Below are 144,179 nucleotides of genomic sequence, written 5' to 3'. Positions count from 1 at the left end.
GGCTTCTCTGGTAGCTTCATGCCCTGGGCCTGAAATCTGGCTCCTGCTGTTAGGGAGGTGGACTGAGATCAAGAACTGGACACTAGGTAGGGTCGAGGGTTGGCACTGCTCCCCGCTGCTCAGCACGCACACACGCGCGCATACACACACACACACACACACACAGGTCAAGCCCCTGCCCCCCTACCTGCCGCACTATGAACCCCGGACCACTTGCTGGGCCTCCTCCGTCTTCCACGTTGGTGATTATGGACCAGGTGGCCGACGCACAGGTGTTTTCATACACCGGAAACATCCCCAGGGTGGATTCTTAGACCACTCTGGCTGAGTCCAAGCTCAGTGAACACAAGAACACGATGCCTGGATCCGTCACTAAACACTGACTCTCCAGATTCATTTTCAAATAACATTTAAAACGAATGCCCCAAATGACCCTAAGTGTGTAATCGAAACCTCCCTTCACCCCATTTTTTTGCATGCTCTTCATTCAAGAAGGAAACTCTGGCAAGACTCCCCACCTCAGTGGTCCCGAGAGTTACCAAGAGCCTCAGTTCTCGCCTGGAGGTGAGGAGAGGACCTGTAGTAGGTCCCCAGCCACCCACGTGGGACACCCCTGGGAGCCGGGCAGCGGGAGGGCCTCCGGGGTCTGCCAGTGCACCCTGAAGTTCCCGCCACGCTCAGGAGGGGGCGGTACTGCAAGGCTGCTCCTGTTTGTGAGTCTCCAGTCGTGAGTCTGAATATCTCCTGCGTAAGGCCCATTTTTACGTAATCTTTGTAAATTGTTCATGCCATTTTCTCATTTTCTGTTGGGTTTTGGTTTTTGTCCTCAATTTCTAAGAGCTTTATTTTTAAGAATGTTAGATCTTGTTGCATATATTTGTTCAAATTTTTTAGTTGACTTTTGACCACATTCCCTTTTTTTCATGTAAGAATTTTCAAATTTCTACAAAGTTATGCGCCTTTTACTGCCATGAACATCTGAGCCACAGCTAGGAAATCTCTCTTTGCACTGAGGCTAAAGAGAAATTGCTGTTTTCTCTGCTGTGTAAGTGACTTCTCTGGCCCACTGGGGTCGATCTGCTGGGAACACTTGATCTCCTTTCTACAACTGGCCAGCCAGGTGTTCGGGTACCATCTATCAACAAGTCCAGCCTGTCCCCACGACGTAAAAGGCCACTGTTAGTCTCCATCACTCATTAAATACCCAAGAAAAGCAGCCTAGAGGAAGAAGGACTGATTCGGGCTCATGGTTTTCAGTTGGCCCCAATCTCTGGGCTTAGGTGAACCCGAATCTCAAGGCAGGAGCAGGTGGTAGAGAGAAATGGCTCATCTGGGGGCAGAGACAGAGACGCCAAGGCTGGAGACCAGACCTGTGGTCCCAGGGCACGCCCTTGGGGCCGAGCCTCCTCCCCAGATCCACCTCCTAAGTTCACCATCCCTCAATAGTGCCACCAGCTGGGGACCAAGCCTCAACATGGAGCCTTCAGGGACATCCTGATCCAAACTGTATCAGCCACACTCATCATGACACAGCTCTATGTGCGAACGTCCTTCCTGTTTCTGTGCCACGGCCACTGCTCCGCGGGTCTGCTGACGCGCCAGGCCCATGCGGCTCGGCTGGTGTGCTCGGCCTCCAACGCGCTCCTCCCTGCTGGTCCCCCTTAGGATTCCGTCCTCTGTGATTTCCTAATTATTCTTGCATGTGTGCACTGAGGGCATTATTGCAAGTGCATGCGTGTGTGCATGTGAGAGAGATTTTGGGGTGTGCTGTCCAAGAGCAGGTGGCATCTTGTGGGGCTCAAGCCTGTCTCGTGCTGTCAGAGGCAAGGCGACAGGTGCTGCGGCCTCACAGGAGGCTTGTTCCTGAGCACCCTGGTCAGCGAGGCTTCTCCGACCACTGCTCACTCTGACTGGTCTTTGTCTGGGTGTGATCGGCTACTGATTTCTGCTGCCACACAGGATCCTTGTAGCTGTTGGAGTTAGATTCGCCACTCGCCAGCGGTTCTGGTCTCTCCCAGAGCCTGTGCCCCAGCTGCTCTGGCTGGCACATGCAGCAGCAGAGCACCTGGCAATTCTGCCCTGCCACCTCCTCAGCGCCCACGCCCCGAGTCTGTCAGTAAGGAAGATTCCGGCTTGTGGACAGAGACACCCACACTTACCTGTAAGGAAAACATCCTTCATCTCTTTCACTCTTTGTCAGCCTTTTCCATCGTCTTTGGAAATGATCTTATTTCTTCTTTCGACCTCCACGAAGAGGCGGATGGTGTTAATGCATTTCCTACCCAGGAGCCACCCAGCATTCCAGGAGAAAGTCCCGCTTGGTCAGTGCATGCGTCAGCTTCTCATGGCTGTGATCAGAACACCCGACAAGGACAACGTAGAGGAGGAAAGGTCTATTTGGGCTTTGTGTCAGAGGTCCATCCATGCTGGCTCCAAGGCAGAAACATCATGGTGGAAGGAACGGCAGAAGAGAGCGGCTCAGCTAACGCGACGGGCGTGGGGGCAGGAGAGAGGGGACAGCGACACGATGAACCCTCCAGGGCCTGCCCCACCAGGTCCCACCTCCCAGCCCATCAGCGCCCTCCTGAGCCGACCTCTGACCACAAGCCCCACCTCTGAACCGTGTGCCGTTGGGGACAGGCTCTCCACACACAGCCTTGGGAGACGATCCATCCAAACCGTAAGTCTTTCTGGACTTTTCTTAAGATGGTTTCCGATCCTGCTTGCCCATATTTTATTTAGTATTTTTGCATCCAGATATCCATGTGACATCGATCTGTAGTTCGTATTTTTAAAGTTCTCTTCGTCAGGTTGAAAGGTCAATGCTATACTTGCTCTACAATAAAGAATGAGATTTTCCTTTTTTGACTCTGGAAAAACTCATGGAGCATTGGGAACATCTGGTCTAGTAAGGTGTATAGAGATTGCCGTCGACACCCTCGGCCCGTGCCTTTTTCTGGATGTAGTTCCTTAACAAATTTCTCTACTTCTTTTAGGGAAATTGATTCATGTCGGTTTTCTTAATCAAATGGGGTCAATTTTGGCCATCTATGTTTCCTTGGAAAATTATGCATTTCTTCTCAGTTGCCAGATGTGTTTGCTAAGGGTCTTCAGGTCACCTCAAGATGTCCAGGACGCCATGATTCCATTGCTGCTCACCCTCTGTCATTTCTTAAATTGTAAATTTATGCCTTTTTTCCTTCTTAATTAAGTAAGCCCATGGTTCAATTATCTGGTAATCCCCCCCCCCCAAAAAAAAAAAAAAACTCCAGGGTTTGGATACATTAACTAACTCCATTCTCTACCTCTTTCATTTCTGTTACTAAATGGTAATAGGAATCATAAGTTTCTACTACTAATTTCTATTCTAAATACCATTTTCCATTCTCTCCCTCTTTAATTTCTGCCTTTGTCTTTAGCATTTTCTTATTATGCTCCTCCATTGTTTAGTTTGTTGCTCCTTTTCTCATTTTTAGACCTGCTAAAGCTTTTATTTCATTTTACAAATAAGTGCTTAATGCTATCCTTTTTTTTTCAAACTATTAATGGTTTTATTGTTCGATGATGAGCATACCAGTGATTTCTATTTCTTTTTATATTTTTTCTTGTAATTTGAGAATTTTATAAACTAAAATATTACTTTTTAAGCAGAAATATCCCTAATAAACAGTACTTTATAAACAGTGGTAAATATTATAGAAGTCATGAAGATGAAAGTGGGAAAGAACACTGGATTTTGACAGCACAGAGTAAGACGGACCGTGTCAGAGGGAGGGGAGAGTAGGTGGGAGAGGCGAGCTGAAGGCTTCGGTGCCGGCCCCTCTGCAGGGAAGACTCTGGGGGAAAGAGGGTGGGCCACCTGTCTCCTACTGACAGCTCATTAAGCATCGCAATGCCCACAGTAATGAGAAAACTGGGACTTGGAGAAACAGTGATTTGTCCCACACAAGCAAAGCCCCTGGCACTGAGACCTGGTGACATTCCGTCACACTCCACCGTCTCCTGCGGGGAGTGAGGTCGAAGGTTGGGGTCTTCCCTCTCCTTCCCTCTGGTGAGTGAAGACTCACCCAAACAAGGAGGGGGGCCTTCAGCTCTGGGGGCGCCTCCATGTTTCGTCTCCTGTCGGCAGAGCACAGCGGCTGGTGCAGCTCCCGCGTGAGCCTGGACTCGGCCAGGTGCTCCTGACCCCACCCCGCGTCGTGGCCTGGCTGGGCCACAGCTCAGCTCCTCCAGCCGCGGTTTCCTCACTGTTCCTCTCCCAACACCGTCCACAGCTCTCACTTACAGCACTATCGCTGTTTTCCAGAAATTCTGCCATCTTAGTTTGGTTCCCAACAGGATCGTCTCCCAGCTCCAGGGTGCAGGCTTCCTAACTTCCAGTTGTGCTGTGCTGTTATCAGAAAGGGCTTTTAATGGCGATTCTACTTGATGAAACTCACGCAGGCTGTCAAACATACAACCAGTGTCCGTGACTGTCACGATGGTGTGTCCCCTGGTGTCCAGGCACTGGGGTGCGTGTTTGGGAGGGATGTCCTACTGAGTGCGCTCTCTCCGCCTTGTATCCATCTTTTATTGAGAACGCTGTACAAAACTCTCCTTTAGGGGTATTACAATCGCTCTTTCCGTATGTGTCACGGTGCGTTTCCTGAGATTCTGTTTCATACCTGGGACTTCTGTGTTATTGGTACATAGATTTTCATGAGTGTCACATCTTGACTGTGAACTCAGCTCTCAGGGTTAGACAGTGCTCCTCTGGTCCTGCTCTGGGGTTTAGGGTCGGGTCCTACTTCATCTGGTACAAGGACCCTGCCTCTGTCCTTCTGTTCCCATTTACCTGACACGATTCTGTCCATGTCTTAAGCTTGACATCTAAAATTTTGTTTTAATTCACTTGCTTTTTCTTTGGGTTTTACTGCAATAAAACGTGCATCACAGCCATCTCATCATCCAGGTCGTGGTATTCAGGACACTCCTGGTGCCACGTGCCATCACACCATTCCCATCATTCTCTTCCTTCTCCTGCAGGGACTCCACGCCCGCCGCAGTTCCACGTTCCCTCCCCACTCACCGTCACCCTAGGTCCCTTGTGCAGGTGAAATTACACCATCTTTGGTCTCTGGACTGGCTCTCACTTGCCCAGTGTCCTCAGGGTCCATCTGCTGAGCTTTACTGCAGAAGTCACCCCTCTTTAGGCCTGAGTGGCCCAGCAGTCACACCCAATGGAGGAGTACAGTCATGAAACTCCACAAGCTCCCGCGCAGAGCGCCCCAAGGACTTCAGTCGACATTCCTCCAAAGAAAATCTAAAAACAGCCCCTGACCAACCACAGGAAAGGGTACTACTCACCACCGCCAGCCACGAGAGACACAGACCAGAACTCTACTGAGATTCCGTCTGGCGCTCCACGACGGCGGCTATGAGAAAGGAAAACGCAGGCGTCGGCTGGGGTGGGGAACTAGACCCAGTGTGTCGTCCGGGGTGCGAGGGGGTGTACCCCTGTGGACAAGTGTGGCAGCTCCTCCTTGTCAGTGGGCTCCGCCGCGTGCGGCAGTCCCACTCTGGGGAAGGCAGGGGACACGTGCACTTCCCAATCACACAGCCTTCTTCACCATCAAGACGGGACGCGGCTCGGGTATGGCTGACTATGAATGGCCGGAGAACCCGAGCGCCACGGTGGCTCCACACCCCTGCTCTTGTTCTAGTGACCCCTCACCCTCCTGGGTGGCCCATGTCCAACGGCTCTTCCTCATGCTGTGCAGTCGGGCCAGCAGTCCTCGGCGGTGCGCGGTGACTCAGCCACTGCCTGCAGCAGCCATTTTCCTTGCTACCATCCCATCTCTTCTGATGTGGTTTTATCAGGTCTACTTTGGCAAGGCCAAAAAGTCCACCTGTGTCCTGTTCACCAGCATATCTGCCCACCATGTGCGTGGAGTACCTAACCTCAGTCGCTCTGTTGGTGGACATCTCCCCATCATCATCTTCAGTTTGGGTGGAGCTCACCCTGAAGCAGATTTCTCAACAGTGGGTGACGGGCACACTCTGCTTACTTCTCAACAGTGGGTGACAGGTACACACTGCTTACTTCTCAACAGTGGGTGACAGGTACACACTGCTTACTTCTCAACAGTGGGTGACGGGCACACAGTGCTTACTTCTCAACCCCATCCCCAGCCCTATTTTGTATTTTATTTAGAGACAGGGTCTCACTGAGCTGCTTAGCACCTCGCTTTTGCTGAGGCTAGTTTTGAACTTGCATCCTCCTGCCTCAGCCTCCTGAGTTGCTGGGGTGACAGGTGTGGGCCACCGTGTCTGGCTTAGCTCTCCTTTGACTTCTTCCATTAATCTCTTGCAGTTTCTGTATAAAAACCTTGCAGAGGTGCTGGGGTTGTGGCTCAGTGGTAGAGAGCTTGCCTCGAATGTGTGAAGCACTGGGTTCAATTCTCAGCACCGCATATAAATACATGAATAAAATAAAGGTCCGTCAACACTAAAAAATATTTTTTAAAAACCTTGCAGATATTTTCATATAATTACAAAGACGTATTTTACAGCTATTGGTACTATGATGTTTTTAAATTCCAACATTCCACTGTATACAGCAGTATCCCGGATGTGGTAGGTTGGCATTGTATCCTACGAGCTGGCTGAACTCACTTCTAGCTACAGCAACTTTTCTGCATGTCCTGGGGTCCTCTGCACTGAGAACCATCATCCGTGAACACTGCTGCTCTCCGTTCCAACCTACACGGCTCTGACTGTGCTCGCTCTTGCCCTGACGAGACCCAGCACGTGGGCGTGCCCAGCAGGAAGGCAGGGCATCACTCACAGCTGGGTGAAGGTGTCCCGTGTGTCCTTGGGCCGGGGCTGGCTGGGGCTTTGTGTGGCCCCCCTCATCGGGTGGGAGAAGTTACCTCTCTGTTCCTGCCTTGTGGAGTTTGCCCACAAGTGCTCAGTGTTGGCGAGCAGGGCTTTTAGTAAATGGGAGTAGGGAACTCTTTGCCTCTGAGGGCCAGAGGCCCCTGCTGCCCGCTCTGTGGTAGCTGCACAGCGTCACAGGACAGAGGTGGGGGTGGCCGGGTGCCCACAGCCTTCATCTGCCCAAACGGGCCAGATCTGCCTGCGACCCACGGCGGCACTCCTCAAACCCCAGCAGAACTGGCAGAAGTCAGTTTCCGAATCTGTACATAAAGACAGACGCACCAGAAAGGCCAGATCACCCCCAGCTGTAGCTGGCCAAAGCCCCGCCCACTGGGGCGGTCAGCCCGGTCCCTGTTGTGTTGCCGGAGGTGACCTCGTTACCTGGGTGTAGGACCCACCGACCTGCCGTCCTGTTCTTTCATGTGCTGTAGGACCCACTTTGCTAGGTTTAGTAAGCGCTTTTGCATCTGAGTCCCGAGGGACCTGGGTCTGTTCTTTTGTCTGGTTTTGGCTTCAAGCAGGTGATGCCCTCAGAGAATGTCCTCAGAAGCACTTTCTCCTTCCATTTTCTGAATGCTTGTGTGAGTTGGATGTTTTTTCTACCTAAGATATCTGGTAGAATTTGCCAGTGAAAACATCTGGGCCTACATTTTCTATTTGGAAAGGTTTTACCTTAAAAGTAGCGTCATTTCTTTAGTAGCTACAGTTATTCAGTGTGTTCACTTTGTGTTTAGGAAGTTTGTGTCTGTCGTGGTGTGGATGTGAAGTGTCCCCCTAAAGCTCACCTGAGAGACAATGTTCAGAGGTGAAATGATTCGGTTACGAGAGCTGTAGCCTATTCAGTGGATTAATCCACTAATGGGGATTACCTGGGTGGTGCCTACAGTAGGCAGGCCAGGTGTGGATGGAGGAAGTAGGTCACTGAGGGCATGTTTGGGGTTTATATTTTGTCCCCGGTGAGGGGAGCTGTCTCTCTGGTGCCAGGTCCTGAGCAGCTGTCCCCACCACCCCTTCCTCCATGATGCCCTCCTCGCCGCAGGCCCAGAGCCAGGGGGTGGTTGACTGCAGACTGAAATTCTGAAACCCGGGAGCCAGATCAGCTTCCTCCTGTGCTGTTCTGTCGGGTGTTTTGGTCACAGTGACACAAAGACTGACTAAAACAGTGTCTTTAGAAGAACTTCTTCATCTAAGCTGGCAAAATTATTTTTAAAAATGTTCATTAACAGTCTCTTATTACCCATTTCAACTCTGCAGAAACTGTAATTATTATGTCAATTTCTCATTTTTAAAAAAATTTGGTAATCTGTGTCTTTTTTAAAAAAAAAATCCATATCATCTGATTAGAAATCTTTCAGTGTTATTGATCTCAGAGAACCAGGTTTGGGTTTTGGTTTTTCTGTTGCTTTTCTGGGTTTTTTGTTTTGTTTTTTTACGCATGCCTGTAGTCCCAGCTTTCTTGGTTTTTATCACAGTGATTTCTGCTCTTTACTTGGTTACTTTCTTTCCCAAGCTACCCCCTTTTGTGAACGCTGAGGTCATGGGCCTGGGATTTCATCTTTTCTAACATAAATGCTCAGTGCTAAAGGTTTCCTTAAGTACCCCTTTAATCACATGCCACGAATCTCAGCATGCTGTACTTTTATTCAAGATATATTGAAATTCACCTTTAAATTTTCCCTTGACCTAAGTGTTGTTCAGAAGTGTGCCATTTAATTTTCAAATATTTGGAGATTTTCCAGATGCCATTATTTCATTGATTTATAATTTAGTTCCACTTTAGTCAGAAAATGTTATATGACTTGAATCTTTTTAAATGCATTTTCTAACTTTAAATATGGCCCAGAACATAGTCCACTTCAGCAGCATTCCACATGCATTTGAACAGCCATCACATCACGGTGGGGAGAATGCTCTCTGAGTGTCCTCTGGGTCCAGTGGCCGTCTGCCCTGCTCAGGTCTCCCATGTACCTCAGGGCACCACTGTCTGCTTGCGCGGCTGGTTCCTGGGGCAGCAATGCCGCCGTCTCAAGCCGTGGCACTGGACCAGCCCCCTGGTAGTTCTGGCAGTGCTCGCTGCAGGAGCCTTGAAGCTCTTGGACAGGTGCCTGAACACGTAGGGTTGCTGTGCCACTGTGGTGAATGGCCAGTTTAACGTGAAGAGATGGCTTTTGGTGCCCATGCCATGCTGTTTCGTTACTGTTGCTCTGTAGTATAGTTGAAGGTCTGGAATTGTGGGGCCTCCTGCTTCACTCTTCTTGCTAAGGATGGCTTTGGCTATTCTGGGTCTCTTATTTTTCCAAATGAATTTCATGAGTGCGTTCTCTAGTTCTTTGAAGGTCGTCACTAGATTTTAATAGGAAGTGCATTGAATCTGTGTAATGCTTTGGGTAGTGTGGCCATTTTGGCAATATTGATTCTGCCTATCCAGGAGCATGGGAGATCTTTCCATCTTCTGAGGTCTTCTTTAGTTTCATTCTTTAGTGTCCTGTAGTTTTCATTGTAGAGGTCTTTCACCTCTTTGGTTAGGTTGATTCCCAAGGGTTTGTTGTTGTTGTTTGTCTGTTTGTGGCTATCATGAATGGGGTGGCATTTGCCAGCAAATGGATGGAGCTGGAGAATATCGTGCTAGTGAAATAAGCCAATCCCCCAAACCAAATGCCAAATGTTTTCTCTGATAAGCACATTCAGGTAGGGAAGAGCGAAGGAAATCTGGATTGTGCAGAGGGGAATGAAGGGAGGGATGGGGCGGTGGGGATGGGAAGGACAGATGCCTGAACACATAGGGCTGCTGTGCACCGTGACGAGGTACCAGTTTAACATGAAGAATGAGACGGACATTATTACCCCCTATACACACTTAGACTTACACTGCTGGTGTGACTCAGAATCGGCAGCCAGAGGAATGAGAAGGTGTGCTCCATCTGTGTGCACTGTGTCAAAATGCATTCCGCTGCCATGTATAATGAATTAGAATTTAAGAAGAAATGGCTTTTTATCCTTACTGATATTCTTTGCTCCCAACATGTTTTGTTTGGAGTTTAAATTGCCACTTCATTTCCTCTTGATCCGCACGGCATATCTTTCTCCGTCATTTCACTTTCTATTTCCGTCTTCACACTTAAAGTGGGTTTCTTGCAGGCAGCATATAGTAGAGTCTTGCTTTTTTTTAAACCTAATTTGACAACCTATGCCTTTGAACATAGGGGCTATGGTTCTAAAAAAAATTCTAATATGATGATTCTACCATCTGTCCATTTCTTGGTCAATTTCAGTGGGTTTTTTTTCTTCTCATTATAGGTACTGTCTTATTGATCATTCATAGGTTGCTAATGTTTGTTTAGATGCCAGACATTGTGAACTTTATTTCATTGTGTGTTGAATATTATATATTTTAAAATACTGAACTCTGGTTTCTGTTTTATCCATTTTAGTTACTTTGCATCACTTTGATCCTGTGAGGCTCACTTTTAAGCTTTGTCTTATGGGCCCAAACAGCACTTACCCTACTGAACCCCACTACCAAAGCACAGGGTCCTCAGCATCCTGTGTGCCAGGGTTTCCTCGTGTTTCCTGGAGGGAACACAACTTACTTCTGGCCTGTGTGAGCTCGGGCTCATCTGCTGTCTTTGAGCTGGTCCTTCTTATCGCTGGGGGTTTCCTCAGAGCCACATACTGACAGGTACGCAGCTGCAGCCCTCGGTCTCTCCTCCCCCTGATGGGAGCAGGGCTCCGAGCTGGTTCCCCGTCTCCGGCTGGCCTGCAGGCTCCCAGGCAGTCGCTGGAGCGATGCGGGGCTCCACTCAGCTCTTGTCTCTCTCAGGGGCCACCAGCAGGTACTGCCTGAGTCCAGCGTGTGGGAGGCACTGTTACATGTGGGTCTTCTTGTGCTTCAGTTAAACTGGAATGGTGAGTCTGACCCCATTACTCCACCTTGCATGGACATTAAAGTTCAAATGCTAAATTTTTTTATCGTGATATGGTTCCTTTGAGAATCCCTCATCATGGAAAGCCCTGAATCTCAACTGGGAGAAACTTCAGGGTGGTCTCCGAGGAGCAAGAGCCAGAGACAGTGGACCTATAGGTTCTTCCCAGCTCGGACATGGTGCCTCGGTGGCCTGGGCAGTCACTTTGGCTCTGAGGCCTCATCTATAATGGAGACCCAGAACACCCACAGGCCTCCTCATTGACAGTGGCATGAAGGTGCACACGGGCATGTAACGCCATCATGCTGTGCACTTTGTTCGTACTCCTGAAGTCTACAGGTTGTACTCTTTAAACAAGCAAACTTAGGGCAGAACTCGGTATGGCAACTGATGAATTCCACACATGACCACATGACCACGCATGCCTGAATTATCTACCCAAATTTTCGAAGCAACTTCCTCTAAAAACTATGGAGCATGATTAAATACTCAGAGTATGACTCTTGCAAAAATCTGTGTGTTGTGGATTTTACCTGGGGAGACCCACAGAAACGTCTGGCAACTGTGGGCTCCAGGAGGAACCAGCAGTGAGGGCCAACCATTGGAAGATTTTCAATCTAAAATTTGAAAACTGTGCCCTGGGTCTTCAATGCTTATTCCAAATAGAAACTGAGCACCCAGAAGTCGTTTAGATTAATATTTGCAAAACCAGAAGCAGCTTGAAAGATGGGGGTCTGCAGACATCTGCCCTTCCTGTGGCCACACAGCCAGGTCCTCTGTGTGATGAGACTTCTGGTGTTTGCTAAGTCCCACGGCCCATAATGTGGTTCCTGAGGCAGCAACTGCACCTAAGTTTAAGACTCTGGCTCTGTTAATAAAGTCAAAGTGCCTCAAAGGACAGTTGTAGGTTTATGCCATAGTCATTAACTTCCTGTTGACATTAATGTGGTCAAGATTCACTCACTCAATAACATTGGCCAGGTGCTGGATAGGTGAATGAGAAGCCTGTTCCCAAGACACTGGAGACGGGGGAGTCAGACTAGTCAACAGACATCCTCATTCCTGTGCCCAAGGAACATGTCCTTAACCTGAGCACTTAGGTGTTCCAAGTTGTCCTCTAAAGACTTGTGGGTCCTCCTTGCTTGCTTGGACAGTAGGAAGGACAGGGACGGCATCCTGCAGGTGCAGTGAGGACCCACCCTCGAGGGAAGCAGGTCCCTCCCCGGGAAGCCTGTGGACAGTGCTGCTGCTGCATACAGGGACTAACAGTCCTCGGCCGGCAGTCCCCGAGAGGGGAAAGCACAAAGCCACTGGACTCCTGGGGACCCTGAGCATAGGGCTCCATGGCGACCTCCCTGAGGGACGCTGGGGGATGTGGGGCTGGGCCCACCTCTCATCTTCAGCCAGCGGCGTCTTCCCTCGATTGATGGTTTCCTGAGTTAGAGGAATTGGAGTCACGCCTCGTGATTTATCCAAGCTTGATGGCAGCTCTGATTTCCCCCACAGAAAAGAAGCACTCAGCCAGGGACCAAAACGACAAGCTGTCGGTTCTGGACAGAATCTTTCAGGATATCGGAGAATCTTCAGGTAACTGGGAGGGTGGACGAGAGGCTCTGGGCCCACAGAGGGGAAGGCGCCCTGCGTCCTGTGCCCTGCGTCTCTCTGAGGTTAGCCGCTCTTTTCCTGGGGGTTGGGTCTGCATCTGCAGGTGTGTAGCGAACGCTGGGCCATGAGGGGCTCAGACCTTCGGGGTGACCTGGGAGTGGCTTCAGTGAGGCTTCCCCACCAGGCCTGCCCCACAGCCCCTTCCCCAGCTCTGCGAGGTCAGAGCACAAAGAGGGTGCCGAGTGCCCTGAGTCCAGGCCAGGGCCTTCTTCCACTGCAGGGGCCAACAGCTCCGCGAGACTGCCCAGGCACCCATGGTGACCCTGTGAGAGGGGAAAGCAGGCTCAGCTCTCAGTGGAGATGCTGCCTGCCTACGTCGCCTCTGGCCAGGAGTGCCGCGGCTGGTCTCAGGCTTCTCTGCGAGTAGAGGGACCGGACTGCAAGCTGGTGGGAAGGACCAGCAGGACACCTGGCGCTGATGGGGAAAATCTTCTTTCTCCAAACAGAAATCAACTTTCTGTAGCGAGAAGAGGATGGACCCTGAGGCTGTGTGCAGCGCAGGCGCCCTGAGCCGGCCCCGCGGGCCAAGGACCCGCTCCGTCCAGGGGGCCGACGCGCGTCTGTCCCCTTAACCACTCCATAAAGCAAGCTGTTCTGTCATGAGCCCCACATCTGTTGGCTGGTTTGTCGAGGCGGAGGCATGCGGGCTTCATGGGGTTTTCTCATTTTGTTTATAAAAACCTCACTGATTGGGGCTACCTGTCCCTCACCCCCAAGGCACAGGAGACCTGATTACAGCCATTCAGAAGCTGAAAGCTCCAGGATTTTCTATCAGACCACATCGCATGTCTTCTTGGAGATGGCACCAAAGCCAGGGAAGGCCAGGGGGACCGCGTGTCCCCGAGCACCGGCTGTGTGCAGGCACTCTGGGTACTGCAGGGGACAGGCGGCTCTGCTCCCGGGGGTTAGCCATAGGAGAGGAGGAGCCCCCGAGGCGAGAGGCAGCGGTGGTCCCTAGGCAGGCTGCGTCTGTCACACCTCTTGGGTGAGAAACACTGATCTGCTCTGCACGACTGCAGCGTTCTCGAATTCTCGGAGACTCGCTGTATGGCCTGACACATGGCAGGTGTGGCAAAGGATCCAGGGGGGCCTTGGGAGGAAGGTGACTCCGCAGTGTCCTGCAGACCAGATCAGGTGAAGCGCGCTGACCCAGGGTCAGTCAGCTCCTTACGGTCACCCCTCCGGCTCTCAAGAAGGTGCGCTCACGCCCCACACTGACATCCCAGGGGACCCACTCCTGAGCCCACAGTTCTGCTCTGCATTTCTCGGGCACTGTTACAGGTTCATGAAGACCACTGTTCCACCTCCCTGTGGATTTGAGCTTTTATTGATGCAGAACGTTCCTCTTTATCCACAGCTGGTCTTCTTCCCCTAAATCAGCCACCTTAACTCCTTTGGTTGACATTCGCATACCACTTCCGCCCTGACCCTTTACTGTAACACTGTACTTAATGTGTACCTGTTTAGGCAATCACTTTCTGAATCCTGCACAGACAGAAAAACACTTAGATCCATTTAAAAATCATCTCCTGCATTATTTTGACACAGGTTCTAATTCTACATACATTTTAAGGGCCGCACCATATTGAAACCAGCTGTGTGGTTAGGTTCCTTTAGACTCCTTCCCGCCCGCACTCTCCCTTCTTGTTCACTGACGGGTGCGTTTCAGTGCTTCTGTCTGCACACTCTGGCCACCCAAGCCTCCTTCAGTGCTTTGTGTGGTCTTTTTTTCCTAGAATATTTATTTTAGGTGTAGATGGACACAACACAATGCCTTTATTTTTATGTGGTGCTGAGGATCGAACCCGGGTCCTGCCTGTGCTAGGTGAGCGCAAACCCAGCCCCCAACTTGGTGTGGTCTTCCTGGAGGATCCTCAGGTTTCCATTTGTACATGCCATCCTCTCCTCACTGTTTTGAGGCAGGCTTTCACAGCAGTGTTTCCTGTCCTGTTTAACAGACGGTCTCCACGGTCTCTGAGTTCCATGCTCTTTCTGAAGAAGTCTGCTGTCACTGCAGACTCCCAGGTGGCCACCCCTTGAATGTGTGTGGCATTTCTCATCTCTTTGTTGCCTCTGGCAATGGAAGGGATTTCCCTTGCTTTTTAATTTCAGCCATGACATGCCTGGGTGTTTCCACTGTCCCCATCCTGCCTGGGGCACATGGTGACACTTGAACCACGGCTTGATTTCTCCTGCAAGCCTGCAAGACTTCTAGGCTGCGGGTTCAAATGCTGAGTCTGTACCTCCTTCCTTCTCTCTTCTGCAGTTACACACATTTGGTGTTTCTACTGTGTCCCAGATTTTTCTTCTCTTTGTTTTCCATTCTCTGTTCTCTGTGGCTTTAGCTTGGATATTTCTTACTGGTCTACACCCAGGTCACCGATTCTCTCTTCGGCAGTTGCCAATCATCACTTTAGTACTAGATTTCGATACTGTTTTTAATCACAGAACTTCCATTTGATTGCTTTATCAATTCCATTTTTCTGTGAGCCGGCATCTGTTTTATGAGATACAGTGATCCATTATTTTCAATCTGCATTCCATAACTCCAGCATATGTGGACCATGAGAAACCTGCTGCTGTCACCTGGAGCCTGGTGTCGTTTTTGCTTTTGCTGGATGCTGATCCTGGAAGACCTTCAGTCCAACCATCAGTGAAAATATGGACTGAGTTGTTTTGACACTGAGTTTCAATCTTTGCAACACCTCACCTGTCTCTAGTTTCCCTTATTCCTAATGGAGTTCCAATTTAAAGTTCAGGGAACTGACTGGGCACTTGAAATTTGATTTTGAAGCTTTACACCCTGAGTCTGCTGGTAAGCTCTCCAGTTCCTCAGTCTCTGGGCTGCGTCCTCTGCTCACCTTCTCTCAGCCTGACAATGAAGCACTAAGACCAGACTTCTGAAGGACAAGCAGGTCATGGCTCGAGTCCCCCCTCTGCACATGACTTCTTTCTAGGATCTTGGCACCTTGAGCCCAGGCTTTTAAAATCCCTTAACTCCCATTGCCCCTTCCACCCGGGCAATTGCTGAAAGCCTGTTTCGCTCTGCTTTCTGCTGTGCTTCCTTGTAAACCTCTGTAACCGTGATGTGTAAGAACTAGCACGAGCCTCAGGGGGTGGAGGGCTCAGAGGGTAAAGTCCCTCCAATTTCTTCTGAGTCTTGAACCCTTGAATTCTTCTGTCTTCGTAGCTTCCCAATACACATACCAGTTTATGCAGGGTTTCTGCGTATCTTCAGTGGGAGAATTGGCTGCTACAAACTAGTTCACCATTTTCAGAAATGGAATTTTGAGAATTTTGAGAAACAGTGATCTACCCCAGGCAGTAAAAATAGATAATGAAAGAAAAAATATGCAGAAAGGTCTACAAGGCTTGACTGTTTTCACACCTGGGGGAAACCACAAATCAGTTCCCTCGGTAACTTGTATTTGTTTGATCTGAAAATGGTGCTACTGGCTCACAGTGGGGTCACCGAGAGCTACTTCCCAGGAGCAGGAAGAGACCTTCCCACATCATTCATTCACTGTCCTCTTTGGTCTCCCTCCAGACCAGGTGGCCCGTGCCAGCATCTTAAGTCGATGACACTGGCCCCCAAGACAGATGTACCTTGGAGTCTACTCAGTACGTGTCCCACAGGAGGAGTCATGCCGTTGCGGCTGTGTGCCAGGCTGAAGAGGGAGAGGCTGAGGAAGAGGGACGGGAAAGAGGCACATTAAAGGCAGAGGGAACGTAGGTTGGCTTGCAGGGCCGGGAATCTGTCATTAACTAGCAGCACCCCCTGGGACCAACGAAGGCAGTTTCCTCTCTGCTCAGACGCAATACAAGCGATTCCCCAGGTACATCTCATCCAAACGCACGGTCAGTTTGCTTTACTCTAATCCAGGCATCTCCTCTAGCAGTGTGGGAGAGGGCTCGGGACCAGCTCTTCATGAGGACACGATCACCTGGTGGAGAAACGCACACTGCCAAGGGGCTGCAGGGGCTGCCTCGCTCACCCCAAACCACCCTGAGTTGAAAACACCTAGTCAAGGGTGCCTTTCACCTACCAAGCAGCACAGTCCAGCCACACAGCGCACTAGCTGATGGCGCCTACTGCTCAGCGTCACCGCGGGTATTCTGGGGCATGCCACTAGCCCAGGACAAGATCAGAATTCAAAAGTCAAAGTACAGGTTCTGCTAACTGCATACTGTCTTTGTGAAGCTGGATTTAGACAGGCATCAGGACAGATGGGTAAATCGAGTCAGTCGGGCCAGGGAGGCCAGTTCTGAGTGCGTCTGGAAGTTGGAGACTGTCCCCTGAGGGACTGAATGTGAACTCCCTCAGAGCCCTTCCTCCACCCTGATCCCGAACCTGCCCCAGCTCCAACCTGTGGCCGAGGTCACCTGTCCCAGGAGCTGCCCCTCCCTACAGGGAGCTATAAGGCCTTTAGTTAAGGTGTCCAGGGCTGCTCCACCCTGCCCTTCCCCTCAGCCCACCTGGTTCCCACCTTTGGGCCTCCCACCGAGCATCCCTGGGCACTCCTGGCCTGGTCACGTAACAGGAGGGAGAGAGAGGAGGGGAGAGGGCAGCAGAGCAAAGGAAGCCCGGGACATGTGAGCAGGCAGGACACCTCGCTCCTGGGGACACCAGGACACCAGCTGTGGCCCCTCCCCTCCCAGGAGAGTCACCTAGACCCCTCTTAAGTAAGCCCTGCTTCATGGGCAGCCTCAGGGGCCTCTAGTGTTCTCCTTCCACACTGGGGAGCAGGACCCACGGGGACGGCGGTATCATTTGTCCTCTGTAAGTCGAACCATCGCAGGGGACTCTGTGCACTTAGCAGCATGAGCTTCCTCTGGGTGTGAGGGAGGCAGTTCCAGCCATCCCAGACCCAGTCCCCAGGCCGCTCCTCCGCTTCAGTGAGCCCTGGATGCCCAGGCTTGTTCCCTGCATGCGTGTCCAGGCAAGGAGGGCCCCAACCTTGCCATGGTCGTGGCCCTGCCCCCTTGCACACTCCCCCACCGCCACGGTCCCCTTTCTGTGACCCCTTGCACACAACCCCCTGTGGTCCCCTCTCTGTGACCCCTTACAAACTCCCCCTCTGCTATGGTCCCCCTTTTGCGTCCCCTTGCCAGTGTTTCCCTCAAAGCTGTCCCAAGGGGGATGAGGAGGCGAGGAGGCGACCTTGTGGCTGAGACTGAATTCCCCAGTGACAGGTGGTGACGGGGGTTGCTGGGCCTCTCCCACATCCTGTGGCCACTTGCCTGGTTTGAGAAGTGTCCACTCCAATGGATGGCCCATCCTCTCACTGGACCGCCTGGTCTGGTTTGGGGCGTCAGTCTTGCTGCTGACCCCTGGTGTCTCTGGAAGCGTCCCGTCCTGAGGGACAGTCTGCACCCCTCCCTCCCACCCTGCAGCCCTCTCACCTGCCGGACAAGCTTCACGGGCTGCGATGATCCCATTTCTGCTTCTCTGCCTGTGCTTTTGGGGTCTCGCCCAGAAAAGCTGTACCTTGTGCTGATGTCCTACAGTGGCTCCCTTCGTCTTGATCCAGTGCTCTAAAGGTTTCTGGTCACTGAGGTCGCTGGCCCACTGACCCACTTTTCAAAGGTGGCGGGAGGCGTGTGGACGCCCAGGCTTCCCAACGCCTTTTGCTCTCGCCGCCATGGATAGAAGCAGGTACCTGCTCGGGTTGTTCTGGGTCCCCAAGGGTCACCATGCTGGCTCAGCAGCATCCTGAGGAGTCTGCGGTGGCTCATGTGGCCCGTTCCAGGGGCAGCCAGTGCAGTGTGTCAGGGTCTTGCTCGGGTTGCTGTGGCTGCCCGGGGTCTTGGTGGTGCCACGAGTGGAGGTTGCTGCTCGGTGAAGAGTGTTGGAGGACCTTCGCTGGGCGTCGTACCCAATCTCTGAGTCTCTGGGGAGGATGGACACCGCGACAATCCGCGAACATGGGAGGTGTGGCCCTTTGTGTGTCCGGTGTGGTTTTCTCAGAGTTCCATGGTTTCTGCCAGAGAGCACTCACTTCCTTGGTTAAACTGTTCCTGGTATTTTGTTTGTAGTTATTGTGGACAGGACTGTTGTTTTTCGGTCAGTGAGTTGGTCATTGGCACATGGAAGCCCTTTTGCTTCTGTGTACTGAACTCCCCTACCAGTTCTAAAGGTTCTGGGTGGAGAACTTCGGCTTTTCTACATGGGCAATCAGTGGACTGCAAACAGGGTCCTGGGACTCCTACTCTCCTGTCTGGACGCCCTCTCGTCCTCCTCTTGCCTTATGTGAAGATGGATCCAGCAGGCGCAGCCCTCGCAGCCGGCACTTACTGACTGGCCTCGCCTGGGTCTTGGAGGAAATGGCCTCGGCCTTCCCGCTGTACTGCGTGGGCTGAGGTTTGTCCACCATGGTCTCTGCTGTCCTGCGCAGGGTCCTTTCACACTTGGAAGTTCTTGTCAAGACGGGACTCCAAGTTCCTCAGATACCTTCTCTGCACCCGAGGAGATGCCTGCAGCGGTCCCCCCCGAGTTCTGAAGTCCCGGGTCATGTGGGCTGGTCTGTGTACTGAGCTGTCCTCGCCTCCCGGGACAAACCCCACTGGACCGTGGTGGACAGTCTTTTGGTGAGCCGTGTTTCTGGGAGAGTGTCCTGCGGCTGACCCCGGCGCTCTGCAGAGGCCTGCGGAGGCTTTGTCTGGACGCCCTGTGCCTGGGGAGCTGTCGAGAGCCTCTCCTCTCCCTGCCGCCCTCCTGGGTGCTCTGACCCTGGTGCTTTCATCTTTGCCACTGTCCCTTCCTCCTGCTGGACTGCCTCTTGAATGGAGGCCTTCTCCGTCTGCTCTGGACTGAAGCCTGGCTACGCGGTGGCCCAGCCTGCTCCCCTGCTCACTGCAGAGCGAGACCTTTTACCCTTTTACTCTTACTCCAGGTGCAGGTTCTCACCTGGAGTCTGTGCTGCCCTTTCTAGAGACAGCCCCAGAGACCAGCAAGTCCTGGTGCAGTCAGGAGCAAAGGGCTCCCTCCCAGGACCGGGCCCGCTGCAGCAGCCTGCGGTCCTCCGTCAGAGGTCAGTCCCTGCCATGCCTCATGGAGGCTCACGCAGTCCCATGGCCTGGTCTGCCACAGCCCCGGAGGTGCTGCTCTCACACTGGACGCACAGGAACACACACATGTTGAGATGCCGGCATCTGGGCCCAGACCTCAATCTCTGTCCTGCACTGCCTCCCCGTGGTTCATCAGAGAATGACACCCACCTGCCATCCAGGAAATTCAAACTGGGTGACCAGAGGCCCTGGGTGGTCACTGTCCACACGCTCAGGGTAGTTCCGGGCTCATCCCAGCTCTCTGTCCCCAAGGCAGAGTCCTTCACTCAGAGAGGCCCAACACCACATCCGGGCAGCTGAAGACCCTCAGTCAGGTCCCGGCAGGATCCCAAGTCACTGTGTCTGCACCAGAGGCTGTGAGGTGCCGGGAGCGGGCGGAGCTGACTGCAAAGAGGCCAGAGGATTCAGGGTTTTGCCAGGTGACAAGGACCTTGGGTATGGAGAGGGACGGGCAGGGCTGGAGACCTCACCTCCTGGCATGACCTCTGAACTGTGGGGAGAGCTGCAGGAGACGGGGAGTGGACAGCATCTGACCGGGCGCAGTGATTCCAGCCCCGAGCCTGGGTAAGCACAGTACAGCGAGGTGTGTCCTCACCCCCAGTGCTGGAAGGGCCGTGGGGGAGGCAGACCAGGTGGCCCTGGCATGCCACGCCCCACCCCAGCAGGCACCCAGCAGCCTGGAGGAGTGGGGACGCCCTGCCTGCTCTCTGTCTCAAAGGGCAGCAGAGGCAGCGCCCACAAGCGGAGGGGAGGGGCCCAACAGGATCTGCCCACCCACCCCTGCCTTCTCACACAGGCACCTCTGCCTCTGGGTGACACAGGGCAAGACACCACAGATGCGGCCCCCTGGTTCCGGCCAGATCCCTCCACTGTTGAGGGACCTGCCTGGCAGATCCCCTCCATTTCTACCCTCCTCCCCGTGGGAAGGCCAGAGGCTCAGGTTGGCCTTGCCTCCTCCCTCCAGCGCCCCCGCCCCGCCCCCTCTGCCAGCCACGTGGCTGGAGCGTGCTGGGTCCAGGGCCCGAGCGATTTCAGAAGGTGTCTCCACAGCAGCCCTCCAGATGCCTTGCGAGCGTCCATGGCAGGCCACAGTCCTGCAGTCGCTGCTGCCGGATGCCACGCAGCCAAGGGCACGCTGCTCCTGCTCGCGGCAGGTCCAGGGCCCTGCCCACAGCAAGATCATGGTCTATGTTTTTCTATTGAATACGACTAGGCCCAATCCAGTCCTCCTCCATGGAGCACATTCCCAGGGGGCTGGCCTGGTGAGCAGGCCGGAGGAACGAGGGACACTGGCGCACCTGGCCAGGACACGCGGGGGCTGGCACACAGGTGAACAGCCACAGCGATGGTGGCACCTGCGAGATGAGGAGGTCTTGCACTGCAGCCCAACAGCGTCCCGGGCGCCATGGAGGCGGCACCTCCTGGGGCACCCTAGGGCCACTGAGTCAGAGGGAGCAGCAGGCAGGAGGCACGCGAGGGGCTTTCCCGGCTCTCCTTCCACACCCCAGGGCCCCACCTGAGAGACGCCACTGCTTCTAGCCGACTAAACGCAGCCTGGAATGACGCTGGGCGTCGCGGGAGTGAGAGGCAGGCAGGTCCCAGGGCCAGGCCGGGCTGGGGCTCAAGGTGACGGCAGGAGGCTCTGTGCTCAGCAGAGCCCGGGGCTGCCACGTGCCATCCAGAGGGTTGGTCTCAGGTGTGGCTGTCACAAATAACAGAGACGTCAACCAGCTGAATGAGTGGGTAGACGGACTCAAATTCATGCCCAACAGGAGCCAGCTGGAGTGGTCAGGTGTTAGCCTGGGGCTGAGCCCAGGTGGCTCCAGGGCCTGGTTTGCTGGTCGGAGGGAGCAGGGGGGGTAGGAGAGCCCGTCCTGTGCACCCCAGGGCCTGCTGGTGTGAGGCAGAGCAGCCTGTGCAGGCTGGACAGGGTGCAGAAAGGACGGGCGGACACCCAGCCCTTGCCTGGGTCTCAGCGTCTGTGCTGCTGTGACCAGGACCAAGGACAGGGTGACCTGCAATGAACAGAAGGTGACTGCTCACCTGGGGGCTGGAAGGGCAAGCCCAGGGTGGGGCAGGGGGTGCCTGGTGAGTTCTGCTCTCCAGTTTCCCACAGGGTCAGCTGAGGGAGAGCCCCATGAAACCACCCAGAGGGTAGAGCCCTGGGGCCCAGCCACCTCTTGAAGGACCCACCTCTTCATAAGGCCACCTGACCATCAAACTCCCAGGAGTTTCAGAGGGGACAGACCATACCTTCCTCTCCAAAAGACACACCCAGTTTCTCATCTCAGCCTTCAACAAAGTTTTCCACCCCCCAGTAAGGCCCTGCTACTTCTTCCTACCCACCCCACCCTTGGCTGGCAGAGGGTCTCGGGGTCTCCACGCACGCTGTTTCTGCCAGCTGTGGGGCGGCAGGCAGGCTTCCGTGGCCCAGTGGTCCCCACCTGCTGGGTCAGTCCTGCCCTGAGCACCTGCTTCTATGGCAGTCACAGTAAAAGCCACGGGACACTGGGTCACCGAGAGGGAGCTTCTGTCCCGGTGGCCCCTTGCCCTGTCCCCTGCCGGCTCGCTCTGAGGGAAGGGCGCTCCCATGACTGCTGGAGGCATCACAGGAGGAACTGGGGACCTCTGCCAACAGTCAGGAGGGACAGCTCCTAAAGGCAGACCTCCTCCAGCTGGGAGTGACGGTGCCCTCCTGAGAGCAGCCTGACTCCCTCTCCAGACGGGGAGCCATCTTGTCACAAAGTCACGAAAAGCCAATTTCTGTTTTACTGTAAACTACTGCGGTTTCTAAACTGGCTTGGAATGCCTGCCCGTGCCTTGTACTCACCCATGCCTGGCTTTCCCTGAAACCTCAGCGGTGCCTCATAGATTCTGGTGTTGGGATCTAAATTTACTCCCTAACTTGAGATGTTGACCATTGAGGTCATTAACCTGCTACCTGCCTCTGTATCACGCCTGTCAAAATCCTGTTAGCTCTAAGTTCTCAAGACACCCTCCTTTTGTAACTTTCTGTGCTATAAAGAAAACCAAGCTGCTAGAGAGCTGGGGACTGTCCTCTAACCCAGGGATTTGGGGAGGGACAGTCCCAGCCAGCCGGAATCACAAGGCTGCTTTAATCTGGTTTAAAATTGGAGTCAGTGGTCTTTTCTTTGTGTCGTGCTTTAACAAGGGCGAGAGGCACTGGGCCCCTGCACTGCAGGGCCAAAGTGTACCTCGGGTTATTACCTTCAGGGATCACCTGTTGCCCCCAAACAGACCCAGGGCCGGGTGGACTTCCCGGGGGCCCTCAAATCTGCCCGAGGAAGGCGCTGGTAGAAAAGGCTGCCTCTGGCTCAGCCTGGGCACGGCCAAGCGCTAGGCAGCAGGATGGTCCCTGAAGCTGCTCCCTGGCCTTCAACCTTGCTGTGGACACTGCTGCAGGTTGAAATCAGTTACAAAAGCACATCCAAGTGACCTTGAGGGGAAGGTGCTTGGAGGGGGCTGAGGGGCAGGAGTGTGGGGCCAGAAGGAGAGGCCCAGGGTTACACTGAAACGCTGGACTGCAGGACATTTTCTCTGGTCGGTAGAACTGCCCTCTCCTCCCAGCACAGAGCCCTGGCACTCTCTGGCCTGCTTTTCACACCCAGGGAGAGTCCTCAACCACACACCCCACGCTGCCCAGGGGCGTGCCTGTGATCTGTTCACTCGAGTGAAGCGCAGAGCTCAGAGCTCACGGCAGGCGGGCGGGGGAGAGAAGCCGGCCAGGTGTTCTAAGCAGGTCGGGACTCACGCAGGTGCTGTGAAAACCACCAGGAGGCTGAAGCACTGTCCAGAGCGCTGGCCCCAGAGAGCATCTGAGGACACCTGGGGGACAGGGAGTGGTCACCACGAAGCCCCAGGGCCTGGGGACTTGGGTGTGCCACTGGGCCATGCAGAATGGACGCGGGTGCAGGAGTAGCACACCCCAACATGGCCTCCCAGCACCGACTCTTCTGCAAGTCCCAGCAGGCGCGCCCACTGCACTTGGCCTGCACCCTGACGCTGTCTGCCAGGCAGCCCCAGTGACTGCCGCTCCCTCCTCCACCGAGAGGCAGAGTGGAGGGGAGGCTGCTGGGCACCTGTGCTGTCCACCAGAGGCGGGGCTCTAACAAGCAGATGGGCCGAGGCTGTGCTGGCGATGCTCTCAACACACCGCCTTCAAGTCGCAGAGAAGGGCTTGCAGCCACGCTCAGGAGGCGCCTGGGAGTCTGGCACAGCTGGGCACCTCGCCAGCCGGGGCGAGGAGGTCTGAGGGCAGTCACTTCACTCTCGGGCTCTGTCCAGAGCACAGTCGCGCCTGCCGGCCACCATCCAGTCACCACAAGGCTCCATGTTCTCTGAACCTCATGAAGTGACACAGGGACGTCTGACAGGGCCACCTGCTAACAGAGCCTAAAGACAAAAGGGGCACCTTCCTCCAGCACTCAGGGTGGCTCACCTGTCACACAAGGCCTCCAGCCTCTGCAGAGTCCTGAAGTGACTTCCCTCTCTGACCAGGAGCCTCACCTCCTCCACTCGTACCCGTGACGTGGCAGAATCGCCAGCTATCCAGGAGGGCGACCTTCAGAGCCCCTCTGTTCTGGACACCCTTGCAGGGCGCTCTCAGAGGGCACCACGCCCAGGGTCTGGGGGCGGGGACCAGGAGAGCCCGACTCCCTCCCCTCTCCACAGGGGGTTCAGAGCCGCCCCTTCCCCTAGACAAGAGCCCGAGAGGAGGAAGCACTGAGGCCAGGAGCAGCTCTAGCTAACTGAGTCCAGCCGGGACCTGCCAGGGTCTGGGACACGCTGGCCCTCCCTCTGTGCCCTCTCCTGAGCACCACTCCTGGCACTCCCTCCTCTGAAGAGGTCCTGCTGTCGCAGGCCACGGCCACGGGCTCCTCCTCCCACATCCGCTTCCTCAGACTTCAGTCCTCAACTCGGGTCCCCGACAGGCGGGGGGGCCGGGCTCACCCTCCTCCCCAGGACCCCGCACAGCTGGGCCTGAGGTGGGTGGTTCTGAGACCTTAGTTACTAAATGCCCACAGACCTTAAAGTGACGGTTTCAAAACGAAACCTGGGAACTAGAACAGCGGTTTGCCACTATGTTCTCATAAAGCACCACGGGAGACCCACCGCAAGGGGCCTTCAGGTGCTGTCCCCTCCTGCTCTCCATCCCTGGCTGCTCAGGGCCGTCCCCAAGGACGAGCACACTCCAGGGAGGGCTCACGTTCTGCTGCACGTCGCCTGGGCTTCTCCTGACAGAGTGCGGTCCTTCTGTGCCGAGGTGGTCCACTCACGGCCCTGGGGTTCTAGGCTTCATCCTGAGCACCACCCCCGCCCTTCACAGGACCCCTCCAGCACCCCGAGGGCCCAATAAGACTGAGGGGACAGGGTCTGGCCATTCCTGCCCATGGGTCTGGCCCAACCCAGGCTTTCCAGCAGAAAAGCCAAGCCCACGCTGCTGTCCACGCCCCATCCACGCCTGGCCTCTCTGGGCCTCCCCACAGATGGCTGCTACACAGCTGCCAGGGTATCCAGCCTGTGGCAGCTGGGCACCAGAACACAGGGTGCTCGCATATGCAGTGCTGGGCAGAGGCCCGGTGGACAGCCTTGGTGCAGCAGAGAGGCAGGAGCCAGAGCCCAGACTGGTCTGCCCACCAGGGGGCTGGCCACCAGGTGGGCCTGCCGTCAGGCCTCTGGCTTCCACGGGGAGCTTGTGGAGTCACCTTGAGTGTTTCTGAGCCCGGAGACCATGGCAGATGAAGCTGCAGAGCAGCACCAATTCTGAGCCAGGGCCCAGAGGCAATGCCACCAGCTACCACAGGTGAAAGCCCGTCCTCTCCTGGACAAGACCATCTCTGTCCCCTCCTTGGGGACATTGATAGAAATATCTGCGGGTCTTCATGAGATAGCCCTGAGTAGTGCCAGACACCGCTGACATGGCACAGGGGAAGTAGGAGGGGGCAGGCAGTGGAGGCCCAGGAGGGGCCAACGCCAACGGAGGACACAAGGAGGCCGCCAATCCTGGACTATCCCAAATGGAAGGTTAAATAGCACGAGGGAAGAGATAACTAACTTTGAGCACTGAGCTATCCATATCCTGATACCTAATCTTGTAATGTTTTAATTAAAACTAAAACAAAAATGCTCCCTGGGGCTACAGTTTTATGTCCAAGTTGCTGGGCCCCACATCTGTACCAGCGACAATCTCCAGGTCTGTGGGGAGCAGGGCTTGGGATGCCACCAGGAAGCCTTGTGGCAGGATCCCAGACACCAACCTGGCAGCTCAGCTGCTCCACCCACTGAGGTTCCGCCTGCTGCACGCAGACTCACCCTCTCCTCCTCCTCCTCCTCGTGCCTGGGCGTTACCCACCTGCCATGGCGGCTACCTACTCCTCTTGGCATGGCCTGGTTTGCCCAGGGGTGCTCCCGGCCTGTGCTGTGGCACATGCCGGACACGACAGCACCCAGGACAGTCCCGCCCATCCACAGGGACGCCAAGGGCTGTGGCCATGCTGTGCAGGGATCACACAGGCCCTGCCCGACCCCATGGCCCTCTCTCCAGTGTGACTCCCAGACAAACGATTATGCAGGACGACTGAGGCACAAAGCAGCCCTGGAGTCTCTCCCTGCACGCGAGGAAAGGGAAGCAGTACCGTGAGCAATGTGCCGGCCGTGCCCCCTCCCACACTGGCCATTAACAGAATGAGTCCTCTCCACAGATCTAAGGATGTCGGCATTCGGGACCACCCAGAGGACACAAAATGGGACGGAGGCAAGTCCCAGGGACAGGCATCCAAGCCACCTCAGCAGACACAAGCCCCGACTGCTGCCATCCAGGATGGTGAGCCGCCTGCAGTCAGACCCTCTGCCGAGGATGGCTAAGACTCGGGCAGGGGCAGGTGCTCGGGGACTGCACATGGGAAGGCATCGGGTGCATGTGGAAAGGTGTGCACCCTGCCTGTGGCCCGAGGCCCGAGGCCCAAGGCCACAGCTGCAACGCCAGCTGAGGTCCAAACACAAACTCGCTCTGGACTCCATGACACCTTCCAGGCCGCCCTTAGGGAGACCCAAGGCATGGACCACCCCAGCCTCGCTCTGCAGGCCAGACAAAGACCTCCCGAGCAGCCTGGTGCAGCAACGGGAGCCGGCAGCTCCCCCCGGGGGCTCCACCTGGAGCAAGAGGCTGTGCATCAAGTCACACACACTCACACGCAGTGAGTGCCTCTCAGATGTGGGTGACTCCTGCTGCTGTGGCTCAAGGGAGTCACGTGCTGAGCAACCGAGGGGCCTCCCCTGCAACGACAGGCCAGGAGAGAGGAGCGCGTGAAGATCAAGCCAGCTCCGTGGAGAGACTCTACCCCTGCTTCCAAAGCAGTCTCCTGTGGTCAGAGGCTGCGCACACTCTCATCCACGCTCCAAGCAGGAGGTCGCATAAGCGGGGGGAAGAGACACGTCCCACCCTCTCGGGAGAGTCCTACCCCAAGTTCCAAGCCACCGTTCCTTGGCCAGTGGTTCTGAAAGGTTAGAAAGCAGTCCTTTGTTACAGGCTCTCTGCCACCCCATGTACGTGCAGGGTCCTCCTGCCAAAGGAGAGGGCCGGAGAGGCGACAGGCCTCTGCTGCAGATGGGCAGGCATCTGGGTCTGGGGCTTCTCTGTCAAAGAGAAGGCCAGGGGGCGGAGAGGGTGCTCCTGACAGCTGCCCGCCCACCTGCTCTGCCGGGAGCACCAGGAGGAGCATGGGGCCAGCAAGGCCGTGCAAGTCCCGGACACTGCACCTGTCACTTCAGTTTTCCAGTAGAAGCATTTTTAAAAGTAAGAAGAGAGAGAAATTTTATTTTAACATTCTATTTAATGCACTATAGCTAAAGTATTTCCACTTTATCAAGAAATCAACACAGAAAACCAACCAGCCAGGGCTATTCGGCTGAGTTCATGAGATTCAGGGTCTCACCCCACGCCTCATCTCTCTGCACTGGCCACTTTCCGGAAAATGTGCTCGGGGCCTGCGCGGTGGTGGCTGCTCTGCTGGGATGGGGCGGGGGGTGTCCAAGCCACGGGAACCACTGCGGTCTGCACATGACACAACAGCGTGGCTGCTGAGGACATGTGCTGGGACCCACGGAGCGTGACCTGCAGGGTGCCTCAGGTCCCCACCAAGCGCCTGTGCTCCCCACCCACACACGAGCACCACTCTGGCTTGGAGCTGTGTGCAGAAAGTAAAACTGAGGGCTAGGGCTGGGGCTCAGTGGTAAAGCACCTGCCTGGCCTGTGTGAGGACCTGGGTTCGATTCTCAGCACCGCATGTAAAAAAGTAAATAAAATAAAGGTCCAGCAACAATATTAAAAATATTTTTTATAAAATTGAAAATAAAACTGATATCAATTTGGGGACAGATGCTTTTCCACCTGGCCACCGTAGGCAGGCAGCTGTCCTCACTGCTGCCAGGGTTCTGGGGACAGCTCCCCCAGGGAAGGGCCTGCGTGTCCTGAGCCCATGCAGGGAACATCTGCGACCTTCTGATCCCCAGCAACACCAGTGTTCTCGAAGCTCCCCGAGAGCCATCTGAGACCTCACCCAGCCTCTAGAGCAAGACTGCGTTAATCACCAGGAAGGCGGGACCACGGCCTGCTTCTAGCCCCACATGAGCAGGGTCACCGCATCATGTACATTCTGTGACTAGAACAGGCTCAAGGACAACGTAAGGACAGAACTTCAAACAGCGCCACACCGGCCACTCCAGGTTTCTGCTATTACAGAACGTGGGGCGTGGGACATGGTAGGCATATGACTTTTGCTTGATTGGCTTCATTAACGCCTAACATCTGGCTTAACCTTTTGCAGTACAACCTTGTGAAGTGATCTTCAACTTCAGTTAATTTGGATATCTGGTTTTAATGACTGTGACATTGAAAAAGCAATTGCTCAACACAACTGCCCACAGGACAGAGTGAACTGGAGACCATCATCACGGGCCGCACGGGCCTCTGGGCAGGAGACCAATGTGACAAACTTCAATTTTGACAAATGGGTCCAAACAAAATGCTTTGCTTGGAATATTTGTAAACAAGTTTCAAAACTGTTTGCAACACATTTCTCAAGCGTTTAAGACAAAACTTTCTTTTTTACAAAATGTGACACACATCATTCTTACTGACAAAACTGTGTAATTATAGCTCTGCTGAACATTCATTTTCAAAATGTCTTCTCCACAGACGTCTCTTTGGAAAGCAGCCACTCCTCGCTGTCAACCCTGCTGGCAAGGCTACTCGCAGAGGCTGGTGGCATGTGTGCATGTTCTGAGGGCACTCTCAGCAGCCACTGTCACCCCAGAGGAGACGGGTGAGTCTGAGGCACTGGAGGATTTGATGCACAGCGTCCTCTGCACGCAGCTGGGTCTCTGCACAGAGGATGGCAGTGAGGCTGGCTGCACCCTGGAATTGCAGGAGCATCAGTCGGTGACCTCAAGTCTCTGGTCCTTGAGGACAGACTGCCGCGAGCCCTGCTCAGGCTGCAGGGCTCACAGGGAAGGCCACCCCGCTGTCAGCGTGAGAACAAATGGCACGACCCAAGTGGAAGCCCAGCCCCTTGCAGCAGAAGCTGGAAGAAGCCCTGAGGGCTGAAGCAGGCTGGCCAGCCTCTCGTGGTGGTGCCCGCAGCAGCCGCCAGCCATGGCCTGGCTATGGGGGAGGAAGGAGCTGCCAGGGCACAGCGAGGAGGAAGAGGCCACCGTAGGTATGGACGCGGAGTGTGGGCGGCATGAGGATTCACATGGGGCCAGGTATGAGGGCAACCTGTGCCCACAGGGACCTCTCCTGGCCTTCACAGGCACCTGCGCCCTCGAGGGCACTGAGGGACAGCAGGAGAGCTGAGAGGAGAGGGTGGCCTGCTGGAGGCTGCGGACACAGCAGAGGGACCAGGACAAGCCCTTGAACGCGGAGGCTTCTTCTGAGGCCACAGAGAGCAGAGCTGAGAGAGAGCACCACCGGGGCAGGCAAGAGGGCCCCTGCAGCACAGGCCAGGGACACGCGGGGAAGTCCACCCAGGCACAGCCGTCCACCCAGCCTGAGGAGAGGCGACCCCAGGGGGGCAGCTCAGGGTGGGCGGTGAGGCTCAGCACAAGGAGGCACACCCCAGCCCAGGACCGGCAGACCGGCCACCCCAGCCCTGTGCCACCATGACAGGGGACGTGGCAGGGGATGTGGTGGGGAGCCCAACCGCAGTGACCTGAAGTCCACCTGCAGCCAGCCGCAGCAGCGTGGGTGTCGGCAGAGGCCCTGCCCTGGGCCACGTGTGCTCTTCCAAGCATACACAGCGGCCCCACAGTCAGTCAGAAACTCAGACACCCCGAAAGCAAGAAAGTGACCCGCCATCATGCGAGGAAGCAGTCAAACCTAGAAATGACTCGGACACTGTAATTCCGGATGGAAACTTTAAAATAACTATGACAAATGTCAGAGAATCCCCCCAAAAATGGTGGACAATGTTTAGGAACAAAACCACATGGAAGACTTTTGATTAGAAAACATGGCAGAGCCTTCTCTTTATGGACTAATCTGCTGGCTGGGAACAGCACAAGGAACCCTGAAGACTGTGAGTAGAAAGAATCCCAGCTTAAGGGAACACGGGTGGGCGGGGGCAGCAGCAGAGCTGTGGGCCAAGAGCAGAGGGGTCGGTCGACAGGGCCCCGGAGAGCAACGGCAGGACCCCGAACAGCAAGCAGCCGCTCTCCTCTGCATGACACAACAGAGTGCCTGAGCCTGGTCACCTTGACCATTCTGAGGCTGCAAGTCCACAATCAGATGCCACCATTTGGCGAGGGCTTTGAGGTGCCACCTATGTTGGAAGGGCAAAGAGAGGACAAGAGGGGTAAGAGGCACAAACCACTGCTGCACTAGGGCCCCACTCAGCTGGCATCACCCACTCGAGAGGGTGCAGTCCTTGTGGCCTGACCACCTGCTAACAGTCCCACCGCCTCCTAAATCTGTGACGGCAGCAATCAAATTCCAACGTGAGCTTTGTGGGGACAAACACTCAAACCAAAGCACTTGGCAAACCAAGCAGAGGAAGCACAGAGGACAGTGCTCCACACACAGGACGGTCGAGCCACCGGGACCGACCACAGAGAGAACAGGAAACCCCAACCACAGCCAGAGCAGAAGAGGGTTGGGAACAAAGCAGAAACCGCCACAGCTTCTCTCTGAAATGCGGGTGACCAGAGGATCAAACACAAGACCCCTGTAGAAGACACCCTCCACGGCAGGCAGGACCCGTCTCAGACAGGCTGCATGCGTGGCTGAGGGAAACGCTGGTGTTCTCTGCTGGGAGAAGGGCCGGGCGGGAGCAAGCGGCCAGCAGCACCAGGTGCAGATGGGACACCTGCGGGCTAGGCTGTGTGCGTGTGCACACAGTCACACTGTAGCTCTCCACAAACGTACAAGAGCACTGACTACTGATTCTTAAAGCAAAAATAACAGTGTCATGAGCTGCTACAGAGCACGTAGAAATGAAACGCAGAGGGCACCAGGGGAAAGGACGGAGGCGGGCACCTCGCCAGTCCATTACCACACCATCTTTATGTCTGCGGCAACGACAAAAAACATGCAAAAGAAAATAACGAGTAAATCAACAGAGGAAATAAAATACCAACAGATGGACATGATTCTCCCCCTAAAGGAAGAGAAAGCAACAAAGAGCAGAAGAGATGATGGGCGTGACCAGTGGAGCACAGACCAGGGCCACCTGAACAAGGAGGGGAGACACCAAGACAGGCTGAGGCGCAGAGGAGCAGCTCCCTGGACTTGCAGGGACGGTGGAAACCCATCTCTGGGGCCATGAAGACGAGTCTCTGAGAGCTTCAGCTAGGAGGTCTCTGATCTGGGCCACGGCGTAAGCTCTGAAACGCACCACGTCCCACCCCAAGACAGAGCCCCAAGAGCACGCCTAGCACAGCTGAGACAGCCAAGGAGCGGGCACCGTGCCCCGTCAGGTGGCTTTGCCAGCCTCCCCCAGAACCATACTGCTGTCCCCATACCAAGCTCCCCCTATCCTTCTCCATGAGGACGCGATGAGTCACAGAGGTCTGAGAGCCTCCCATCAGACACCTGAACCCCGGCTCCATCAGGGGTCTCTCCAGTCAATCTCCTGCACATCCGATCCAGCCTGCTGCAGGCCTCCTGGAGTGCAGACGGACACAGGGACCTCCAGTGACGCCTGCTCAGAGAGGAGCAGGCCTGGTGGCCCGTCACTCACAGACATCAACCACCTTCTGCAGGTCAGCCAGGAGGCAATCTGCCCTTCAAGCGATACAACTCAGAGTGATCTAAGAATGGAATCCCTAAGGGTGCCTAACGGAGCTGTGCAGAGCCCACATGGCAGCACTTACAGAACTCCAGGGACGTGAAGACAGACCCAGCAAAACGGACCTACTGCCTTCACAGCCTGGGAGAGTAAATGTTGTAAACACGTGGCCTTTCTCCAAAACAACTTTCAGATACGATGGACCTGGATTCTTAAATTTATATGAAAGAAACAAGGTGAGAGATAACCAGTCCTTTCTCCTCTCTGCCTCCCTTCCCCTTTCCTTTCTGACCCTGTCCTGTGCTTTCCCTCCCTCCCTCCCTCCCTCCCTCCCTTCTGCCCTTCGCCCAGGCCGCACACCCCTCCGCTATGCCCCTGGCCAGCCAGCACATTCTCGAGTGGAGCTGAAGCCCCCCTTAAGAGTTACCGATATCTGTCATAAACCACAGAGAGGAGGCGTCCTGTACTGATTCAGGAGGGACAATCTGACAAGGGGACAAGCCACATGCATGTAGGTTCTTCTTAATGGCATGGAGAGTAATTCAGACCCAGCTTTTCCTTCCCTGCTGCGTACAAACTAGACACACTTGAAAAAAATAAATGAAATTGGGCTCCTGCCTGGTCCAACGTGCTGAGTCTGATTCCAGATGGACTGAAAATGACACGTGAAAGGCAGAACTGAGACTCCTTAGGATGAAACACAGCAGCCGCCTTCCGCGGCGTCGGGGCAGGGAGGACATCCAATAAATGCATAGATTTAAACACATATATTAAATTATGTTTAAACAGAGAGGGGGAGATGTTGAGAGCCACAGCCGAAGGGGCCCCAGCAAACTTCCAGCTGCCGGCTGATGATTGGCTCACAGCGGCCCCAGCAACATCTAGCTGATTGGCTCCTCTGCGGTGATGCTCATTGGGCTGTTTCCCTGCCCTTTCAGACCACGGAGCTGCTCATTGGGGGACTTTTTTGGCTCCGCCCACGTGACCCAGCCAATCGGCCTCAAGAGCAGGAGGATTGTGGGAGGTGGAGAGAAGCTGGTGTGGGAGAGAGAGGCTTGTGGAAAGCCGGTGGTGGCAGTTGAGGCTCTGAGGGTTTTTCCTGAGAGGCTGTTTTGTTTGGCGTGTGTGGTTCTAAAAATAAAGTTAGTTTCTTTTGACAAGTGGCTCCTGATTGTGCCCAGCCAGACTGCGGCAGTGCTGGCTGACCACGGGGTCTCCATAAAACAGGAGAGATGGCGCCTGCTGAAATCCAACATGTCTACTCGGAAAGGACGACACAGAGAAAGAGAAAAGCAAGCCAGAAATTGAGAAAAGATGTCCAATACACACAACCAGGAAAAAACCGTGTACGGCCACATGAAGACACCCCATAAGTCTACTGCAGCTCTCACCGTCACTGGAAGGGGCAGAACCAGGAACTGAAAAATGGGAAAACTGAAGGGATCTGGACATAAAAACAAGTCACTAACATGTGGAAAATACAAAACAAAGCCACAAGCAGAGTTCGCGACAGTGCGGCCACAATGGCCAAACCTGCACAGCGGGCAGGCGGAGCAGCCGGGACGCTGAGCGGCAGAGTCCTGCGCAGTGGAGCATGCCGTGGCCTGCCTTGCTGTGTGGCACTGTGTGGCAGGGCTGCAGGTACCCCGAGCCCGGCTCCCACTCCCACTCCACACGTGCGTGGGAGCTGCAGGCCTACAGGCCCTCACCAGAGCTGAGCTGAGGAGGCGCCATGCCCAAACCGCCAGTGTGAGCCAGGAAAGCCTCTCCTTTAAAAGACAACCGGCCTCAGGTGCTTCTGTTAGTGTTGAAAACATCTCAGCAGATGGCACCTGCCTAAGGTCAGCAGAGGCAGGAGGAGCCTATCACTGCTAGGAGGGCGTGCACAGGAGGTGAAGCTACCCAGAGGGCAGGGAGCATGGCCACCAGCAGCAGGAGGCAGGACGCCAGGTCACTGGAGGAGTCTGTGGTGATCAAGGGTGGTTACCTGGGCCCTCGCATTATAGTCAATCTTCAGAACATACATCTACCTCTCCATACACGCAGGAGCTATAAACACAACTCCATTAAAAAAGAGAACTAACACACCAGCACTCCAGTAAAACATCTTGTCCAACACAACAATCGATGATTGACACTGGTCTGCCACAAATACCTAACAGCTGTTGTCTGAATTTCCAACTTTAAAACCACTGCACACAAGGAAGGGTCCTGTCTCATTCATGAGGAAAGACAAGTGGTAAGATGGCTCATCTAAACCCAACCAAAAGAACAATCTCAAGTAAATAATCTAGAAACTCCAATCAGAAGGTAGAGGCTGTTGAGTTGGAGAGTTTAGTCAGCCTTTTCGCTGCTGCGACAAAAAAGACCTGACCACAACAATTAGAGGAGGAAAAGTCTATTTTAGGGCTCATGGTTTTAGAGGTCTCAGCCCATAGACAGCTGGCTCCATTCCTTAGGGCCTGAGGTCATGGCACAAGCCCAGGGTGGGGAAAGAGGCTCAGGACATGGCACCGGCAACAGAGAAAGGCCCCTCACCAAGGACAAAGGCACGCCCACAGTGATCCGCCTCCTCCAGCCGCAGGTTATCAGTCTTGCCAGTCAATACATTCAAGTGGATTAATTCTCTGATTCAGTTGATATTCTCATGGTCCAATCATTTCACCTCTGAACTTACTTGCACCTCACACACGAGCTTTTTGGGGATGCCTCACATCTAAACCATCGCACGCACGTACGCACGCGCACACACACACACACACACACACAGGCCAACCACGTGCCAGCTACATGACGCCCACCTGGAACACAAATCAAAAATAGGTTAACAGTAAAAAAAATAGAAAAAAAAATGTTTCAAAGTGAAGAATATCGTCTTGGTCTCTCTATAATGGCAAAAAGGTCAATTCCTTAGAGGACAAATGACCCTAATGCTTACCATTCTAGTAATAGAGGCTCCAAACACATAGAGTCCAAACTGAGGGAAATGCCCAGAGAAAGACAAAGTCCAGAGTTACAGCCAGACGCCTCAGCAGACCCCTGGCTACCTGACAGCAGGGCCAGTGAGGGTGTGCGCCTCAGGCAGCGGGCTGGCCTGGCCTGGCCTGGCCGCCCCAGAACACAGCAGAGTTGACACTCCTCTCCTGGGCTCACAGAGCCATCACCCAGATACATCCTGCCCACAGCATAAAACGAGTGCCAATAAAATTTTGATTTTCATACAAAATATGTTCTCTGACCACAAGGGAGATCCATTAGAAATCAGTAACAGATATCTGAAAAACACATAAATATTTGAAAACCAAACAACAAATTTAAACACTCCAGGGCTCAAAGAAGAAAGCAAAAGGGAAATGGAAAAGTATTCTGAAATCCTTAAAAATGAAAGCATGATATATAAAACTTTCTAGGATATAGCAGAAAGATTTTAAATCAATTATTTCATCCTCCATTGCAAGAAAAAAAGAAAAATTCAGAGTAGGCAGAAGAAAGGGAATACTAAAGATCACAGTGGATGTCAATCAATGAAAAACAGAGCAAAAAATAATAGGGACACTTGAGGACAACAAAAGCCGCTTTTTCAAGATCAACAGAAGTGACCAGTCTGTCCAATCTAGTCAAGGAGAGGCACAGAATTTACCAGTATGAGAAGGAGAGCAGGGATTCAAGATGGCGGCCAGGACAAGCCTGCATTCCTACTTGCTCTGGGGTTGGGATTCAAACAGCGGGAGCACTGCTCCTCAGAGAGTTGGGAGAGAGAGAGGAATTTCACTAAATGCAACATTGGATAGAGCATCTTAGAGTCTAGGGATTCAGGTACACGGAACAGAGAAGGAAGAGTCCTGTGGAGATGAGCTAGTTGTGGCAGTAGTAGCTGGAGTAGTGCTGGTTCCCCTCAGAGGGAGAAAGAACATAGAAACACAATTTGGCACAAAGACCCTGTGACCAGAAAAGCATTCTGAACTTGGCTGACCCAGAGGCCGCACTGTGGCCTGGTGCTTGGAGAGAGCTGTTTCCTGCAGGCCGTCAAGAGCCGAGACAGTGCCATTCCAGGCCGCAGAGACAGGAGCTCACAGCAAACACTGCCACACTGTCTTTTTCTTTCTGTGTGTGTGTGTGTGTGTGTGTACGCACACGTGCGCACGCCTGCTGTGCTGACTGGTTCAGGGACATACACAGGTACATATTTGTTTCCTCTCATTCTTAGCATTTTTTAAATGTAGTCATTTTCCTTGCTTGTCTGTGAGTGTTAGGGAGGTTGGTTTGTGTATTGTGGTTTGTGTTAAATTGTTTTGTTTGTCCCTCTTTCTCCCTTATCTTCTCCAGCTAACAGCCAAATCCTCTTCTTCTCTCTGTATTTGTTGCTCCTATTTTTCTCCTCATTCCCTACGACCATCACATCCTACATCTCTTCTACGTTCTCTATTCACTTTTTGAAACTGTAAACTCTTTTCCACCATCCTAGCACATTTTCTTTTTCCTTAATTAAATGAACTGTATTTTTACACCTTTTAAGTTAATTGGTTTATATAACCCCTGCCCCCACCATTAATGTTGATGCAACTATTACTGCTATGGACGACATAGTTGAAACCCACTGTGTGCTTTAAAACCAGACCTAGTTCAAGACTATTGCTTTTAGTGTTGACAACAGCTGATGCCACCATCCCTCCCTTCTGTTGTAATTAATGCTATAGAAGTCACAGTAGGAAAGGGGCGTTGACTTCACTGCTGTATATTGTTTGCTACTGTTTCTGGTCACTGCTCTGTCACAGGACAGAGATTCTGCTGATGAACTACACTCAGGCAAAAGACAGTGTGCCTTGCTCCACACAGAAATTAGTGACGATCCTCAGCTACATTGTAACGTAAAGAACAGAGGAGACAGAAAAACAAAACCACCAACAGGCCCCAGGTGAAACAGATAGGGCTGGGCCCCCAGGTCCCATCTACAGACACCCACTGCCATGAGAGAGAGAGAGAGAGAGAGAGAGAGAGAGAGAGAGAGAGAGACTGTGTGGGTGCCCCACCTACAGGGGATCTCAATTCAGGTCATCTAGGACACTGTGGCACGTGCAGACGGTGCCCCAAGAAGGCCCACGCAGACGAGCAGAAGAGACTCTCTCCCAGCACACGCACAGACCAACACAGTGAGACAAGAAAAATGAAAAACCAAGGTACCAGGACACCTCCAAAAGTTCATGATCCAGCAGCAATCAACCCAAAAGATACTGAAATCGATGAAATACCAGATAAAGAATTCAAAAGAATTATTCTAAAAATAATCAGTAAATTTCAAGAAAACACCGAAAAACAACTGAATGAAGTAAGGAAGTCACTACAGGATGTGCATGATAAACTCAATACGGAAGCAGAAATAGTGAACAGGAACCAAACAAATCTGGGAAATAAAAGACACAATAAATCAAATGAAATGTTCACTTGGAATTCTAATAGAGTGGACCATACTGAAAACAGGATCTCAGAGCTGAAAGACGAGAGGCCAACCTTGAACATTAGACACCATTAAACTGAACCATTAGGAGCATCAGGAGCATTAGGAGACCACGTTTAAGAATCAGTGGGACTGAGGAAGGTGTGAGAGGCAGGCTAAGGGACAGATGACCTCTTCGAGGACATAGTAACAGCAAGTCTTACAAACCTCGAGAACGGGATGGACCTCCAGGCACAGAAGCAATCAGAACCCCAAACAGATGAGGTCAAAAGCACCTCCACGACACATTACAATTAAAATGCCTGACATACAGAACAAGGAGGAAATTCTTAAAGCCTCAGAAGACAGACGTCAGGTCGTAATTAGAGGCAAGACAATCAGAATCACTTCCAATTTCTCAGCACAAACTCCAAAAGCCAGAGGGCTTGGAATGATGTGCTCCAAGTACTGAAAGAAAATAACTGTCCACCAACACTACAGCCAGAAAAGTTATCACTTAAAATCAAAGAAGAAAATTAAAACCTCTAATACAAGCAGAAACTAAAAGAATTCATGACAACCAAACTGGCACTAGAGAACTTCAACAAATCAAAAACAAACCCAGAGTTGACAAGTGAACAAACCTCAGTTAAAGAGTAGCTAAGCAAATGAGAAACATGGCCAAATCAAACATATCAACCAAAATGGCAGGAATTAATGAACATCTCTCTGGAATAATAACAAATGCAAATGGTATCAACTCTCTAATTAGAAGACATAGGCTGGCAGAATAGATAAAAAAGCAAGATACAACTATATGTTCTTTGAAAGAGATACATCTTACGGGCAAAGACAGCCACCGGCTAAAAGTGAAAGGATGGGAATTGACATACCACGTGAGTGGAGTCTGAAAACAAGCAGGAGTTGCTTCTCTCATAGCTGAAAAAGCAGATTTCACACCCAAATTAATCATAAGAGACAAAGAAGGTCACTTCATACTGGTAAGGGGAACAATCTAACAAGAAGATATAATAAGTATTTATGCCCCCAAAGTACATTCAACTAATTACATAAAAAGGACACTACTCAAATTGAAGCCTCAGATAGACCCTGGTACAATAGTACTTGGTGACTCCAACACACCTCTTTTGCCATAAGATAGGACATCCAGACATGAAATCAGTAAACACTCTTTGGACCTGACAAATGGTACAAATCAAATGGATTTAACAGACAGCTACAGAATATTTCATCCAACATCAGTTAGATACATTTTCTTTACAGCAGCTCATGAAAACTCCGAAATAGACCATATTTTAGGCCACAAAGCAAATGAAAAAAAAGAAAAGATATAATTCCATGCATCTAATTGGACCACAATGGGATGAAATTAGAAATCAACACAGCAAAATGTTACAAAATCTACATACATACATGGATATTGAACAATACACTTCTGAATGATGAATAAGTGATAAAAAGAAATTGAGGGAGAAATTTAAAAATTTTGGACACAAATGAGAACAGTGACACAACATACTCTGGTACACTATGAAGGCCGTTCTCAGAGAAGAGTTTTTAGCTCCAAGTGCCTACATAAGAAAACCAGAAAGATCCCAACTAAACAACCTGAGGATGTATCTCAAGTTCTTAAAAAGGGAGAACAAACCAATTCCAAAACCAGAGAAGAAAGGAAATAACTAAAATCAGAGCCCAAATCAATGAACCTGATTAAAAAAAAAAAATACAAAGGATTGATGAAAGGGCTGGGGACGCAGCTCAGTTGGTAGAGTGCTGGCCTCGAATGCACAAGGCCTGGGTTCAATCCCCAGCACCACCCAAAAACAAAGGACTGATGACATACAGAGTTGGTTCTTTGAATAGATAAACAAGATTGATAAGCCCTTAGCCAAACTAATCAAGGGAAAGAGAGAGGAAAACCAAAGTAATAAAAGTAGATGAAAAAGGAGAGATCGGCACAGACATCTCAGGACTCGAGCACATCATCAGGGCTGTTTTGAAAACTTACACTTCAATAAACTGGAAAACCTAGAAGACATACATACACTTCTAGACGCACCCAGGCAAAATGGGGTCAGCAGGGCATAAAAACCTAACAGACCAATGATCAGCAATGAGATACAAGCAGTAATAAAAAGTCTTCCAACAAAGAAAAGGCCAGGATCAGATGGGTTCTCAGTCGAACTCTACCAGATCTTTACAGCAGAACTGATGATGACACTCCTGAAACCAGTCCATGAATGAGAAAGGGACGGAACATGTTCACATCCATTCTATGAAGCCAGTATCACACTGATACCCAAACCAGATGAGAACACATGGAAGACAGAAAACTACAGACCAATGTCTCTGATGATGCAAAAATACTTAGTAAAATATCAGCAAACCATGTTGATTGAACAACGTAAGAAGATTATACACCACAACCTAGTTGGTTTTATTCCAGAGGTGCAAGGATGATTTAACATTTGAAAATCAATAAATGTGGGATTGGGGTTGTGGCTCAGAGGTAGATTGCTTGCCTATCAAGTGAGAGACCCTGGGTTCGATCCTCAGCACCATATAAAAATAAATAAATAAAGGTATTGTGTCCAACTACAACTAAAAAATAAATTTAAAAAAAAAATCAATAAATGTAATTCAACACATAAAGAGAATTAAGGACAAAAATCATTTAGTTATCTCAATAGATGCAGATAAGTCTTTCAACAAAATTCAGCACCCATTTATGATAAAATCTCTGAAGAAACGAGGGATAGAAGGAACCTACCTCAACATCATAAAGGTCATATATAAAAATGTGAAAGCCAACCTCATAATAAATGGGGAAAACCTGAAAGCATTTCCTTTAAAACTCAAACAAGACAAGGATGCCCACTCTCACCACTCCTACTTAATAGAGTGCTAGAAATTCTAGCCAGAGCAATTAGGTGACAGAAGGAAAGAAAAGGGTTGAACATAGGAAAGGAGTCAGTCAAATCATCACTATTTGCCGATGATGTGCACATATATAGACAGTCTGAACACCCCACCAAAGGACTGCTAGACCCAATAAACAAATGTGGCAAAGTAGCAGGTTATGAAAATCAACATACAAATATCAATAACTCCCCTACATACCAACAATGAATCTGCTGAGAAAGAAATCACAAAAACAATTCCAATCACAACTGCCTCAAAAAAAAAAAAAAAAAGAGTATCTAGGAATAAATCAAACCAAGAACACTGAAGAAAGAAACTGAAGAAGGCACAGAAGACGAAGCCCCCTCGCATCCCAAGTCCATGGATAGGCAGAATTAATAGTCGAAATGGCCACGCTACCAAAAGCAATATCCCCGTCAAAATGCCAAATGACGTTCTTCACAGAACTAGAAAAAACTGTCCTGAAATTCATTTCGAAGAACAAAACACCCAGAACAGACAAAGCAATTCTAAGCAAAAAAAAAAAAAAGTCAATGTTGGAAGCATCACCTTGCCTGACTTCAAAGGATGTGACAGAGCTACAGTGACCAACACAGCAGCAGGTACTGGAGTGTGCGTGATGGTGCACAGAGACCGCGGTGCAGGTCGAAGACACAGAAACAACCCCTCAGAGGAAGTCACCTGACCCTTGACACAGGTGCCCAAAACGGACCCTGGGGAAAGACAGCCTTTTTTAACAAAAGGTGCTGGGAAAACTGGTTTTCCACGTGTAGAAGGCCGAAATCAGATGCATCTCTCTCACCCTGCACAAAATCAACCCAGAATGGATCAAAGGCCTCAGAGTAGACCAGAAGCCATGCAGTTCCTAGAAGAAAGCGCAGGGTCAGCTCTCCAGCTTTCAGGCCCAGGCAACGACTTTTTCAGTCAGACCCTAACACTCAAGAAATAATGCCACAAGTTAATGCATCAAATTAAAAAGCTTCTGCACAGTGAGGGAAACAACAGGAATATGAAGAGAAGGGGAGCAGGCGGAGGGAGGCAGAGGGGGACGTGCTGGGGAGTGGCTAGACTCCGTTTAATGTTGTGCACCGTGCGGTGTGTAACACGTCTCATCAGCTTCTACGACCCTAATGCACCAACAAAAACTGTGGGGGAAAATGAAAGCAGTAGCATCATTACAGATTCTACTGTTATTGAGAAGATAAGGAAATACTATCAACACAATGCCCATAAATTCAACAACTCAGATGAAATGGACCAATTCCCTGAAAGACAGACGCTCAAAACAGTCAAGAACATCACCCGAGAACGATCTCTGTAGCAAAGCATGTAGGTGTGGCCTAGACCCAGGGTATAAAATAAACATCCACTCTGACAAGAGTGGTTTCAAGAACCAGGTGTGCGCGGGAGAAGGCAGCCATCTCCCAAAAAGCAAAGCCCAAGCTGCTGGGGGCGGGCACTGCATTCCACATGCAGCCTCAGCCCACGTGGCAGTGTAGGGACCCCTCCTCAGGGGCAGCCCAGCGGAGCATGAGGCCCCCAGCTGCACACCCTGCAGCCACCCAGTGAGAGGCCAGACACACGCACTCTCTTCCCAGGACCCACATCCCGTCCTCCATGGGAACAGCATCATGCGACACCCAGCTGGGGTGTTCCACGACACACCTGACGGTCCACCTGCTGCCAGAGCAGAGGAATACCAGAGCCCAGGGAGACCCCACACCCCACATGAAGTGGGGCCCAGAAGGTTCCAGGAGGAAACAGGCCCCTGTGAAAGGCACCATCCAACAGAATCAGAGCGGGTACCACAGCTGTGAGATCGCCAGGACCCATATTAAAAAGAGGAGGAGGAACAGGCAAAATTTCAACAATATATTTTATTTATCCAAATATATACAAAATATTATCACTTCGACATGTAATCCATGTGAATAAAACATGGGAACGTTCACCTTCCTCCTTCATACTAACTACACAGTCTGAAATCTGGAGTATGTCCCCCACTCCACACTCTTCAGTCCAGAATGGACACATTCCAAGTGCTCCCAGCCCCCGATGGACACAGACCCGGAGACTGGCAGCGGTGACCTCTGAGCATGGCCAGGCCTTGCACCCTGTGGAGCACGCTGCCCCCGGAGGCCCTGTGGGTCCAACACAGGCAAGCACAGCACCTCTGCTCAAGGTGGGCACCTGCAGCATCAGTCTGGACTGTCCAATCCTACAAGCTGCAGCTTGAGAGATGCTGTGCTCGCCACGGACATAGACAAAGGCTCCATGAGGATGAGCACAGACTCTCGTAAACATTCAACACGACACACACAGGTACACTCGTGTGTGTCTGTATGTGGACGTGTGTATGTGTACATGCGTGTATACACACATGAATACATATGCCACACTGGGAGGAAAGATTTGCAAAGCAATTATCTGATAGAAGACTTTTGCCCAGACACATAACAGATTGTGGAAACTCAGGAGGAAAACAACCTAATAAATACACAGGCCAAGGCTCCTGACAGAGGCTGCCCATTGTGTTCAACTCCAACACGCTCAGGGCAACGTGAGCTACAGCCACGTAACACCCCCACAGACGAGAACACCCACCGTGACAAGCACCAGGAGCAACGGAGCCTTGCACTGAGAACTGAGCAGTCCCGCGCCTCCTGCACCTGACCACCATAACCCCAGGGACTGGCACCACACATGCAGCCCAGGGGACCATCCACTCGGCACCTTCACTGCAAGATTAAAACACGGGAACATTCGATGGTCAACAGGCAAAGGGCCAGCCAGCTGTGCTGATCCCGGGGAAGACTCAGGTAAGGAGCAGAACCGGCTCTCCCAGGCAACAGCAGAGAGTGAACCTCAAGACTGACCTGTGGTTAGTGGGAGGCCAGACACGGGCACAGACACAGCACTAGTGGAACTCTAGAAAACAGGAGACCAGACGGGCTGCCTGGAGCTGGGAGGCCACGGCAGCAAGCGGGGCAGGCATCTCCAGGACGCCTGGGCGACAGATGTGTCCTCACTGAGTCAGGCGCTGGCGTGGGGCAACATGCAGCGGGTGACCTGCCTGGGAGGTAGCCTCCCACACCTTTCCTGGGTCTCCATGTGCACGAGTCCCGTGCTCCTCCTCTGTGCGTGTGTGGCGTGCCTGGACTCGCTTTTTATTCCAGTCATTCCCAGGGCCAGCTGCCACTAGGACACAGACCTTGTTATCAGCAACCAGGCTCCCAGGCTGTGTCTGTCTCAACCACTGTACTGCTGCTTCTCACTGTCACCTCTGACATCCCTCCCTTCACAGGTCAGTCCTAGAGGATGCTACTCACGTGTTAGGCGCCCTAGGATTATAAGAGACTGCACTTTCCTAGCAGCCTTAATGTTTTACTTTCACCTTTAAACCATTCAAGCCATCTGAATTTTTCCTGGGATCTGAATTAAAGCTCTTAATTTTTTTCAAATGGTTTGCCCAAAACCATGTACTCCAAAGCACTTGAACTGGGAACCAAACATCTCACACCTCCGAGGTGGGTCTTCTTCCGACACGGAGCCTCCGTGAGCCTGCACCACGGCACTGCTCCATCCACTGAGGGCTCTTCTGACTCCTGTCTAGCACCCTTTACATACCAGTCTCAACATGCTGCACACGGTGCAGCCAATTCCCCTTTGTTTTTCTTTTATTCTTTTTCAAAAAGGAAAAGGAAAAAAACAAAACTCCCAGAAATTCTGAAGCTGAAACAATATCCATAGTCACGAGAAAACCTGACAGGACAGAACCACACACGAGTCGAAGACCCTGACAGTGCCCCGTGGACGGCGTGGCTGGGTCACAGCAAGGGGGTGTGGTCAGGGACAGGCTGACAGTGAGCCGACCCCACGCGCACTCGCCTGTCACACAGCCATCACGAGGCGGGTTCTGCGGGGAAGCTGCACCTTGCAGAAGAGCAGGAGCAAGTGAGCTGGGCCTGGAGCCACACCACCACCCGGGAAGGGAGAGGGAGAGCGAGTACAGACAAGAGTACAAGAAGGGAAGGGGCGCAGCGCACTGGGGACACTGGGAAGGCCACAGGGGCATGGATGCGGAAACCACACCAGCACATGCCAGAGCCTGGGAGAGCAGAGCAGAGCAGTCCAAGGCTGCCCGGGCCACCTTACAGCAGGGCACCAGCAACAACACCAGAGCAAGACGGTGATCTCCCTGACAGGACGCTCGTCTGGCCAGCTGCCCCTTCTCCCCTCCCGCCAAGCTGAACCCATAGGTCCTGCCGGCTCCAGCAGGGCCAGCCCTGCCAACCATCCACACCTGAGTGCACTGTCTGATCCAGGGTTCCCTCCAGCCTGCACATCCTCAGCCCCTCTACACGTCCTCCTAATGTCCATGCGTCCACTGGAGCACATGAATACCACAAGTGAGACCATACTTCCAACAGTGGCAGCCACACCTGAGCTGGACAGGAAAAACAGCAGATTATCATAATCACACTTAAACCAAACTGGAGCAGCCTGGGAGCTAACTGGAGCACAGCAGGCAGGCCCTGAGGACACTCGCCAGGGGCCACTCCACTCTGGGACCGAGCCTCGCACCTCCTGAGTGACAGAGGTGGCTATCGGCTGAGGACTCCTCACCCAGCAGAGAGTGGGGGTCCCTTAGGTTCTGCACTGGAAGTCGCACACAGCCTGGTTTCTTGGTTTCACAAATTAAATAATTCCTATGCTGCATCACGTTAAATCCAATTCAACCCCCCACCCCAGGCCTGGCAAGGGACCATCTCTTCACAGACTGCTAAGAGATAAGCAGTGCATCTGAAAGATGGTTGCCTTTAATTCTCTAAGTTTTCATTTATGCAACATAAAAAAGGCAGATTTATGTGACCTGATATGACATTTTTACAAAAACAGTTCCCCCCAACATCTGGTCAGTGGTATATAAATATTTACAATGAAAAAATAGGCAAGGGAAAAGGAAACCTTCATTATCCAAGTCGATTTCTTTCCAATGCTTGTCAGGATTCTGAAAATAAAATTCTTACTTTGGAGTTATTTGTATCTACACACTGCTTCAGCTGACAGTTTTGAGCAATCTGGCTGCACTGTTTGAGGACTCTGTTCTATATCGTGCCTACTTGTTTCTGTACTGTTTTAGAAGTTATCTAAAATAGTAAACTAAATATAAAAATGTGACTTTGGAAGAAAAAGTCAGAACAGACGTATGTGAAGGCAACGCGTTAAGACACAAACGCTCTCAGGGGTCAGTATGTCACAGCATTAAAACCAAACAAATGCTCTGTGTATTATCTTAGTAGGGACGTCTTTTTTCAGTTTAATTTCATTATGATAACAAAAATTGCCTCTAAAGAGGATGTTAAAAAAATAGCCTTGACATTACCATTTCAATTCATGAATACAGCACTGCCCTTGTGCTAAAAGAAACACAAGTTTCTAAAAAAAGTGACAAATATAAACGACACAGAGAGCTTAGGCAGCCCAAAACACCCCGGCATCTTCTGAGTGGGAAGACAGCGCCAGCTAGCCTCTTCGACCCAGCAACCTCGCACTCAACTGCAGCGCAAAACCCATTCCTCCAGCCACCCTGCCACAAACACAGGGCCTCCTCCCAGCTGCCGGGAGGGCCCAGAATGTGAACTGAATCTCAGCGCTGACCACAGCAACCTGCGCAGCTCCTCGGGAGAAGGCGCCCGTCACATGTGAGAACTGCGCCGCCCTCTGGTGCCCAGAGACACGCGGAGTCTGGGCTCTCTGGCTTTATAATGCTCGTTGAAGTCCAACCTGAAGCTGAGAAACCGGAGACTTTCGTCAGAGCTGGTCGTCAGTAACACCAGGAACTGCTGCACGATGCCCTGGAGAGACAACAGCAGTGGGACACTCGTTTAGAAGCGAACCACCCACCAGCTCCTGACTCCTCCAGGCCCCTAGGCTGGTTCTTCCTTCTGCCAAGAGCCTGCAATGTACCCTCAGCAGGCATCAGGGACCTGGGGCTGGAACCTGGAGCTGGCTCCGCCAATGCCACAGCACCCGGAGCTCAGTTTACAAACACAATTAGCAATGCAAAAACCAACAGACTTTTCCTTTCGGTACTGAAGTTGTACAAAAATAAACAAAATCCTGTAGAAGCACTCGATCCTTCCTGCTCTGAATCTAAACCCGGTGCTGGCTTTTCACTCCCCACGTGAGGCTGCAAGCACGTCCACCACAGAGCTCTGAGGGGACACAGGCTGAAAACATGCAAGCTGACCCGGACAGGGGCCGGAGAGCAGGCTGCACTCGAGGCCATGGCGGGACACGCCATCACCTCTGCCAAGGAGCTTTGTAAAGAGGCCGCAACAGGACACGAGCTGTCCCATAGTCTAATACAAGAAGCCGCCTGCTCAGGGTCACAGGGTCCTCTGCGGTTCCACTGTGACTACACCACCAGCACGAGCTTATCTGTAAGGGGCTGCTCTTCACCTCTGTGGCTTCAGCTGTCTTGGAAGAGCCTTCCACAGGAAAGAGACACAGGCACCTACAGTCTTCTCTGTGGCCACCCCTCTGCCGGGCTGGAGTGGCAGGTGCAGGCACTCAGACCCACACAGGACCCACCTGGGGCACACACACCCTGCAGCGTGCTCAAGTTTCCAGTGTCTGTGTAGGTGACAGGACAGCCACTAGAATGACAGAGACTGGCTTCCTGTGACAAGCAGCACCTAACACCCAACTGTCTCAGTACGCCAGAGCGGAGAAACGGCCTTTTGCTGTCAAGGAATTTGAATGGTAATGATTTACCAAGATTAAGACTGCAATTTCAACAAAATCGGGATTAGACTAATTAAGATGACTCTTTAAGATCTATATCAACTCCATCAGGGAAATATGTAACCATAAACTAGACCACTCTCTCTCTGAAACGGGCAATTGGCCCAATTCTTTAGATCATACAGTACTGCTCTGTGGCTACACAACTATCTTATTTTGGCAGCACAGAGCTAGTCATAGGTGTCCACTTTTAGCAAGCAGGCAACCGGCCCGGGAGGAGAAGGGATCTTGAGCCCAGCACCATCCCGCACAGGCGCATCTGCTCTGGGCCGGGACAGCTCCTCCACGGGCCCCGTGGTCTGGTGTGGTGTCTGCAGGCTGGAAACAGGCCTCAGGCCCCAAGTGCCAACCTCCCTGTTGGGCTTCTTGTCGAGGCTGCCCATAGGAGCCCATTCAGACCTGTCTCCCAGTAGGCCACTGGGCCCCTGGGCTCCTGGGGCTCCATCCTGGCCACCACTCACATCTATACAAACCAGAGCCATTCGGAGGGAACCAGTTCTTTGAAAGCAAGAGAAATTTCTGTCACTTACAGGAAATGCCAACACCCACCTGGTAGAAGTGCGTCAATATTTGCAACTGTGAACACATTTTTGGTACAGAGTCTTGAAATTCTCGGATCCTCCTATTCTCCTCCTCTTCCTCCACTGCCGTCACCCCCCACTGACCCTGAAGAATCAAAATCACCAAATTTAATTTCTTGATAAATACTTGCTTTTAGTACCTACAGTATCACACTATACAGCAGGCAACAACCTATGTGATTCACCCAGGCTGCCCGTCTTTCCCGACTACAGATGCACAGCCTGACATCCTCCTGAAAACACAGGTGAGAGTGGACTCCAGGCGGGGCACTGCCATGTCCCTTAGGACAGGCTTAATTCATTCCTGAGATGGAGGCAATTCTACTAGAGACATTTCCACCTACTTCTATTTTTAAAAAGGTGATTTCCAATCAGTGGTGACTTAAATAAATGCCTTTTCGACCAGCAACGTACAGGCGTTACTGAACTCATCTCTCTTTAGTAACTTACATGGAGGAGTACTCTAGACCCTACACTGAAATATAAACATGCTCCTTTGCTGCAGCAGAAAGCATAAAAAGATACAGAGCTCATACATGGACAGCCTACAGCCTCCTCGTCACATGGAGACGCACACATGTGGCCTCACCCAGTGGGATGGGGACCGGCAGCTGCAGAGCTGCAGGGGTCCCCCAAGAGTGAGGCGATGGGCCAGATGCTCACAGGCCCAGCACACATCACTGCCCACGCATCCCAAAGTGTCTGCTCCAACCTGCCCTCCACCAGCAGTGCCAAGTTCTCACTGGCTCCACCTACCCACAGTGGACACTGTCAATCTTCAAAACGTTGGCCTTTTGTGTGCACATATGAGTATGTAGGAACAAACCCCACCATCATGCACAGCTACAATGCTCCAGTAAAAAAGGTAGGAAAAAGAAAAGCTCAGGAAAGAAAAACAAGGTCAGCCATTCTGCCTGGTGCAGTACAGATGTTTAGTCTCGAGTTACTGGTGGTTAACACGGATACTTCTCATCAATTGAAGGCACATGGTTCCTGGGGTCGTCGCATGGACTTGCAGCTGCGCTCACGCATTCTGGATGAGCTGACACCTGTGTGGATGCAAACAGCTTCTCCAGCTGAGCTGGCGGTATGTGCTGATGTTACGTGCCAATGACAGATGTTACTAACTGGGATGTAAGATCAACTTAACTTCTTTTATAATTACCCAATTGAAAGGTCTCCTACCCTCACGGTCACGATGATACTTTATGCCCTCTGAAGCTCTAGTACCTCACCTCTGCACTTGGGTGTAAAACCCTGCCCTGGCTCCTGTGTGTGCGTGCACAGAAAGGTCAAGGAGCTCCCTAACGCTGCCAACTGATGCCCCTGCCTGCTCTTCTCAGTGCCACCTCTGGACACATGGGGCCATTTCTGGATGATTCTGCTCCACTGATCTTTCCTCCAGCCAGTATCATTCTTTTAATTACCATAACTTCATTGTAAGTCTTGAGTATAAACTCGTCCATCCATAACCATGGGGGACAGTGCCAGGAGCCCTAGTGGACACCAAAATCCACAGATGCTCGAGTCCTTATCAAGAGGGCAGTGCTCACACAGGACACGCACACACCTCACGGCACTCTGAACTGTCTCTAGACACTTACAGCACCTGACACCATGTACGTGCTAAGCACACAGCGGTCACACTGCGTTGTCTCAGGGATATGACAAGGAAAGAAGGCTGTAGTGTTGAGTACCGGTGCAATTTTTTTCTCCCAAACATTTCCGACCTGCAGAAGGCTGAGTCTGTAGATGTGGGGACAGCTGTGTGAGTGTCCTCAATTACTCATGCCGATCCCTGTTCAGCTGACTCTTCCCTAAGTCTTATTTCCACATATATCTTGGAATTAGTTAATCAATATCATCATAAAGACAAGGCAAAGCCACAGTCCTGGGGTCAGAAAAGGCACTGGGCCACCTGTGTCCAATTCTCCAATGCATAGGCCGCTCCCTACTGGGCCCTTTGCTGCCTCTTAAGGTGCCACACAGCAGAAGGCACGGTGCCTCTTCCTGGCACTCTAAGGCCCGGGCCACGGGCTCCCTGCTACAACCACTCGGCTGTCGAGGGTCACTATCTCAGCACAGGGACAGCCACAGGGGCCGGCACACCTCAGCTGGCCTGCTATCTGTGATGTGTCTATGGGGCTTCCACAGACTGTGCAGCATCTCAGAATCCTTTAAAGGCATTTCGTGGAGGACTCCATTGCTGCTGAAGGAAATGAATGGGCTGCTGCAGGCTGACCTTGTTCCCAGCACCCTGACAGAGGCACTTGTCCACTTCAGTGACTCACCTGAAAATCTTCTCAGACTTCTGAGCTCCCAAACCAGCTTCGGCAAAAAGAAGGTAGCTCTCTCCCCGTGTGCTCCTTTCCTCAGCTCAGTGCTGGAGGACCTCAGTGCAACACAGCGACAGCCCTGGACCCGAGGTCTCTGGGAAAGGTCCCCAGGCCTCACCATCGCACACAGCGTTCTGCTGCAGATCTCCCATGCAGATGCTCTGTCAGGTCTGCTGGGGATCACATGCTCTGTCTCGCTCATTTGTGAATGTGAACCACGATATATTTATTAGAATGATGAAAGAGCTTTGTACTCTGGGACTGTGCCCAAACGTGGTAGAACCCATTTCCTTTCAAATGTCACAGTTTGATGATACTTTGGGTTCTTACATCCACGTTCACGCAGGAAAGGTACTTGCTGCCACTTGGGACTACTGTGGCAAGAAGCTAGCTCATCACTGGACTGAAAACCCCCTAGTATGAAAAGCGTACCTCAATTTCATGCTGCTTCTTTTTCTCTTCAAACTGTAATCGTCTCTGCAGTTCTTCCAGAGCAGCTCTGTATATTGCATCTTGAGCATTCTGAAGCTCAATAATCTGGTCAAACACAGCTCTGAGTTGGTTTAAAAGTACCTAAAAAGATATGACCATTTTTTTTTTTTTTAATCACAAGAACATTGATGTGCTGCTAAGCTTCCTGAATCTCTAGTGAGACAGAAAGACACTTGGTTTGGATGTGGTCTGTCCCCTCTACAACTCACGCTGAAATCTGGTCCCCAGCCTAGCAGTGCTGCAGGTGGAGGGGCTGTGAGAGGCGCTTGGTCCTGAGGTCCCACAAGGAGAGGACCATGCTGCTCTGTAGGAACTGGAGGTGTCTTACAGGACTGAGCACCCACTCTCACAGGCCTGAGTTGTCCTGAACCAAGCACACCCCTCGTGTTCTGTCCCTCCCACCCGTGCCCACTTGAGCTGCTCTTGCAGCAGGTTGCAACACAGCACGAGCCCCTCACCAGATGTAAAAGAGATGTGAGCACCACACCACTAGACTTGCAGCCTCCAGAATCATGGGCCAAAACAAACCTCCATTCTTTATAAATCATCCCATTTCAGGTTTTCTATTACAGCAACAGAATATAGACCAAGACAATACTATCAAGTAAGTCATCAGCCCAAACTCTCCAAGTGTTCGTTCACCAAATACCTACTACTGATCAGCACTGCATGAGGTACTGGCAAAACACTACTTCTGCACTTAAAATCATCTACGGTTTGGGCTGGAGCTGTGCTCAATGGTACAGTGCGGGCCTAGCATGTGCGAGGCACTGGGTTCCATTCTCAGGACCACATACAAATAAATAAAGTCCATTTACAGTTTAAAAAAATTAAAAAAAAAACTTCTATGGTTTGAAGATGGCTTGCCCCCCAAAATGCAAGTGTTGGAGACCTGGTCCCCAACCTGTCAGTGTAAAGTTGTGGGGGCCTTTAAGAGAGGCCCAGGCCATTAGAGGGATTGATGTCTCCCGAGACCAGACTCATCGTGGCAGGAGCAGGCTCTTATGAAGCAGGTCAGCTCTCACGTCCCTCTCTTCCACACACACCACTTGCCCTTGCAGTTCCTGCCAGGAACTGAAGTTGCATGTGGCCCTCACCAGAAGCCAAGCCCAAGCAGGTGCCATGCTCTCAGACCTCCAGAACCCAAAGCTAAATGAACTCTTTTCTTTAAAGTCACCCCCTCAGGTATTTTGTCATAGCAACTAAATACTATTCTGATGAATTATCAAGCTCTCCATGCAAATTCTCTCAAATTCTCACACCAATCCAACAGAAGCATTAGACCTAGTGATGGTAAATACCTTTTTAAAACATGCTTGCACATGTGCACACAATATGGCTTTTGATTACTTTCAAGTAGCACCAACAACCGTGTGCCAGTCACTATGATGAACATTCCACATAGCTCACATAACTTCACTCTTGCACATCTGCTGAAGAGAACCAGTATGCCATTTAAACCGGGAGAGCGCCACAGTCGAGCAATGCAGTGGAAGTCCAGCCCTGGCCTGTCCCTGGCAAAGCCGTTCATCTGTCTGACTGTGGCCACCTGGCCTGCTAATAGTGCTCGTGACTGAGGCACACGGCAACAAGGCCTCCCGCGGCACTGCATGCTCTCCAGCCACAGCCACGTAGTGGGCCATGTGCTGAGGGTGTTCCCGACACCCTCTAAACAACACACACACCGCCCGACAGCCCAACACCCGCTACAATCTCAGCCCAACAGAATAGGTCTCGTGATGGTAAAAGGGGTCACAAAGCCAGCAACCCTTTAGAATAACACGCTTTAAATTACTAGGTATATTCCAAGTACTTTAGACTACCTTTGTTGTTACTTGAATTGTTTCTAAGACACTGTTTACAGAAGACTCTTTGAGCTTGGCATGTTTTAGGTATGTGATCAATAGTTGTTTAGTAGTGAAGTTTAGTGTTATCAAAACCCTGTCTTCTCAGCTATGCTTGTCTAATCTAGACACTCGGATGTCCAGGCAAAATGAGAGCTGTAAAGCAGGACGTCCCCACAGCAGGACCTTGAGGTGAGCACAAAGGCTCTGGGAGCAACCCTCGGCTATCTGTGATGGTACCAAAGAGGCCACTTAACCTAAGAAAGACACCGAGGCTTGGGGCCTGTGCAGCTCATCTGCTGCAGGTAAAGCAGCATGCTCTTCCTTGCCCAGGCCCGGGTGAAACCAGACCTCCAGAGAGACCTGCTACAGGGAACATGCCACCCCAGAACAGGAGCCCCCGGGAGAAGACAGCTTGCAAAAGCTTAAGGCCGTGGGAATGCAGGGCCCTCGTCAGGCAGTCTGTTCACTGCATGAAGCCAGACACTGGCTCAGTGAAGGCCCATGTGAGACCATTGTCCCTGGACTGACAGTGACACGGCTGGGAGGTGGCTCCATAGCACAGCACTCGCCTCCACGTCAAGGGCACTGGTCCACCCAGCACTGCAACAGACAAGAGAGAGAAGCAGCACCCTAACGCAAAGGCTCCTGCTTCCTTTGCATACTGTCTGGGACTTGGGCACACGCCACTGGCCATCTGTTCTCTTGGAGCCTTGTGTGGTCTACCGTGTGTTCCCACAGCGGAGCATGGCTCAGGACACGTCTCCTTCTGGACCACACAGGGGTCAGCCTGCCCGCCATGCTCCACCAGCCTCAGGCACATCACAGCATGCTCTTCTTCCACCCACTCTCTTCCTATTCTGTTTTTGTGAGCCTCAAACATCACTGAATTGCTGCCGACGACGTGGCCATATGATTCTAAGGTGCTCCGTCTAGCACCTGCTATCCTCCTGGGGCCTGTCAGTCAGCCTTACCCTGGAGCCACTGTCCAGCAGGCAGCGGGAGGTAATGGTGTCCAGGAAGGCCTCATGCGCTGCGATGATGTGGTCCAAGTCCTGGGCCTGCTGGACTCGGTTCCAAAGCTCGTCCCAGGAGCATTCCAGCACCTGCAAATGACAAATTCAGGCTTTTGGATATGCCAGGTTCTTCCTGTTGCAGTAGTCTGCATTACTAATTCAGACTACAGTCAGCAGGACGGTCAGCATACCTCGAATGTGATGTAATACTGCATCTGATGAATGAAGTGCACCATCTCCGAGGCCAGAATGTGACACTGATGCAGCACCCCAGAGAGCTCTGCAGAGAAGACAGTGTGATCACAAGGGGCATCGAGGACAGCCAGCCAATAGTTTTAACAAGGCCCTAGCTTTAGCAACCAACCCTATAGCAGGAAACCACCTCCCATCGTCCATTTCTGAGCTCGGAAAACGCAACAGGACGGGGCGCCTGCTCGAGTAGTGCATCTCTCCTCCAGACAGAAGGGCCTGGTGGGAAGGGCACCAGATAGACCACACACAGCTGGCTTTATAAAAATGCAGTGCCATGACTAAGCACAGCTCTAGTTCACAGCTTCTTCACAGCAGCCTGTCTGCTATGCACAGAGTACTAACTACTCCCCAGCTATTTGGAGACAAAAAAGGAACTTCTTTAAGGACTGGGGGACCGTGTCACCTGCAAGGAAGATGGCCTCTGAAGGTGTCACGGTGCAGCAGACCTCTGTGCTTCCTGTGAAACTGAAAAGACTGTCACAAGGCTGAAAGGTCACCATGGAGTAAACTCTCTGCTTGCACTTTTAACTTCCTGCTCAAAATCATGCCAGAACATTGTCACACTAATGCATGTGAAACTGAGCCAGATGGGGCCACCAGCAGAACGGCTGAGAGGACAGCTGCATGGGCAAGCTGCACACACCTCTGCTGCCTCTCCGCAGGCCCTCACTTAGCTGCCAGACGCAGATCTGTCACGCAGGCAGCTGTGCAAGAACTCAGCGCTGCTCCTCCTTCAGAGAGCAGAGCAGGAGCAGAACAGACACGATGCGGTAACAGCGGCCACACACACGCCAGAACCGCTCCCTCTGTCACGCAAGGTGAGGATGCAAGGGGGCCCTAGCCCAGTTTGTGTCCCCTTAAGAAGACAGAGAGACACCAGGGGAGAAGATGTCCGTGTGACAGCAGAGGCAGAGACTGCCAACATCCCCCATTGCAAAGGTCAGGAGGGCCATCCCGACAGCCTCCGAGCAGCTGGCCTGGCTGCACCTTCCTTCTGCGCTTCTGGCCTCCAGATCTGTGACCCAATTTGTGATACCTTATCCCAGCAGCTCCAGGACACAAACGCACAGGGGACCAGCGATGTGGGATGGCGCCTCCCAGGGAGGCACTACTGCCAAAGGAAAGGAGCCCCTTTCTGCAGGCCAAGGTTAGGGCCCTGAGGGTCTTCTGGAGCCCTGCTTTATTAGCACCATGTGGTCAGGGGAGGAAAGAGGGAGAAGTGACCGAAGTTTTATAAAATACAAACTCTTCAACAAATGACAAGTATCGTACATAAACTGCACGAATGCTATGCAAACAGACTACAGCACCAAGTCCTACAACCTGATCCTAACGCCACGCTGAGGGAGACACAGGGGCGTAGGCTGCCAGAGCAGGGTGGCCAGGGAGGAGGTCTGGGCAGGGCCAGAACAAAGGAGCACAAGAGGGTATTCTGATGAGGCCAACTTTCTGCCTGAGGAAAGTGCTCGCAGACACAGGCGGGGTCCCAACCAGACAGACACTTCTGTACCTGCACTCCTAAGCAGGGAGACGGATAGAAAAACTAAAACAGACACGTGGACAGAGAGGCACCAATCAATAATAGTGAGGAGAGCATGGACAGGGAGGAGATAAGGAAAGGAAAGAGACCATAAGAAGAACTGGCCAAAACTCCCCACTAGACTCCCAATTCTTTGCTAAACAGAGACAACAAACCCAGCATCCCCAGACAGTAACAGTGAGTACAGCCTGAGATGAGCCAGCCACGTGCTTGGAAAATGGCAAGAGAAAATGCAGAAGCAGATGTCACTCAGCTCTAGGAATCTGGGCCTCAGGAGCTGGACTCTACAACACTGGAGGGCCAGGTGGCCCGAGAGCAGAGCCGAGGAATCCTGACGCAGACGTGGCACACGAGCACTCCTCTTGTGAGAGAGAGGTGCGAACCCCTGAATGCACGGAGGAGGCTTAAAAAGCCAGACTTCAAAGACGAGCAGAATCTACACTCAGGGAGATGGGAGACCTGCATCCGGAGGGACACGATTAACAACACACTGCAACCTTTCTGGGGCTCAGACTCACAGAAGCACTGACACGCTGACCCTCAGGCCACATGTGTGGGAGGTAGGAACCTGACCAGTGGCCTGTCCAGTAGGTCTCTGCATGCACATGCCAGCCTGTCTCATTCCACAAGAACCCTGCGCTCTAGGGCTCACGGCGCATCCTCTCCAGAGCTGGGACGTGTCTGTGAAACACAGCCAAGATCCTCTTACAGAACTCCACAGGTGCCTCAGTGCTCCTGCCACAGCCCAGACAGCTGAACACGGCGAGCTGGCTTCCACCAGCAGAGCAGTCTCACCTCTGCACACACCACAGTCCCTGCCAGCATCCCACCTGCTTCTCTTCATCAGTGAGCCATCCACACCAGACATCCTCCCGCTGCTCGGATGGACGTCCACGGACGCGGGAAACACACGTCCAAGGCCCAGGTGCAGTTTCCAGGCCAGCTGAAAGCCCCAAGCAGAGACTGTGCTGATTTTCACTAAGAAATAAGCTCCATTCCAGCTCAACTTAGTTCTCAACTTGTAAAGGCAGAGAAACGTGCTCTGAGTGGTGTTCAGCTACATCATGGGTTAGTAAGCTTCTAAGGGAAAGAGCCACCATCTGCAACTCCAGGTTTGGTTTCAGCCAAGCCTCATCACCTTGAGTTACTGGTCTGTGATGTGTGTCCACAGCCTGGTGGTCAACTGTGTCCATTCAAACACTCCACGTGTCCAGGATACACAGCTCTCTGGTGCCCAAGTCACGTGAAATAGTTCAGGTGCTATTTGTAAAGGGTTTCCTTGCGTTCTACATTCTATCACAGATGCCTGGTGGGTTTCCCCACTAATAAATATGCCGCCTGGTGTCCTTCCTGAGGTCTGCCTGGGACACCTATACCTGACCACCTCTCTACCTGCAGCGAAACAGACCCCTGAGCACAGTCCTGACACATCCCAGTGGCACCACCCTTACTCCCCAGCACCCTGAGGCCGCTACGCAGTTGACTGAGCTCTCCCAACAGCTGCCCAGGGAAAGCTTCGCAGGACCAACAAAACCAGACAACATCATGTGCCTTCAGGCTGATGCCGAGCAGGCTGCTCTGCCCCCGTCTAGGGGACCCCGTGTTTCTGAGTGGGCCACTCTCCCCCCAACACCCTGTCTGGGGGACCCCGTGTTACTGAGCGGGCCACACTTCCCCCCCAATCTAAGGGACCCTGTGTTACTGACAGGCCACACTTCCCCTGTCTCTGGACCATCTGTGACTAAGCAGGCCACACTTCCTCTGTGTCAGAGACCCTTTGTCTGTTACAGAAACAAACATTTTTTTTGTAGCTGTTCTCCATTTTTTAGTTCCAAGTTAATTTTCCACACAGATTGGAAAAGTGCAATTCCGGGAAAGCTCAGGTTTGCATTGCTCTTCCCAGTCTGCACTGACAGAGATCCTCCCAGAGGTCTTCCCATGGAGTCACACTGCCCATCAGTACCACAGTATCTGCGTGACATGTCAGAGTTCAGGACCAGCTACACATTTATTCTGAGATTTACACACTTTACTTTTCAGGCATGAATTTTTATCTGGTTTTCAAGTCCTTCTGAAAGTAGGATTAAATATGGATTAAATCATGAATCCTATGTTACAATCTCTGAATTTCTTGGATGCATAATTTCTCCACTACTAATTACGTTCTACATTCATTAATGCCACTGCATTTAGAAACGAAAAGGTCACTGGGGATGCTGACATCAATACCTGGGCCTGTGATCCCTCCGTGCTCCAGGCTGGGCACGCAGGCAGTGGGCGCTGCTCCTCGCTGCTCCTCGGATGTCGCTAAACTGCAGTGTTTGGCAGTCAGAGTGTGGAAGCCCAGAAACGTGGGTACGCTGAGCACAGAAGGGTGAGTCCCCTGCAGCCCAGCCAGCTGTGGCAGCAGCGCTAGGGACACACGGCCAGCAAGGCAAGGTGCGCCACGGAAAACCTGAGATCGGAAAGCAACCCGAGCTCAGCTGACCCAGAGCTTCACCTTGAACTGGTGTTTGGAAAGTGCACTGCGATGCCCACCTGGCTGCAGAGGGCTGGGATGGAGCCATTTTGAGGCGGACACACTGTGACAACTGCTGCGGAGCCTCGAGGTCACACTGTCCCGGCAAGCACCTGTCCTGGGGCCTAGAGTACCCAGCAGAACACGAGTGAGACAGGCACAGAGGAGACTGCAGCCAGGGGGTTCCAGGTGGAAAAGGGAAGGAGAGTCCACTCCCTTGTCCTTTGAGGCTGGTGGCTCATGTGTCCAGAAGAAATGGGCAGGAATCTGAACAGGCAGGTGTGAACGCTCTAGGGACTAAGCCTGGGGAGGCTGTGGCCGGCAGCAGAGTGTGTGGAGAGTTGGCTCCCCTGCTCACTCTCGCAACCCACAACCCAGTAGAATTCTTAGGCGGCTCCCAAGACCCAGACTCCAGACAGGCTCTAGGATCTAATCTCATCTAATATGCTGATCTAATCTCTCCAGAACAACCCCACCAGGCTTGGCCTGAGGCCTGAGCAGAGCTAAGCCCCAGCCCCTGCACCGGCCCCATCAGGAAGTGCACAGATCAGCGCAGACACAGCGTCCACCTCCTCCTCCTCTAACCCCGCACTGCGCGCTCCAGTCCACACCACTCTGCACACAGTGGCTCACACTCATTGTCAGCACCCAGAGCCCCTTCCCTGACCTACACCTGTGAGAGGACAACGTGGATGCCATCACCTCTGGACCTTCTCCAACCCGTCTGTCTGAGGCCTCCCATTTTGACTCCTACAGTACTTTCCTGAGCAAAATCACAAACCAGGTATTTTAAGTTCCTATCTCGATGTCTGTCATATCCTTCAGGCAACAAACTTCCTTTTCTGCCATGTCCATCATGGATACCAGAACCGGGCGGTGCCACGCAGACCTCACAGTTGCTCAGTGAATGGATGGGGATCTGCACCCACCTGTACCCTGACCATTCAAACTCACACCTCTGAAGAGGGTTCCAGGACCAAGTCAGCAACAGTATCAACACGTCTTCTCTGCTTTCCTTCTCCAGGTTTCCAGCACTGTTCTCTCTACAAACACCTGCCTCTCTCCTGTGCCCCGCACAGCAGTCTCCGGCAGCACCCTTCAGAGTGTGCTCACTGAGGCATGCTCACGTGACTCAAGAGCATGTGTCCTGTTTCCTTGAGTCCACCTATTCAAAGGTGTTTCCCAAATCTGTCACCACCTGGTCTCTCCTAACCCTGCTCCTCGCTCGGCTTGCACGCCCCTGCGTCACAGGCAAGCACCACAGTGACAGCTGCACACGCTCTCACAGCCAGGTACTGTCCCAAGGACTCGTGTGCAGACGTGATCCTGAGAAGGCTAGGCAGTCATGTTATCATCACCCACTCCCAGGGGGAGTGAGGCCACACAGCCAGGGAACTGGCAGGTTGCGGGGAGATGGCCGGCCAGGGCCGGGCAGCCCCAGGTTGGTGCTGGTGCCTAAGCCTGAGTCAGGCACACAGAAGCAGTCCAGGTTTATGTAATTACAAATATGAGGACTCATTCACACACAAAAACAAATGCAAAGAAATTTCAAAGAGGAAAACTTTCACTCATCTTTTCAGACCCCGTCTCACCAAGGCTCAGTGCTATCTGCATGAGACGCATCACTATTAGTGTCTTCAGAAAGAAAGCAGCCACCATGCAGACTAGATGGTGCTGACGACCGGGCCGTGGCACTGGACACCAGAGCACCTGACGACCCCCTCCCCAACACTAGCACCTGCCACTTGTGCATAGTCCTTTGCTTTCAACATGGAACAGAGGAATTTTGGCCCCTCTTCCCACAGTGGTTACTGCTTGGCTAAGCTCAGGCTTCCTGTGCAAACACAGTACTGTCCACTCAACCCGCCCACAGCCACTCTTCTCAGGGGCAAGGGGCTGCAACTGTGGCTGGCTGCTTCAGTCCACAAGACGCACCAGGAACAGCTGCGGCGAGGCCATGCACCACCTCATGGGCAGCAGAAGGCACTTCAGACGCGTTCTGAGAAATCGTGACCTGAAAATAATGCCACCTTACAAGTGATAAAAATAAGTAAAAGGTGAACCAAAAAAGTCACCCAAGCAGCAAGGCCTTGGCTCGCCCTGAGCTTTCAACACCGTCGTTTGTAGAGAGAACAGCGCTTCACTGTGGCCACTGTCACCCTTGCTGCCACTTGCTGTGCAGCACAGGTGCACCCCAGAGGGGAAGTGTGAGGAGAGCCGGCAGCGGTGCAGGTGAGGAAGAGGCACAGCAGGACAGTGGCCGGGCACACACTCTGGCCTCCTGAGGCACAGAGACTAGACCAACGTGTGCTGCACCTTCCAGGACCTCCGCGTTCAGCATCAGGTGAGGCTCGGTTCCTCCGCCCAGCTGAACTCGCATGAGATGCAGGTGCCGGCTTGAGACACCCACCTTGCACTGCAGCCCTCTGAGGCCCAGGGCATCTCTGGAAGCCCTGTACAGGCAGCGAGGCCTGCAGCTTGGGAGAGACAGCACCCTGGGACAAGCACCTGGGAGAACAGGGCAGAGCCCCACAAGGGCCACCCTTCCCGAACATCCAGAGCCACTACCAGATGCCCAGCCTAGCCCTCCGGACAATTCTAAAAGCATCTCATATCCAACATTCAATCCAAACATCAGGCCACTTCTCACAGCTTCCATTCATATTAACTAATGTTTTATTCATTTTCTTGCTAAGATGTCCATTTTTATTTTCAAGCAAACTTGAGAGTCAATCCTGAGCACAGACGTGTAACTACATGCTCTTGAACCAGCCACTTCCCGTCCCCAGTGGAAACAGTCGTTGACTAGGAGACCTCTGTGGGCTCTGCTGGGAGAACTGAACCTGGCCAGTGTTCAGAGCTGCCCTCGAAGGGCTCCCTCCGTGGCAGACAAGGTCAGCAGTCAGACACGGCCACGCCCCGACACCATCTGTGCTGGGAGCACTGTCTCACTCAGCGGCATTGGAAACGAGGAGAAGTCAATACCATTTATTATCACTCACGCAGGGGATAAACTGGTGTTTAGTACACAAACTGATTTTAAAACAATTATCATTTACATTTCTTCTAAGCTAGTAAGATTATATTATCTTAATATTAAAAAGTAAGCAATAAACTCCCACTAACCAATGTTCTCCCCATCCCTATCCATTGTAGAGAACTGACATTCTCTACGGTTCTCTAAATATTCAGTGTCTAACCTTTTTGTTTTTGTATGAACAAATACATCTCAAAATAAAGGGAGAGGTAATTTCTGAATCAGTCTCACCTACAGCCCTTACAACTCTTCACGAGGAGGAACGAAGTCTTCCCCTCCTACTCGAGATCAGGGGCATGCCATTTCAACAGGACCGGCAGTGACCACTTCGACATGCTCTTCTGAGCAGATGGAGCCTCAGCTCTCCTTCCCCACACAGAGGGCTGGGGGAGACCACGAGCTCACTTGCCTACACTGTTCACTTCCTCACGAAACACGACACAACCCGAATTCAGTGCCACAGGTAGCAGTATCTTTTGGGTTAGCTGAAACTAACAAACCATTTAGTGGAACTGTGTTATACAGCTGAAGGGCAAATAGATAAAAATTCTGCCATCCAGGGAAAACAATCTTAAATTGAAACAGGTACGGTCCTCCTGGCAGAGCACCACACCCTGTCCCTGCCAGGTGCAATGACACACATCTGTAATTCCAGGGAGTCACTCGAGAGACTGAGGCAGGAGGATGGCAAGTTCCAGGCCAGCATGGCAACCGAGTGAGGCCCGGTCTCAAGATAAAAACCAAAAAAGGGCTGGGATGTGTCTCAGTGGTAAATTGCCCTGGTTTATTCTCTTTGCCCAAAAAACAAAAACAAAAAAAAAGCCTCCAGTCCGGAGCAGATGGACTTCCCCTGAACTGCCCACTGGCATGATGGGGCCGGGCCGGGTCCTGACGAGAGCCACTGAACGCTCGCTGGAGCAACGGCACCCTCCACACTGAGGACCACCACGGGCAGCTCTCAGGAGCACCTCAGGGGCCCCATGTGCACTAGCCTCAGGGTTGCAGGGGACAGACACATCTATATCACCACAGTTAACTTCTGCTCATGAAGACGCTTGCCACAACCAACTTCAAAATACTTCTCAAAATCTAACATAAGCACATTAATCCCCACCAAAAGGAACATGGGCAATAAATAATTTTTTGGAAAAAGAAAGACAAATAGGAAAAAACAAAGTGTTCACCCTCATCAGTAATTTTAAAAGCATAAAACATTTAAAATGAACTTTGACTTATCAAAAACCTAATTCACTTGGATGTAAGATCCAATCGTCAGCAGAAACAGCAATACCAACACCTTCCACAGAGTGAGAGCTGGGCTCGTGGGGATGTGACCTAAACGGCACAAGGCTCCCAAAAGCAGCCTGACCGTGTGCCCTACGGCTGGAACACAAGTGCCAAGTGCAGTACACAGAAGTGGAGCTGGAGCCCACGCCTGTGAGTCTGCAGTGATAAAACAACAGTGCAGCCAAGGCAACACAATGCTGTGGTCAGAAGGTTCTGGAACAAGTTCACTGACAAAAGGAAAGGACCGGGGAGAGAAGCGAGAGTCAAGCTCATCACGGTAAGACCCACTCACGTACAGTTACTAACTGGACAGACACCAAAGGTGCATATTCACAAACAGAGAAAATAGACCAGAAGATTTATTACTTGTCTCCTAGTGAAGAACAAAACATGGGTCTGGGGTTGCAGCTCAGTGGTAGAGCGCTCGCCTAGCACGCATGAGGCACTGGGTCTGATCCTCAGCACCACACAAAAATAAAATAAAGATATTGTGTCCACCTAAAACTAAAAAGTAAATATTAAAAAAAAAAAAGAAACACTGTTGCTTATTTGCAATGGTGAGAGAAATGCGATCCCCACCATCAGCACCTAAAGGTGCTCTGGAGCTCAGATCCCTAAAACCAAAGCACCCAAGATGCTGATACCGATGAGGAAGAGCAGCACAGGGACAAAGTCTCTGCACGACTGGGTCCATCTAAATCCACAGCAAGACGCTGGCTGGTCGGTGGGCGGCCGAGAACCCACTCCTTGATCCTACTGACAAGAGTGGAGGAGGAGGACAGCAGAACTGCAGGGAACGCAGGAAGAGCCAGTGACAACAGTGGCAGTGCTACCTGTGGAACTGCCCGGTGCAACTGCACCCCGGGCACACAGGACACAAGCAGGGCCTGTGTCCAGGGCCATCTCTGGAACCCTACCCCTCCTCAGCTACTCTGAGGACCCACCACGAGCCCTTCTCCACAGCAGCTTCAGGCGCCCAGGGAGACCCTGGCCAGGCAGGTCCCCACTGCCTGCAGCCTGCCCAGGCGTCACTGTCTGGGACTCTAGAGTCTAGCAGAGACACAGAGATCTTCAATTCCTTTTTTATTTTTAATAACTGCTTTTCACCAACCCAAGGGCTTATTCACTTTAGTTTTCTTTAGAGCTATGTATTGACTAAAATAATTTCTCAAAGGTTCTTGCCAAATCAATTTCAAAGCAAAGATTTCCCAAGTATTAGCAACTGAAGTCATTCAAGGTTCGTGACAGTAGAACAACGTGACTGACGCCTCACATTTTTACTGTAAACGTTTCCATGTCCTGGTTTATGGAAAAATAATGCACTAAATAAATTCCACAAGAGAACATAAATAAGACACTAAGTGAATTTTAAATGAGTCAATGACTTGTTAAATGGCTTTCCTTCCTTAAAACCGCCACTGTTTCGGCACAGTGGAGCACACATGTGATCCCAGCTACTTGGGAGACTGAGTCAGGAGCATTTAAAGTTCCAGACCAGCCTCAGCAACTTAATAAGAGTCTGTCTCAAAATAAAAAATTAAAGAGCTAGGGATGTGGCTCAGTGGCAGAGTGGGTTCAATGCCACCCCAACCCCCCACAAAATTGCCTACCAATATAGTTAAAGTGTTTAACTAGGTAACAGTTGACAACCAGTGAAAAACAAATGTGATTTTTTAAAAATATATTTTTTATGATCTGAAAAAGTAACAGTATGACTCACTTTGCTCACTTGTACCGATGTCCAGATAACTCATGTTACGAGCAAGCCCTTTCACTAAACACTACAGAAGACAACAGTGGCTCCCTCCAGCTGGACTACTTCAGATAGACTTCCGTTTCCAGGGAGTCGCTAGAAACCAGCCAGTGCGGCTGGGGGCAGGCACATGCCCACACGGCCACCCCACAGGGCCTACCCGGCATGCTCCTCAGGAGCTTGGCGTTGCACATGTGTCCCTTCCGGATGTCGGTGAGGATGTACTCCATGCGCTTGGCCCTCCAGAGGAAGTTGAACGCTCTCAGGTAGTGGCTCATGCACTCTCGTGTGAACACCTGGGGGACAGCGGAGACAGGGTCACGGCACTCGCTGCAGACTGCAACCAACCTAGGTCCCAGCCTCGAAAAGCCAACAAACACTCAGTCAATGCCAGCAAACTCCAGGAGATGCGCAAGTCACTGAATCAGTGCATTTCAAGGAAAGCACCACAACCGCCATGACACTGGTGATTCACAGGCCAGGCCCAGCCCAACAGCAGAAGGCAGGCGTTTTTAGGCCCACCCTGCAGCAGGGAAAACTGGGGCTCAAGGTGACATGGCTCCTAAGTGTGGATGCTTAGCTATGACTCCCAGCTCCTGGAGGGACCTAACAGCAGCTCCAAGGTGGAAGGGAGGCCTAGCGGAATCCCCACTCTGAAGGGTCCCTCAGCCATCTTCATGGATCTACTCATCACTTGAATACCCCATTTGATGCCCACAAATGTGGCTTCTCAAGCACTGAATTAACACCACCAGCCCCTGGTGGGGACCATACAAGGCCTTCCCTGCAGCCCCTCAGTGACTCAACCCACGAGTCACTTCTTAGACCAAGGATGAGCTATGCACTTGTGGCACAGGGTCTTCTGCAGACCACAGCCACATATTTCTGATAGAAACATGAGTGCTGCAGTGGAGCACATGTCCACCTCCATCAGAGGAAGGGCAGAGGAAGTGTGGCCTGCCTCAGTGTCCACCCTGCACCACAGACACTTGGACATGGCCGGCTCGGCAGGCCACTTCTGCCACTGGGACAAGGCCAGCCTTCGCTCTGAAGGCAGCTCCTGCATCCCTGGACCTGGCTTTGTCCACCTCCTCTTCTTTATCTAAATGTGACGTATGTGGCCCTATTCTACCCATCTCACCTGCCCAAGCTCTACCCATCCTCCAGGACAAAGGTACACGTCGTTTCCCCCGAGGCGCCCATGTCCCTCTTCCTCAGACACCTAGAACATACTGCTGGATGTCCTTAGTTTTAGTATGTGACTAAGGACTACCTATTTATTCTCCCGTATGCATCTCTGTGCCAGTACCTGGCAGGAGCCCACACTGATGGAGGACCAAGCGCTGGAGCAGAGGTGACTAAACTTGCACTGAAAGTACTCCAAAACCAGACCATCTGCTTCGAAGTGCTTCCCATGCTATCAACAGTCTTGCAATTACAGAAATTAAGGTGACTGGATTAAGTATTGTGGTAAATGAAGGATTCTTCACCATATAAATACATACTGTAGGGCAAGGGCCCTTTAACACTTTTTAGGGTTTTTTTAATTTGTTCTAATTAGTTATACATGTCAATAGAATGCATCTGGACACACCGTACACAAATGAAGCACAACATATCATTCCTTTAACACATTTTAAACTGCATTTTTAAAATGCAATTTAATCACCACTTCTTTGGGATATTAACTAAAAAAAAGGTGCTCACATTGCACTGAATTTACATGAAGAAAGCACCACAACACTGTAGTTCTACTGTCACACTGCCTTTCAGTTCACCTCCTCTTACAGAATCGATTTCAGATAAATAGTAAAAAAGCTCTGAAACTTGAGAAGGCAGCACTGAGGCCGAACCAGGCCCTCACTGCCCCTGCCTCACCACCAACCCCTCAGCCACGGGGCACTCTGAGTTCCCAGATGAAATAAAACCCAACGTCACACAAAGAGCTTAGGGTTCATTCAAAATAAGGGGAGCCAGAGTATTTTATTACATGTTTAGTGAACTATATTTGGCTAATTTAGGGGGAAAGTAACTTGAATCTTGAATTTCATAAATTACTTTCCCAAATAAAATCTATCCAAAAATTTCCAAATTGCTGTTATTAGATATAATTTCATGATTATTACCAGACATATGTATAATTAAATTCTGTATAAAAATGCCAACTTGAATTGAGAACAGAAAATAAATAGAATAATATGTGAGTTTAACAGAAAACGATTCTCTTCAAAATCTTGACTCTAAAGACTATTTTTAATATGTTTCCTAGTAACCTTTATACATAACATAACTGCATACAGTTTACTCTGATAAACATTATTTCAGTTTCTAATAACAGTTGAATACTTACAGCAGTCCAATATGGCTACAGTCATGGCAATTTAGCTGAAAACATGCTACCACATGGCAAAGGCCAGACGAGCAGGAGGGCATCCGCACACTGGGTCCCTGGCAGGGCTGCCACCGATAGGACCCTCCCTTCCCCTTTCTCCATCGGGCAGTCCAGGCTGCTGCCGTGACCACCACTGGCTAGCCTACAAATCGACACTTGTTTGTCACAGGAATGTCCTAGATGCATTTTAAATGACACTATGGCATAACGTGCTTTTCTTCTGTCCTTCTGCTAGAGCTTGAAAACCTCTGATTTTAACAACATGCCATCACACTTGTGAGTGCACAGCACACTCCATGTAAGACGTGCAATGTTACAAACAGCTAAGGCATCACTTATCTAAACTGTGTTCGGGTTGCCGATTTGCGAAGGCACCTGGAGCTTGTGAAAACGCAATTTCCCTTCCTAGGGTATCCTGGCCCCTCATGCGGGTTGGACAAAGCACTCTACCACGGAACCCCACCCCCGCCCCACTGTGGAGCCTGTTGTAGGCTATGAAAATGGCAGGAAACGTACATGAGCCCACAAAGCAGATACTATGACAGTCTCTCACTTACAGTGTTAAAATATCAAGCATGTTTAGGATGTAAGTCAAAGGAAAAAACCTAACTGCACATGACAAAAGAGTGAACTTAAGGGTGTTCAAGCCAAGGCAGCTTCCTCTGGCGAAGGACAGACAGGCGAGGCAGAAGTAAGGCACCTATGCCGGTAGTCCCAGCTCACGGCCAGCAACACACAAGTGGTTGGTGCCAAGTCTGCCCAGTCTGGTGCAGCTTCAGAGACATTATCCTCATGGGCAGTGTGATTCACCCCAGGAGAGGAGGGGACAAGCCATAGAGTCCGGCTCTACAGGAACTACCACAGAAGGCTTAGAGTCTAACTCTGTTACTTCTCAGCAAAATATTTGTCCCAATAAATAAAAGAAATGCAGTGTCCTTCTTCAATATTTCAGCTATAAAAATGACTGAACTAAGTTTAAAGAGATATCATGGTCAAGGAGGATTTATTCAAGCCTGAATAAAGAAAAATGAGCACCAGAAAGAGGCATTTTAATTGCAGAAACTAAGATGACAACTCTCCTGGCCAACCATTTACGATCGGATAACTAAAAAGAAAGGGCGCTTCACATGTGGTAAAAGCACTATGAACAATAGCACAGCTATTTTCTCATCAGTTTAAATGAATACTCCATATCAAACTTTATCTAAGTAGTAAAAATACAATTCCCCTAAAATATACTTTATAGTTCCTTTCAAATTATTCTAAATTAGTTGCTACAATCTAAGAATAATGGAACAAAATGAACAATCCATTTATTAAGTACTTGCTGAAATCTATGATAGAAGGGATGATATTTTTAAGGAATCTTAAAATAATACAGCATTTCAGCACTCATTACTAATGATTTAACACACGATTTTGGCCTAAGTATTATTCATTCATTCAATGGGCACATATCCTACACGTCACAATCACTTGGATCATGTTCACGGAGAAAAAAGCCAATTTTAAACAATAAAATGTTTAGCATTCAAAACAGGCTGACTGTTAGACAAGCACACAGAATGAACTCACAGTTGCAATGGGTCCATCAACGTGGTAATCCAGGCTGAAGACGTCCCAGCCAGTGTCACCCGGAGAGACCTATCAGCAGAAACAGACATCGGTTTATCATCTGTTATTTTCAGACAACTGAAAGACTCAGGGCACCTGCTGCAGAACTGCCCAGGCTTCAAGAGATAGCACTGACCGGCCCCCTCTGTAACAAGGCTCTTGTTAGAGAGCAGGGAGCGGATGACGTCAGCCTCTGCGTCCTCAACATTGAGGTGAGGGCAAGGCACGCCACAGCTGCTCTACAGGTGGTTAGGAATGAACACTGAGGGTACATTCAAAGCCCATGGGCCCATGACAGGTTCCAGATCTCAAAAAGTGTACTTTAAGAAAACCAATGGAGTCGTATCATGATTCTCATCAACATTCAGCGAACACGCGCTTGTGTTTATACCCAGGCCCCAGCCAGAGCCACTTCCTCCCTCCCACCTATGCTGAAAGCCAACCTGATGCAGAACAGTCGCCATCACCAAGTGTCCATGATGTGCCGTCTGTTCTGGGCCCACCAGCCCTGTGAATCACCCCTCCCCAGGTGGCATGGCTTGCAGGGGAGGTGACTTGCCTGTAATCACCAGTATCAAGGCTCAAGTGGAGTCAAGGCCCCAGGAAACAGGCGGCGCCGTTCCCTGGAGAGCCTAGAGGAGCCGGGCCTTCACCAACGTGGACACACCCACGAAGACGCACGGCACACTCACGCTGCTCACCTCCAGCAGCCTCACGTCCAGCCTTCTGAGGATCTCAGGACTGTCAAACTGTGCATTGGTGGCTCTCACAGCAGTTTCAAGGATTCCAGTCAAGTTATGTTGATACAAAGTTGTTGCTGGACGGACAAGTTCCGGTCTTAATATGTTGTGTAAAAATTAAAGAAAATGTTACTTGGACTTTGAAGGAACCCCTAAGTACCTTACAAGTAAAATTCTAATTGCAAAAACTGAAAAGATAAATGGGACCAATACAGTATAGTAACAAGAGCTACAAGACATAAATTGCAAATAGGATTTGCCAACTATTTTAAAGACTAAAACATTTATTTAAAATTCCCAAAATATTAATCTTCATTTGGCTGAAATTGAAAGTACTTAAATGTTAGCAAAGTTTTCAAACTTAAGACTGGCTTATGAGTAGCACAGATGACTCCTTTCCTACAGACACTCAATGGCAGGAGAGGGCTTCCTTGAAATCAAGCCTACTAGAAACGAGGATGAGGCAATTCCAAGGGGCTCAGAAACACCCGCCATCAGCAACAGTACTGCCAGCTGCTGGTGGCTGCAATCTCTAAATACCAGGCCTTAGGGTGCCTGAGAAACATGGGCCAACACTGGGCATCACCTGGCCACTCCCCAGAGACACCAGACACCTAAAGCCAAGCTCTGAGAAGGACCCCTGCCTAGGATAATCCAAGCCACCCTAAAACTTAAATTTCCAAATAATCGGTAAATAACAAAGCACAGATACTCAGAAATATATTTACAGAAAGTGAAGTCCCTGATAGAGCTAGTCCACATGGGTTTTAGAACTAGACAAAAGACAAAATGACTCCGGTGGTTTATTTAAGGGGGCAAATCAAAGGCAGGTATAAGGTTTCAAGGGCAGACAAGAGTCACAAGCCACCTGTGGCTGTGTGTGGACTGCTGTGCATAGTAGCCTCGAGAAAGGATCAGTCTGGCATGGAGAACTCCTGGTGGCACCCCGACAAGGAGTGACTACCTAATGCGGGTGAACTTCCCCCCTCAAGCTCTGCCAAAGATCCCACACTGCACCTCAAATGGGTGTCACATGCCAAGACGTCAATCAATCTGCTGACCGCAAGACTCCGCCCTTGAAACCTTATCCCTGCCTTTGATGTGCCCCCTTAAATAAACAATAAATAAAGTTCAACCATGGCCCAAGACTACCGCAGATCTGATGGGGACAGCTAGGATTTAAAAGTAACTTATTGTTTTGTGTCATAAGGGGGACATTCATCTTTTTTTTTAAATGTCCTAAAGAGAACTCCACACCCTGCCCCCAAATAAGAAGTATCCATTCTCACAAACGTCTGAGTGAAAACCACTGGGCTTATGCTGTGACAACACTCAGCGTGTGCATGGCCAGCTCTGCCCAAGAGCGCTGGACTGCACCCCTGGGGTCTGTGTCCTCTTAGGTACAGATGTCTCTGTCTCTAGGGAGGGAGGAGAGAACCAGCATGGGACTCCAGAGGGATGGCGGAGGAGGGCCAAAGGAGCCAAATGGAAGGTTTTGCTCTTCACACAAAACAATGATAGCTGAAAATACGAATACAAAGTTCAGTGTAAATTATACATTTTCAGGTTAATTTCACACTGAAGCCAGAGTTAACTATGATTCTGCCTGACTTCTCACACTCAGGGTGCTGACACAGCCACAGTGCTCGTAATGACACAGATTCTTAGGAACAGCACGTCGCACAGGCTGATGGCCTACAGATCACCAGAGCAAACCCAAAGGACCCTGGCCGGTGAAATGACACCATTTCATCTGTGTAGATTCTGATAGGCGTGTGCCCCATAACAATTCAAGCTTTCCCTCTGATACCACTGATTCTTCCACACCAGAAGTATCAGACTCTTTCACATTGCAAGTACTGCCTACTTAGAACACTTGAGCAGTTTACTTCTTACTTTAGCAAATCCATTAAGTGCCTTATAAAGTCTCCTTGTCCAAGAAGCAAGTACCGCCTCATGGCCTGCATGTGGTCCAGCAGGCTGTACTTTTTGTTGAGAACATCCAGTAGATATTTGCTGGTCTCGAAATAAGCAGCATCGATCTTCCCTTGAAATGCATTTTCTAAATCTGTGAATAAATCTGCAGCTGTAGAGGACAAAGGGAGAAGCACACATACATGTGTGATATGTATCGGAACAGTACAGCAGTGGCACAAATGTGCGGAAGGCAGGCCGACCCCACCATAGAGTTGCAGTCAAAGAAAGCAAACCAGCACCCAGACAGCTGAGGGCACTCGCCGACCTCAACTGCGGGACCAACAATAGGAACTGACACGGCACTGCTCCTAACTCCAGAGGTCACTTTCCACACTGCCATGTGAAGTCTGACTAAAGCTCTATAGTCACCCAGAAAATAAGTGGTCCTGGAGCAGAGCCCCGTGTGAACATGTGTGCGTCATGCAGCCACATCACAGTGCCACAGGAACCCACTGGAGACTTCCCAGGGAGAGGACCAGACTGTAGCCCACAGAGCCTAGCTCCTAACAGGGAGAAAGTACTTCCAAAGGACAAGAATGTGGAGACCACAGACACACCTCAGGCTAATTTATGAGGCTAATTACATCCTGCAGCTCCAGCGTGAACATTCAGTTTCATTAAGAAACCACAGTACCCTCGGGCTAGAAAACCACCCCAAAGCTAAGCAAAGACCTAGCCTGAGAAAAGATGAAGTACATGTTCAAGGTCAAGCAGGAATAAGAGAGGCGAGGCCTTTCATTCCCAGTTTCAGTCTCCTTCCACTGCTGAGTTAGAGTATCAGAAGACTCCATGATTCTCTGTGCTTCCCCACACCCGTGGGTGAGTCTGGTACTGCTCACTCCAGTGACCCCCTAGAGTAGGAAACCAGGACCCGGTGAAGAGGGCCACAGATGACGGCAGAGTGAGGTCTGCTGGGCCCACAGGCACAGGAGCAGGCCACCAGCTCCCACGGTCCTCACGCTAAGGGCAGAGGTGATGTTTCTGTTCATCTATGCAGTTTTAAAAGGGCAGACTCTGTAGCCCAGGAGGCCTTCAGCACACTGCTGTTTGACTCACAGGCATTTCTCATTCTAGTACACACAACAGAACACTAACCAATCTTCCCCCAGGGCGCCTGTCAGAAAACTGAGACCCAGGCTCCTCAAGTCCCAGCACTCCTGTGTCCAGCTTCTCAAATTCCTCTTTATTCTTTAGTGGCACTTGGATAATCTGGAAATTTTTTCACAGGTGAATATGAATCTGACATATCCCACATGTGTACTGTTGGCAGTCTCTGGGGACTTGTGCCCTATCTTTCCACTATGCTATAAACTGAGCAGCAGAAGCTGGCTTTCCACAGACACTAGCTATGACACAGTCTGAAGGGGCAGCAGGAATCCAGGCCACCGTGAAAAAGCAGCACAGCCACAGCCACAGTGCAGAATGGCAGCTGCAGAGGTGCAGCAGGGGCAGCTGCAGTGGCCTTACAGCAGCAGCAGAGGCGGCAGTAACACCAGCAGCACACAGTGACGGCAGCAGCGGAGGCAGCCAAACCAGGCCTGTGGAGACACTGTCCCTCCCAGGTGCTACCCATGCCCCTCCTGCAGGTGGTCCTCTAGGCACTATGGAAAGGCCACGGCTCCAACACAATTGCCATCCTGGCTCTTCTTTCTTCTACCTTTTAATCATAGGCATTTCCCAAAATCTGCACTGAATGGCACCTCTCTATCCAGGAGTTAACCTGAGGGACCACAAAACTGTGTCCAAATTCACTGTGGGTGAGACACCCAGCTCTGAGGGCCTGACATTTGCCCCACCCCACCCCCTGGGCACTCTGGCCAGGGCATCAGCCTTGCCCTTGGCTGTCGTAACAAGGCAGGTGCTTCCCAAACTTCCACAGCCAGCCCGATCTTCTCCTAGGGTTACTTGGTATCCCATTGTCAATACAAAGGAAACTGTGAGCCATCTGAGATGACGATAGGAACAGCAGATAGAGCCAGGACAGGAAAGCTATAAAAACAAGTTAGGCACACACACAATACCATGAAACTACTAAAGCTGGGCAGGCAGCGAGTGGGTAAAATGGAAGTGAGGAATGGCAGACGAATGAGGGGAAATCATCACACTTGAAATGGAGGGACAAATTTAGCACAGCATTTTGAATACAACAGATTGCCAAATCCCTGCTGGTTTCTGAACTAGCATTTGAGTCCCAAAGCAGGGCTACCATTAGTTACATTTCACCCTGTTTTCTTATTTTGGCACCTGTCACTTTACCATTAGGGAAAGAGTAACACAAATTACTAAGCAGAATAAAAAAGTCACACCCTAGTCCAATACCTACTATTTAACTCTGTGTAAAAAAGGGAATTAACATTCATACAGATATTATACGCACAAACGTGCACACACTCGCCCACATATATATCTAAACTGTGGTCAACAGTATGTTAGTCATCCACATAATCTCTAAATCCTATAGAACAAAGAACATCTTAAGCAATAAATAACCATCACCATCACCACATGATCACCCCCACCCTCACTGTCACCACCCTCACTGCCACCACCTTCACTGTCACCATCATCACCACACCCTGTCACCATTATCACCACCACCACTACCATCCCCATCACCATTATCACCCTCATCACCACCATCCTCACCACCATCACCTTCACTGTCACCACACCCTGTCGCCATCACCACCATTATCACCACCACCACTACCACCATCCCCATCACCATTATCACCCTCATCACCACCATCCTCACCACCACCATTCTCATCAGTACCTTCACCACCGCTACCATCCCCATTACCACCACACCCACCATCATCATCCCTGTCCTCACACCACCACCACCATATCATCATCCCCACCATCAATACATTACCTTTACCCCTATTACCACCATCATCATTATCCCCAACCCCACATCACATCAATGACATCACCACCACCACCACCACCAATCATCACCACCAACATACTCATACCATCCTGCGGTGGCTCTGCAGACTTGGTCACAGCTATCATCTTTGTGGTAGGAGTCTGGTCATGACAAACTTGGTGCAAGAAATTTATTGATTTTCCTATCAAAAGGACCTAAAAGGAAAATATCCTAAGATTACCTTTAAATGAAATTTAAATTATCATCAAATACTACAAATAGTCACAAGTTACAAATTGTTGATTGATCAAAAACTACATAACAAGAACATCAGATCTACTATCAAGTAACTTCTAGGAACTCAAAGCCAATACATTAACACACACATTGACATAGTGATGCATTCAATTAACATGTACTTCTAAGATACTAACAATCCTAACATGCAAAAAACAATTTTACTTAACTGAAAACTAGTTTTGTTACATAATCCAAGTATATATTGCAATAAAACATCGAAGTCACAAAAATTTCTTCTTCCCCACCTTCCTAGATTGATCCATTGTCATAAATGAAGGAATCATCGATTTCCTCAAAGTATATTTGTCATGCCACAGTCGGTCTGTTTTAACTGTTGGATCTGATGCTACAAAAAACTGAAAGCAAAGGTTCAATGAGTATCAAAAAGTGATATTATTGCAAAAACTGAACTAAAAGCAGCATCAAATAATAAGTTATTCTAGAAAATTATTCTATAGGCAAATTCTCCAGATAACAGGGAATCTTACCCATTTACCCAATAAAATTAGTTTTATAAAGAATTTTAGACAAAAATCCAAGTTGAATTACATGTTTCCCAAATAAGAGCATAAAAAAAACAAGTTAGACTACTTCTTGGAGAATCAGGAACCTCATTTTGAGTATCAAGGAGGCCCCTGCCCGCAACCTGGAACCGGCTTCCCTGTCTGCACGAAGCTCTACTACCTGGCAATAGCCCGAACTTCTGTTCTGCTCAGCCAGTACCAGCTTACCATCTCCACTTCACAGGGCTGCACTGTGGGGCACAGGTGTCTGAACCCACATGCTCTGCTCACAAAAGAGCACCAGAGTTCACACCATCACCTGCAGGCAGGCCCTCCCACACACACAAGCACACGTGCAATGGCCATCAGCAGCCAGCCAGGTGGCACTGGGAAAGGACCAAGATCTCCTCTCCCTCCCATTTAAGTCACAGCCCACTTTCCCCGCCCCCACCCACCCACTCCAGCCACCCAGAGGGCTGACATCAGGAAGAACTCCAAGCACTGAGGGGAAGTTCCACTGCTATCACGTCCAGCTTAGCTACCACCACAGTGAGAATACTTCCACCTTCAGCCACATGCCCAGCACCTGTGCCTTGGTTTCTATAGAAGAGTTTTCTAAAAGCAGAAGTGCTGAGTCGAAGTAGCCTAATTCTCATGGACAGTACCAGACTTCCTTTCCCAGTAGCCGTCTACTGCCCCCCCCTGCCAATAGCATGCCCGACATTCTGCATCTTGTGTGCTTTAGGTGACATTATTATTGTCCTGTTATTTGACTGCAAATGAAGTTTAACATATTTTCATAATTTCATTACTTTCTTTTTTTCCTCCTTAGAACTGTCTTTTTGTGTCCTTAACCCACCTTTCTACTGGTTTTGCCTTCCCTTATCAATAACATTCTGCTGTAAATTACTACATGACACAAACTTAGTTCTTCTTTTCTCTTTTTTATACCAGGGATTAAACTCCAGGGCACTCAACCACCTCAACCACTGAGCCCCATCCCATCCCTATTTTGTATTTTATTTAGAGACAGGGTCTCCCTGAGTTGCTTAGCACCTTACTTTTGCTGAGGCTGGCTTTGAACTTTCGATCCTCCTGCCTCAGCCTCCCGAGCTGCTGGAATTACAGGCACGTGCTACTACACCCTGCAAATCTAGTTTTCCTAAGTTAACTGTTTGCAACTGGTTACATTTGTGTTCTATTTTCCTGTGAGCTAAACACCTGCCTTCCTCTAGAGCTTCTAGGCTTCCTGTCTCCCTGAGATCTTCCCATTTCCAGATTATAGGAATATTCTCCACCATGTGACTTCAGTCTTTGTGCCATGTTCAACCTTGGACTCTGAACTGACAAGATGTTGCAGGGATCTGCTTCCCGCTGCGTGCCATGATTCTTTACTGCTGGACCTGCTGCACGGGGAAGCATTATCAGAACTGCATCAACAGATAAGAAAGGATGCCGTGTGCCTACAGCAAGAGACGTGAGGGGCACCTGAAGATTCTCTGACCAGCCACGGGGGTGGGGGCAGTTTGCTTAGTATTACCATGGGAAAGCAGTATCCATTGCCCCTAGAGTTTGAACCATAGGTTGTTATTCCCACTGGTGCTCCATGCTTGGGAGCATGGAGCCTCCGGGACCACACCTGGTCCTTAACACTGGATGGGCTCTAGGAGTCCTGCTGGCCTCCTGGCACAGAAGGGCCTCTGGGCTCACCTCGGTTCCTCCTGGGACCTAGATTCTGCTGCCTCCCCACGAGCCCACTCTGCTCTAAGAGAGAAGTCAGGACCACGACCTCAGCACCCGTGGTGGTGTGCCACAGGACCCAGAGGACTGAGACCCAGCACCGGCTGAACCACACACAGCAGCTCCACGGTGTCAGACCAGAAACCCCACACAGGCAGAAACACACAAGTGCCTACCCATCCCAAAGTGCCCTGTGAATGACACCCCCCGACTGGACAGTGAGTCCACAGGCACAAAATGGATCCAAGGAATATCAGCAATTATAGAGCAATGATCTTCTAACAAAATGCAAGGGCCAAAAGTAAACCAAGAAAAGAGAGGAGACCCCAAAAGGGCAACATCATTAGAAGAAATTGGAAATGTTAAGATGCTGTGAGCAAGGTCCAGGGCCTGCTTAACTTTTTAAAAAAAAAAAAAAAAAAAAGGTGGCTTTTCTTTTTTTTTTTTTTGGTACCAGGGATTAAACCCAGAGGCACTGGGCCACATCCAACTCCTTTTGATATATTTTATTTAGGGACAGGACAGGGTCTCGCTGGATTGGTTAGGGCCTTGTGCTAGGTCACTGAGGCTGGCTTTGAACTCATGATCCTCCTGTCTCAGCCTCTCAAGCTGCTGGGATTACAGGCATGTGCCACCACACCTGGCTAAAAACCACCATTCTTATGCTCTGAAAATGTTCGAGACCACAGAAAATATACAGAATGCCTGAGTTTACTTCATGACATTAGCCTGACGCTAGCACACCTTACAAAGAGTGTCAAAACTTAATATTATAAGCCAGTTTCATCTATGAAAATAGAAGAATGAATTCTGAATAAAATATTATCCTTATATTACTTAAATAAAGTATTCTTGGTCAGGATATATCACTGTTCAGTACGGCACTAAATGTCTAAACACAACTGAAAACAAAACATAAAGGAATTACAAAAAGCTATCATGTAGTGATTTAAAACAGTTTGTTCTTAACTATCACTGGCCTTCCAAGAATCTGAGGAAAAGTACAGACCTTTGTCCCGGGGAAAAAATGCACATGTCACAATACAGTTTGGTATACTGTTCAGGAATTTCAGAGATCATTCTAAGCAGCCGTGGTATGAAAAAATAATGTTTACTGGCATAAAATAACAGTATTTACTACAAGGAAAAAAATAACAAGTTATAAAACATGAATTGTGATATGGTACACAAAATGGCATATTCCTAAATATTTGTACATGAGATTACTAATGAATTTTTAACTACCTCCATTTACCTATTTATATAATCTATTATATCTCTATTTATATAACCCAGATTTTTAAAATTGGGAATATTTTTAAATCAGGAAAAAATACTGTTTAATTAAAGAAGTAATTCCATCAAATACTGAACACATTTTCCAGTATTTTTCTTAATAACATCATTTTCTCAAGGCAATTAGGTCAAAGGCTTTTTTGTCTCTGGCAGGAACACCAAGGGAGAAGAGCCCGGGGATGGAACTCCAGCAATGCCAAGGTCCTGGTAGGAGAGGTGTGACGGCCACGGCAGCACACAGCCAGCCCTTTGCACGCAGGTGCAGGACGAGACCAGGGCTTCCCTGACTGCAGAGCAGGGCCACCCCACTGGGTCAGCTAAAACTTCCCATCTTTAGCACAACTTGAACGACTAAGCATTCGTGGACCTTTCTATTTTAGACTTTTTGATTTACATTACCTTTCTAATTTAAAACACAACTCATAACTGCTTTGAGAAATAAACAGTTCTCTAATGTGGACTATCGTCACCTTAACATATACTTAAATTATCTCCACTGGAAATTTAAAAATCCACCATGAATAATCTCCAGGGTTACCCAATCATTGTGCTGTGCATGCTCTGTAGCCTGCCATTCAACAGATTAGATTAATTGCATAAATTGTATTTCCCTGCTCTTCACCTGAACAGAAGAGCTAGCTTTTATGGACAACACACTAATTCATCCTAATAGCTGGAGTGCAGCCGGATTTTTATCAGCGTGAACAATAAGAAAATTTAATTTCAGCTATAAAAAGCTCAGACAATCCGGTCATCTTCAGAAGTCATGAACGCATTGCTTCCTCTGGGGGCAAAGGAACATGCAGTCACTCTACCGGCAAACAGCCAATATGAACACAAAGACGGGGCCCTTCAGAACATAATTAACCCTGTGAGAGAGAGATGCAGCAAGGGAGGAAAAACAAGGTCAGAATACAGATGCAAAGCTTTTACTTTACTGATGCATTTTTCCACTCAAGGTCTTGGATTTTCACTATTAAACCTAACAGAATCAAGGGAAAATAAAGCTAACTGTACCAAGGTATGTCGTTCGCTGCTGGAGAAACACCAAGGCTCCCCTACTAAACACAGAAACAAAGAGGGAGATTTTCTCAGTAAGCAACTGGTTTCTAGGAATCAGACCCATCAACACAGACCTCTGAAGATTCACTCACCAGCCATGCAGGCCAAGGCCAGGGTGAGACTGCTTCTCAGGACACCCGTCGGAGACACCGCAGTGACCATGCCAGGGGACAGGCACACACACACCCAGACACTCGTGCAACAGAAGTCCTGGAGGCAGCAAACTCACAGACACAGCATGTACAGGCTCAAGACATGCACTTCCTTGGCTAAACTGACCCCAGGCCTCCTGCCTGTTGGGGTCCTACTGCCTGTGACTATCTTCTCGGTCTCCCATGTGGACGTACACTGCTGGGGCACAGGAGCACAGCTGGTTCCTGCTACTGATCTCACACCTGCTGCTGGGAGCACCTAGATGTGAGGTTCAGGCTCCTTCGCCCAGGTACCCTCACAGTGCGGTGCCTGCATCTGCAAGACCTGGCCATCTGGGACAGAGAGCACTTACTGGTCCTTTCCGACCTGGATGCTTTGTTCCCCCCACCTGAAGCACAATGCTAACAGGAGTGGTGGGAGCAGACACCCCGTCTTGTTCCTGATCCCAGAGGCTCGTGGTCTGTGACAGTTCATAGACGCCCTTTGCTGGCTGAGCTCCTTTCTAGTTAGTCTGTGCGTTCCTAAGGTGAAGAATGTTGGATTTCTTCAATTGCTCCTTTAGCACCAATGGTGGTGGGTGGGGGGTGTTTTCTGACTTCTCTGCTCATCCTGAGTGTGGTGTCACGCAGTCGGCTCTAGGCCGGACCCTTGCATTCCTGGGGTAAACCCCACTTGGCTGAGGGGTACAGTCCTTTTGATATATGCCATGAGTTCCGTTTTCCAGTATTCTCTTGGGGATCTTCGTATCTTCATTCATAAGACATTGGCATATCGTTTTCCTATGCTGTCTTACAGCAGCCTCTTAAAATGACCTAAGAACCCTCCCCGTTCCACTGAGAGTGCCGACTCGGGACGTGCACAGCAGAGCGTGAGATCTGCGCACCGCAGTCTCCTGGGCACCTCTCACATTCCTTCCTTCTTTCTCCTCTGGTCCCCCAGCTGGATGGCCTCACTTGACCTCCCTGCTAAGCAGGGCAGCTGGCGATTCTTCTCACTGCAGTAATGCCCTGATCAGCTCTGGCTTCCACCTCTACACCTACTCCCTTTTTCCAAGTTCTTTCTTGATGTCTTTATCTTTCTTTTGATTACAGAAAGTAGCATTTCTTTGTGCAGACATCCAATAATCTACCAGGAAATAAAAGATTATAAGCTCCTGTATCACCATCAGGGTCAACTGTAGACTATAGAAATTCAACCTCACAGTAGCCAGACTGAGGACATACTAACCTATGCTGGAAATGAAGAAGAATTCTCAGATTTTAGCCACATAACCATCAAACACACCCTCTACAAACTACCAATTTCATTCAGTGAGTACATAAGAGTCAACTAAAGAGAATGTTTCCAAAGCTCATCAAAAGTTTAAATGAACATGTATCAACGTAGGGTTCTCCAGAAATTGAGGGTGATGGAGACGTACAAACAGAAAAGAGAAAGGCCGCCGACTTAGGGACAAAAGAGACTCGGGGAACCCACCATTCTGCTGGGGCTGCCTCACTCGGGTGACATCTACACGCTCACCACTTGTCTGCTCAAACCTCGTCCTCATGGAACCCCAGCAGGGTGGCCACCACACCCCTCTGGAGACGGAAGGGAGGCTAAAGGGCGCAGAGCCATGAGGAGGGCGGCCAGGCCAGAGCCCAGTACGGCATGCCTCACAAGCAGCAGGACAAGCAGGGAGCAGCACGCCCGTGGCCTGCAGGGCTGGGCAGGGCAGGCCTCAGCAAGGAACTCGGGCACTGCACCTCAAGGGCTCGGGAGAGCAGAAACTGCCCGGAGCTGGGTTAGAATCCATGTATTAATCACCAGATAGAGAAGAGGGAACACAGACTCTTCATTAAATAGTCGTAAAATTATCAAGTTTTTTCATAATCTTTTTAAAGATTGCTCTAAAAAATAACCTCTTAGTTCTGTAAGGTACAATTTTAATGGGTAATAAAAAGATAGCCTCAAAACTGAACACACAGAACTTTTTTCTTTGGTGCTGGGGATTGAACCCGGGCCCTGCACATATATTCATACACCTTAAAAAGAAACTCAATTTTTCATTTTCTTAACCTAAACTCGAAAATGACATACTTTTAAAGTATAGATAATCTGTTTTGTGATCATGGTCAGAAGATTTAACAAGCATTTTAAATAATCAACTATACAGGGCTTCTTTTGGTTTCATGGGTGTTTGTGGTGGCGGGGGGGGGGGGTTATTTTGCTACTGAGCCACATCCTCAGCCCTATTTATAAGTTGTTTAGGGCCTTGGTACATTGCTGAGGCTAGCCTCAAACTCATGATTCTCCTGTCTGAGCCTCCCAAGTCACTGAGATTACAGGTGTGCACCACCTCAACTACACAGAAAACACCATCCAAAACTCACTTCATCCTGTAACTGGAGAATAAAGGAATTCAAATGCATTAACTCTACCAAAAACAAAGCAAAGGCAGACACTTGCAAGTTCCCCCTACCTCCCATCTTACTGGATAAGAAATGAACAGCCCAAGAATATAAGACCCCTTTAATCCTGAAAGCTTAAGTCTCACTTGAAACTCTTAACTAAACAAACAACTTCATAATATTTTCCAGAATAGACCCAAAAAGGATTTAAATTTCACTATAAATACAAAACACACTCCCTGCACAGCCAAGCGGCCTAACTGCACTCAGAAACACCTATGTAAGCTGATAATAGGAAGCCCAGGACACCAGCACGGGCCAGGGGCCCTGGTTTGAAGTGCCTGTGAACAGAAGCGTTTAGAACACTGGATCTGTTTTGGACTCTGGAATGTCTGCATATACATAAGGTACCTCGGGATGGGACTCCAGTGTCACCTAACTTCATTTACGTTTCCTATGCACTGTGTGGACAGTATGAAGGTCGTTGTCGATAGCATACAGAGTGCCTGTTTCATGTGAACTGTCACGTGGCCAGGTGTGGAATTTTCCATTGGTGGCATCATGACAGCACTCAGTTTCAGATTTCAGATTTGGAACGTTCAAATTAGGGATGCTGAACCTGAGGTACACCCACTTGAGGGCTTAAAAGGGCAGAATCAAAACCTAAGGCATGCATCCTCACCAGCCAGAGTTCCACCTCCACACCTACTTCCAAGAAATTTGGGAGACACAAAAAAGGACATTTATTTGAATAATGTTCCTAAGATGAAAAGCTACAAAAAACACAATTTCCATCAACAGGAGATCTGCTGAGTAAATACCGGTCTGTTCATGTGGTGGAATAACATATGGTAATACAAAGGCCCTCCCGGCGTTATCAGAGAGCCGAGGCACACTGACCACTGGCACCACACCCCCACGTACCGCCCACCACAGGCTTCCAAAGCACAGAGCGCCATCTACCACTGGTTCTGCTCTAGCACGTGTCTTAAAAACAACGGCAATAGCGGCACAGCTTCACATCTGCTCACGGGCACCTCGTGCCATGAGGATGGCAGCCAAAGGCAGAGCCAGAGCCACAGGACAAACGCACAGACAGCCCTCGGCCCCCTTCCTTCCTCCCAGGTGCTCTGTGTGTCAGACGGCCCCCGACACTTCACAGAACAGATGGACCCAAGCCCTCCCATGCCCACTTCCACAGCAAACATCAGAGCTGTTCCAAGGTGAATGCCGTACTTACTGCAGGTTCATGTATCTCTTAACCACTTAACAGGTGTAAATTATTTTTAGGTTCCTGCTTTTGCTTTCTTAATGTTCCTGAAAATGTTTTTGAGTGTGACAATCCTCACCCTATTTTCCCACAAAGCCCTTTGGTTTTTATCGTGTGGCTTTGCATAGCAATGAGTTTTTTTTTTTTTTTTTTCCCCTGGTACCAGGGATTGAACCCAGGGGCACTTTACCCCTGAGCTGCAGCCCAGCCCTTATTTTATTTTTTTATTTAGAGACAGGGTCTCACTGAGTTGCTTAGGGTCTGGCCAAGTTGCTATGGCTGCCTCTGAACTTCCTATCCTCCCGCCTCAGCCACCATGCCTAGCTGCACAGCAGTGATTTTTAAGAATTCACATGCTGCATTATAGCAGAACTGACAGTACTTCCAAAAGGTAAAATATACACTATACAATTAACTTGCTTCCTTCAAACAGCAGAACTTAGGTGACCGACTGATACTAGAAGAGATAGGGGATGCAAGAGAAAGGAGAATGTTGCAGAGCCCACCACAGGTGGGCAAAGTGAGTGCACCCAGGGGCCTCCTGGAACAGTGAATGGACACGGGAGGCTGCACCACTCAGACACACGACAGAAGTCTGGGCAAGTGGGCCGACTCACTGAGTCTCTCAGTCCTGGAGCTGGAGAGCAGTTTCCCACCAGCCACACACAGCTCTGCTGCTCAGCAAGACTATCTTTTCGGCACAGCACAAAATGCTCACGGCACTTGAGTGAAGTATGGTGTATCCTGCTCAGAGGGAGTGGAAATGGTGGGGAACCAGGAGGAGTCACCGAGCATCCGCACCCTTTGCCCCCAGCCTCGGCACCAAACACTCCTCCTTACTTCGTGGTAAGTGTCCTCAAGCTCCCCATCATAGATCCAGCGGTAGAGGAAGCTGAGCACGGGATGAGACACCAGGCTCAGAATGTGCTGCACCAAGGACCTCATATAGGGGTCTCCCGTTCTCGTGTAGGCATGGACAGCAGAGGCCAGCTCACCTCCTTTCCTTCCTGGGAAAACACAACACCCAAGTTTACTTCACAGCACAAACCTGTCACTTAACATTAACCAAAGATGGCCAAGTAACTGAGATAAAGCGTGTCTGCTTTCTTCGGTCTATACCACTTTGGTACCTAGACACAGCAGCAATAAGCAATGCATCAGGCCAAGACATCAAGACCCTGCCCAGGGCTTCACCCAACATCAGTGGTTTCCCTCTTTTTGACTGCTAACAAGTGTTTCAATTCAGAGAGTAGCAACAAGTGACTGGTGACAAAATCTAGATCTTACGTGGCTTTTCATGCCTTCTTGACTGAGCCACGCTAAGAGTCACACATCGTATTGTAATTCAGCATGATGTAAGATTAACAAGAACTAAAGTTCTAAGAAACTAACGTTCTACACTGTTTTGGAGTTCACTACGCTAGTCTCAATTCACTTTCTTCACCCTTAACCAGCAGCAGCACCATCTAAGACCCTGTTTCACGCAAACAAAGCAGCCCTGAGTGCAGGCTGAAGCAGGCAAGTGGCAAACTCAGGTCCAGAAGCAAAGGTGCAGGAAGCTTCCCAAGTGACACAGCGGCTCATGTTGCCCTGCATCACTGCTGTGGACAGACTGCTCTGCCGTGTGCACCAGGGGTGGTGAGCCTGGGACCCAGGATCTGTCGGTGGTTCTCACAGCAGCAGTGCCACCAAGATGGGAAGAGGACAGGTCAGACAGGTAGAGGACAGCAGCAGGACTTAGGTGACCCACTGATACTAGAAGAGATGGGGGACTGCAAGAGAAAGGAGGATGTTGCAGAGACCCAGCCATGGAGGTGTGCAGTAACTGGACCAACAGCAGAGTTTTATTTGTTGTGCTCAAAAACCTTTTTGAGAAGTGCCAGGAGGTGAGGGAGGCGGGCACAGACTGCATGCTGATAAACCTGGACTCAGACATGTAAGCTCAGGTCCTGAAAACCATACAGCAGAAGATGGCGGAGTGTGGGGAGCTCCTGCCAGGGGCAGATGGCTGGCTCTTCACATCCCATCAAGTCCTAAGAAGCCTAGAATGTAACAACTACCAGGATCCCAACATCACAAAAGAGAAAGGAGAGGGTCTTGGCCAAGCTGGGACAAACTGTGAGGGGAAAATGTCCAGCAGGCAGCCAAAACTACAGAGGCTAGAGCTCGGGAGGGCCTCAGCTGGACACATACACAGGAACGCCACCATACAGGTGGAGAACAGGGCAGAACCCTGCCTCAGAGGAATGAGGACGACAGGGAGAGGCAGGGAGGCTGCCCAACAAGAGGCCAGGCAGAGAGGAGCACAGGAGGGTCCTGGCATCCAGAACACATGCAGTGACACCTCCCCTCCTGGCCTTCACCTCGGGGACATCCTAAGCCTCCACAAGGACACACAGGGACCACACTGGCCACGAGTCGCCCTCCCTGTAGGCGCCGTGTCTATTAATCTGCATTCAATGAAGGTACTTTTGGCAGCTAAGGATGCAAAGGGTCAGGGTACTAAAGCGCACCGATGGCTTGCCCTGCAGACGACCTTCCACCAGAACACATCTAGGCACACACAGACACAGAAGCACCTTGGCAGTGATCCACCAGGGCTGCAAGGGTCTTCAGTCTTATTTTGGGATCATATGTCCAAACCAGGAGGCGCCGTAGTGTTAGGCTACTCTCAAGTCCCAAATTCACCCCCTGATCGTCCTCTAGCTGTAGCTGAAAAACAACATGGAAAAGTTTAGGCACAAATTCTAAGTTAATTCTAAACAGTACAAAGTGAACACAAAGAAACTACACTTGTGATTAAACCAAAGGTCCCCTTTGAAAAAAATGATAGTACTTTCAAGGACAGAGGGTCTTTAAATGATAGACAAGACCCTGAAAATTAACAATTAATGGGCTCTAGGATACAAAGAGACTTTATAGCCATTTGGACCTAACAAATCATATTATGAAACAAAATACAATCATTAAAAGTATTGTATAAAGTAACTTAAAAAACTGTCTATGTGGTTTTAATTTTCTAACTCTTCAAATCAGGAAGAAATCAAAAAATTTTTAAACAGCTTACCTGGGAATGTAAAACGGAGAGTAGGCGGTAATACTCCTTGAGCTCTTGGTGCAGAGCGGCACAGAAGCTCTGTGGGGAGCAGAGAGTCACCGGGGTGCCCCACCCCCGCCCCCACCCCCACCCTGGCCCCGGAGAGGCCAGGGCCAGAGTAGAGGCAGCGAGCACACCCAGGGGCAGTTCTACCTCAATGCTGCTTCTGCCAATGTCCTCACACAGTTCTGACCCCACAGTGAGCCCTTCCACATGACAGGAAAGGGGTAGTCCTTAGTAAGACAGCGTGGACTTTGCAGCATGGCCTTCAAGAAGCTGAAGGGCAGTCACTTCAAAGAGCCTTTGCTTTAGGCCATGTCCCCTCAGATTTTTAGCGTTAAAACCTAACTTTAAGTTTCTTAATTGGCAAAATTTAAAGAGTGGTAACTCAGTACTGACCCAGCTGTGCTCTGGCCTGCACCGCTCACTCCCCACCCACAGCTCTGAACCTCTGTCCCACTGATGGCCGACAAGCAGCCACAGCAAGGCGGCACTGTCAGCGCTGCAAGGAGGGCTCCCTGCACCCGTGCACAGCCTTCGAGCAGACCTTGGGCACAAACTGCAGGCTACGACAGAGCACACCCTGGGGCAGTTCTACCTCCCACAGCGGCCCACCAGACACGGTCTGCAACAGATAGAGCCTGTTCTCTTGAACACGCGGGCTCCTTACGTCCCTGCATATTTTAAAACAATTATAATCACACAAAATAGGGTTTATTTTGCTATATTTATGCTTTGTGGGTTGGGAACTACTAAGAATACTTTCATGTCTGTAGCTCTAAAAACAAACATTAAAATACTGATTTTAAAAACACAAAACATTTCAAAAGAGACTTTCAAGATAAAATGCTCTAGTTTGGGGAATCACAGACCTTAGGGTTAAGTCCTGGCTCCCAACTAAGGCCAGACCCCACTGTCCCAAGCCTGGGTGGCATCAGTTCCTTGGAGGCAAATGAGATCAGGAAGGAAGCACGGGATGCAGGGTGGGCACCAGGTGCTTAATGAACTGAGGGTCCATCTCCTTAGGCAATGTCCACAAAGGAAAAGTCATGTCATTTACTCAGGCCCAGAACTACATGGTACAAAACCCTGCCCTAGCTGTGGAAGCCACTCGGAATGATTCGCGCCTTCCATCCTGGAGTGAAGAGGCTTTGACAGTCACTACATCTTGCAGTGACCTGGACACTGCCCTGGTCCCAAAGGTTGAGGACGCATCTTCAGACATAGGCGTGTCACCCCATGGATTGAACTACGCTCACCTGTTCTTTTGTGATATTACCCCTCTGCCCTGCTTGGGATAGAATGTTCCATGGAAACGCCCTTTGTGTGTCCCCTTCTCTTGCTCTGCCTTTGGGTGTGGCCTTCCTAGATGTCAACCTACTGACATCACGTAGCTAGACTCAGCCCCCTGAAACCTGACCCCTTGCCTCACTGAATGGCTTCTCTTCAATAAAAGGGTTCAGCACATGCTCTCTCTCTCTTTCTGCAGACCCTTAAGTGACCTGACGAGGAGCCGTCACAAGACCCCCAAAAAAAAGGTATCTCTGTCTCCTGTGTGGTTATTTTGTGCAGCCCAGTTCCCCTGGAGTGACCCTGAGTGTTTTTGTAGCGAGGAAGGCGACACCTAGCACCTCAGGGCAGGCACACATACACACACCCAAAAGTTTAAGAAATAGAGAAAAAAATCCTGACCACAAGAAACCATCCAATCACCACCAGTCATGAAGAGTATGAACAGGATTACATAAGTTAACTGTGAAGCCCAGGAGTGCTTCAGCACCACATGTTCAGAGGGCAGCCTGCAGCCAGCTGAGGCCCCTTCGCCAGAGTCCTAAGGTTCCTGCGTGGGAGAGCCAGACACTTCTAGACTCAAAGGGGGTACTAACCACATAACAAGGACCCCCCAACTGGCACATAAGATCGCCCTAACCAGAGCATCAACCATTCTTCTAACCAGATCAGTCATTACTTCTTGAGCACAGTCAATCTCGAGTACCAGCCATGCCACCCTGCCATGCTGCTCCTCACCAGCTGTGCTATGGTGTCACTCTATGCTTACAGTACACAGCCGCCTTGTGATTCTCTCAATAAATTTTTGGAGGTAACACTGGTAATAATCACTACCCAAGAATCAAGTTGTAGGCAAAATCTTTTCTGCTAAACCACTGAGAGGAGGAGGGCCTGTGGAAACATGCTCAAACTTGCTGCTTCCTGGGCCTGGGGCTGGGGCTGGGGCTAGGGCTCAGCGGTAGAGCGCTTGCCTAGCATGTGTGAGGCGCTGGGTTCAATCCTCAGCACCACATAAAAATAAATAGACAAAATAAAGACATTGTGTCCAATTATAAGTCAGAAAACACTTGCTGCTTCCTGCCAGGCTCCTGTAGGCAGCAGGGGGAGGCAGCTGGTGTTCCTCTGCAGAGTCCGACCACAGCCCCAGGCGGCATGATGGGCTCCCAGTACCAGCACCTGCAGCACGCAGACATGGACGCAGGTGCTGCCCAGAACAACTGCATGTCACGTCGGCCATGTCCTGGGAGCTGCTGCTCAGCAGTGGCAGCAGCAATGGGGCAGGCCCTCCTCCCAGGCTCCCTACTCGCAAGCCCACCACTTGTGGGCCCTTTACAGCAACGGCTGGTCCTTCTGTGTACGCCTGGCATGCTTTCCACTCCCTGAGCACATGCACCCTGACTGATGCCATCACCGACCACCAAGGGGGCTGACCTCGAAAAGGGTTCTCCTCGTAGCCATTTCCACAGTCAGACCTTAAGTAGATCTAAGCATTTTCAAAGATAACAGTAATGAACATACCTGACCTACAAGTCCAAAGGAACGGTCCAGACTCCTCTGGTCAGTGTACTTTCTGATTTTATTATGTAACCATCCCAGCTCAGCAAGTCTGACTGCCGTGTCCCTCAAAGATTTACTTAGGTTTGCCTGAAAAGGAAACACATCAGAAGTTAAAAATGAAGAACCAATACTGGAGTCTTCACTATCATTCTCCTCGACCACTTGTACTCTTAACAGTATGGTTCTCAGGCTTCAGCATGTGAAAGCGAGCAGTACTAACGCACCACCCCAGAGGGCAAGGACAGCACAGGGCCAGCAGGGAACGGGGAGCCCTGGAGGGAGTATGAAGCCATGGCGTCACCCTGTGCGGTGCCTGTCTGTGGCCATGACTGATCTTCTGAGAATCCTGTGTCAATGGCAAAGTGCCAAGCTGACCCTCTGTCCTCAGGCACCTCTGACTGCACCGCTGCAGCCACATGGCCAACCCAAGGAAAAGAAGAAAGCACTGCCCAAAGCTGGAGCCAGATGGGACAGGGAAAAGGCCAGGGCCCCCCGGTGCGACCGGCCTCCCGGTGCGACGGGCCTCCCGGTGCGACCGGCCTGGTGCACCAATTCCATAAAGCCCCAGGAGCACCCTGGAAGGGAAACAGCTTACTATTTGGACTTATGACACTTTTTTTCTTTTTGAATATTTAAACTAGATCACTCATTACCGTACCTTTCCTTCCACTTTATAACAATTTTCAGTGTTGCTCATTTTGATATTTTTGCCATCTATGCCCTGGAAGACGTATAAAATGTCTCTCACGAGAGCTGCTTCAGTAATTTCCATAGCACCTGTAAAATGATTTTTTAAAGACAGTAATCACTAACAGACACATTTTAAGATGAAATAAATTTCATGACATGATTAGCTCTGGGTTACATATTTGTAACAAGCTTAAGATGAAAAGGTGTGAGTTTAGGAGAAACGGGCCTTCTGAAAGGCAACAGAGCCCCTCTTCCATGAAGTGCCCACTTTGAAGGACAAAGCTCCATGTGACCAACAGGCCAGCAGCATAAGCCAACCAGAGGAGACAACCAACAGAGGTGACCTCTACCACGCAGGTCCCCTGCACAACACGCACTCCAGCCTGGGTCCTGCCACACCACTGAAAAGTAGCTCTCAGTGCAAACAAGCCTCTGCTCGCTGTGACTCCTTAGAACAAACGTAAGTCAAACTGGGAGACAGGCCCAAAATAAGGATAAGGAGGCAGAGGCACCCACAGTCCAAGATACTGGTGCAGGAGAAAGAGGCCTAGAGACATGACCTGGGATCAGTGTTCCCAGAGCCAGCCCAACAGAGCACAGGGCGTGCGTCCAACAGTGGGTGGGACGTGCTACGAACACCACCTGCAGCAAGCTGAGTTCAAGTCCTATCTGAACCGCACACAGCTGCTACCCAGGCCACCTGACTGTCAGTCCTCTCCAGCAGTAACTGCGGGTCAGTCTGTCTTCTCTCTGCTTCTGCCATCATGCTCTGTGCACGTGAAGCTGCTGGGGGAGGGGGTGCAGAGGGAGGACGACACAGGACATGGACTCCATGTCTTCCTTAGGAGGAAAAGGCCCTCTGCCTCGGCTCCGGTCCTGCCCAGCGAAGTCCAAGACAGCGACACAGGCACACGTCTGTGCGGCTTGTGTCCATGAGATGGGTGCCTCCCATCCACTTACTTCAACCCTCCACCCTGAGTCCAATGTGTCTCTCACAAGCAGCACACAGTCTGAACAGGATTCTTTTAAAAACAACTCTCTCTTCAACCAAGTGCTATGTATTCAATGCAGTTACCCCCAGGTCGGGGTTTAGAGTAGGGTGGTCTCCACCCATCCCCTGCCCTTTCTTCTTTTGACCATCTCCTAATTCTCATGGATTAATCAAGGAAACCTCGCAAGTCCACTTCCACTCTTGCTCTGTCAAGAACACAGGCTAAAGGCACTGGCCAGGGATCAGGAGTGGAAAGCAGCACTGACAGGTCGAGACGCTGGCATACTAAGCACCAGCAACATGCCTGTGCAAGCTGCTGTTAAACAGCAGACCTCTTTGGGACTGAGCCTGCTGCAAAGGCCACAGGCTCCTGGACACCCTCACAGCTCCAAGGCAGTCCTTGGCCTGCCTTCTGAGCAACCTCAGAGGCAGCAGGCTGCAGACCAGAGGGGAAGCCCGCTCTATGTAGTGCCTCAAGAAGGACACTGATATTCCTTTCACCATCCAGCAAACTGTCACCGAGTTTCTTCCACGCTCTGGGCACTGCACTAAGCACTGGGACTGTGACAGAGACAGACAACCTTCATGTATCTCAGATGGGGAGGTCCGAGCGGCCAGCCCAGGAAGAACAGAATGAGACAGGAAAAGAGCCTGATGGGGCTTCCCAGGAGGGACAGCAGGATGAGAAAGGACTGTGATCACTGGCTGAGAAGCAGAGGGTTGCAGGACAAAAAAGGGGACATGAGGTGACACCCTAAGATGCTGGGCCCGATCAGGTACCTTCACGACACAAAGGAAAGACCCCTGGGAACAGAGGTGCTGAGGGAGGGAAGAGAGCTGCTAGACCCCTCACTCACCGCCCGTCTCTCCTTCTCTCCTCGACCTCGTCAGGTTGCGAGAAACAGCACTAGAGACACCCTTTGAGGGAGGGGTTTGCGAAGAAGGCTGGTTTGCAGTTAAAGTCCATGCAAGACGTGACCCCAGCTGCTGTCGAAGGCAATCCCCGACTCCCGGAGTTTGATGAGACTGTCTAGAAAAAAGAAAGTAAGGTTTATATCTTGAAGTGACCATGCAACTCACTGAGGAGAAAGCATCCCAGAAATTCCCTTTCAGTTGCTACACTGAATCACATTAACCCTTTTATGAGATGGGAGACCCCACGACTTCACCCAATCAAACATCACCACAACCAGTCCCAGCCCATGGACACTTGGACCCACCCCTGCACACACACCTTTCTTCCCCAACCATTTCTCTTTAATACATGAAACACATTACCCACGAATTACCACTTTGGAATTCTCAACCAAAGAGTGGAAGTGGACTTTACTTCACGATCACTACCTTTCACTCACTCCACAGTTCCTGAGCAGAGGGGTTTAAACACTTGAAACCCGCCTATCTGCCTGCCCCAATCACCTCCCGCCCTCAAGGTGCTCACTGGGAAAAGACATTGCAATTTCAATCAACTTGGAAGATGGGAAAATGCAGAAATGGAAGGCAAGCTGCAAAGGTCAAGGTAGCAAAGTGACTTGAGAACACTTCACAGCTGCTTCCTAGAAATCCAAGGACCTGACAGAAGTTTCCAACGACATACACTAGGACACTCCCAACAAAAGTGCCCCTACCAGGGCTGCAAGACACGAGCAGCTCTGCTGCCCTTGCTGGAGGTCCAGAGCCCTGCAGGCTGCTCGAAGCAGACACGGAAGGGCAGTCCCAGAACGGCTGTGCTTGATCCTGTCCTCAACGGGGGAAGCCAACAACACTCACTCAGACTGTGTCTGTGAACACAGCTGCAGACTTAGAGACTAATTCTAAAAGTTAGCTGTATGACTTTCTGAATCATCACAATAACCACTCCACATCCTGAGACACAAATGAGAGTGTCAGCTTACACTCTGGGCCAGACCAGAACTTCAGATTCGCTCTCTTGCAGGCTGTTTGTAGATGTGTAGTGAGCCCCTAGAGAACACTGCTCACGTGTGACCCATGTGCTGCATATGTTCTGTCTTCTGATTCCTTGAACATGACTTTTCATCTTACAAAACAATTTATGATTCTACTGTGCCCATGTGGGAAACGCCATATATCTGATATTGATTCCTGATCACTGTTCTAGAAAATTACCCACTTCTGACCATCTGTTTTACTGAGATTTCCAGAAATGAACAATAGCAAAAAGCAAAGCCATCTGATTACTTGCACAAGAAACATCCTTAAGATTGGATCTTAACAAAGCTCTTAAAGACACTGGCACCTTCCTCATTCTCAGTCATGAGCTCACACTCCCTCAAAACATAACCAGAGTGGATGGCATGTTCCACTCCAGAGGCTACCTCACAGCTGTGCAACCCCGGGGGGCCAAGGTTCCCCGCTCCTAGGCACTACCTTGGCCAGAACCGTCTGCCTGAGGATAATTCAACGGTATCAATTATTGCTGAGTATTACTCATCACCAGCCCAACACAACTGGCCAGGGTGATGACCTGAAGACGCGACCTATGGTGCAATATCAGGCTTGGTTGAAAGCCCGGGACACCTCAGCTCTCCTACACCAGGAGAGTGTGCGTGCAAGCATGCTTTACCCTGGGAGGAGAGGCTGGGGCGCAGGTGCAGGGCCATTGAGGGCACACACGCTGATGCTGCTGATGCCGCTGCTGCCCAGGCTGCCAGAGCTCTGCGCCGCCTGGGTGCCCCGGTCCTGGTAATTCAGGGGCAGGGACTGAGGCCTGGCGCAGTAGTAGGGAGTGGAATGAGCATCTCTCGGCAATGCCTGTGCAAACAACGAGGCATAGCTGGACACCTGAAATGGAAGTGCACTGAGGTGAGGGGATGCACGACCACAGACGGGTTCTCCCAAACCTGAAAGGGCATTGGCATGCCCCTTCCTCCATTGCTGGAATTAGATTTGAATTTCACATTTATTAAATAATTTCAGCAAGATGCTTTTTAATAGCCAGAACTAACAAAGCTTCACAAGTCTCTAAAGCCCCACAACCACCACAACGTCTGATGACCAAACACTTCATCCCCACTCCAGGCTGAGCGAAACGTGAGCCAGGCTGCATCCTGGACCTCACCTGGTGACGAGCCCACAGCGCACAGCGAGGCTTTAGAGAGACATGCAGCCACCCCACCCCGTTCCTCAGCCTGGGCACTCTCACGTCTGCAGGACGAGTTTTTCTGGACTGAACCAGGGCACTCTCACAAACAGCACAGGCATGACGGAGCCGTGTGACAGCATGAAGCCCACTGGGACGTCAAGAGGAGTGTGCCCAACACCTGAAGAAAGGCACAAGGAACTCCCCTGGGCCTTCCATGCATCTGTGCTAAAGTGGTAACTCACAAAGCCCAATCTTAAAACCACAACTTAAGCTCGCCGCACACTGTTACAGGAGAAGGACATAATCCTAAAATAGAGCTTAAGGAAACTGCACACTGACTAAAAAGGCCCTTAAAAAAGAAACTGCCTGACCCCAATGGCCAAGCCAGCTCCCTGCTCTCTGCTATCTTCTCAGCTGTAGAGGCTGATTCCTTCCGAACCTGACAGACCGTCCCAACACCAGGGACACTCACCTTGTTTGCCTGCCTGCGCGGGTCTTCACTGAGGTTCAGCAAGAGGTAGAGTATTGACCATTTATTTTTCAAAACTCCCTGTTAAGAAAAAAATTAATACTAAAAGAACTATTTCATATAATTTTCAGTTTTATTTTCTTCTCTCCTAAATATATTTCCAAAATAGAAAAGCATTTTAAAATTCCCCTGGTGACGTCACTCTGTACTCATTTCACATGTCATCAGTACAGCTACCATCAGAAGCTGGAGATAATGTTCCCGAATCACATCCTTGGGTCCATGTTAACCATGCTAACAAACTCCAAAGTTCCCAATAAGAACGAATCTTGACATTACCCTACTTCTGAATAGCAGTATTGTCTCCTCTGAAAAAATCTGAAGAACCTCCCAAACAGTGATCATAGGACAAATGCCATCATACAAGACACGCGTTGTTTTTTCTTTATCAATGTCTCGCTTAGGTCTGAAGTGTGAGAAGCCTCAGGAGCATGCAGACCTTGTGCACAGCACCTGGCTGCTAGGATCACTGGCCCCATGTCCCCACGAGGGCTGGCACTTGGGCCCCATTCTTCTCCAGTCCTGCTCCACTCATCCTGGTCCTCAACCCCGTTCGCAGCCAAACCTCAACCTGCTTCACCTCAAATGTGCACAGCACCTCCTCTGTTCCAGAGCCTCACGTCTGGACACACAGGCTAGACACAGACACCTTCATCTACGGGACCCACTGCCAGACCATGAACACTTGCAGCATGCAGACTCTTTGTTATATAAAACATTCCCGAAAATTTATTTGAAGAATAAGCTCATCCCAGGTATTTAAATTACTAACTTATAAAACTGATTTACATAAACATTTTCCAGAAACTGAACCAATTCCCCAGCTGAGCAACAAGAAAATGAAAGAGCCCCGGCCCTGATGGAGTCTCAGCCTGTGTTACAGCAAGCAGGCGGATTACACAACAGCACCCAGGGCTCTCAGAAAGGCGGCCACTCAGGTGAGACGGGAACTGTAGTCAGAGTGCAAGCTGGAAGGGGTGAAGAGTTCTGAGCAGGACACAGGAGCCTGCGGAGGCCTCCTGCAGGGAGCACACCCTGCTTCATGGAGGGGTGCACAAGGCGCTAGAGGCAGCAGGAAGACGGCAGCCACCTGGGAACACACACCTGGGAGCACACTACCCCCTGAAGGGCACCTGACCTGGGGCTCAGGGGCTTGCTCAGGCCAACACTAGCACTCAGGCAACCTCTCCCCCAGATGCCACTTCTCTAAAGATTCTGGAGCAGTCAGACAATAGCAGCAGTTGCCATTTAGAGATGGTCCACAGGATGCAGGTACTTCACCTACAACACCTCCTTGCCACAACAGAATGTATTCACTTCATTCCACAAATGAGAGAAACACAGACAGCAAGCCCAAATAATCCACCTACATCACAATGCTGCAGCCAGGATTCAAACCCAGGTCTGCCCGACTCCAAAAGAGGATGACTTGAGAGGAACAGCCCACAAGCCTCGGGAGTCAAGATGGCAGTAGCCTAAGAGTTAGCACACACCAGAGAGGGGACACAAAAGAGAAAGCGCAGGGATGCCCAGAGGCACAACTAGGAACCGTGCCCCGCTCAGTTCTGAGGATGCCTGGCTGCAAGTTCCAGTGGCCTTTCCTAAGAAACATCTGACTGAAGGTGTCAGTGGGCATGGCCAGAGGAAAGCCCTTCCTCTGCAACGAAGAGCAGGTCCAGACGCCCGCTCTCCCAAAGAGGGGTTCCTGAACAGAGGGGAAAAACCACAGTGGGCGAGGGGGTGTTGGGACTGAATGCAGGGTGCTCTCCCACTAAGCTGCACCCAGCTCTTTGTATTTTGAGGCAGGTCTCACTAACTTCCCAGGCTGGCCTAGACTTGTGACCCTCCTGCCTCAGCCCACCCCCACCCCCGGGGTTACTGGGACTGCGGGCGTGTGCCACTGCACCCCGTGACTGACAGCTTCAACAGAGAAGAGCAGGTGTCAAACAGCCAGGGTCAGCTACTGAGAAGCACCTAATGAGCACCTGATGTATACTGAGTAAGACAGTAACTAGGAAACAGGAGCAGGAAGACAGCCAAGCCACGGGCCAGGAAGCTCGGCACAGCCTCCATCCTCCCCACTCTGGCTGGGGCCTCAGCCACCTCCAGCTGGAGCCAGAGGGCAGAAAGCAAGGGACCTGGTGGTGCAAACATAAACAGTCTCAGCTCTAGCAAGGATGTTTTAAACTACCCCTGCCACCGCGGACTCCAGAAGCCAAGAGGCCTCGATTCAGGCATCAAGCTTCAGGGGCTGCGTGTAAACGAGATTTTAAATGAGATGTGTCAGACACCCCAAGATCTGGGAACACCAGAGCAGCTGCCCCACCAGAACCAGCATGGCTGGCGTAGCGTCCTGCGGGGCAGCGCCCACCCCCACCGAGGCCTCCTCCTGCCTGGTCCCAGCTGCAGTGTGCTTCTATTCCCCAAGCAAGCCACTCCCCTGTCCTCAGCCCTTCCTTGCCAGTCACACCTATACCCACTCAGGGTCCCACGTCCCCACCCCAAACCTGGACCCTCCTTTCTCTAGAGCTAAAAACCACAACAGCAAGCTGTACTTTAGACTTTCCTTCCATGGCAGGCATAGCAAATGCAGAAGGGGTCCCACACGGAGAAGACAGGATAGAAAAAATACCAACATTTGTACTTTGGAGCCAGATATTTTTAGAAAAAAGATGGGATGGCTACTTTGCACTTGAATGACTAGTGTTATGCTACCATCTCCTGGTATTTTTTATGTTTCAGCCACACAATGTAAAAAAATCACCCAAGTTAGTTTTCTGGGCTAGCCCTAGGAAGGCAGTCATCATTTCAGAATATTGATGTTTAGAAAGAAACAAACATCAAATTCCAAACAAAATTCTGGGAAACAACTATTTTACTTTTTAATTTATTCTCATTAGTTATACAAGACAGTAGAATGCATATACACAATGGAATATTACTCAGCCTTAAAGAAAAATGAAATTATGGTATTTGCCAGTAATGGATGGAGCTAGAGAATATCACGCTAAGCGAAGTAAGACAATCCCAAAAACCAAAGGTAGAATGTTTTCTCTGATATGTGGATGCTCACTTACAATGGGGGGGGGGGGGAGGGGGGCAGTAAAGATACTTTGGATTAGACAGAAGGGAGTGAAGGTAGGGGAGGGGGTATGGGAAGGACAGTAGAATGAATCAAATGTTATTACCCTAGGTACATATATGACTACACAATCAGTGTGAATCTACACCATGTACAACCAGAAAAAGGAGAAATTATACTCCACTTATGTATAATATGTCAAAATGCATTCTACTGTCATGTAGAATGTAACTAACGGAAAACCACCACTTTAAATCACAAAGTTCCTGAACATATTTTCTTCCAATGGCCTATATCAACAGACACACAGGTTTCACAAGATGAGATCTTCCAGGTGGGGATCCCAGCAAGGCTAAGCATCTCAGGAACGTGATACCTGATAGTACATCTTTCTAACACCCAACACCAAGAAGTAATTATTTAAAAAAAAAAAAAAAAAAAGATTTAAGAAAAACAAATAATATCACTGTTAGAAACAATCTGTCTAGAAATGCATGTACAAAAAAATTTCCTATTTCTCACTTTGTAAATGTTATCAAAGATGAAAGAGTACACTTAAAACCGTGAATCCAAGTAAAATGATCTGAATTAAGGAATGAGAACACCCTCCCACCCTATTGTCTCTCTGTTTATCCTGAACAAACCAAGTGCTAAGGGCACAACCACCCTCTCTGAGATACCCTCTTGGAATTAAAATGCTCACACAGCACATACATTTAGGCTTGACTTAGGACAGAATATATGTAGAGAGATGAAGATTCAAAAATAAGAGTTTAGTTACTAGTCACATTATGCCAAACTTCACAATTTGTGTCGTTTCAACTTCACATTTGTGAAACAAAGCATTAAACTTCTCTGAACTCACTTTTTGTTCTACAAAAGGACAGAGAAAGCTAGTGAACTCAGTTCCTTTATAGTCAGAAATCTCACCTATAATTTTTTTTCCCTGCAGGTCTGGAAATTGAACCCAGGGCCTTATGCATAAGTAGGAGAGAGTTCTACCCCTGAGCTACACCCAGTCCTCTCATTCAATCATCTTATTGGCAAAGTCTTTCATAAAAATAACAGGTTAGGGGCTGAGGATGTGGCGTGCTTGCCTGGCATGCATGAGGCACTGGGTTTGATTCTCAGCACCACATTAAAAATAAAAATAAAAAAATAAAGATGTTGTGTCCACCTAAAACTAAAAAATAAATATTTATATATATATATATATATATATATATATATATGTGTGTGTGTGTGTGTATATATATATATCAGATTAGAGAAACCATTAATTTTCAAGAGTCAGTACCAATCACAAAACATTCAAAATTTTTTAAATAACTCCCTATAAAGGTACAAATTAGGACACAACAAAGTGCATCCGAGGGGAGCTTTTACTGCTGTGTGGACCAGCATGCCTGCTCAGAGCATCATTAAGACCATGACACAACCCTAGAGCCTTCTGAGTCCTTTTCAGTCCAGCTCCATTCATCTTCATAAGCAACTTCACATGAAACCCAGCTAAAATTCACTCAGGGGGTGTTAGAAAGGGGCTGGGGCTCAGTAGTAGACCACTTGTCTAGCACATGCAAGGCCCTGGGTTCGTCCTCAGCAACACATAAAAACAAATAAAATAAAGGTATTGTGTCTAACTACAGATAAAAAATAAATATTAAAAAAATACAGGGAACATTATTACAATTAAGTCATTAATGATCATAGAAAAGCTTGCTGTGATACCACCAAAATGTCCAAGTATTTCCGTCCACTAGGAAGGCCTCCCCACTCATGGGCTGACTCTCACCATGAGCGCCACACCTGCCAACGCAGCTTCTTCCCACCCGAGCGTACCTGGGAATGAAGTTTCCTGTGGAGCTCTGAAAACAATGCAGCATCTGCCTCTCTCCTTTGCCGAATGACTGAAAAGAGAGGAAAGAAATCAGGCATGTTCATCACACGCCAAAACCCACTATTTCATCTATGCTAAAACAACACAAAGGAGTGACACTTTGGCTCTGAAAAACTCTCTGATACTTATAAAATATGGAAAATATTAGGCTGGAGTCAAAGCATTTATGTGAAAATTGCTAAACAGAAACAATGGGATCATTTAGAGTCTATTTACTTACAAATATTAATTAGCAGTGAGGCAAACTATCATCAACTTAACTAGTTAATAATACCTACCTGAAAAGAAGGATGGAAAGTAAAAATACCTTGAATCCTAAATTCTAAGGACAATAAAGTACAACATTCATGACAGTTTACCTGACTTAAAAACTACCCTTACAAAACATTTTGTTAAGATACACAGCGATATTTCATCATTTTAGAGTAAACCACAATAGTCAATTTTTAAAATAAAAATCAAAACAGCTTGTTAATTTTCATATTAATAAATGAATCTAGATATTCAGTTACACGCACAAATCATGTGAAAGGAGTGACAGCAAGCAACAAGTCCCCCCAATTTCTGTCACGGAAGAGAAAAGCCATGGGTTGGCTGTGGTTCCAAAACTCAGAACATGTTCGTTTCAAAAGCCAGCATGTAACACTTAAAAAAAAAATACTTACGTTCTTTCTTGATTTTCTCAGCTACCAGAAATTCATCTCTTTCAACAGTTGGGGCAAAGTTGCTGCCAATAACTCGCACAGCAAACTGGAACTGTTGGGCTACATCAGCTGAAAGAGAAGCCAAAGGGTGCAAATTATTGCCACAGTCTGGCTGGGCACAAACAACCAGGAGGTCACGAACCACTTGTAGATTCAAGCAGGAACGAACTTTATTCCCGAACCCCCGCGAACTCCACTCGAGACTCAACGGGAACTCCATGAGAACTCAACAAAAACTCCGCGAGACTCAACGGGAACTCCATGAGAACTCAACAAAAACTCCACGAGAACTCAACGAAAACTCCACGAGAACTCAAAAGTGGTGGGCACCCGAGGCAGCAGGAGCCGCCCCTTCTGGCAAAATGCCAGGCACCATCTTGACCTGGCCGTGGCTCTCAACATCTCCCCCCTTTTGTTTAATGAAACAACAAGTATGTGGCTTAGGGACCATGCCTGTCTTAGGTTGTCCAATACTACATATGGTCCTTACCCATCATCGGATGAGCTGACCTCAGGCGTCAGCCTCCTGTCTTAGGTTGGTACCACTGCAATTGGATCTAACCCGTCACTGACTACCAGCCCAGCATTTAGCCATACTTGTGGATAGTAGTTTTTACACAAACACCATAAACAACCTGCTACAAGCAGAAAGGGGAGGATACAAAATGCCATGACACCAAGCCAATTGACGGCCCGTTTTAGAAAACTTGTACCACCGATGACATCATCAGCAAAGATACCCCGGCACTACCACAATTCACTACACCAACACATAGTTCACAATGCATACAAGTGATACATAGTCCAGGCAAGTTCTGCAAGCAGTTCAAAGTTGAGGAATCCATTAATATATCCATTTCCTCCAAAAGTAAATCGACTCCTTGATTGAGCATCACTTCTTAAGTTATTGTTCACTGATGTATCAGTTTATACAGTTTATTGTGATAGCTATCGCAGAAGCTATAGTTTGGTTTTAAGTCATGCTCTAAAAGATGTCTTCACCGGCACTGGGATGAAGATAGGAATTCTGGCAATGATGGCTAAGAAAAAATTACGTAACATTCTAGCGGGCACTAAAAAAAAGCAATTTTCTAAACAATTTAGTATCCTGAATACAATTGGATATAATGAAAAGGAAAGGTGAAAGTAAACAAACAGATCTGTTAACCACATTTTAAAACAATCCTCAACAGCTGTTTACCCAATTTAAATTAAACCGTTTAAATCAGTGAATAAAAAAAAATATTTGGATCCATTTTTTCATGAGCGCTCCTCATATATGATATATGGGCATACGCACATACAGACAACAACACATAACACAAGTGTGCACACATAACACAATACATACAACACATAATAGAAAAAGCCTTGTAGCATTTCACAGGTGAAATCTCCATTGCAATGTTTAAAAACTCCACAGTCAAAAAATAAAACTGATCAGAAAAACATTAACCTAGGTCTATATGAGCTCAAAAAACAAAATAAAACTTCAAGATGTGGGAAAGGGCAATAATAAAATAGATTGAAAAAAGCACCCTGGTTACCACCTGGGTTTGACTCTTCTTTTGATATCCCATCCTTTTTCCTGTAACTTGCCTATGGGTCTGAAGGTATTCCCACAAGCAAGCCCCAAGGTTTCTTACATCTGAAATAGGCCTTAATGGTGTTCATTATTCATTAGCTTCCTGGTGTGGGAAAACCACTGTCACAGATGTAAGGATAGCCAAACCAGAGTTCTGGATATCAGCTGTTATGGATTTGAGCCAAATCATCCTCTTTTTGGTCTGTAGAAATCGCTTTCGTTAGTCTCTCTGGAATCCAAATCAACTGCTGTTCTCCCTGTGGAAACACACAAACAGATCCCCGACCCCAGACAATCACTGGGTCAGGACATTTCCATTGTCCTATTAGAATATCCTTCCAAAGTACCTTAGGCTTATGTACATATTTTGGACACATATGCCTTTCTGCAGCACTAAGCCCTGATGAATCCAAATTTAAAAAGTTTAGAGTAAAATGGGTTATTTTAAGTTTATCTTTGAGGGATATATACCCCTTCCAAATTCACTCTTTTTGCTTTAATAAGTACATTTTAATAGTTTGATGAGCTCTTTCAACTATGCCTTGTCCCTGTAGATTGTATGGGATTCCTGTTATGTGAGTAATGCCAAATGATGAGCAAAATTGCTTAAAAGAGGTAGAAGTATAGCCAGGGCCATTATCTGTTTTTAACTGTTTTGGAATGCCCACAGTGGCAAAATTTTGTAAGCAATGAGCTATAATATCTTTAGATTTTTCTCCGGCATGAAGGGAGCCCATCAAAAATCCAGAAGAAGGATCAACTGTAACATGCAAATATTTTAATTTTCCAAATTCTGGCAAGTATGTGACGTCCATCTGCCAAATATGGTTAGGTATCAGTCTTCTAGGATGGACTCCAAGATTAACTTGTGGTAAAAATGTCACACAATTTTGACATTGTTTTATTATATGTCTGTCTTGTTCCTTAGTTATTTTAAAACGCTTTTGTAAAGTATTAGCATTAACATGAAACCTTTTATGAAAATTTGTAGCTTCTTCAAATGTAGAGAAAATATGTATGTCATGTGTAGTTTTATCTGCTAAATCATTGCCCAAACTAAGGGCTCCAGGCAATCCTGTATGTGCCCTGATATGTCCTATAAAGAATGGATCTTTTCTGTCCCAGATTAGACTTTGTATAGTGGAAAACAAAGAGAATACAGTAGAGGAAGGGAAAATCCTACCAGCATCTTCAAGGGATACTATAGCATTAACTATATACTGACTATCAGAAAATAAATTAAGTACAGAATCTTTAAACATCACAAAAGCTTGTGATACTGCATTAAGCTCTACCTTTTGAGCTGATTGTTTGGGTACTAAAAAATGTAAAAGTTTGATCAGGGGTAACTACTGCTGCTGTACCATTATTTGACCCATTAGTGAATATTTTTGGAGCATTCAAGATAGGTGTTTTTCTTGTCATTTTTGGAAAAACTACAGGATGTGACGACCAAAAAGACAACAAAGGGTTAGATGGTAAGTGATTATCAAATGAAATATTAGATTTGCACATGACTATTGCCCAAGTATTTAACTCATTAGCTAACTCATCAATTTGATCCATAGTATATGGAGTAATAATTCTATTGGGAGAAATTCCAAACACTCTCTTTGCTGCTTTTATTCCTTTGAGTATCAATTATCCCACAGCCTCAGGATACCTAGTAAGAATAGTGTTAGGAGAATAAGATAAATGTATCCACAATAATGGACCTTTCGCCAAAATACTCCTGTAGGAATATTTTTTGTTGGTAGTACAATAAATAATAAGAGCAAACTTATATCAATTCTATCCAAATGCATATTTTCCATATATGAATGATTTTTAATGCCTTTCTTGCTTCAGGCGTTAACATGCGGGGTGATTTTGGATCTGATGGACCTTTCAGGATATCAAATAAAGGTCCTAACTCTCCTGTTGGTATGCCTAGATAAGGCCTTATCCAATTTATGTCTCCTAATAACTTCTGAAAGTCATTAAGTGATTTGAGTTGATCTACTCGTATTTGAATTTTTGGTGGACAGACCATGGTTGAGGATAATAGAACTACTAAATAATTAATTGGAAAATTTAATTGTACTTTATCTATTGCTATCTCTAGATTATAATTTTTAAATAAATTTGTAAGTGTGGCATAACATTCTAGCAATGTGTTTTTATCTTTGTGTGCTAATAATACATCATCCATATAGTGAAACATTTGTAGTTCAGGATTTTGATTTCTAAGTGGCTGGATTGCTTTGTTAACATAAATTTGACACATACTTGGGGCTGTTAGCCATCCCTTGAGGGAGTACTTTCCATTCATATCTCTGATCAGGACCTTCATGATTTAGTGCAGGGATAGTAAATGCAAAACGTGGACTATCCTCAGGATGAATTGGAATTGAAAAAAAAAAACAATCTTTAATATCTATAGCTAAAATATACGAGGTTTTTGGCAAAGCAGACAATTGGGGAATCCCTGATTGAGCAGGTCCCATAATAACCATCTCATTATTAATGGCACTTAAATCTTACAATAATCTCCATTTGCCAGATTTCTTTTTAATGACAAAAATGGGAGTATTATGGGGAGATATGGAAGGTTGTATATGTCCCTCCGCTAATTGTTGTTTGACCAGGTCATGGGCTGCTTGTATCTTTTCTTTAATCAGGGACCACTGAGGAACCCATAATGGTCTTTCTGATTTCCAAATAAGTCTCAGTGACACCTCCTGAAAACCCAATCCATGTCTATCTATTTCTTGATCTATTTGAATTGGTGCCGCTATACCTTGTTCTTGTTCTCCTAATCTTTTTTCTTTCCTAAAACCTTGTCTAGCCCTAATAGTGGGCACATTTGGGTTGATGTTATTTGTTAATGTCAAACCTAATTGATCTAGGACATCTCGTCCCCATAAATTTACGGGAAGATGATCCAATACATATGGCTGTATAGTTCCTTCACATCCTTCAGGATCCTTCCAACCTAATACCATTGCACTTCTATGGGGATTAGTCGCCACTCCTAGGCCTCGAAGCGTTTGAGTGGCTTGTTGTAATGGCCAATGTTTTGGCCATTCTTGACGAGATATGATGTTAAGGTCTGCACCTGTATCCAGTAGCCCATTAAATTCATGTCCTTAAATATTTAGTTTTAGCATTGGGCAAGAATCTAAATTTAAAGAAAGCATAGCCCAATCTACACCTGTGGAGCCTAATCCCCTGGAACCTCTTTCTATAGTACTACTGGAAAATTTATCATGTAGGCGGGGTATTATTAATAACTGCGCTATTCTATCTCCTGGTGAAATTATTGATATACCCTTTGGAGAACTGGCTATAATTTGTATTTCACCTTCATAATCGGGATCAATTACCCCAGGACTTATCATAAGTCCTTTTAGAGTAGAAGAACTGCGTCACAATAATAAGCCTATTGTTCCTTGGGGAAGAGGTCCTTTTACCCCTTTGGGAATGATTTGAACTCCCATCTCTGGAGTTAGTACTGCTCTGGCGGAGGCGCAAATGTCCAAACCTGCGCTCCCTCTGGTTTGTCTAATGAGGGATCTAATGGATAATGTGTCCTGAGCACTACCCTGATGGTGTAGCTGGGTTCCTCCATGGTGTTGCTGGGTTCCTCCAGTGCCCCGTATATTTGTATTTGTGGGCCCCGGAGCATTGGGCCCCCCTGTCGGTTTTTTGGCAATGGAGCCCGATGCTTTTCTCCACAATATCGTGGAAAAACACCTGGTCCTTGTCCGTTTTTGATAATGGAGGACCCTCTATGGTGGTTTGAGAATGGCATTCATTAGCCCAATGTCTTCCTCTATGGCATCGTGGGCAAATACCCAGTATTCTACCCCTTTGATCATACAGTTTTGTTAAACCCTACTCCTATGGAGCAACTCCTTCTAAAATTCCTGTTTGTCACAATTGTAGCATGTTCTTGGCCTGGCACCTAAAGCCTGTTGTACTGCAGCTGCCAAGGCTTGCCCCTGTTCATTAATGTCTCTACATAATTTATGTTTTTAAATCTCCATGTTTCCATGGTCTAATGGCCTCCCTGCACCATCTATTTGCCTGTTCGTAGGCTAGTTGTTTTATTAATGGCATCACTTGTTCTACATCCCCAAAGATTCTGGTAGCTGATTGTATAAGCCTATCTACAAATTCAGCATAAGATTCATTAGCTCCTTGTATTACCTTAGATAATTGACCTTGTAAATCTCCATGCCCCTGTAAAGTTTTCCATGCCCTAAACGTGGCTGACGCGATTTGTGAGTATATCGCAGGATCATATCTAATTTGTTGCAGCTGACCCTCATAACGTCCCTCTCCTAACAAGATATCTAGATTTCTCTTAGGATAACCAGCTGCTGCATTTCGCCTAGCTGCCTCCATGCAAAATTCCTGATTGGCAACCTTCCATAACAGATATTGTCCTCCATTTAGCATAGCTTTGCACATACTAGTCCAATCTGCTGGCGTCATGTTCAAGTTGGCAATGGATTCGACCATACTTACAGTGAAGGGTGCTTGAGGACCATAGGTTGTTACAGCCTCTTTCAGCTGCTTCACTGTTTTGAAATCTAAAGCATGGTGAATTCGCTGCCCTCCTGCCTGCTCAAATACAGGGCATGCTAACCTTTCAAGTTCTGTCTCAGGATACCATCTATCAACTACGGGGGTTGAGGGCCACTCAGCATATGTTGTCTCCATAGGTGGATCTGTTGGTTGGACACCCATGCCCTCTAGTGATAGAAAGGTGTTAGTAGCATCCTCCCATTGTAACTTGTCTCCTGATAGCCTTTCCTTCTCTAAACTTTCTTCCCCTGTCTAACTCAAGAGACTTCCTCTTTTACTTGATCTAAAATGTCTTCTCCTTGACTAAGCAAACAAGATTGTACCAACATCCATAATGGTAATGTGCCAACTAGCAGAGTTCCTGGGCTTTCCTTTTCTATCCTTTTTAAATCTTCACCATGATGGTTCCATTGTGATATATTTAACAGCCCCTCTTTAATGAACCATGGGCTACACCTTTGTATCGTCTTAACGTATGCCCTAAGTGTTCTTGATTTTACTGAGATGCCTCCTTCCTCTAGTAATTTACTTAACACCCTTTCGGTTTGGTTTTTACTAATTTTTAACTCCATATTTCTGCTATAAAGATACGCAACCCAACAAGATAATACAAAACAAAACCGAAACAAAACGGAACAAAAATCCGTTGTATCAGTTTTTCTATTTCCTTGACATGTGTATCCACGGTCTATCTCTCTCTCTTCCTCAGGGCCGAACAACTTCAAACCTTGAGCCAACCACTTTCCCCAGTTTGCCTGAGAAAGTCCTAGGGACAGGCAGCTTGAAACAAAAAGAATACAAATCAAAACAAGTACACATTGTTTTTTGAAATGGCCACCCATTCTCTCGCCCTGCCCTCAGGGCGAGTAGTTTCACTTACCCCCATGTTTCAGGTGTTCCCCATACGGGCCACCAAATGCCGCAGTCTGGCTAGGCACAAATAACCGGGAGGTCACGAGCCACTTGTAGATTCAAGCAAGAACGAACTTTATTCCCGAACCCCCGCGAACTCCACTTGAACTCCGCAAGAACTCAACAGGAACTCCGCAAGAACTCAACAGGAACTCAATGGAAACTCCGTGAGAACTCAAAAGTAGCGGGCACCCGAGGCAGCAGGAGTGGCTCCTTCTGGCAAAATGCCAGGCACCATCTTGACCTGGCCGTGGCTCTCAACAATTATGACCAATAGGCCACGTTTCAGTCACCCAGCCTTGAGGTCAAGAAAGCAGACTAGGCGCACAAGTCTACATTCCACCTTCTCCAAGATCTTAACTGAGAAGACAGAAAAGCTACTAAATTATAATGAAATGAATGAATGAATAAAACCAGAGTTTCATCAAAAAGAGGGGAGAGACAGCAGCAGACCAGAGAGTCAGAAAAATTCTAGAGGATAAACTGGATCAATCATCACACGAAAAAGTGGCAGAAAAAGCCACACTCCAGATACAGGACCTGGGAAGCAGGCCTGAGAAGGCCTCTGAGCAGCGCCCAGGCGGCACACAGAGAAAGCCAGGCTCACCCACCAACAGTCAGCCATTTGTATCAACACCCCTAGACAAAGATGGCGCTGGCCTCCACCACCTTCAGAAATACCACTAAACTGAGAATAAGGCAATTATTTAAAAAGGCATAGACCACAAGGGCAAAGAAACGTAGCAGAAATGAAGTCCAAGACTGGTTCACAAACTGTGAAGAGGTGCATGACTGACAGGAAGGCAGCAGAAGTCAAATCCAAGGTCAGCCAGGACTGGGAACAGATGCCAAGAAGAAATACAGTGCCCTCCACAGTGCCAGGGAGGCTCCAAAGGGGGAGGAGCTCGTCGTCCTCTCAAGATGGCCACCACAGGGCAGACGGAGCGGCTAGCAAGGCAGAGGTTGGCAAACCAACACCATCATGCCTCACCCACCACAGTCCCTCAGAGTGCTGTGACAAAGCTGTGTCCCTACTAGACCTACATGACCAAGCATCCCGGGAGCCTGAGTGAAGGAAGGACACAGCAGAGGGGACTCGTTTGATCTAGATGTCACCTATAAGAAACCACCCAGAATATAATGAAGGCAGTTAAAAATAAAAGGACAAGAAAAGGCAGATCACTCAAACTCTGTTCAGAACAAATGTGAACCAGGTAGGAATCAACAGGCAAAGCAAACTAGACCCAGAAAGTCCATCAGGACACAGGAGGACACTGCACAGTAATAAAAAGCCAGTTCACTAGGACAACATCTTCAAGGTACACATTCCTACCAGGGAGTGGGGAGGGAGCTTAAGACGCAGGAGGCACATGCAACAGAGGAGACAGAGAAGCACATTCTCAAATATGCTTGGAGAGGCCAGGGCCTGCCGCAGGATGGAGCAAACAGGGGAGAGGAAACCCACTGCTCTAACAACCACGCAGAGCAGCACTGCTCTTCCGTGTGCATGGGAAGGATCTGTTAGCACAGACCAGATTAGGGGTCACAAAACCACCTCTAGAACACGAAATAACTAGATATTATTCAGAGCAAAATCTGCAACACTAAAAAAAAAAAAAAAAAAAAAAAAATCTGCAACACTAACAGAATTAAACTAGAAATGAATAACATGGTATATGAAAATCTCCAAGTATCTGGAGGTCAATTAGCACATAATATATGGGCCAAAAAGAAAGCCTCCAAGGAAATCAGAAAATTCACAGAAAATGAAAATACAATGTATCACAAAATGTACTAAACATATACTACTACAGCACTTAGAGGGAGATTTACAACATGAAAGGACAAGGAAGACATAAAAGAGAGACCTCAAATCAACAACCTCAGTTTACACAATAAAATCCAGAAAAAAGGACAAACTAAACTCAATGTATGCATTAGGTAATACTAAAATCTAGAGCAAAACCAATCAAATTTAAAACAAACATAGAAGGAAAAAAAATAACAAATCCAAAAGTTGGGTTCTTTATAAAAAAGAAAGAAAAAATAAGATAGGATTGATAAACCTCTACCAGAATGACCAAGAAAAACAAGAAGCAAATACAAAAACGAAAGAGGGGAAGGAATATTGGCACTGATCCCACAGAAACTCAAGAGGTAATGAGGGCTAAATCATTTATGAAGATACTGACCCTCAAGAAGGCAAAGCACAGCTCTCTCCACTGGGGGATGCAGGCTGCACCTAAGACTTTCTTCCAAAGGGCTCAGGACAGAAGGCGGGAGGGACTGTAAGGAGAAGCATGCCCAGCCCAGCGATCAAGGCTGACACCAACAGGCTCAGGCCCTCTGACAGTCTCCCCTACTAGATGAAGTACCACAAATGCACTTCATCTCTCTGGGCTTTCTCCCAAAAATACATGACCCAGTCAGCCCAGGAGAAAAATATCAGACAAACCAGAACTGAGGCATTCTATGCAATGACCTTGACCTTCAAAACTGTCAGAATCAGCTGGGCACTGTGGCTCAAGCCTGTAATTCAAGCAATTCAGCAGGCTGAGGAGGAGGATCACAAGTTCAAAGTCAGCCTCAACAAAAGCCAGGCACTAAGCAACTCCACAAGACCTTGTCTCTAAATAAAACAATAAAAAATAGGGCAGGGGATGTGGTTCAGTGGCCGAGTGCCCCTGAGTACAATCCCCAGTACCAAAAATAAATAAATAAATAAATAAATAAATAAATACTGTCAGAATCATTATTTAAAAAAAAAAAGAAGAAAAGAAAAGAAAGACTGATTCTGAGAAACCCCAGCGTCCACAGAGTCCAGAGGAACGCAGAGAGACCTGAGGACGAAAGCCATGTGGCCCATGAGAGGGAATGCTGGAATGCAAGCGGCAGGAGGGTAAGAAAGCAGCCCAAACACAGCACAGACTTGTTCATGTGGAAGTGCTCTCTGGGACTGGGGGCTGCAGCCCTGCTGGCAGTGTCCAAGCACGGGAGCGCGGCAGGGCGTGTGGGAACTGTGCATGTGTTGTATTTATCCACCCCCAAATCACTCTAAAACAAAGTCGCTGCTGCCACTGTTTGATTGGATTTTGGTTTTGGTTCACAAATCCTGTCTTCACTGGTCTGGAGTGGGTCCATGCTGTCGATATTTTTTTAAACCTCCATTTTAACTCCTTAGTCTTAAAGATAAGAATAAAACAACTGAAACATTTTTTTTTAAGTTTTTCGTAAATTAGAAAGTAAACCTCAACTTACAACACACCACATATGAAAATTAACCCAGATGTACCACACGTAAGAGTAAAGTGTCAGTCCTCTCAGGAAAATAGAAATACAAACAGCAACAAAAAGAAGAAATCTTTAGCATGTGTCAAAGGTTACCAAAATTTTGATCAAGATTATATGATCATAAACCAAAGTTATGATCGACTTTTTTAATGGACAAACTGACCTTCAAGATTAAAAGGCCTCTGCTCTGCACACACACCTGTCTGAAGGGCTGCGAAGAGGACACTGGGGATGCAAGTGGGAGGAGGGCCGACAGCCACCCCCAGATGCAGATGCACAGTGCACCTGCCTCCAGCAGGGACACCCAGGAGCAGAGACACCCAGGAGCAGGGACACCCAGGAGCAGGGTCCCCAGGAGCAGGGACACCCAGGAGCAGGGTCCCCAGGAGCAGGGACACCCAGGAGCAGGGTCTCCAATAGCAGGGACACCCAGGAGCAGGGACACCCAGGAGCAGAGACACCCAGAAGCAGGGTCCCCAGCAGGGGGCCAACAGTGACAGCTGATAGGGACCACATAAAGAGCTCAGGATGAAGAAATAACAAATGTTCAGTTCAGTAAAATGCTTGTGCCCTCCACAATTGCCTGGTTGCCACTCCCTTGCCCACACCAACCAACCTGCTTAGGCTCCTGTGGGATCCGAGGTGCCAACATTGGTTGAAACACAGTGCTCTAACACAAAAAGCTGCTCTGGACCTGTGGCACCTAAGCTTTTGGGTTCAGTGTCCCTTTACAATCTCTAGATTCAGGATCCCGAAGAGTTTTTGTCTATGTAGGTTACACCTATCCAGGGTTACCATATTATAAGCCATGACAATTTTAAATATTGACTTACTTTAACAACTTACAACGTAATAGTTAAATAATTCTATGTATATACTTTAATCTGTAGGTTATGTATAATAACCTAAACAATGCACATGCTCTACACAGTTGTTACAATGTATTATTTAGGGAATTGATGAAAAGATCTGGACATACTCAGTACAAATGCAAAGTGATCAGTTGAATCTGTGGACCCAAAGCCCACTGATGCGGAGGACAATTTAGACATTTGATAAATATTTCAATTTACCTTTAATATATGTTTCAACATTCATTTAACACTCACTGATTTTCCCAAGAGTATAATTATCATATTCTCAAAAGAAAGATTACACGGTTTTACTCAAAAGCAAGATTACGCATTACACATCATTCACCACTTTAGAAAATCATGAAATCAACAGCAGCTCTGTCCCTGACACTGGACCACCAAGAAAACACTCCTTGCGGTTGGGAGTAGACTCATAGGGGTCTTACTTACTTTGATACTTTGTACACTACAGTCATACCTGAACATTCATGTTGCCATGCTAATCTAAGGTAAACTCCCCTTTATTTTGTGATAGTAAAACCAGACCTGCGTGTGAAATGAAATTATTAAAATGTTATGGTAAGAAACCAATGCTGGGGAAGAGGTCAATTCCACTCCCCTCTCTCAGCCTTTCTCCAAGAAGTCTAATTAACCAAGGGTCCCTATCTTTTGGATTGTAAATAACTATCCCAGGAATCTGACTACTCCCTCTTGAAATGTAACAGGTGCCTGGGCAGAGCCTCTCTTCTTACTTGTTTCTGTCAGCATGCTTCATGCTAAAGACCCTGCACAAGGCCTTCAGGCACACAGATTAGGAATTTAAAAAAAAAAAAAAGAGAAAAATACACAATGATGGGATGGGTCTAAGATGATGTAACCTATAAATATCATGAAAAATTGTGGATCAGGGCTCAGAATTTGGAGTTTCTGTTCCTCTGGGTCCACAGGCATAAAATAAGGTCTGGAATTCTCCTCCTCTCCCAGTGCTGCTTGCTGCTTCTAGACAGGTTTGGGAGGCCGTCTGTCACGTGCCAGCACTTTCCCCTCCTGATAGGTTGAGGCACTGTCGGTCATTCCCCCGATGATCTGGCTACTCTTAAGTTGCTGAAGACGGTAGACCCCGATCTTGAGGGTAGAAATAATACAACCATATGTGTCTTTATGCGTAGGCGTGCCTTCCTACAGCCCCATGGATCGAGCTATGCTCACCTGTTCCCCTTGCTCTGTTTGGGACAGAATATTCCATGGAAACGCCCTTTATGTGTCCCCTTCTCTTACTCTGCCCTTGGCTGTGGCCTACCTAGATGTCAGTCAACCTGCTGACAGCAGACATCATGAAGCTAGATTCAGCCCCCTGAAACCTGACCCCTTGCCTCATTTGAATGGCTTCTCCTCAATCTTTCTGCGGACCCTTAAGGACAGAGAAGCCATCACAGCACCCCCAAAGAAAAATGTATTTCTGACTCTTGTGTGGTTATTTCGCACAACCCAGTTCCCCTAGAGTGACCCTGTTTTAGTCGCAAGCAACATGGCAGATGGGTCTGTTTCCCACAACAATTTCTCTTTGCCCCATGGGACAACTGAAGATTACAAGGTAAGGAACACGGAGGCTTACACAGCATTATGAGAGAAGTGCTGCTCTGACACAGCTGAAGCATGCCACCACCAACCTCACTGATTCCATGAGAGAAATACTGCCTATTCAAAGACACAAGTAGAATGCACTCCAGCAGGGCAGGGATGTGGAAGTAGGGTCTTCACATCACTGGCAGTATGTTGTTTCAAGCAAATTCACAGGTGCCAGATGTTGGGAAAGTGATGGTCCAGTTTGGATTTTGAATGTCCCCAAAAGGCCTATGTGTTAAAAGCCTTGAGGACAGCAGTGTGCTCCAGCACGCATTTGGATGGTGATGAGCAGCCTCACCACAGACCAACGCAACCAACCAATCGTGGACTAGAACCTCCAAAACTGAAGCCGAAATAAATTTCTTTATAGGTCAATTATCTCGAGTATTCCTCATAGTAACAGGAAGCTGACACATGGGAAATAATGATTATGTTAACTTTATAAAATCATTAAGCACTATTATACAGTAGGTACTTGGCTTCTGAAGGTCCACTGAAGCCAAGTACACATTCTTGTTTTTTAAGATGTATTAAGGGCCACAGCCGAATCGGGATGACGCATGGCATTTTTGCCAGAAGTAGTGGTTGATAGGTGACACCAGCGAGCCATTAAGATGATGACTTTTGAGTTCTCTCGGAGTCACTGTATTAAAAAGCAACATATTACAAGAGCATAAAGCCAAGTGTTTGCAACATATCATCAGAAAATGAGGCAATTAAATGTTCTGGGGGAGTTAGCAGATAAAATGCCCACTAATTAAATTTTTTAGATGTCAAGTTATAAAGGCAGTAATTAATATTGCTCTTTGCTCAATGACAGAGAAGTTTAAAAGACATAACAAGGTAAGCTACTAAATATATTTACAAAATGTTGTAGTAAGTAGTAGCGTAAGTGCAATGATCAATATCAAAAATGACCAAGACAGAGCAGAGAATGCCTTCCTGAAATATCTTATTCCAAGAGCCCCTCTGGATCTCACTAAGAGCCTACTGACTCTTGACACAGACACAATCTACACTAGCAGATAAGAGGGCAGAATTTCACTGAAGCATTTCCATCTCCTAGAAGGGGTGAAACTTTTAGGTCAATCAAAAAGTCCCAAGATAAAGAATTTTAAGTTTAGAAATGTCACTCTAGCTCATGAGGAACAACTTTAAAATCCAGTTGTGATGATGACAAGGTATAAATGTGTGGTTTATCCCTGGAAGAAAACATTTTGGAATCACAGAAAAGGAAAACATACGTTCAAGGGAGAACGCCACAACCAGCCCCCTCTGTAATCTGACTTCTCCTGATGAGCAAGAGGACACCAGGCCCTGCGCCTCTGCCCTGAAGACCACCAGGGGCTCCAGGGCTGGAACAGTCTGCTCCTCTCAGCCTCACGAAGGCTTCCCTGCCCTCTGCGCAGTCACTTTCCATTGATCCCTTCTTGACACTGAGTCGCCTCCCTGGAAAGTGGGATCTGTGACCAGATTGACTGTATCCTGTTAGCTCCAGCACCTGGCACTGCCCAGGAAAGATGCCAAGTGGAGCAAGAACCGGATGAAGTCAAATAGGAGTGACACAAAATCATTCATCCTTCGTCCCTTAGGTCACCACGGAGCATTCCACAAGTTACACGCATTAATTGTCATAAAGCATGAACGAAGGTGAACGAGCATTCTCGGTATTTTAAACGTAAGTGGCTCAGCCAGCCTTCAAAACGGCTCATCTCTACGCTGCGGAGCCTACGGGCTAAGTGGCACAGTCGCTTCAACTCCTGTGACGGTCCCTCACGGTGCGCCTGATGTCTCCCCGCACCAGGGCCAGGAGGTGACGTCCTGCGCTTCCCCCGGAGCCCTCAGCCCGGGCGGGTCGGCAGCTGCACCGGGGCTGTCGGCCGTGCTCGGCGGCGGCCTCCGCCCCGGCAACCCCCGGGACAGCCGAGCCCGCGCCCACCCGGGGGGAGCAGCGGGGCGCGGGGAAGCGCGCTCTCCGCCGAGCGCCCGGCCGCCGAGGGCGCGAACGCCGCCCTGCGACCCCGGCCCTCGGCCCGGCCCGGCTCCGCCGCCGCCCGCGTCCCCACGCCCCTCGGCCCTGCCGCCCCGACCCCGGTCGTCTCCGAGCGGCGCGCTGCGGCCTCCGGACGCGCGTACCTTCGCTCCGGCCGAGGATCCGGCAGCACAGGTTCTGCAGCAGCACGTTGGGCGACTTCTGGTCGGGGGTCGCCATCGTCGGCCAGGACTGTGCTCGGCGGCAGCCCCGCGCCCCCGGCTCCTGGGCCCCGGCTACGGCGCCGCCATGTTCGCGGAAGCGGCCCCAGGCGCGCGCTTCCCATAATGCCCCGCGGCCCCGCCGCATCGCGCGTGCGCGGCTCGCCCGCCGCGGGTCGCGGGCCTCCGCCCGTGCGCCGGCTCTCAGGCTGCAGCCCGCAGTCTGCTTGCGCGGTTAAACTGCGCAGGTGGAGGTTGGCTTCACACTTCTGATGGAAACTGTTTAAGGCCTTTAACCGTGGGTGCGCCCCTCCTAAGCAGAGGCCGGGGGTCGCGGGCGTGAGCTGAGGGGTAGAATCACCAGCCGCGAACCCCATCCCCGGCTAACTGCCGTCCTTGGATCCGTACGTGGGCAGAGCGGGCAGTGAGCACGGGGCGTTTGGGGTGTGTCCAGCTGCTTTCCCTCGCTGGCACTCTCAGGCGCCCGGGGCCAGCGCACTAAAGTCCAGCTACCGGAGGGAAGGTCGGGAGACCCGGCTGCGTGGACCAGGAACGCTTCCGACGGGAAGAGCTGGGGCATCCTCCCGGCGTTCCCGCCAAGCAGGTCTGCAGCCCAGGGCAGCACGGTCAGCGAACAGAGCGCGTGTTCTCAACATTAAACCTGGGGATGGTGTCACAGCCTGGTGGAGCGAATCATCACCGCCCGATGGGGCAGCAGAGGAGGACATGCTGTCGTCTGCCTGCCTTTTGCTCTAGATCCACTGGCTTTGCTGCCCTGCCCTGCCCTGCTCTGTGTGGGAGAGAACGCTGGCCTCCTGCAGGGTTCCACCAGAGGAACCCAGCCATGGAAACCTGGGGGGAAGAAGAGACCCGCTCATAGCACACTGTCTTTGTGAGGCTGAGATGTTTTCTCCCGGGCAGCATCTTACTGTCAGCCTATTCTTCGTGGCATGGAGACTGCTCCAACAGAAGCTTCCAGAATGTCACTATGGTGACTAACAGCTCTTCGCATTGTCTTCCCTGCCCTGTGAGCAGTAGGGGCTTTGCCTGCTCATCTCACCAGCCCCAGCCCCCTGCCTCTGTCACCCTCCTAACCAGTTCTGTTTAATCCCTGTGTGGTTTCTGCTTTGGACTGATAACCCAGCACAGTCCTTAGTAGTAGGAGTGACTCTGAGCATTCACAGGCCTTAAGAGGGCATTCCAGGACTGGATTGCTCACAAGTCTAAGCTCCAGTGTGTTGACACGAAATCAATGACACGTGGGTAATCAATGACAAGGAGTGTCAAAGTGGTTTATATTATTTTGTGTGGCTGCTGGTTGATAGGAAGACCTTGAAAAATTAAGTAGCTGCTCCAGCCAGGTATTTATGTAGCAGCACGACTACAAAGACTGAGTTGGGACAGACAGTACAGGAGTGCATTCCGGTCTTAGTCTTTGCATTTCTAACCCCAGGTACAATCACAGAGCCAGGGAGCTCCCATAGCAGCTCTAATAGGATCTCTCATTTTTGCACCTGCAAAGTAGTCAGAACTGAGGAACAGACCCAAACCTACCTGGCAGTAGGGTAGGAAGCAGGCTGAGCACAGTCCTGCCACATCTCATATTAAGGTAGGTCATTAATTGAAAAATGGGGGCTGGGCATATAGCTCAGATGGTAAGAGTGCTTGCCTCGAATGCACAAAGCCCTGGGTTCAATCCCCAGCGCCACCACCAAAAAAAAAAAAAGAGTTCTTGATTAATTGAAAAGTGGGGCCCTGAGGATTAATTTAGACATTGGCTAAAACATGAAATCCAGAATACTCATCTTCAGTGGTCTGCTCAGCCCCTTTACAGAGACAGACCTGCCTTTCTCTGACGTCCAGGAACAACCAGCATGGCTATTCTCATCATAAGTAAGTTAAAATGAAATTTCAAAGAAAGAAAGGATAGGCAGACAAAAATCACAGAAGAGGAGCAGAAAACCAATTTTTAAATGGTATTTAAATCCAACCATACTAATAACTACAGCAAAAATCATGGAATGAAGCATCCAATTAAAATCAGAGACCGGCTGGGCATGGTGCACCTGTAATCCCAGCAACTCAGAAGGCTGAGGAAGTGTGATAGTAGGAGCAAATGTGACTCCATTTTGTTTTATGACTTCATCCTGTAAAACTACCATGCCAAGTAGAAGAGTCATGACTGGAGCAAGATGTTCTTTTCCTTTTGCTATAGAAACCTTTAAGAACACGGAACTACCTAATGGGGTATTGTTTCTGTAACTAGGGTAACGGGGCTCTGTTTCTGTAACTGGGGTGACTGGGCTAACTGTGATTGGTTAGGCTTCCCTCCGCTTGACTGCACTGTCCCGCTTCTGTAACCTGGCTTGCTTGCATTGGCTAGACCCCCTGAACATCCCTTTTGCAGTTTTCAGGCTTATAAGGAGTGCCCTTGCAATTGTTCAGGGCTGATCAGGGGAACAGCTTTATGTTCTGGTCAGCCGCCACCGGTGTGCTTCAATAAAGGCTTGATTCGATTATACGTGAGTGGTCTGGAAGTCAGTTCATGAAACCCTGGGACAAAGCTTTAACTATAACATTTGGGGGCTCCTCCATGATCCATTTCTTCCCTACCCTCACGCCAAATTTGCCTCCAATGACAGGCCTTTGGACCTCGGCCCCGGAGTAGAGGGGAGCTCCTGAGAGACATTCCTCAGCCTCACTCCGAGGACGACTCCAATCTGTCCTAGGACGCTCTGAAAAGCCTCCTGCCGGCTGTCAGTTCTGGTGAGTCGACTCTTCTCTGGGGAAAAAGGTCAGATTGGACGCAGTCGCTTACACCTTCCCCGGGACAGGACGAGACGTTGTCACTGTCTCCCTGGAGGTCTCCCTGTGAGACCTCATCTGTCTGTATCTGGGGCCCACTGGAGGCCTCCCTGGGAGGCCTCATCTGTCTGGGGACAGGATGAGACGTCGTCTCTGTCCCACTGGAGGCCTCCCTGTGAGGCCTCATCTGTCTGGGGGCGAGACGAGACGTGGTCTCTGCCCCATTAGAGGTTTCCCTGTGCGACCTCAGGGATTGTTGCTTGTCCAGTGTCTGTTCTGCTGTTTATCATTTCTCCAGTGTCTTCTGCTGTTGGTCATTTGTCCAGTGTCAGTTCACCAGCCATTTGTTCTGTTTGTGGGGTCTCTGCCCCATTAGAGGTCTCCCTGTGTGACCTCAGCGATTGTTGCTTGTCCTGTGTCTGTTCTGCTGTTTGTCGTTTCTCCAGCATCTTCTTGCTGTTTGTCATCTGTCCTGTGTCTGTCCGCTGGCCGTTTGTCTTATGTTTAATCTGTCTGAGTGTTGTGTGCGGGCCCTTTTCTTGTTCCCATAACCGCTCTTCTTTCATCAGGACTCCTTCGCTCCACCGACATCAGAGACAAGGAAGCGCTACAGAGATCTCTACCTGGACCCCTTTAACTTGCTTTCTTAACAATTCTCAGGACTTTGTCTGTTGGTTTGTTTTTGTTTGTTTCCTTTGCGTTCTGTGTTAATTTCTACCTCAGTTTGTTTCTAATGGAAAAAAATGGTTAAAACGGTTTTAACTGTGCTCACTACAGCTTGCATTAAAATGTAAAGTGCTGTCAACAGGACTAAAAGAATTGTCAAAAGTAAAAGCTAAAGGTAAAAAGAAAAAGGCATTCTAGAGATTGCCTTCATTTAGGAGCTGGGCCAGGTGGCCAACTGGGTAAATCATGTCACTTCCTATAGAGGACAGATTAAAACTAAAGTGTTTTATAAAATTATCATTCCTATATTGTATAACAAAAAACATAATTTTGTCTAGGAAATTTGGCTTTTGTCTCTCAGTATTTACAAGCATGAATAACTCCCAACTATTAAAAAATGGTCTAAAGATTTTTCAATGTCAGGCTAAAAGTTGGTGGCCGCTATCCAAGAAACCAGAAAAACCAGTTTAGAATGGGACCCCAACCTGGGGGACTCTCCCAAGGAGACCAATGAAGCTGCGTCTTTGGGAAGTTCCTCCGGGGAAAAATAAGCCCCCTTCGTTTGTCTATGTTCCCTTGACTCTTTTCAGCTTTCATGAACAGGACCACCTCAGGAAAAAGGTCAGAAAACTTTTAAAATTCTATATTTGTTAAACTCATAGTTTTGATCCAATATGCCTAGGTTAATATGTTTTTCTGATGACACTCTGCTTTATTCTGAGGCCAATTTACAAGGGTTAACTCTCAATCTAATAAGTTTTAAAAAATAAGCTACAAGGCTTTTGTTTGTCTGTTTGCTTTGTGTGGGTGCACCAGTGTACTGTCTGTCTATATGTATTGCCATGTCTACACGTATTTGATACAAAAAAATTGACATATGAGCTCATAAATTAAAATTTTAAAAATGGATCCAAATACTTTTGGTTAATATGATTTAAAAGGTTCAATTCAAATTGAGAAAATAGATAAAAGTACAAATGTCTTTAAAGTTACTAATGCACAGTTTTGTTTCTAGATGGTTAAACGGCTGTTAAAATGTTAATGTCTATAATGTGTCTGATATCCATTGTCTCTAGGATTTTTATTCAACAACAACAACAAAAAGATTACTAATACTATTCAATACACTTGTGTGATACCTTGTTTTTAAAAAAAGATGTAAATTTCATCTAAACGTATATGAAATTAATCATGGATTTGTTTGTTAGAGACATCTAATTGGATTACAAAGTTAAAATGCTGACTGTTAAATATAATATCAAGTGCTTTTAACTCCTTAAATTCCATAAGGTAAAATACTTAAACAATGTTGGTGTTTTCATACATTGGTAAACTAAAAAGGAAATTTGTAATCATTTTGTGTTATTATAAAAACAAGGTTACTCTAAATTACAAAGTCCCAACAGATATAATTCTACATACAAGGAGTCAAGAGGTTTCAACTGTATTTCAATTAAAGTACTGTAAGTAACAAATATTTCATCTTATTAAAATAGATCAATTTATCTAAATTCAAAAATTCATAAGGGTTATTTCAAGATACAAACAAAAAAGGGTCAATGGATTAAAAATTATTAAAAAGTTCTAAATATAAAAATATATTTAATAAAAAACATTTCCAGGTAAAAAGTCTTTATGTGGTAAAGTATAATTATAATACATCTAAGTAAACAACAAATGGGTCTAATTAAGTAATATAAATGTCTATAAATAAAAGACAAATATTAAAAGGTTTATATGTAACTAAGTTGGTTATATATGTAACACAAATAGTTAAAACTATTCAAGGTTGTTCCCCAAGGACAAATAATAATGTACTGATATATGTTTATATGTTAAAATGACAAGAACTTCTAAAAATATTAATTACATTATGTCTGTTAAGTTTTATCCCCTAGAACAAGTAATCTTGGAGAAATTAAGGTTTGTACATCTGTGGCTAAACAACAACTGTTATTTTAAAGTATTGTCCTACATTACAAATTTCTAGATTTTCCTTTAAAAGCTAACCTTGGTTAATATAAAAACATCAATAAAAGTGTGGTACATTACTCTTCCTTACAGATTAAATGTGTTCATATCTTTCAGGTTCACAAGTCTTTAAGGTAAAAGGTTTAAAGAAACATTTTATCAAGCGAGTATTCTCCAAACTAAAATTGTCTGTAATGGTAATTTAAACTTATAAAGATAATAGATTTTATTGGGGATTTATTTATATTATTTAATGTTTTGTAACCAAATCTTATGTTACCTTTTACACTAAATTTAAAAAGTAATGAGAGCCTAATCTACTTAAAGGTTAAATATTATAAAACATTTTGCCACTTTTCCACATAAAAAATGTTAAGGGCTCTCAGCCTTTCCTTAACTAATGTTTCAGATGTATGTCATATTGTGCTGCTAACATTCATACAGAGTCAAAAACAATATATGTAAACTTTATAAAATGATATCTAAAAAGAGAGACAAAGATCAGCTTTAAAACAAAAACACTTTACCTAAGATTTGTAAAGAGCCCTGCCTTACCTGAGATAAGGCTCTGCCTCCCACCTTACAGCATATCAAAATAACTTCAAAGTAGGCCAGATTTCAGTTAATTTAAAGTTATATTCAAAGATTAATTTATTAAAAAATTACTGTGATATTATGTTATGTAAAAATTAACTGTAAAGTTATAAAGATTAAAGTTAAAGCCCAGCATTCTTACTTTCAAACTGGTAAAAACTGACTTGCTGGATGTTTAAGGCCAAATTTAAATATTAAAGTTAAAATAAAGGGGCCAAAGAAACCAATATTTGGCTCTTGCCCTCTAAGTCAGCCTGAACCCAAGACAAGGGGAAAAGCTTTGCAACTCTGGGCCACATAACCTCCCGATAAGGGAGATTAATGAGACCTCTGGAGAACAGAAAGCCAATGAGTGTACATGCTGCAAAAGAGGAGGGTCATTGAAAAGGGGAGACATGCCTGAAGCTTCCAAGGGAAGCCATATGGTCAGCAAGACCTTGACCCATCCTAATGCAGATGACACTAACAGAGCTAAAATGCTACTCACACGTTCCCCAAGAATGTCCTCCAAGGAAACTCAGCTGACTCTTATCAATAGATAGAAACAAGGTCAGTTTGACCAGCTTGGTCTTAAACACCTAGCAAAAACAGTTAAAACCAAAGCACAGCCATTCCTGGGCATTTAAAAAGAAACAACAGTTATTTTAATGTAACTTAAAATGTACCCTAGTGTTAGCATCCCCGAAATAAGTAAGACTGGAGGAAACAAAAGAAAAATTCTTAGGCAAAAATGCCTGATAACTATCAATAAAAAACTGCCAGAAGTTTTTAGTCAGTTCAAGGCCTACAGATCTTCCTAATTTCCTACACAGGTAGATGTAATCAATGTTTATTAATATAATTATCTAGCCTTAAGGATCTTTACTGAACACAGTGGTCATGCCAAAAAGGTATTTTTACAAAAATCAGATGACATTAACTAATTTAACTAAATGTTGTGTCTACATTTCTGATAATTCTGACAATGTTAAAGATTTATGTTCCCTAAAAAAGTGCCTTATTAGGCTTTGTTAGGCCTTGTTATGGGGGCATTTTCTCAGGTCTTCTGCCTCCTGGTAAACAATTATGAATTTCTGTCATTTTCATGATATTCATGGACAGGTTCCAGATGCTACAACTGCTATTTTGTATTACTCTTACTTCAGCACTCAGGTCTTTTTGTTTCTCTCATAGAAGTGCCCACCCCAGGTGAATTTACATCCTGTTCTTCCTGAGCCAGATTTTTACCATGGACTCCTTGACCCACTCAGTTTCTAAAAAGGGACTCCAAACTGCTTGCCCACTGCACATCGCCCCCTTTCAGCTGGAAGTAGTAAGAACGGTCATCGCCCTCTTCCCTTACTGCAGTTGGAGGTCCCTAATATTAGAAAAAAAAATTCCGGTCAACATAGATGTTCGCCAATATGTCTAGCTCAGGAAGATGTACCTGGGAAACTACTCCCAAGATTACACTGGGTGATCTCCCAGAAAGAGACACTTGCTTCTACAACCCAACTTATAAGTGGGACAACTCTCCCTGTTCACCAAAAATTGTGCTTCCCGGGTCCCACTTTGAACCCTTGACTAAATCTCCAAACTGTCAATAACTCTGAACTATGTAACCTACTATTTTGATGGAGTAAAAGAAAAAGAACACCTGGACTTATTAAAAGGCCAGGCCCCACTGATTTATCAACATAGACTGGCTGCCCCCATTTTAGTTCCCCTCCTGGCTGGCTTTGGAAGTCCCTCAGCTGTCAAATAGATATAGATTTAGAAAAACTAGAAAGGTCAATCTCCAAACTAAAGGTTTCACAAGTTCTACAGAAATAGTCTTACAAAACAGATGAGGTCTAGATGGTCTCTTTCTGAAACAAGGAGGACTTTGTATGGCTCCAGGAGAAACTTGTCTCTATGCAAACCATTCTGGGATAATAAAGAACAGTTTGGCACTTCTGAAAAACAGGTTAAATGAAAGAGATGAAACACTAGGAAATTCAGGCAATTGGTTCCAAAACCTTTTCTCATGGTCCCCTTGGTTGACTACCATCATTTCAGCCATAGTTGGGCCCCTAGTCCTTCTCCTGATTGGTATTACTGTAGGACCCTGCCTCTTAAAATCCCTCCTAAACCATATACAAAAGAATGTAGGTGAGGTCAGACTTATGGTCTTGCGAGCCCAGTTTAGTCCCTTAGACACAGAAGGTTGGAACAAAAACTGAGACCTAATGATGTGCAAGATTGACATCAAACCTACTCAAACCAGTGGGGAATGTGATAGTAGGAGCAAATGTGACTCCATTTTGTTTTATGACTTCATCCTGTAAAACAACCATGCCAAGTAGAAGAGTCATGACTGGAACAAGATGTTCTTTTCCTTTTGCTATAGAAACCTTTAAGAACACGGAACTACCTAATGGGATATTGTTTCTGTAACTAGGATAACGGGGCTCTGTTTCTGTAACTGGGGTGACTGGGCTAACTGTGATTGGTTAGGCTTCCCTCCGCTTGACTGCACTGTCCCGCTTCTGTAACCTGGCTTGCTTGCATTGGCTAGACCCCCTGAACATCCCTTTTGTGGTTTTCAGGCTTATAAGGAGTGCCCTTGCAATTGTTCGGGGCTGATCAGGGGAACAGCTTTATGTTCTGGTCAGCCGCCACCGGTGTGCTTCAATAAAGGCTTGATTCAATTATACATGAGTGGTCTGGAAGTCAGTTCATGAAACCCTGGGACGAAGCTTTAACTATAACAGAAGGAGGATTGCAAATTAAAGGTCAAACACAGCAACTTACCAAGGTCTTAAGCAGCTTAGTGAGGCCCTGTCTCAAAACAATAAATAAAAAGGGCTGGAGATGTGACTTAGTGAAGCACACTTGGGTTTAGTCCCTAGTTCCAAAAAAAAAAAAAAAGGCAGAGACTGTCAGAGTAGGTTTTTAAAAGTTGGCCTTAGGGGCTGGGGTTGTAGCTCAGTGGTAGGGCACTTGCCTACACGGATGAGGTCCTGGGTTCAATCCTCAACACCACATAAAGATAAATAAATAAAAGGTATTGTGTCCATCTACAACTACAAAAAAAATTTTTTTAAAGTTGGCCCTAGTTATGTGCTAAATATAAGGTGTTTCCTAATATAAAGACAAACATTGAACCGAAGTGGGCGGAGGAAAGGAGCACCATGACAGCAGCCAAGTTTCGCAAGGCCAAACAGTACATTGACATTGGACAAAACAGGCTTCAAGACGGGCAGTCTCACCAGAGGCAAAGAAGAAGGTTCTGTAATAACAGAAGGGTCAGTTTGTAAATGTGTACGTGCCTGACGGCAAAGCTGCAAGAGGCAAGAGGGAGTTCCAGAGGCGAGTGAGGCCGGAGCATCGCCTCTGCACACACATGGTGTAAAGCAGGGTGAGGCGGCAGGTTCAGCCAGGTGGGGGCCTAGAAATCCACCAGACAGGTAATGCTGAGAGAAGCTGTCCACCAGAGCACTTGCAGGCCTCTGGCTGGGCTACTCCAGCTCCAGCACACAGCATGGTCAGCGAGGACCATGGTGGTCCTCAGAGAGCAGGCTCCACTGGGCCAAGAAATTAAAACCCATGGCTCTGCCAGAGAAGAAGGGTTTGTTAGCAAATGGGCAGGAGAACACCCCGGCCACACTAGCCAAGGCTAAGGTCCCACTGGGTACCAGGGGCAGGCCAGACTTTCAATGCTGTGATGGCTAACTTTGTGGGTCAGCTTGCCTGGGCCACATTGCCCAGATACTGGTTCAGATTTATTCTGGACATGTGTGAGAATAAAGCAGCAGGTTTTGAATGAAGCACATCACCCTCCCTAGCAGGATAGAGCCCAATCTGGTCAGCAGAAGGCCTCAATAGGACAAAAAGACTGACCTCCCCTAAACAAGAGGGCTTCTATGGCAAGCAGCTGATCCATGTGACCAGCCTGACAGCCCACTTGCAGATTTCAGACTTGCCAGCCCCCACCACCGTGCGGACAGCCCCTTTCTGTCTTCTGTGTTTTTAGTCAGATTGTCACCGCTGTGACCAAAAGACCCTACAAGAACAATTAGAAGAAGAAAAGCTCATTTGGGGCTCAAGTTCCAGAGGTCTCAGTCTGTAGATGGATGACTCCATTCCTCAGGGCAGGAGTGAGGCCGAACATTATGGTGGAAATGTGTGGCAAAGGAGAGCAGATGGGGATATGGCATCAGGAAACAGCACCTCCACTCACCAGGGACAAAATATAAACCCCAAAGACACACCGCAATGACCTGCCTCCTCCAGCCACACCCGACCTGCCTACAGCTACCACCCAGCTAATCCCTACTGGGATTAATGTACTGATCAGGTTAAGGCTCTCAGAATCTGACCATTCCAGCTTTACACCTTGCATAGACTCACACTCGAGCTTTTGGGGGATGCCTCACATGTAACCATAACATATGAAAACACACAGAGTAATGCCTGAGATGAGCTTCCCATAAGTATCTCGCTGACAAGGAAGCCATGTGAGAGACGTTGACAGAACAGCAAACCAGGGGATATGTGGAAACTGCTGTGACTACGATCCAGCCCACACACAGATCCAGGAGCAGAAAGAAATTTTTCTGGCTTTGTCCAAATTGGGGCTTGTGCATATGTTATGCAAAAACAGGGACAAGACCTAAGAAACCAGGCTAAAAATTTAAAATGAAAATTAAAAACAGGGAAATCTGCAGCTACGCAAACGGGGAGACCATTGCCGCAGCCTGAGTCCAGGACATGCACAGATCTGCGCCCTCAATGAGAAAGCCCCTGTCGCCCCAGGGCCTGGGGGTGCCAGAGGATGTCAGTGGAGGTGATGGCAAAGCTCTGACAGTGCCTTGTGCTGCACCAGCTCCTTCAAGACACAGGCTACTGCGGCTAAAAGATAACCTGAGCAACCCTGAAGCTGCCAAGGACACGGGGTTTAATAAAAGAAAGGCCAGCAGGCCGCATGGCCCTTCACCAGCAGCTGAGGACCAGCAGCTACGGACCAGCTCGCCCAGGCTCTCCCAGAAGGTTACAGGTGAGGAATGTTTCCTGCTGCAGTTTGCTCACGTGTACCCTGGAGGCAAGGTGTACAGGCTCGGTCTCCAGTCCCTGGCGCCATTGCGGGGTGGTGGAACCTTAAGGACCTGGATGTAGTGGGAGGAAGGGAGGTCACTTGAAGGGCCTCTTGCTTTCACTCTGCTCCCCGGCTGCTACGAGGTGAGCGTTCTCCCCACCACATACTTCCTGGTGCTCTCTGCCTCTGCAGGCCCAAAGCAAGGGGCCAGGGACCACAGGTTTAATTCGTAAACCAAAAGAAACCTTCCGTCCTCTTAAGTTTTCTGAGGTGTTTTGTCACAACAATGGAGAGCTGACTCTCACAGCTCCTGACTCACTCCACAAGGGCAGAATTACACCAAAATCCAAAAAGTCATTGTTGGAAAGAAAATTAGCCTCCACTCCATGTTAACGTAGATGCCAAAATGCTAAACTAAATTTTAACCAATCAAAGTGAATGATTGGTAAAAAGATCAACACATGAGCAAGTGAGCTCTATGCTAGTGTTAGGGTTTGAACTGTGCCCCTCACTTTATACACTGAAATCTGACCTTCAATGTGACTGTGTTGGGAGATGCAGCCTTTAAAAAGGAGATTAGGTTAAACGATGTCATAGGAGTGGGGCCCCAATCATATGGAACTAGTGGCTTTTAAAAATAAAGCTTATTGAGTATATTTAAGGCGGACTGCATGATATTATGGGAGGGACACCTGTAGATAGTAAAGCGCTTACTTGGGTGAAACAGATCAACGCACTCATCTGCTCACGTAGTTACCCCGTTTTGTTTCTTTTATGGCAAGAGCAGCTAAAATCTTTTTAATTTGTTCTTTTTAGTAATACATGACAACTGACTGTATTTGGGTAAATTTTACGTACATAGAGTTGTTTTATTCTATTTAGGATCCTACTCTTGTGGTTGCCCATGATGCAGATTCACATGGTCGTGTATGCAAAAGCCAGGTTAACAGAGTTATATCCAACCCACGTATAGCAGCCTCACCTCCTGTGCTCCTCACCATGCATTTGGGCCTACAGACTTGGTCACCTACACATCTGCCACTTAGTGTCCTCTGGCCCACACCTTCCCACTTCCTCCCCCCACCACCTCTGATAGCCACCGTTTGTTTACTACCTCTGTATACTGGAATTTTGCTTTGTAGAATTCATATTTAAGTAATATCATGCAATGCTTCTCTTTCTTTATCTGCCTCATTTTACTTGGAATAATGCCCTACAGTCTCGTCCACTTGTGGCAAATGGCAACATAGGGCTCTTTGCGGGGCTGAACTCTGTTCTACCGTATGGAACATATCTCTGTCTGTCAGGGCAGTTAGGTTGTTTCCATTTCTGGCTGTTGTGACTGGAGCTGCAGTGAACCTGGGAGTGTGGGTCTTCACGAGCTGGTGCTTTCACCTCCTGTGGGTGGTGACACAGAAGAGGGACATCAGGTCACACAGGGTGGGAGGGGTTCTGTGCTTAATTTCTTGAGAATCTCCTTATGATTTCCATAAGACAGTAGCAATAGGCCTGGTGTCCTCATAAGAAGAACCAGAGCACAGACAGCTCACTCCACCTCTGCCCCACACACACCGAGGACAGGGTATGAGGTATGGGGATGAGGTGAGACAGTGGCTGTCTGCAAACCAGGAAGCGGGGCCTCCCCAGACCCAACCCTACTCGCACCTTGAACTTGGACTTCCAGCTTCCACAGCTGGGAAGCAATAAATTTCTGTTGTTTAAGCCACTCAGCCCGAGGTGATTGGTTATGGCAGCCTGAATTGATGGATACACCCAGCCACGTAAGGCTGATTAAACTTTCAAGACTCAATGTAATTAATATTATTAAAAATCTACAGAAAAATGGTTAGATCATCTCTATCAATGCAGACCCTTTACCAAACATCTGACAATCTGACATCCATCCTTTTTTTTTTTTTAAGTACTAGGTGTTGATGACCTGCCTCTACGTTGCTGAGCGCATCCTCGACCCTTTCTTATTGTATCTGGAGGCTTGGCTGGCTAAGTTGCCCAGCCTGTTCTCCTACTTGGGATCCTCCTGCCTAAGCCTTCCAAGGAGCTGGGAGCACAGATGTCACTGCACCTGGCTCCATTCTTGACACACACTCACACACACACACACCCCTCCAAGTTAAGTATGAATAGAGGGTAAGAGCCTTAATCTGGTGAGGACATCTACAAAGCAAAGTTAAAAGGTATGTATGGGAGGAAGCCTCAATACTCTCCCCCAAAAGTCCCACTGTCCCACCATCAGAGAAGTTTGTAGCCAGGATGTGAAGATAAGAAAAACAACCGAACGCTTCCATATCGGAAGGGAAGACATTACTAGCATCTTGTTCTGTTTTGTTTTTGTCGTCAGTCTGTATTGGAAATCCTGTAGAGTCTACCAGAAAGCTTCTTGAGGCAGCAAGTGAGATAGCAAAGCTAAAGTTCTATTTCTACATGCTAATAAACAGCAGAAGAACTTAAATTCATAAATACCATTGCAGGTACATCAAAAGCATGAAATAGGGATTAAACTGACAAAAATGTGCAGGACTTGTACACTCTATACTGGAAATATCTGGGAGAAATCAGAGAAGACCAAAACGAATGGCAAGATGTGTCGTATTCATGGACCAGAAGGCAGTAAAATACTTCAGCATGCCAGTCTGAGAGGGAGATTTTTTTTGCACTCAAAATCCTAGAAGAGTTTTTTGTAGAAACTGAAGTTGATTATAAGACTAATACAAGAATACAAAGGATGAAGAATAGACAATGCTGCTTAGATATAGAATATTTAAGCTTATTATACCTTCATGCAAAGCTTATTATTTATTCAGCTACCTACTCGAGCTAGTATAATACTGGCTTCGAGATAAAGAGGTCAATGGAAAGGGATAGTTGTTTATGGAATAGTTGTCTACAGTCAACTGATTTTCAATAAAGATGCAAAGTCGATAAAGAAAAGACATGAAAAAAATCAAAATGCTCATAGATCTAACTGTAAAACAAAAATTCAGAGACCTCTAAATGAAGATTAGAAAACAGGACAAAGATATTTGTGATCTTGAGTTAACCAGAATGTTTTTTATAACAGACAAAAGACCTGGTTTATACAAATAAAAATTAAGTTAGACTTCATAAAATCAAGAAATTTTGCTTTTTTGGAAGTCGATGTTAAAAGAATGAAAATTAAGCCACAGGCTTGGAGAAATTTGCAGAGCATGTGTTGGATAAAGGAATTGTGTTAACAAATGCTCAATAGTCAAATACATGACGAGGCCAACAGACACAAATGAAAATTTAAACCTGAACAAAATACTCCCGTGGATGCTCCACCAAAGACCTGCACATGGCAGATGCATGTCTGGAAAGGTCAGCGTCGCCAGCCCTCAGGGTGAGGGGCTTGCAGCCATCCTGCGGCAGGCGGCACCACACATCCAGCTCATCAGCAGCCTTCCTAGGAGCCTCCTGGTGGCCAGGATGAACGCCCTCTGGGCATTCTAGGGCACAGGCAGTGGTGTGGAAAACCAAGGGAAAGCAGACCCAGGGAGACTGCCATGTTCCACATGGTGCACCATGAACAGCTGCCCACGGGAAGTCAGAGGACTGAGAGTTTGTAACAGAGAGTTTAGAGAATAGAACTGGGGAAAAACATAAATGAGATAAGAAACCACAGTGTGAGCTTCAGAGCGGTTCAGACACAACCAGAAAGAGAAGGAAGTGAAGAGAAACATAGCAAGGAAGAGGAGGTCTCACACGTGGAAAAGAGCACAGGACACCTGGGGACAGGGAGGCATCATCTGGGGCACCTGGGACTCAGAGGGAGAAGAAAGAAGACAGAAGCTAACTGAGGAGAATGGCCAAGGGCTCCACAATGGACAGACACTATCCCGCGGTGCCACAGGTGCCAGGCAGGTCAGAGAGGGCACTTGCTGCCAGGTGAGGAGCATTGCCTTCAAAGGAGCAAGAACTGTCCCAACAGCCAGCATTCCAGCAAATAATAATAAAAGCCAGAAGAAAATGGAATTCTATTTCTGAAGTGCCGAAAGAAAATAACTGCCATGTGGAGCTCTGTGCATCCATCAGTAGAGACCAGCACACTGTGCCTCTGCACCAAGCAATGAAGGGGAGGTCTGCAGGAGAGCAAGAGACCCACAGGCCGCACCTTTACCCGTGGCAGCTCATGGAGTACTGGTGTCACCTGGTAGTCATACGCCAGGCAGTCCCGGGTTCTTTTATCCCAAGCTTGATTTTGAATATCTACAGCACTCGAGTCACAAATCCCACTTCACTCAATTATATAAATAGGTCACACAAAAGCTAGGACAGGGGTTAGGTGGCCACAGGGGTTCGGGAGGCTGGACTGAGAGCAGATGGGATGCAGAGTTGCTGTAGGTGGTCAGATACGATGAGGAAGCAGCCAGAGAACATGTTCAGGGTGCAAAGTTCTCAAGGGTCAGGAACAGTGTATTCGAGGCCAGGGTGCAGAGGGACTGCAGTTTGGCAAGTCAGCTTGGAGTGGGCCGTGTGTGGTCATCATGGGCAGGAGAAGCTGCGCTTTGCTGAAGTCTGTTGCTGTGGTGATTTTCCTGGGCAAGGCTCTTGACTAGTGACCAGCTATTGGAGTTGACATGCACCTGTCCAGTCTCGGGCTGCTCCTCCTCTTACGGACCTCCAGTGCAGCTGCTTCATTTGGTGGTTTGGTGAGCCGGTGAGTCACGGTCTGGTTTTTCCTATAGGAGTCTGACATGCCCGTGCATCTCCTTGCTTCTGATTAATTGGTAAGAACATACGTGGTCATTTTTATTCACACAATTTATTTATCAGTGTGTGCCTTATGGTTGAGCCAGGCAGATGGTGATTCTTTGTTATACAAACAAGGTGGCAAATCATTACACCTCAGCACTTAAACTCAAAATGCAAGTAGCTAGCCAGGCACGCTGGCCTGTGCCTGTCATCCCATTGGCTCAGGAAGCTGAGACAGGAGGATAGTAGTTTTCAGGCCAGCCTCAGCAACTTAGTGAGACTGTAAGCAACCTAGTGAGAACCTATCTCAAAATCGACAAACTTAAAAGGACTGGAGATGTGGCTTAGTGGTTAAATGCCCCTGGGTTTAATCCCTAGTACCAAAAAAAGAAAAAAAAAAAGAGGGGCAGGAGGTCAGTGCCTAATGGCAAACTACTGCTTTATAATATGGAGTCACCAGGGCAGGCACAACCTGAGGACTGCTGTTCTGCACACCACGGAGTCAACAGGGCAGGCACAGCCTGAGGACTGCTGTCCTACACACCATGGAGTCACTAGGGCAGGCACAGCCTGAGGACTGCTGTTCTATACACCATGGAGTCACTAGGGCAGGCACAGCCTGAGGACTGCTGTCCTACACACCATGGAGTCACCAGGGCAGGCGCAGCCTGAGGACTGCTGTCCTACACACCATGGAGTCACTAGAGCAGGCACAGCCTGAGGACTGCTGTCCTACACACCATGGAGTCACTAGAGCAGGCACAGCCTGAGGACTGCTGTCCTACACACCATGGAGTCACTAGGGCAGGCGCAGCCTGAGGACTGCTGTTCTGCACACCACGGAGTCACTAGGGCAGGCACAGCCTGAGGACTGCTGTTCCACACACCATGGAGTCACTAGGGCAGGCACAGCCTGAGGACTGCTGTCCTACACACCATGGAGTCACCAGGGCAGGCACAACCTGAGGACTGCTGTTCTGCACACCACGGAGTCACCAGGGCAGGCACAGCCTGAGGACTGCTGTCCTACACACCATGGAGTCACTCAGGGCAGGTACAGCCTGAGGACTGCTGTCCTGCACACCATGGAGTCACTAGGGCAGACACAGCCTGAGGACTGCTGTCCTACACACCATGGAGTCACTCAGGGCAGGTACAGCCTGAGGACTGCTGTTCTACACACCATGGAGTCACTAGGGCAGACACAGCCTGAGGACTGCTGTGCTACACACCATGGAGTCACTAGGGCAGGCACAGCCTGAGGACTGCTGTTCTACACACCATGGAGTCACTCAGGGCAGGGTGGAGCCTGAGGACTGCTGTTCTACACAGTGGAGTCACAGGGTTAGGCACAGGGTTAGGCGCAGCCTGAGGACTACTATTCCATACACTTGGAGTCACTCAGAAAAAAACATAACCTGCTTCCCCCTCACTCAGCAAAACACTATATATGTATATACTGGAGATGGAATCCAGGGGCACTCTACCACTGAGCTACATCCCTAGGCTTATTTATTTATTTTTTAAACAGGGTCTGGCTAAATTGCACAAACTGGTCTCAAACTTGAGATCCTCCTGCCTCAGCCTCTTGAGGAGCTGCATTACAGGTGTACAACACTGTGCCCAGTGGTTTAAGAAAAATAAAGAGGTTTTATTTTTCCAAGAAAAATAGACTGGGTGTGGAGCTTAGTGTTAGAGCGCATCCTTAGCATGCATGAAGCCCTGGGTTCAATCCCCCAATAAAGAAAAATGGAAATGAAAGTTTTGCCACCAGAAGATCCATCTTAAATAAGAACATGAATCCCTCAGGCATAAGTAAATGCACCAGAAGAAAGAACAAAGCGTCCAAAGTGTAAAGATGTGGTGAATGTGAATGAGCAGACCAATCCTGTGCTTAGGTTTAACATACATGAGATCAAACTGCATAGCAGAAGCATTTCACAACTCAGGGAGGTGGAGCTCAGGGGCAGACCCTGGGTTCCATCCCCACCACCACACACAGACTCGCTAAAACTGGAGAATTCAACTCTGTTAAAGTTTTCCGATGTCTCTGAAATGCCCTGAAAAGTTCTGATTTATGATATACTTCAATACTTAAAGAATATTTGCTGTAATTTCTAGGGAAGCCACTCAATGAAGAGTAAAAATACTGATAACTACACATTAGTGAAGAGTAAAATACACAAGTATAAAATGCATCTTCAATTCAAAAAATAAGTTAAATGCATCTTCAATTCAAAAAATAAGTTAAAAGGAACAACTTATAGGATGGACAAGATAAAAATATTGAGATAGTAGGTAAGCCAATACATCACAAATGACATGAGTGCAGCTGTCCCAAACCCACTAAGGCACCACAGGACCTCCTCGTATCATGTCCAGGGTGCGCACTGTCAGAGAACTGGCCACTGTGGACTCCTGACCGCTGGCTGGAGGGACCACCCATCACTTCTCTTCCTGTCTGTGCTGTGCTCTTTGGAAAGCACTTCAGACAGCCCAAGCTTGGGCCTGAGTGGGTGTGCACCTGTCCTTGCAAGACCGAGCGTCCACATCAAGTATTTGGAATTTCTCTGCTTGGGACATCTGTCTAGTCTCTCTTATTTATTTACTCGATGACTTATTCATGTCTCTATGTACTAAGGGATATGTATGTTATTCTTTGGGTTATAATCTAACGCTGCCTTACTTTACTGCTCAAATTGTTCCAGATTTGATCATCTAAACTCTTTTCATTGTTTCCTTTGACATTTCTTCATCATTGTTTTAAAAACATACTACCGCAGTCTGGCTGGGCACAAATCACGAGCAACTGAAGCAGGAACAAACTTTATTTCTGAACTCCACCAGCACACTCCACACACCCTCCTCGGGGTTTCTCCCAAACGCCATGCGGCTCCTCCAGGAACCAACAACCAGAAAAATCCCTCCTCTGGCACTTCCCCAACCAATGGGAACTCTCCGGGAATCCCCGCGGGAGCTCAAGCAGAACTCAACAGGAACTCCGCCAGAACTCAAAAGTCATCATCTTAATGGCTCGCTAGCATCACCTCTCAACCACTACTTCTGGCAAAAATGCCATGTGTCATCCCGACTCTGCTGTGGCCCTCAACATCTCCCCCCTTCTGTTTAATTAAACAACAAGCAATGTGGCTAGGGACCGTGCCTGTTAGGCTGTCCAATACTACATATGGTCCTTACCTGTCATCAGATGAGCTGACCTCAAGGTGTCAGCCTCCTGTCTTAGGTTGGTACCACTGCAATTGGATCATACATGTCACTGACTGCTGGTCCAGCATACAGCCATACTTGTGGATAGGCCTTTGCACCAGTGTGTGGGGGGTGAGGTTCTTTGCCTCACCTCTGTTGGCCCCCAAATTTTAGACCATCACTAGCAGAAGGGAAGAGGATGCAAAATGCCATGATACCAAGCCAAATGACGGCTCTTTTTGGAAAAATTGTACCAGCGATGACACCATCTGCAAAGATACGCCAGCGCTACCACAATTTGTTGTATCAACAGATAGTTCACAATGCATACAAGTGATACATAGTGCAGGCAAGTTCTGCAAGCAGTTCAAAGCAGAGGAATCCATCAATATGTCCATTTCCTCACAAAGTAAATCAACTCATTGATTGAGCATTACTTGTTGAGTTATTATTCATTGATGTATCAGTTTATACAGTTTGTTGTGATAACTATCAAAGAAGTTGTAGTTTGATTTTATCTTTGTCTTCACCGGCACTGGGATGGAGATAGGAATTCTGGCAAAGACGGCTAAAAAAAAATTATGTAACATTCCAACAGGCACTAAGAAAACAATTTTCTGAACAATTTACATTATCCTGAACAGAATTATTAAATATAATGAAAAGGAAAGGTGAAAGTAAACAAACAGATCTGTTAACCTCCTTTTTTGTTCACATATTAAAACAATCCTCAACAGCTGTTTAACCAATTTAAATTAAACCATTTAAATCACGTGAATAAAAAAAAATTGGGATCCATTTTTTCATGAGCGCTCCCCATATATGATATATGGACATACGCACATACAGACATACAACACAAAACACAAGTGTGCACACATAACATACAACACATAAGACAATATTAAAGGCCTTGTAGCTTTACACAGGTGAAATCTCCATTGCAATGTTTAAAAACTCCACAGTCAAAAAATAAAACTGATCAGAAAAACATTAGCCTAGGTCTGTATGAGCTCAAAAAATAAAATAGAACTTCATGATGTGGGAAAGGGCAATAATAAAATAGATATTGAAAAAAGCATCCTTGTTAATCACTGTCGCAGATGTAAGAATAGCCAAGCTGGAGCTCTGGATATCAGCTCTTATGGATTTGAGTCAAATCATCTTCTTTTTGGTCTGTAGAAATCGCTTTGGTTAGTCTCTCTGGAATCCAAATCGGCTGCTGTTCTCCCTGAAGAAACACACAAACAGAACCCCGACTCCAGACAATCACTGGGTCAGGACCTTTCCATTGTTCTGTTAGAATATCCTTCCAAAGTACCTTAGGCTTATGTACATTTTTTTGACACATATGCCTTTCCGCAGCACTAAGCCCTGTGATGAATCCAAATTTTAAAAGTTTAGAGTAAAAAGCGTTATTTTAAGTTTATCTTTGGGGGATATATATACCCCTTCCCAATTCCCTCTTTTTGCTTTAATAAGTACATTTTAATAGTTTGATGAGCTCTTTCAACTATGCCTTGTCCCTGTGGATTGTATGGAATTCCTGTTATGTGAGTAATGCCAAATGATGAGCAAAATTGTTTAAAAGAGGTAGAAGTATACCCAGGACCATTATCTGTTTTTAACTGTTTTGGAACACCCACAGTGGCAAAATTTTGTAAGCAATGAGCTATAATATCTTTAGATTTTTCTCCAGCATGAAGGGAGCCCATCAAAAATCCAGAAGGAGTACCAACTGTAACATGCAAATATTTTAATTTTCCAAATTCTGGCAAGTATGTGACGTCCATCTGCCAAATATGGTTAGGTATCAATCCTCTAGGATTGACTCCAAGATTAACTTGTGGTAAAAAGGTCACACAATTTTGACATTGTTTTATTATTTGTCTAGCTTGTTCCTTAGTTATTTTAAAACACTTTTGTAAAGTATTAGCATTGGCATGGAACCTTTTATGAAAATTTGTAGCTTCTTCTAGAGTAGAAAAAATATGTATGTCATGTATGGTTTTATCTGCTAAATCATTGCCCAAACTAAGGGCTCCAGGCAATCCTGTATGTGCCCTGATATGTCCTATAAAGAATGGATCTTTTCTGTCCCAGATAAGACTTTGTATAGTGGAAAACAAAGAGAAAACAGTAGAGGAAGGGAAAATCCTACCAGCATCTTCAAGGGATACTATAGCATTAACTATATACTGACTATCAGAAAATAAATTAAATACAGAATCTTTAAACATCACAAAAGCTTGTGATACTGCATTAAGCTCTACCTTTTGAGCTGATTGTTTGGGTACTAAAAATGTAAAAGTTTGATCAGGGGTAACTACTGCTGCTGTACCATTATTTGACCCATCAGTGAATATATTTGGAGCATTCATGATAGGTGTTTTTCTTGTCATTTTTGGAAAAACTACAGGATGCGAAGACCAAAAAGACAACAAAGGGTTAGATGGTAAGTGGTTATCAAATGAAACATTAGATTTGCACATGACTATTGCCCAAGTATTTAACTCATTAGCTAACTCATCAATTTGACCCATAGTATATGGAGTAATCATTTTATTGGGAGAAATTCTAAACACTACCTTTGCTGCTTTTATTCCTTTGAGTATTAATTGTCCTACAGCCTCAGGATACCTAGTAAGAATAGTGTTAGGAGAATAAGATAAATGTATCCACAATAATGGACCTTCTTGCCAAAATACTCCTGTAGGAATATTTTTTGTTGGTATTACAATAAATAATAAAGGCAAACTTATATCAATTCTATCCAAATGCATATTTTCCATATATGTTTCAATAATTTTTAATGCCTTTCTTGCTTCAGGCATTAACATGCGGGGTGAATTTGGATCTGAGGGACCTTTTAGAATATCAAATAAAGGTCCCAACTCTTCTGTTGGTATGCCTAGATAAGGCCTTATCCAATTTATGTCTCCTAATAACTTTCAAAAGTCGTTAAGTGATTTGAGTTGATCTACTCGTATTTGAATTTTTGGTGGACGGACCATGGTTGAGGATAATAGAACTCCTAAATAATTAATTGGAAAATTTAATTGTACTTTATCTATTGCTATCTCTAGATTATAATTTTTTAATAAGTTTGTAAGTGTGGCATAACATTCTAGCAATGTGTTTTTATCTTTGTGTGCTAATAATACATCATCCATATAATGAAATATTTGTAGTTCAGGATTTTGATTTCTAAGTGGCTGGATTGCTTTGTTAACATAAATTTGACACATACTTGGGCTGTTAGCCATCCCTTGAGGAGTACTTTCCCTTCATATCTCTGATCAGGACCTTCATGATTTAGTGCAGGGATAGTAAATGCAAAACGTGGACTATCCTCAGGATGAATTGGAATTGAAAAAAAAACAATCTTTAATATCTATAGCTAAAAACGTACCAGGTTTTTGGCAAAGCAGACAACTGAGGAATCTCTGATTGAGCAGGTCCCATAATAACCATCTCATTATTAATGGCTCTTAAATCTTGCAATAATCTCCATTTACCAGATTTCTTTTTGATGACAAAAATGGGAGTATTATAGGGAGATAAGGAAGGTTGTATATGTCCCTCCGCTAATTGTTGTTTGACCAGGTCATGGGCTGCTTGTATCTTTTCTTTAGTCAGGGGCCACTGAGGAACCCACACTGGTCTTTCTGATTTCCAAGTGATTTTTATTGTCTCAGTGACCCCTTCTGAAAACCCAATCCATGTCTATCTATTCCTTGATCTATTTGAATTGGTGCCGCTATACCTTGTTCTTGTTCTCCTAATCTTTTTTCTTTCCTAAAACCTTGTCTAGCCCTAATAGTGGGTGCATTTGGGTTGATGTTATTTGTTAATGTCAAACCTAATTGATCTAGGACATCTCGTCCCCATAAATTTACGGGAAGATGATCCAATACATATGGCTGTATAGTTCCTTCACATCCTTCAGGATCCTTCCAATCTAATACCATTGCACTTCTATGGGGATTAGTCGCCACTCCTAGGCCTCGAAGCGTTTGAGTGGCTTGTTGTAATGGCCAATGTTTTGGCCATTCTTGACGAGATATGATGTTAAGGTCTGCACCTGTATCCAGTAGCCCATTAAATTCATGTCCTTAAATATTTAGTTTTAGCATTGGGCAAGAATCTAAATTTAAAGAAAGCATAGCCCAATCTACACCTGTGGAGCCTAATCCCCTGGAACCTCTTTCTATAGTACTACTGGAAAATTTATCATATAGGCTGGGTATTATTAGTAACTGTGCTATTCTATCTCCTGGTGAAATTACTGATATACCCTTTGGAGAACTAGCTATAATTTTTATTTCACCTTCATAATCGGGATCAATTACCCCAGGACTTATCATAAGTCCTTTTAGAGTAGAAGAACTGCGTCCTAACAATAAGCCTACTGTTCCTTAGGGAAGAGGTCCTTTTACTCCTGTGGGAATGATTTGAACTCCCATCTCTGGAGTTAGTACTGCTCTGGCGGAGGTGCAGATGTCTAACCCTGCACTCCCTCTGGTTAGTCTGATGAGAGATCTGATGGATAATGTGTCCTGGACACTACCTTGATGGTGTCGCTGGGTTCCTCCATGGTGTTTCTGGGTTCCTCCAGTGCCCCGTATATTTGTGGTTGTGGGCCCTGGAGCATTGGGCCCCCCTGTACGTTTTTTGGCAATGGAGCCCGATGCCTTTCTCCATGATATCGTGGATAAACACCTGGACCTTGTCCATTTTTTGATAATGGAGTACCCTCTATGGTGGTTTGAGAATGGCATTCATTAGCCCAATGTCTCCCTCTACAGCATCGTGGGCAAATACCCGGTATTCAACTCCTTTGATACCTAGCTTTGTTAAACCCTCCTCCTATGGGGCAATTCCTTTTAAAATGTCCTGTTTGTTCACAATTGTAGCATGTTTTTGGCCTGGCATCTAAAGCCTGTTGTACTGCAGCTGCCAAGACTTGCCCTTGTTCATTAATGTCTCTACATAATTTAATACATGTGTTTAAATCTCCATGTTTCCATGGTCTAATGACCTCTCTGCACCAACGATTTGCTTGCTCATAAGCCAGTTGTTTTATTAATGGCATTGCTTGTTCTGTATCCCCAAAAACTCTGGTAGCTGTTTGAATAAGCCTATCTACAAATTCAGCGTAAGGTTCATTAGCTCCCTGTATTACCTTAGATAATTGACCTTGTAAATCTCCATGTCCTTGTAAAGTCTTCCATGCCCTAACTGCATCTGCAGCAATTTGTGAATATATGGCAGGATCATATTCAATTTGTTGCTGTTGACTCTCATAAGGTCCTTTTCCTAACAACATATCTAGATTTCTTTGAGGGTAACTGGCTGCTGCATTTCGCCTAGCTGTCTCCTTGCAAAATTCCTCATTGGCAACCTTCCATAACAAATATTGTCCTCCATTTAGCACAGATTTACACATTCTAGCCCAGTCTGTTGGCGTCATGTCCAAGTTGGTAATGGATTCGACCATGCTTACAGTGAAGGGTGCTTGAGGGCCATAACTGCTTCACTGTTTTGAAATCTAAAGCACGGTGAATTCGCTGCCCTCCTGCCTGCTCAAGTACAGGGCATGCTAATCTTTGAGGTCCTGTCTCAGGATCCCATCTATCAACTATGGGGGTTGAGGGCCACTCAGTTGTCTCCATAGGTGGAGCAGTTGGTTGGACACTTACGCCCTCTGGTGATAGAACGGTGTTAGTAGCAGCCTCCTGTTGTAGCTTTTTCCCTAATAGCTGTTTCTCCTCTAAGCTTTCTTCCTTTAAATTTTCTTCCTCTGTCTGACTAGCTCAAGAGTCCTTCTCTTTTGCTTGATCTAAAATGTCTTTCTCCATGGTCTGAACCCCTAACAATTTTCTTAACACTCTTTCAGTTTGTTTTTTACTAATTTCTAATCTACTATAACGATAACGCAACCCAACAAGATAACACAAAACAAAACCGAAACAGAATGAAACAAAAATGGAACAAAAAATCGTTGTATCAATTTTTCTATTTTCTTGACATGTGCATTTGTGGTCTATTTCTATCTCTTCCTCAGGGGCAAACAACTTCAAACCTTGAGCCAACCATTTTTCCCAGTTTGCCTGAGATAGTTCTAGGGATAGGCAGCTTGAAACAAAAACAAAACAAATCAAAACAAGAACACATTGTTTTTGTAAATGGTCACCCATTCTCTCGCCTTCCCTTAGGGGCGAGCAATTTCACTTACCTCCGAGTTTCAGGCGTTCCCAACGGGCTGCCAAATGCCGCAGTCTGGCTGGACACAAACCACGAGCCACTGAAGCAGGAACAAACTTTATTTCTGAACTCCACCAGCACACTCCACACACGCTCCCCGGGAATTCTCCCGAAGGCCACGTGGCTCCTCCAGGAACCAGCAACCAGAAAAATCCCTCCTCCGGCACTTCCCCAACCAATGGGAACTCTCCGGGAATCCCCGCGGGAGCTCAAGCAGAACTCAAAGGGAACTCCGCCAGAACTCAAAAGTCATCATCTTAATGGCTCGCTAGCATCACCTCTCAACCACTACTTCTGGCAAAAATGCCATGCGTCATCCCGACTCGGCTGTGGCCCTCAGCAACATACATCAATAGGTGCTTTTTGTGCCATTTTAGATTTACAGAAAGCTGGGGGAGATGGGACAGAGCCCATAGATCTGGGCCCCACTCCCACCCCAGCACACCATCTCCTGCTAGGGTGGTGTAGTCATTATGATTAATGAAACCATGTGTATGCAGTATTCTTAATGAATGTCTACAGCTCCTGCTCTTCCAGTCTTCTGGGAGAGGAAGAGTGTAGGACTAAGGCTCTGTTCCCGGAGGTTGAGAGTCCTGTGATCCTTGGTCCTTGGGTGTGAGGCCAAAGATAAGCCATTACCCTGGTTCAGAAGCCCAACGACAGCGAGGCGGAGATGGCAATTAGAACAGGCTATTGCAGGAGGGAAAAGAGGGAGAATGTGAGGCACCCTGAAGAAAGGGGAATGCGGGTCATCTAGGGACTGAAATGTGCCCAAATGATTAGGGTTTGGGCCTTGGTACGATGGGGTAAGAGCTTCAGGTGGCACTGGAGTGGGAGGTAGCACAGCTATTTGGGCCCAGAGTTGGGGAGAAGTCAAAGCCGTGCTGTGCCGAGCCTCAGGGTCTGTGCCTATGTGCTTGGGTCACTTTGCCCTCTCTGGCCCAGCACCCCTGGCAGGTCACGTAATGGTCAGCTGACCTTTGGATTGGCTTGTGGGCTCATGAATGGCCTGGGGAACATGACATGTGCCCTACTCTACATAGGAGTGTTGCAGGCCTGATGGAACGAGGGTCAGGGGGATTGGAGTCCACTCAGCTGCTGAGTGGTCTGCCTGCCCCCCTACGATGCCCACTGACACGGGGGGGGGGCGTGTGTCCTTGTGGCTGACGTGACGGGTACAGCATCCAGGGTTGACGGCTGGTCAGGGACCACGCTCCCATCTCCTCTCCTGCTGGCCTCTCGCTGTGTTCGTGGGCAGGAGATACCCCCTGCAGAGTGGATCCCATCGCCAGGCAGAGGAGAGGTCTCAGGTAGATGGCATCCGACTGGCTGACGGTTCCTCACCCCTAGTCTTTCTCTCCTCTCCCTGGTGAAATGGCTTCCTGCTAGAATTCCCTGTGTTCTGTCTTTGATGTCACGTCTAACACTGCAAGTGAAAAATGCATTTAGACTGGATAATTGGAAACTTTGTGATTAGTTGGTGATCAATACCCAACTTGGCCAATGTCAAGACGATCTAAGGATAGACTGACTAAAACTCATGAACTTTCAAATCACAATTAGTTTACAAATGTATATTAACTTTTGGAGGTTAGGATGATTTCTTGTTCTGATATCAGATCAAAGGATAAAACTTCAGTTAGGTATTGGAAGGCCCATGTCCCGGGGAGGTGGTTATAGGACTGTTGTCGTGAGCAGGTGGACAAATTGGGAGGCAAGGAGTCGTTTGGTCCACTGTCCTCTCATCTTGTGAGCACCTAGTGTTTCCTCGTGTTCTTTTAAAACCTTGGCACTGACTTCCGAGGGCCGGCTGGCTGGATGGGGCTTCTGCACCTGTCCCTCAGGTCTGTCCCCACTGCCCTTCTGGCTTCCAGGCAGGCAAGCAGTTCCCAGGGAGGCCGAGTGCAATAGGCCCCAGTGCAGTTCCCAGGCAGGCCAAGGCCTGAGGCCCAGAGCAGTCCCGGGCAGGCCGAGGCCTGAGGCCCAGTGCTCACTTGGACCTCTGCTTCTCTGGTTGTGCAGGTGCCTTAATTTTAAAGTACCATCTAAAGAGAGCACACTGGCTTTCCACCATGACCACGGAATGCCCACAGGGTGGGCCCCCAGACCCTGCCCTCACGGTGCCGTGGCCAGGCACATGCAGTGATTTTCGGTGTTCCCGCCTTTCAGGACCCATCAAGCTTTGTAAACGCCTGCTGCTGGACCAGGCCTGCCCACAGCACTGTGTGATTTTCACGGCAGAACATTCTATGTGGCTAGTGGGGTCTGTCAGGCCTCTGGGAGGCAGACATTGTCCAGATCAAACCACCTGGCCCCTCAGGGCCATGACCTCAGAGGACGCTGCGTCCTGGAGCCCGGGTCCTCACTTCCCTTGTGCCTCCACAGCCATCTTACACATTCTCTCTTTCTGCAGAAATCGTGAGCGCTGCTGCACAGGATCAATCCCTTCCCCGTTACGTCCCTCATCTTGGCAACGGCCTCCTGAGGTCAGTCTTACTCTCCCCATTTTACAGAAGGGAGACTGCCATCTGAAGTCACAGGAACACACTTATGTTCATAGGCTGGGAGACCCAGGGCCGAACCCACGGTGAGACCCCCAGTCGCACTTCCCAGCTCTGTGCCTCATCCAGACGTGGTTGCTTAATGCGTTTTGATAACACTCTCAAAGGTCTTTAGCCCTTTAGTCCTCAGGAGTCAAGGAAAGCTTCCCAGGAGAAATCTGATAAGGCATTTGAAAGAAAGAAGCTAATTAGTTTTCCGGATGACTAGAGAGCTTACTTCCCTTTTGCTTGAACAAGTGCTTCAGGCAAGTTAATAAAGGAGGGTCAGGCTCTTTAACTGCAGAACCTTCAGATGCCAACTCCCCGGTCAGTGTTCAGACAGCCCCACAGCCTCCTGAATGACGCTCTTTCTTCTCCTGGGTATTGTACTCTGTTTGTTTCTATAAGTATACATTATGAATCACCTTGGTGGCAGCAGACCCCAGCTCATCTCTGCATGGCAAAGACAAACATTTGCTCCCTCCTGTTTTTACAGTTGATGTGCCTCACTAAACAGCAGGGTGGACTAGTGACCAGTCACACAAAACCACTGCTGTTTGTTCATTTTTTCCTTAAAATTAGCTCAGATGATTGTTTAAAGATATAGCTGGAATATGCAGGGGAGTCTGCATGGGGGGTGCCCAGAATCAGAACCCAGAAAATGCCCCTACCGTGAGCATCACACAGTGACACTTTAAAATGGCACGAGCAGTATTTCTGCACGATTCCAGGCTAACATCAACGTTTGATGCATGATGAAAACGTGACACCACCAAGAGTGACTCCCCAGCAAGACCAGAGTGCCAGGGTCCTGTGTGGTCCCCTAGAATGCACCCCAAGTCTCATGTGTTGACGGCTTGGTCCCCACTGGCAGTGCTACTGGGAGCTTTAGGGATGGGGCCTAGTTGGATGGCGGGTCAGGGTGTGCCTTGGAAGGGGTTTGTCCCTGTGCCCCTTTTCTCTTCCTGTTTCTCTCTTTTCTTCCCAACTTCCATGAAGTGAGCAGCTCTGGTCTACCACCTATTCCCTGCCATGATGATCTGTCTCACCAAAGGTGCAAAGTGACAGGGCCAACTGATCCTGGACTGAGACCTGTCACTCTGTGACCCGAGCTAACCCTTGGCTCCTCGCACTTGTCTTGCTCAGGCATTTTGTCACAGGGGTGGAGAGCTGACTGATGCACAGTTTAAAAGCACAGAGAGAACCCTGAGTCCAAAGGCCAGCACTCAGTGTCTCTGCTACTTTACAAGAACAATCGAGTGACTCCCTCCAGCCTTCTTTCACAGCTGGGAAACCAAGCCTGAGGTATCTATGGATTTCATATTCTTATTGAAAGGCTAAAGGATCCATTGCATAAGATGTGGACACACTTCCCTGACAGACTCCAGGCACTCCGTCAGTGAGAGTGGTGGTCTCCTCCCTGGGACTCCTCACCTGTGGTCTCCTCCCCGGGGCCCCAGGCCCTCCACCAGCAATCCTGGATTTGCAGAATGTGTGTCTCAGGTCTCCTCTGGGGTTTTCAGGGCTGTCTTTGCGTTATCTGTGAGTTCTTCCAAAGTTTTATCCACCTAAAACTGGATAAAACTTTGTTCTTTTTTGACAGTTTTACTTAATTATTCATTTTCTAATTATTGGCAGAGTCTTTCCTTGGTTTTATAAACTCAGAAGCCATTGAGAATGCAATATAAAATCCTGAACAGCAGTAGCAGAAGCTGACCGCCCTGACCTTCCGTCTTACTGGGTGGAACCCATGTTTGTGTGTGGAAGAAAGGGAGCCGGTGGTCAGGAGGAGGGAAGGGAAGGACTGGGGGGAGGAGAGGCCGCGCTCGGCTTTACCTTCCTGTGCAGCTGCCCCAGTGCCCTGGTTCTCCCTGCAGCGCCTCCGCCTTCTCTGTCACCCTGCCATGTCACAACAGGTCCAGGAAAAATGCCACAGCCCAAGTTTTGTCTCTAGGATTTTTAAAGTGTCTCAGTGGGAACTCACAGGGTCCAGCCTTTTCCTGCATAAAAACAATTGAATCAAATTTAAAACCTTTGATCTAGTTTCCCCACCAGGTTCTTATTAGGTTCTACTGCGTTTTGCTTTAATGTTTTGATATTATGGCCTTTTATCACTTTCAATGCATGCATTCTTGTGTATTTTCAAGATTTTCTTTTAGGACCTTTTAGTTTGGATATCTTAAGATATTCACCTACTAATTTATTTTCATTCTACTGTCAATATATACACACTATTCTTTAAAAAGTAATTTCTCCTGCTCTCAAGATAATAATTGTACATTAAAAAATTAGGAAACCACAAAATAGCCCAAAGGGTACAAGTCAGGCTGGCTGCACC

At 48.4% G+C, this 144,179-nt stretch overlaps 1 protein-coding gene and 1 long non-coding RNA gene across 4 annotated transcripts; one reads left to right on the top strand and one right to left on the bottom strand.

Annotated features, from left to right (window-relative positions):
• Positions 1-45,542: 45,542 nt before the first annotated feature.
• Positions 45,543-114,121, bottom strand: Tubgcp3 (tubulin gamma complex component 3). Of its 3 annotated transcripts, none has more exons than XM_046454892.2 (22): positions 113,948-114,120; positions 98,933-99,040; positions 98,210-98,277; positions 93,232-93,309; positions 92,241-92,458; positions 90,514-90,686; positions 88,634-88,752; positions 87,937-88,062; positions 85,099-85,167; positions 84,611-84,743; positions 82,872-83,038; positions 73,863-73,973; positions 73,418-73,532; positions 70,362-70,551; positions 68,427-68,562; positions 67,687-67,755; positions 63,880-64,015; positions 53,524-53,612; positions 53,291-53,422; positions 50,413-50,553; positions 47,613-47,729; positions 45,543-46,111 (listed from the first exon to the last, which is right to left on the bottom strand). In XM_046454892.2, the coding sequence occupies exons 1-22, from the start codon at positions 114,021-114,023 to the stop codon at positions 45,953-45,955; spliced, it is 2,730 nt and encodes a 909-aa protein (XP_046310848.1). In that variant the 5' UTR covers positions 114,024-114,120; the 3' UTR covers positions 45,543-45,952. The 3 variants fall into 3 exon arrangements, with proteins under 3 accessions (XP_046310848.1, XP_046310849.1, XP_058438701.1); XM_046454893.2 differs by having other exon boundaries at positions 73,424-73,532; XM_058582718.1 differs by lacking the exons at positions 45,543-46,111; positions 47,613-47,729 and adding an exon at positions 47,736-50,150 and having other exon boundaries at positions 113,948-114,121.
• Positions 114,122-114,169: 48 nt separating this feature from the next.
• On the top strand, positions 114,170-122,714 carry LOC131424560 (uncharacterized). Its single transcript, XR_009227822.1, has 2 exons — positions 114,170-118,096; positions 121,214-122,714. It is a non-coding gene; the product is annotated as an uncharacterized LOC131424560 (long non-coding RNA).
• The last annotated feature ends 21,465 nt before the right edge of the window (positions 122,715-144,179 follow it).

Source organism: Marmota monax, unplaced genomic scaffold (genome assembly GCF_021218885.2).
Source record: "Marmota monax isolate L192 unplaced genomic scaffold, Marmota_monax_Labrador192_F-V1.1 WCK01_AAM20220418_F8-fsc00026, whole genome shotgun sequence".
Taxonomy (NCBI): domain Eukaryota; kingdom Metazoa; phylum Chordata; class Mammalia; order Rodentia; family Sciuridae; genus Marmota; species Marmota monax.
This window is presented reverse-complemented; position numbering and strand designations above follow the sequence as displayed.

Coding starts and splice junctions, on each gene's coding strand:
- Tubgcp3 (XM_046454892.2), bottom strand. CDS start 114,023: ATGGCGACCCCCGACCAGAAGTCGCCCAACGTGCTGCTGCAGAACCTG. Junction 98,278..98,932: donor TGAGAAAATCAAGAAAGAAC/GTAAGTATTTTT, acceptor CTCTCTTTTCAG/TCATTCGGCAAAGGAGAGAG. Junction 85,168..87,936: donor CCTTTGGACTTGTAGGTCAG/GTATGTTCATTA, acceptor TGCTCCCCACAG/AGCTTCTGTGCCGCTCTGCA.